The sequence below is a fragment of the Myodes glareolus genome, chromosome 5 (genome assembly GCF_982192425.1).
Source record: "Myodes glareolus chromosome 5, mMyoGla1.1, whole genome shotgun sequence".
NCBI lineage: Eukaryota > Metazoa > Chordata > Mammalia > Rodentia > Cricetidae > Myodes > Myodes glareolus.
In genome coordinates, this window is record NC_142030.1 from 20,943,789 (window position 1) to 21,087,967 (window position 144,179).

At 38.9% G+C, this 144,179-nt stretch overlaps 4 protein-coding genes, 1 long non-coding RNA gene and 1 pseudogene across 15 annotated transcripts in view; 4 read left to right on the plus strand and 2 right to left on the minus strand.

The window, feature by feature from the left end:
- The first annotated feature begins 8,470 nt into the window (after window positions 1–8,470).
- Window positions 8,471–12,104, plus strand: LOC148121995 (pyrin and HIN domain-containing protein 1-like). Its single transcript, XM_087906002.1, has 3 exons — window positions 8,471–8,593; window positions 9,861–10,034; window positions 11,715–12,104. Exons 1-3 carry the CDS (start codon window positions 8,471–8,473, stop codon window positions 12,102–12,104), a joined length of 687 nt encoding a protein of 228 aa, XP_087762128.1.
- Window positions 12,105–26,843: 14,739 nt separating this feature from the next.
- Window positions 26,844–28,352, minus strand: LOC148121996 (guanine nucleotide-binding protein G(t) subunit alpha-1 pseudogene; annotated as a pseudogene).
- A 5,825-nt stretch (window positions 28,353–34,177) lies between these two features.
- LOC125401949 (interferon-activable protein 205-A-like) lies at window positions 34,178–48,620 on the plus strand. 3 transcript variants are annotated; one of them, XM_087906114.1, is made up of 8 exons: window positions 34,178–34,594; window positions 39,581–39,865; window positions 40,907–41,019; window positions 41,556–41,714; window positions 42,131–42,196; window positions 45,536–45,916; window positions 47,363–47,551; window positions 48,324–48,620. In XM_087906114.1, the coding sequence occupies exons 2-8, from the start codon at window positions 39,604–39,606 to the stop codon at window positions 48,462–48,464; spliced, it is 1,311 nt and encodes a 436-aa protein (XP_087762240.1). In that variant the 5' UTR covers window positions 34,178–34,594; window positions 39,581–39,603; the 3' UTR covers window positions 48,465–48,620. The 3 variants fall into 3 exon arrangements, with proteins under 3 accessions (XP_087762240.1, XP_087762239.1, XP_087762241.1); XM_087906113.1 differs by having other exon boundaries at window positions 34,202–34,594; window positions 45,536–45,958; XM_087906115.1 differs by lacking the exon at window positions 42,131–42,196 and having other exon boundaries at window positions 34,218–34,594; window positions 45,536–45,958.
- On the minus strand, window positions 43,579–81,009 carry LOC148121997 (uncharacterized). Its single transcript, XR_015737851.1, has 2 exons — window positions 80,872–81,009; window positions 43,579–44,014 (listed from the first exon to the last, which is right to left on the minus strand). It is a non-coding gene; the product is annotated as an uncharacterized LOC148121997 (long non-coding RNA).
- A 119-nt stretch (window positions 81,010–81,128) lies between these two features.
- On the plus strand, window positions 81,129–103,554 carry LOC125409699 (interferon-activable protein 203-like). 6 transcript variants are annotated; one of them, XM_087906107.1, is made up of 10 exons: window positions 81,133–81,416; window positions 86,630–86,671; window positions 89,129–89,188; window positions 91,613–91,897; window positions 93,762–93,883; window positions 94,927–95,094; window positions 97,314–97,751; window positions 98,782–99,198; window positions 101,136–101,324; window positions 102,349–103,554. In XM_087906107.1, the coding sequence occupies exons 4-10, from the start codon at window positions 91,633–91,635 to the stop codon at window positions 102,382–102,384; spliced, it is 1,635 nt and encodes a 544-aa protein (XP_087762233.1). In that variant the 5' UTR covers window positions 81,133–81,416; window positions 86,630–86,671; window positions 89,129–89,188; window positions 91,613–91,632; the 3' UTR covers window positions 102,385–103,554. The 6 variants fall into 6 exon arrangements, with proteins under 6 accessions (XP_087762238.1, XP_087762233.1, XP_087762236.1 ...); XM_087906110.1 differs by having other exon boundaries at window positions 97,314–97,652; XM_087906111.1 differs by having other exon boundaries at window positions 97,314–97,631.
- A 36,898-nt stretch (window positions 103,555–140,452) lies between these two features.
- LOC125409700 (interferon-activable protein 203-like) overlaps window positions 140,453–144,179 on the plus strand; it is a 14,292-nt gene continuing 10,565 nt past the window's right edge. Inside the window, exons 1-2 of one of the 4 annotated variants that reach the window (XM_087906117.1) lie at window positions 140,468–140,607; window positions 143,974–144,119. The gene's annotated coding sequence lies outside the window, so the exon portion shown is untranslated. Of the gene's footprint in view, window positions 140,608–142,668; window positions 142,881–143,960; window positions 144,120–144,179 lie in introns of those variants that run through there. The other 3 variants (XM_087906116.1, XM_087906119.1, XM_087906118.1) reach the window with 3 other exon arrangements.

Consider the following 144,179-nt stretch of genomic DNA (forward strand, 5'->3'; position numbering starts at 1 on the left):
ATATATTCTTGGCTGGCTATTGTCACACACTGGAGTGTATTCCATCTACCAGTAGTAAGGAAAACCAGACCCAGAAAGATAAATATAATATGTACTCACTTATAAGTGACTTTTAGATATAAAAAAAACAGCCTACAGTTCAGAACCCCAGAGAACCGACACAACAAAAAGGACCCTAAGAAAGACATATGTGGATCCACATATGAAGGGGAAAAAGACAAGATCTCCTGAGTAAATTAGGAGCCTGAGAGTCATGGGAAATGGTCGAAGGGAAGAGGAGATGAAGGAAGGGTAGCAGAGAAAAATATATAGCTCAATTCAAAAAATAGCGCTCTCTCTCTCAGTTAGGTTTAATATCTCGTCTCAATCTCCTTTCTCCATGCTGGGCTTTTGTCTGATTTAAGTTAGACAGGTCTGGTGAATACTCTCATAAGCACTGGACGTTCATATGTGCAACTTCCCTGTTCTATCCATAAACTTTGTTTCCTATACTCATCTGCTTTAGCTACTATGCTCTACCAGACTGCAGGAAGCATGTAAGTACCTGTATTCACAGACAAGCACTAGGGAAATGAGGAACGTTAAACACACATGATTAGATTGTCTTTTTAAAGGAAGAGATACATAATCTGTGTTCTGCCCAGAAGATTCAAAATGGGTGTGGTTAATAGCCTGGTGACTTCTGCACTTTTCATATGGCCAGACATTACCGGCTCACCCAGGCTCTTACATTGATCTCAGTAAATCTATAGCACTGGCTTTCCTGAAACTTCATCATGAACATTGTTAACTTTGAGTCTGCCTTCTTAGTTAATCTGTAGAACTCATTCTTATGGAATATATCACTTGTACTTTATCAGATTCTAGATGTTGCCATGGCTTAATCTTTATTGTGAAACAGGATTAAGTTAATTATCAGCAGGAATTTTTTTCCAAGCTGTGCTGTGCTTAAATATGCTTAAATAAACAACCTCATATGAGACACTAATTTGAAACAACACAGGCCACTGGGTCTTATTGAACCAAATCTCCTTACCTCCCCTGCATTGACACTCTGCTGGCCATGGTGTTTGGCATGAAGCTGATCTCCTACAATGCTCTCCAACATGTGGGAAGAGGGTTTGCCTTATAGATGTTGAGTTTTGGGCTGAGCACTGCACAGTCTCTTATTCTCTACACCTTGACCAGTTGTAAATCTTTGTTTTGATTACCATAGTAATGAGAAGTCACTAGTAGTCACTTTAATATAATATCACTTTGGCAGAGTAATAGAAGTCAACTCTTCCCTCTGGTCTATGACTTGGTTAGCCCAATATTCTTGGTCTAGGTAATAATACCATGTGTGGATTCTATCTTGTAAAGTGGGACTTAAATCTAAGAAGAAAGCAGTTGGTCACTCCAATGATATTCATGCCACTATTGTACCTCTGGGCATATATTTCTAGGCTTGCTATGGTTGATGCTTGTGAGGCTCATAACTCCATAAAACTGATGTTTACTTTTGTCCTCTGATAGCATACATGCATGTCACCTTCTAGCACTCTGAAAGCTAACCAGTGAAGATGAAGCTTCCAGATCAAAACCAACTTGTTTCTCTATGTTTGATGATCCATTTATGTCATGTTTTCAACAACAGGGGCTTTAAAAAATCAATAGAGAAAGAAATGATCAGTAAACACTGCAATCCTAAATATATACTCACAAAACAGAGGCACTCCATTCATAAAAGAAATACTAATAGTTTAGGAATAAATTTTTAAAATCATCAAAGAGAAATATTTTAAGTACTGAGAGAGTTATTCTTATGTAAATGCAAACATATGTGACACTTTGGATTTTATTAATCACTAAGATGAATAGGATGGCATTCTCACAATATGTAAAGGCCATGCAAAACATTAGAGGTGACAGCAAAAACATGACTGTGGTGCAAGATATGACTGGTGAAAACCTGTGACAAGTTCAGGGGGAGACCCTGGGATCCCCAATTCGTAGCACTCTATTTGCTGTGATCCTAAAACTGGCCCTCTGTGAGTCCCTGTCTTCCCTGTTCCTCGAGGCCAAAGCAAAGGATGCAAGAAATACTTACACTAACCAGCTTAGCTTCCCCTGCTCTGCCAGCCAGAGGGGATTAGTTCAGAACCTTGTTTCTGTCTTGATATGGTAATTTCACCTGCTAAGGAGGGTCCTCACAGGTGCCCTGAATCTGCTCCTATCTGTCTGTCAGGGTTCCCAGCTCAACACCCCATGCCTGGCAGCTCCTGCCACTGGTGCAAGCAGCTCATCACAGCAATCTCACACCTGGCTGAGAGGTTTTTCCCTTACTGGGGTCAAAAAGTATTTAACCCTGGATTAAGTTGAATAAATGGGGCATTCTCTTCTTGAGGATGGCTCGAACTCTCTATCTGTGTTGTGTGCGTCTTGTGTTCAACCCCTAGGACAATATAGAACTCATGGGAGGTGGGTGGTGATGCTGGCCCTGTGGCGTGGAACAGTCACCCACAGCTCTCAAGTAATGGAAAAATAAAAGTTTTTAAAGAGAAACTCTAACACATTTTGGAGGAATTATCTTATAACCCACAGACTGATATAAAAGACCAAGAGAAAAGAGACTTAAAGAAAATGGAGAGGCTATTTAGGACATGCCAGCTGCACTAGGTATCAATGAAGAACTACTATAAATACAGAGGCATCAGGTTAGTGGAACAGAGAAAAATCAACAGGGATGTAGTAAAGAAGTAGAACATTATTGCAAGAAAACTTGACATTCTTTCATGAGGGAAGAATGGAGAACTATGGAAACGTAGGGAAGGTCATGTAGAGTGAAAGCAGCCTGAATCGTGTTCTTGCTATGAGTTCTTTTTGTTTGTTTGTTTGGTTTTTGTAGCATGATCTGACTGCATAACACTGCCTGACCTGAAACTCATTATGTAGACCAGGCTGGCCTCAAACTCATGGAGACAGGCCTGTCTCTATCACCTGAGTAGCCTGCATGGATACAGATAGGTAATACTGGATCTTTATCTTACAAAATATGTAATAAGAAACTAAAGATCTAAAATAGATTGCAATATTATTACAGTTTCATAACTATTTTTTCACTTTATAATTTTAAAATATATTTTAAATAAGATACAATGACACCACTTCATCATTTTTTTCTCTCCAGCACCTCCAAGATTATACTCATTTTCAATCTGATAGAATTTTATCTGATAGAATAGTTTTTGTTATATAACATACTATGCAAATATGTATGTATGTATGCATGTGCGTATGTGGGCCTTAAATTTAAGAAGAAGGTATCTGGTTTCACTTGTGATATTCATGCAACTATTTTATACCTGGGCAGATCTTGCCAGGTTTGTCATGGTTGTGATTTCCTGTGATGAATCCCAAGATCACCTTGTGTGTAAGTTTACCCTGACTAAACTTCTATTGCTAATCCATGATTGCTGACTTCCTTTTGACCTGAGATGTCTGTGAGACAGGACAATTCTCCAAATATTTAACCACTCCCTAAAGTCAAGAAAAAATACATTTTAAACATGCTTTTGCTACACCTGAGATGTCTGTGAGACAAGACAATTCTCCAAATATTTAGCTACTCCCTAAAGATAAAGAAAAAATATATTTTAAACATGCTTTTGCTACATTTAACAAATATATCTCCTGCACCAAGTGATTTGAGGGGCACTGGGCTGAACCACATAGTTCAGGGACAGTGATTTGTGTGCTGTGTTCTGAAATGATTATGACATGAAATGACAATGCAAAGTTGAAACGAGATGAATAAAGGTCATTCTTGTCATGTTTGGTTTGTTTTTTGAGACTGATTTTATCGTATAATTCTGTCTGCCTGGAAACTCATGATATAGACCAGGATGGTCTTAAACTCTAAAACCCCAGTGCTGGGTTTGAAGGCATGGATCACCAAACCTGACATATTCAATATAGTTTTGACTCTCTGATCTCTGATTTAGGTCATTCTCAAACCTCTCTGTGACTGCACCAATGTCCTACTATACCTAGGCTTTACACCCACATAGCATCTAAAGCCTACAAAAGAGAAACTTAGATAGCCGCAGGTGTCAATGGCTTTAAATCACAACTTCTGTGCTTTTCTTTAATTTCCTCTTGATCCAGTAGTGTTCTGAGGACTTCAATATCAGTCTGCAACCATTTCATATATGACCCAAGTCAGAAAACATAAAGGTCCTACTAGTCTAAGCTTATACAAGATCTAGGGGTCCTTATGTTCAAGGCCTACAGAAACACTACGACCTACAATGTACACTTGATGCTGCTCCTTACTGCCACTACCTGCTGCTTACTGCTGCTAAACACAAAGGAATACAAAAGCTGCTAAGAGCCAGATCTTGAGAAGCATCATGTATACTCATGGTTCCCACACGCTTAAATGAATAAACACAAGGAGGTGAATAGTAGGAGCCATCATTTATGGTATCAACCTGCTTCCTGATAACATAGCACCCTTCCACACCACTATTCGCTGCCTAGTGCCACTGGTTCCATGTCACTTGATAGCAATAGTCCAAAAATATTATGCCAGAAACCATCTACTTGTCCACATAGAAAAGCATAATTAAAGAAATGCTTCCAGACCCTGATGCTTCCAGGAGCTCAGAGCTCTTACACACTTTTCAAGGGATGGTGCTCTCATTACATAGGATCCTAATCTGACCTATCTGATCACAAACAATGCAGAAATTCTGTCCACAATAATGCAGGAATGCTAGGTGAATATTTTTACTTCTGTACACCAGAAAACAGCCATTGCCAAATTGTTGTGCATTTATTTGAAGTTGGGTTTGTATATTATAGTGACATCAGCCTCTGAAAATTCACAGCATGCAACAATGAACAAATACATCAGAAAATTTATGAAAAAAAAAAAGCGATTCCAACTAAGATTGCCCTCTTTCCAGTAAATCCATTAAAGTACTGGTGGTAACAGGCATATGATGAGCTTTCTTTCTACCATCTCTTAGGATCCTTAACCTGAAAGGGAGGTGTGGATGAGTGACTTACCTTTTTTCCAATGGGATGCTGTATAACTGTAGTGAAAAGTAGATTGCTAGGGATCTAAATATAAGTCTAATAGATGAGAAAATGTCCATTTCTGAACTTGTACCTTTAAAGTGTTATCAGAACAGCATGTGCATATAGCCACATTTCCTTGTGACTATGGGAATTTCCTACTTACCAAGTAGAAACCTGAGGATGCGAATGGGGGTGAGTCCTCACTGATTACTTGGTAACTGCTAACTTGAGGTGATCATTCAGACACACCCAAACAATTCATACAGAGGAGTATTTAATCAGTGCCATTTCCTTATTAGTTTTGTAAATTCTTAATTTTACAGGCATCTGATGTTAACACACCACCCTTCTACCTAGTTTCCGAGAGATTTACTCATTTATCTTCCTACTTAAACCAAACAAGTTATGTTTCTGCCTTTCTAAGGATCTAGGATCTGGACATCACTAAAGAAATTGCCAGCATGGTGAGTCTTGCCCTATAGAGATACCTATAGAGAGCAGGTATCTCTGTGTAACCCACAAGAACAAAAGCTCGGTGTTGGTTCTTCCATGTGGGATAGAGGGAGCAAGACTGGTCCCAGTGGTCCTCAGGGCAGTAAATTCTCAACTCAAGAAAATGGTGGGCATTATTATGAATCTATCCTTGCAGCCTGAGCAGAGAAAAATTTGTTTTGACTCTTGAAGATTATAAAGTAAACTTTCTATGTTTAAGTCAAAATAAGTAGGAGAGAAGCCTGGTTATTCTGTCTGAGGAATGCAGGGGATCCTGGTGATTGTGGTGAGTGACTGGACAAAAGGAAAGGAAGTGACATGAATGAGCTTCCAGGAAACGGCATTAAGTGAGCAAGCGTGGTGGATTTTAGACTGTGTTGTCTAGTGTCATTGCCATGTTAACAGTGCGAGGGCTCAAGAACGTGCACAATAGAAAATTCCTGAGATTCACAAGCACGTGTTGTCTCGGTGATTTCATGTGCATATTTAACATCCTCCTCCACTGTCTTCTATGCCAGTTAAAACAGCAGTGTTCCACTTACTGTAAGAGGTCCTGAAAAGTTATTGTTTTGGTGGCTTGTCTTGTTTCTGTTTTTTTTTTTTCCTGGTGCTAATATGGAGGCAACAAAAGGAAGATTTAAATAGAAATTCATTTCTAGTGATTATTTTTAAAGTGTTTTAAATAGTCTTGGTAAAATCTGGTATAAGTCTTTGGTACACTTGAATTTAGCATCTTTTTGTTGTTGGGCTATTTTTTTTTTTTTTTTTGCCTTTTTGCTTGTTTGGTTTTTGTTTTTCAAAACAGGGTTTCTCTGTGTAACAGCCCTGGCTGTCCTGGAACTAGCTCTTATAGACCATGCTGGCCTCCAACTCACAAAGATCTGCCTGTCTCTGCCTCCCGAGTGCTTGGATTAAACTGGCCAGCCAAATTTAGCATTTTAAATGTTGATTTGAGAATTGTACCATATTAGAAAAATCTTGCAAAGTTTATCAGTTAAATAGACAAAATTTCTAAGTATTTTCAGATGTTTTTACCTTGTTCTTGTGGTAAGTGCCAAATACTGCTGAATCTACCATAAAATTGGGAGGAAGGCTTTTTTCTTCTTTTGTTCTTCAAATTCACAGGTATGTGTACTCTCTCACACACGTGGAATGTATTTGATGTATATACATGGATAAATGCATGTGCATATGAAGCAAAACATCCATGACACTACTTATAGATCCTTGAAGAAAAATGCTGTAAGAAAATATGGTACAATTTTACTATAAGATTAATTCATATTAAAGGTGCTATACCATTTTAGGGAAAGAAAACATATTGTGTTATTCAACAGTAGTTTGTAATGTTAAGTTATTTACAGCTACACACACATGCATCTATATACAAACATATGTATTATTATTTTCTTCATGTATTACACAGAGCATTTTGTTCTTAATTTTTCCACCACTGAAGAATGTTTTGTTACAATATTTAGGTGCATGACTTAACTAAAATTTGACTGTTATCACTTGACTAGCTCAGTTATTCAACTACAAGCTAATAGAGAACATTTTTCTACACCCTGTTGATCTCAACCATTTACTATATCTATCCTACATTTTAAGACAAAAACACTGCTTATCCTTATGTCCTCTTTCATGTTCCCTCAACCAAGCTGCAATACGTTCTTTTCTTTTCTCTGTCATCATGGCTTTCAATATTTTGGTACAAAAAATATTTTAATTATTTCATTAAAAATTTAACTCTCCAAAGCTACAGAGAAACCCTGTCTTGAAAAACCAAAAAGAATTTAATACAATATATTTTATAATTTTTGACAATTGTTTCCATTATTTCTACCCCTTAACTGCTCTTGTGTCCCCCACAATCCTTCTCAAACTCATGATTTATTTAGTTATTAATGTTTTATGCGTAATAGCATATATTTATGTACATGCATATATAATGGCATTGTTTGTATGTGTATGTGATTAAAGCTGACAATTTTTTTATCTGATAGCTTGTTAGAAGCTTTGGCTCAACACTGGAGAAGATTGTTTCTACCTTTCTTTTATTTTGTTTTTTGTTTGTTTTGGTTTTCTTCAAGACAGGGTTTCTCTCTGTAACAAACCTAGTTGTCCTGGAACTCACTCTGCGTGCAAGTTTTGCCTCAAACTCACAGAGATATTCTTGCCTCTGCCTCCCAAGTACTGGGATTAAAAGTGTGAGCCACCACTGCCCACCTCCATGCTGCCTTTTGTAATAATAACACACTTAATGAATGTAGCTCTTCATTTGGGGGAAGGTTTGTGAGATTTCCTCATTCCAGGTTGTAATTGAACCGACACTGCCATTATGAATATCTTATTTAGGAAGTTATGTTATTTAATTTTCATGATATGCCCATGTGCCATATAGAGAAGACACTGGCTTGCACTAAACAACGTGATCTTCCGGCTCTTACATTCTTTCTTCCACTGTCTTCCCTGAGCCTGGGTGCAGAGATTGTATTAGAGATGCAACAATTAGGGATGAACACTCCACAGTGTTGTCCTCTTGATATTTTTCAGTTATGGATTTAAGCAATGCTTTCATCTACTGCAAAAAAAAAAAAAAAGTAGCTTCTTTGGAGAAGGATGAGAGCTGCACTTATCTGTAGGATTAAGAATGGGTTTTTAGAATGAAATACAGTTAGCAATTATACTGGTGTAAGAAAATGGCAATAGTTGTTTTTCATCTAGGGACCACGAGCTCACCATCCAGTAGCTGGCTAGGTTTTCAGTACCGGATATGATTTCCCTCCTATTAAGAGGGCCTTACGTCCAATTGGACAACTGTTGGTTACTCCCAAAATACAAGTGCCACCATTGCCCCATTAGGAATATCTTCCTGTGCTGGTCATTGTTGTACATATGTGTGGAGAGCCATATGGAGTATACAGGAGCCGCACCTAGAAAATGGTGCTGGCTTCCGGCTTCCGCGATCCTGAAAGCGGATGCGCTCCGAGACAAACAACTCCTTTTTGGCTTCGACCCTGCTCATGCTACGATCGTTCGATGATCATAAGCTGCTTGTATTAGCGTGGGCCTATGGGCAGTGCCCACTTGGTGAACCTGGATTGGCAGCCCTTGGCTATATCAGGGCTGGGCGAGGCTTGCCCGGGGGAAGAGAGAGAGAACTGTGAAAAAGGTCCTGAGTAAAACTGCTTGTGAGAAGAGTTCCGGCGTTGCATCTTCTTTGCTGGACGAGGTTGGTCGAGACACATATGTAACTGGGAAGGAGTATTAATTACTTTTCTCTTGTGGCAGCTAGCATATCAACTTCAGATGGATTGAGAGCTAGTGGGTCCACAAACTCTTCAAATGTTGTACTCCAGATATCTAGATTTCATCACAAAACCACAAATGTGAACAACCAGGAGAATATAACTCTTCCTGAACACAATAATCCCATTGTAACAGGCCCCAAGAAAACCAATTTAGATGAAGCATGAGGCAAAAACTTTAAAATAGCAATTTAAATATGTCTGAGGCTATGAAAAAAATTCTTCATGAAGACTGTGAAAATATAAGCAGTTGAATAAAACAATGAAAACAATTCAAGAACCAGAAGAAGAATTTAATAAAGATATTGAATTACTAAGACAACCTAAAACTGGAAGTAAAATACTCAGGAAGTCTACAAAAAAAAAAACTCAGATGTAAGTCTCACCAATAAATTAAAAGTTATGGAACAGAGGATTTCAGAATTTAAAGACAAAGAAGAAAAAAATTGAATACCTTATTTTAGTCAAAGAAAATGCTAAATACAAAACCAAATACAATTAAGAGATGTACAATACAGAGCAATATGGGGTGTGAGTGCGTTTGTGTGTGTTTGTGTGTGTGTAGACTATGGAGTTAGAAAAGAGAACATGAGAAGGAAGGCATAAGTCTTAAGATAAGGGAGAAATGGTCATGGTGGAGGAACACACGTGACACGAAAGCAGAGTAGGGCCAGTCTTGGAGAGAAGACAGGAAACCAGCAAGAACGGGTGGGAGGGCACAAAGAAGACTTCATGGCAGAGAATGATGTGAATAAAGTATGTAAAACATATTAACAGACTGGGGCTCATTATCTTTGTTAGGATAGCTGAAAGACAGATGTTCAAGGTATCTGTGGATGTGAATGTGTTATCATTTCAGGGAAAATTAGAGAGCAAAAACCTGTGAAAAGAGCTAAAGAGAAACAGTTCCTGTATTCTTTGTGACTTTGAAAATAACTATCGAGATTTAAAGGAGAACAATCTTTATTTTTCTTTTTTTGCCTTTGTAAACAGAAAACATCACACAAAACATCTGCTGGTACAGAAGACACACTACCCGAGAAGATGTCCCAGCTTAACATAGCATCACCTTCCAGCACACCTCCTGCTGATGATCAACATCAGACTGCTCCCAGCCATTCCCTAGACCTTGCTGAGAGTCTCCCTACTCCTGCTCCAGGCCTTGCTGTGAGTCAACTCCAGATTCTTTTCTGGAATCCATCAAACTCTCCTAGCCATTCTCATCAAGTGTTATGATTTCCTGTTTAATTTATGATATTTTCATGATATAATTACAGGGCTTATAACCTTGAAAGAAGATTTTTCACTTCCCACAAATTTATTTATTTCATGTGTTCATTCATTTATTGAGTGTAAGTTTTCAGATACTGCCTGCAATTTATATAAATCTACTCTTCTACTGCATTGTGTCATTTCATCAGAACACTGTATGTGGCCTTTCCGAACAGTATCATTTGGAGCATGAGGTCCTTAGACACATCTAATTATTTGTGTTCATAAATAATAATAGTAATGTAATTAGAAACATTCATAAGTCTGGAAAAAACACAATCTTATCTAATAATAATTTTTCTTTGAATGATCCCAGCTTTACAAAACAATTTTCTAAGAGGCTTTGAATTTAGAAGACTGGTTCCCTGCTTGATCATAAACATGCAAGGCAGTCAGCAATATTGAACATCACAGTTATATTGAAATGATTCCATGGCAACTTACCATTACTTTTATGACAAAATTTAGAATAAAGTTGTATACCTTGTATAAATTTATAAAAAGTGTATTGAAGACAATAGATATAAGTCTTTTCCAATGCATAATTACTTGTTTCTCTTGCAGAAATTTTATTTTAAGCTGAGTTTTGATCCCTATAAAGATTTTAACTTAAATAGGTATTGACGTGAGTCCTAAATGGGCTTTGTGCATGATAGCCCAGCAAGCTACCAGTTCACAGGTACCTCCGAATATTGACGGTTGTCTAGGCTTTTTTGTGATTGATGTCATAATTTTTTTTTCTCTTTAAATTGCTCTCCTGAAATTCAGAAACAGTGTAAGAAGGTCAACTGTGGTAGTTCACAACTGTAATCCTTGCATTAAGAAGACAAAGACAAGTGGGCCTCTGTGGGTTGTAGACAAGCCTAGTCTACATTGTAAGTTCCAAGATAAATAATGAGATCCTGGCTCCAAAAGAAAGGACAGGAGGTAGGAAGAAAGGAAGGAAGGAAGGAAGGAAGGAAGGAAGGAAGGAAGGAAGGAAGGAAGGAAGGAAGGAGGGAGGGAGGAAGGAAGGAAGGAAGGAAGGAAGGAAGGAAGGAAGGAAGGAAGGAAAGAAGGAAGGAAGGAAGGAAAGGAATACTGTAGAGACAGTTCATCAATCAACTATCCCTTCCTGCCTCTTTTCCTGCTCCAGGATTCTCCTCCATATCCATTATTCTGCATGTGAAGAGCTTTAATTCAAATTTTCAGATTGGCAAAGTCCTTGGGGTACATCCAGCGACTGCTTAGATAAGCCTTTTTGCAAAGCAGTACAGATATTTTGGATAAAGTTTTGTAATTCTTGTCTTTAAAATGCTGTACTTCTTGTCATGAAGTAGCTCACAGAAAGAGCACCTGATTGCAGAATATGCTGCCGCCTTGGGTTCAATCCCAAGTATTGCAAAAAATATTAATACAATCCCCTTCTCTACTGTGTAAGACTAGTACTAGCTCGAACTACTGCCTAAATCTCTATCTCTTTCATTACCTAGGAAACCGCTATTGTTTAGATTTTCACCATTCTATCCAATGAAAGATTTCTTTTTATCATCTGTCTTAAAACTAACTGTTTATTCCTGTGTACACTCCATATAGAGCCGAACAATGGAGTTCATACCTAAAGAACCCTCGGAGGAAGATGCTTACCACAAAGATCCCACAATAGTGGTGGCATGGAAAACAACAAAACCATTTGTTTATGATATGACAGGACAGAAAATGTTCCATGCCACAGTGGTTACTGAGACTGAATTCTTCAGAGTACTGGTATTCGATGAAAAACTTCAGGAGATGTTTTCCAAAAGGAAACCCATTGCTTTCACAGCTTATTTCGGCAGCAATGGATCTCTGATGATACACAAAGCCTCCAGTGTGTCTGTGGTGACCGATGACTCAAATATGGGTATCTCAAAAGCATTGAGGAAAAGGACAACACAACTCCTCAAATTTCTGATCTCCACTCACAAACAAGAGAAACGCCTGTGAATGGAGAGTGGAAAGTAACTAGGGGAAGCCATTAGATTATTTTGTAGATATTTCTTCTGGAATCTCATGTTAAATCTTAACTTGGCAACTGCAATTTTGTCAAGTTACTGAACACAGAAAACATAAGCCTTCTGTATAAGAGATAGATAAGCAGAGTTTCCAACTCTGGTGTGTGTGATGCCATTGCTTTAACAATTTGTTCTCAGAGTAACACTGTGAAAATACTTTAGAAAGACATTCAACAACCTTTGGCCTTGGTCTGGCTATGAAAATACATCTATAGCCATTCTAGTTCCAGATTCAGTTAATTTTATAGCATACTTTCATTTTAGATTTTATTTCTTTGAGAGCTTCCTTACCTGTATTATTGTCAACTCAATTGTGAATGAAGAGTCAAACTCATAGCCTACATATTGGTTAAGATGATAAGAACAAGAAACCCAATAGACAATTCTGACCTATAATTCAGTCATGTCCAAAAAACTAGGATTCTGACCTCCATGTCCTTAAAGTGTTCTCACTTTTATTCTTCATTTTACTTCAGGATCTTCTTGAGGGAATGACCTCTGCTTTAAAGAGAAGGTTAACTGACTGGAAAAATACAGTTTCCTTTCTTAATTTATAGCTGAAGACAATGACAGAAAGAGCTTTGCGGAATTTTGTACTCAGAGAGTGTCTTTTTAAGACCCAATGCCCCACAAAATTGTGGTTTTAGCTGACCTAACCACGTGTTTATAATATTCTTTTATACATGTGTTTGACAGTATATTTTTAATCAGTTTTATCTGTACTATTTATCTGCAGACTGTTTAAATTACTATACACCTAATAAGTAAAGTAAGTTGAATGCAAATCAAAAAAGCAAAGCTAGATGATGTGAATTTAACCTTAGAAAGATCTGGAGTAGAGTGAATGAGTGCACAGATTGATTAAATATGATTCATTTAACTGAGAACTCCAGTAGTCCTTCTTAGACTCACAATGAGCTACAACTTTTCTTCTCAATCTTCTCAAGTCTCTTAAATTTACCTAGGAAACCTGCAAATGTACCCAGTTGGGTTTTGTTGCCATTGTTGCTTACTTTTTGTTGCAATTGTTGCTTACTTATATACATTTGTTGCAGTTTTTGTTTTTGTTCCTTTTCTTTTGCTCATTAAGAAATCTTGGCTATTCTGATAAACTAGCGCCAGTACATAAGAACACAATTTTATTGATTAAGTTTCAAATGAAGAATTTGCCAACACAAATATCTTAAGCTGTTTTGTTCCTGTAATTCTATTGTTTAAAATGTGTACTTAATTTTATATATTTATTTATTTTTATTTACACTGTGAGGTCAGGGGAGAAGCACACATGCCATGGTGCTCTTGTTGAAGTCACAGAACAATTCTGAGAGGTTTTTTTTTCTATATTATGAATCCTGGGATTGAACTCAGGTTGTCACTCTCAACAAAAAGCAGCATTACCTACTGAGCCATCTCACTGACCCCTTGAACCTGCAATTCTAATCCTACTACACATATTTGCTTTGACAGAGACAAGTTTCTCTTAACCAACACTATTTCTCATTGATGTGATCAATTTTGATACATTTCTCAGAAGACATATGTTAATTTGTCTTGCAGATATGTAGGGGGAATAATTGTATATGTTAGGCAATTATGGATCAGACAGGAGAAACGAAAGTGGTGGTATCTGGACGCCTCACCAGTGTCAACTGTAGGATTGATGATAGAATTAGACTTGTTGGCTTCGAATTGACCTCAAATGTGGATGAGTGCTTCCTGGGAGCTGTGAGGTACAGTTACATGGAGGTATGCACTCTAGGACAACAGTATTCTTCCTAACAGCAATTTTAGTTAGTAGTCTATCAAGACACGACTTCTGGTATTGTGTGGAACATCCAAGGGGTGGCAGGAAAATTCAGTTTTTTCCAATTATTGTGGGCATTTTTTCTATAATTTTTAAATAAGGGTATTTTTAACCACAGTAAAGAGAAGAAATTTGGAACAACTCCCAAGCTGTAATCCCCTAAAGTGAGTAATAAAATAGTTATATTTATTTCAGAAGAAATACTATTCAGTAGAAATTTGGATTGATTTCTTTTAAATTCTGACTCCCTGGTTGTTCAAATCAGCTCTATATTCAGAGAACTTAGGATCCTTATCTACAACATGGAAATAATGTCCATCACATAGGATCATGAACAGAACTCACAGCATATTTAAGCTTGCAAGGTACCCAGAAGAATATCAGGCCACAAAGGCACTAGAATCTATTTCCTTTGTCAAACTGGCATACACATCATGTACGATAATTAGTACACGAGAAAAAACTAATATAAACTTCAACTTGAGAACACCCAAGGGCTTACCGCTCCAGAAACATAGAAATGTTCTCAGATCTGTGTTGTTCTAAGGAGCCTCACAAAGTTCCCATACTGCTCCACTGCAGGTGCACTAGCTATGCCTTCTGTGACCTGTCTCAAAAATACCCAAACTAAACAAACAAAGCAAGGCAGTCAAGAGTGAGGAAAGGGAAGTAGCTCATAGAGAAAAGACAATGTGAGGAGGGGAAAAGTGTGTGACCAACTGCATAGCAACTGATCTGACTTCATTTTCTCTGTGAGACTTCCCACACATCTTACCTAGGTCCTGCAGATCCTTTCTCCCATTACATCATGATACTAGTACTCTTCTCCCATGCTCATGATTGGGAAGAGTGACTAGCACGATTCGTGGTCTCATGCAAGAAAGGAAAATGGACTCCCAGGAAAGAAAGCCATTAAAGAAGGTAGTCAAAAGACAGGCAGTGGTGGCACACACCTTTAGTCCCAGCACTCATTAGGCAGAGGCAGGCAGATCTCCGTGAGTTTAAGGCCAGCCTGGTCTATAAGAACTAGTTCCAGGACAGGCTCTAAAACTACAGCAAAACCCTGTCTCAAAAATACCCAAACTAAACAAACAAAGCAAGGCAGTCAAAAGTAAGGAAAGGGAAGTAGCTCATAGAGAAAAGACAATGTGAGGAGGGGAAAAGTGTGTGACCAACTGCATAGCAACTGATCTGACTTCATCATTTTCTTATTCAGGGTCATCAAGGATAAAAATGAGAATCAGTGATGCAACCGTAATTGAATCATGGAAATTTCCAGAGTCCTCCTTATGAGAACATGGATGACACTGAAGTTGGAGATAAGGTCCAAGTACAGGAAAAAAGTGTGTACATATTAAAATGCAATACTTACAGAAGCTGACTCTTAATGATAGGAAAGACTTATAAAATGAAAACACTAAAAGAACTTGAAAAAGATATCAGAAAATGAAAGGCTTCCAGATCTCCTGGACTGCCAAATACAGAGAGATACAAGAACTGCTAAGTGCCAGCACTTTGACAATATACATTCATGGTTTCTATACAGGAAAAATCAATGGACACCTGACAGATGAATGATGGTATTCATGGAATCAACCTGTTTGCAGATTAGCTTTAAAACTCTCAATCTTTCATCCCTTGGTTGGTGTCCCTTGTTTCATATACCAGCGTAACAACAGTACATGCACCATCCACTATCCTTAACAGGAAAATCAGTCAGACAACCATTGTTTTAGTGTCTGAAGGTGCAAGAAGCTCAGAGCTTTTCCACAAGTTTTCAAGGCCTCAGTATTGTCAGTGTTATGTAGATAGTTCAGCTCAGTGTTATCTAAAAAGTCCATGATGTGCTGTGATTTCCCACAAAGGATGTAAGGGACCATTATCCTAATCACTGAAAGAAGACTGCTTGACTGCTTAGCTGTAATACAGAGTACATTTAATCCCAAATTATTCTGTATTTAGCTGATGTTGGAGTTAACTGTTTCTTCTAACATTATGCTCTAGAAAACTATGGCCTGGGAACAACAAACAAAATAAATGAATGCTTTAGAAAGTGATAGAACAAAAAGTTATTTACTTTCTTGGATAAGATGATTATTGCTGTGAAGAGACACCCTGACCACAACAAATTTTATAAAGTAAAATATTTAACTGAGGTGGCTGCTTTCATTTTCAGAGGTTCAGCCCACTATCATCATGCTAAGGAACTTGAAGGCATGCAGGCAGACATGATCCTTGCTACATCTTGATCAGAAAGCAACAGGAAATGGACTGACTGTCACAGTGAGGGACGCTTGAGCAAAAGGCACATCAAAGTCCATGCCCATAGTGACACACTTCCTCCAACAAGGCCACACCTATTTCAAAAAGGCCCTGTCTCCTAATAGTGTCACTCTGCTGGGGTCCTGCGTCAGATCAGGGTGCAGGTCATGAGACAGAGATGGGACACTGGCTCAAGTAAAGACTCTGACCAACTAGTGAATTATACTCAAAAGGCCCCAAATAGTTTGAGCCATCTTTATTTATACTTAAAAAGAGATGTTCTTACCAGGGTTACGTGAACAGTTTTATTATTGCCTCCTATTTTTGATGTTTAAGAAATACATTGTATTTTAAGGAATGCGTCAGAATCAGTATAAAAGCCCCCGTGCATTTTACCATCCCCCTATATAAACTTAATCTAGACACAGAGGTCAGCATTTTTACAAGCTTAACTAAATTTCGAGGCAGACATATCCTGCTCTTGCAGTGCTATTGACGGCTGGTAGCTACCTGCAGTGAAAAAGTAATAGCCGTGGATACAATGCTTTAAGGATAACAATATTTAAACCCAAACAATTCTTTAATATTTGCAAGATATGCTTTTATAAATTTTCTATTCTACAAGAGGGTCCGATGACTCAATATCTCTGTAAAAGGCAGACTTTGGTAAGATACTCTTTTCCCATCTCACTATACCATACTCCTTCCACCAATATAAGAAACTATGTATGATAAAGATGGATGTATAACGGTGAATCAATCCCACACCAGTTATGTTTTAAGGGGTTATTTATTTTGGGGGGTAAAACTTACATACACCATAAACCGTCAGGAAGGGAGCCTAGTCACTGGAGCAGGAGCCGGGAGCAGGAGCCGGGACCAAGCGCTGGAACCAAGAGGCCCGAGCCGAGATCTGTGGCTCTTTTTAAAAGAGAAATATACCATGCCCCAGTGGACTGGTATTTCAGTGGCTATTGACTGACGGAGTGGAAGGTGCTCCGCAGCACCATGGGCTGGTGCTTCAGCGACTATTGGCTAAAGCAGCAGAAGATACTCCCGCAGCACCTCCCCCTTTTGTGTAAATAAGAGAGTTCTAAGCCTACTACGAAATTATATACAGTAAGTACAAACCTACACAATTATATACAATAAGTACAAATATCCTATTCTAACTAGCTAAAGTCTTGTATAATAAATAACTTGGCCAAGTCATGAGAGGAAAGTAGCTACATTTATCTAGTCTTCAACCCCATAGAAGATCCAAGAAAGGAAACAATGTTGCCTGAGTAATTAGGAAGTGCAATCAAAGAACTTCCAAAACATGCAACAAATCACAGAGACAACTGGCTACCTGGGCAATCACCAAAGACCTGTTTGCAGCGTTGAAGCAACCAACTATGACTAAGGCCTAGAATAACTGACAGATTATTTTTAACAAGCAAGAGATTTTTCAAAACCATCTTACCCTGTCTTGGCAAGATTTAACAGTTCTGTTTATCCATTTCCGGATTTTATTCATTTCCGGATTTTAACAGGCAAGAGATTTTTCAAAACTGTCTTACCCTGTCTTGACAAGATTTGACAGTTCTGTTTATCCATTTCCAGATACCGTGTATTTGTCAGTAGTTGAAGTATGGGCAGTTCCTTACCCAGAGGCCGGTTTTGTCAAGAGGACATGTTCCAAGTGGAGTGTCTTTGGTGCTCAACAATCTCTCAGGAATAGGTCGGTGTTGCCAGGAGTGATTGTGTCTCACTACACAGAACTCTAAAATTAAATTAAATGCCATTTTCTACAGCTCTTCGAAGAGGTTGAAGACTATTTATATATAATCTCTATGTATCTAAAGAACCTGATTAGTCTAACCATAAATATGACAGACATAGATGACTATTGATCTACAATTCTTAACATGTATCTAACTTAAAGACTAAGAGAATAAACAACTGTGCAATAAATGAGGACAATGACCTCCAAATGTAAACAATAAATATCAATACATAAACAATATATGAGTATCTTAATCAGAGGTACAAATGTACACTGCAATATGGTATACATATATCAATACAATATATATCAATACATAAAAAATGTTTTAAACAGGTAGAAGCATGCATACATACAATATTCAATATATGCCGATGTAATTATCTATAAACAATAACTCACAAATACCATTATTATCTATCCAATTATCCCTTTTTTTTCCCCAAAAGATCCCTGAGCTTATAAAATTCCTTTCCCAACTCTCAACTGTATACTAATTATAATCAATCCCTAAATATTGTTCCTAAACCTGAGGACAAACTTTGCTGAGAGAGGGGACATCATCCTCTAGAATTACTTCCAGCTGTCATGGGGGTATGGTTCTTTCTGGAGGATCCTGTGAAACTAAAATGATGGTTAAATTTCAAGGTCAATGTCTTTTAAAATTGCACACAGTCTCTGAGTATTTGGTGGAGGTCTGGCCAGAATGTTGTACAAGATGTGCACCATTTCAGCTAACCAAGTTGGAATCATCTGTGCAGCTGATACCTGAAACAGGACTTGTAGTAGCACTATCAGTATCATGACGTCATATCAACCGAGTGGAGTTGTTGTTATGGGGGTCCCATCTTCTTCCTGGAAACTTCAAATGTTGGTGCAGAAAGAACTCATTGTTCATTGTAGAAAAATTCAATATTAATTATATAGACATATACAAACATATATTCAATGAAAGGTATGATAGACATATTCAATGAAAAGTATGATAGATATGAAGAAAAGCAAAGATGCTTTCTAAACTCATATTTCTTTCTGTCTCATATCATGGCTCTTGATATAAGACAGAAACTCCAGAAATTCTGGGTTTTTCTCCGAACAACAGGCTTGGAATTAGAGAGGGACAGAGCCAAGAGTCCAACTCCAAAACTAGCTCTATAAATTCAGAAATATGATTTAGTATATTCCAGAGCTTCATACTCACAGAACCTATTCAGTTTTCTTGATAATCCATATTGGGTAGTTATTTTTCCATCTGTCAGTATTCAAACATCCAGGGTCCTTTGAATTTCTCAAAGACGAGCGTTTTCCTGTGGAGACAAGAACAGAACCCTGCCCCCATTTTATGTTTTTCTTACCACCTGTATGGTCATCATCATTGTAGATGCTGTCATTTCTCCTTTCCAAGAGGTTTCTTCTCTTCAGATCTAACCTTTATTAATTTTGATGGTATCCACAATTTTTCTTCTCCTGTGGAAACAAGAGCAAAACCCCTTCCCCAACACAGCACATCTCCTGGCTTCCACTGTGAGGTCAGCACATCCTTGAAATAAATTGGTTGATTTAATTCAGCAGACTTTTCCAATATCCAATGTCTTTCTGCAGCTGTTGTCCCCTTCTCATTAGCATTGAGAAAATTCAAGGTTAATAAAGCATTATGTAACCTATTCCTGGGGGTATTTTCCACCCCTTTCTGTTTGTTCAACATATCTTTTATAGTTCGTTTTGATCTTTCTATAACTGCTTGACCTGTAGGATTGTATGGTATACCTGTAACGTGCTTAATATTATAATAAGCAAAAAATCGTGTCATTTTCCTAGAAACATAAGCTGGACCATTATCCGTCTTTATCTGTGTAGGTATACCCATGATGGCCATAACTTCTAATAAATGAGTGATTACTGAATCAGCTTTTTCTGAGCTTAAAGCAGTTGCCCATTGAAAACCTGAGTACATGTCAATGGTGTGTTGTACATATTTTAATTTGCCAAATTCTGGAAAGTGAAACACATCCATCTGCCAAATTTCATTCCTTTTAATAACCTTTGGATTAGTCCCTGCAGGCAATGGTGTTTGGTTATAAAAAGAGCAAGTAGGGCATTTCTTTACAATCTTCTTAGCTTGTTGCCATGTAATAGAAAACTCTTTTTTCAAGCTTTTGCTATTGATATGATATTTTTTATGAAATTCAGATGCCTGCAGCACACTACCAATCAATAATTGATCAATATCTGCATTACCTTGTGCTAGAGGACCTGGCAGAACCATATGGGATTGGATATGTGCTATATACATAGGGCAGAGCCTGTTTCTGATCATGTCTTGTACCTGGATAAACAATGAGGTCAGTTCTGTATCATCAGGTATAAATTCAGCAGTTTCAATATGCAAAATAACTCTCTGCATATTATGAGTCAGTAATTATATTAAGAGGTTCTTTAAAATCCCTAAGCACCATAAGGATGGCATATAATTCTGCCTTCTGGACAGAATCATAAGGACTTTGTTCCACTTTACTCAATTCTTCTGATTTGTAACCAGCTTTCCCTGATTTATTGGCATCGTTATAAAATGTACGGGCTCCGGTTATTGGAGCATCACAGACAATTCGAGGGAAGATCCAAGAAGTTCTCTTTATAAAGTTAAGTCTCTTGCTTTTTGGGTAATTGTTATTGATTTCTCCCAAAAAATTAGCACAAGATCTTTGCCATGGATCATTGTCTTCCCACAACTTTGTTATCTCATCAGCAGTGAAAGGCACTATAATTTCTGCTGGGTCTATATCTGCTAATTGATGAAGTCTCAATTTTCCTTTTATAATCAATTCAGAGACTTTTTCCACATAAGTTTTTAATTTTTTACTTGGTTTTTGTGGTAAAAAGATCCACTCTAAAATAGTTTCTTCCCTCTGCATTAAAATTCTCGTAGGAGAAATTCTGGAAGGCAATATGACTAGAATGCAACTAAGATTTGGATCCACCCTATCTACATGTGCCTCCTGTAATTTTTCCTCAACCATTGTCAGTTCCTTTTCTGTTTCAGCTGTTAACTCTCTGGGACTATTCAAATCTTTGTCACCATCTAAGGTTTTGTTTAAATGAATCATTAGATCAGGTGTTATCCCAACAGCTGGTCGTAGACTAGAAATGTCTCCTAATAATCTTTGAAAGTCATTAAGAGTTCCTGATTTGTGCCTTTTGAGTCTTAATTCTTTCTAAACCTATTTTATAACCTAAATAATTAACAGAATCTCCTCTCTGAATTTTTTCAGGAGCAATTTGCAATCCCCAATTAGGTAATACTATTTTTTTACTTCTTCAAACAGCCTTTCTAAGGTGTCTTTGTTTTGATCAGATACCAGGATATCATCCATATAGTGGTATATTATGGACTTCGGAAATTGTTTGTGTATAATTTTCAATGGTTGGCTTACAAAATATTGGCACAGGGTGGGAGAGTTTAACATTCCCCGTGGGAGGACGGTCCATTGATACCTCCTTGCAGGCTGAGAGTTATTATAGATAGGCACTGTGAAGGCAAACTTTTCTCTATCTTTTTCTTGTAATGGTATAGTGAAGAGACAATCTTTCAGATCAGTAACTATAAGAGGCCATCCCTTTGGTAACAGGGAGGGCAGAGGAATTCCAGATTGCAGAGGGCCCATAGGTTGAATAATCATGTTGATAGCTCTAAGATCTGTCACCATTCTCCATTTACCAGATTTTTTCTTAACAACAAATACTGGAGAGTTCCAAGGGCTGGTAGATTCTTCTATATGTCCAGCATCTAATTGCTCTTGTACCAGCTGTTCTAAAGCCTGTAACTTTTCCTCAGCTAAAGGCCACTGTTTAGTTCATATTGGTTTCTCAGTCAACCACTGTAGAGGCATGGCTGTTGGTACCTCTGAAGGGCCATCAATTGTGTTGTGTTCTTGTATAGCTTTAATGGCTGGTGTCCACCATTTGTAATATCTTGTGATATTGTCCTTAGAAATATAGGCTCTGGAAGCAGCAGGAATGTTAATTTGGGTATTCCATTGCTGCAATAGGTAACGGCCCCATAAATTCACTGCAATATTGGCTACATATGGCCTTAGTTTTTCTATTTGTCCATCTGGACCTATACAATTGACCCATCTCGTGCTTTGTCTTACTCGAGATAGGGTTCCAATTCCTAAGAACTGAATATCTACCTCCTGAAGAGGCCAATGCGGATGCCAAGATTCTGGAGTAATAATACTTACATCCGCACCTGTGTCCAGTAAGCCAGCAATAAATTTGCCATTTACACACACTCTTAGCTGTGGTCTTTGTTCATTTATAGAAGTCTGCCAGAATATTCGTTTACTTTGTCCTCTTAGATTTCTTGATTCATTCACCACATTTAACTCATCCTTCAGGCCGTTATTGCTTTTAACAGCAGGCATGGGGCATTCTAATTTCCCTGAAGAGGCATGTTCTCTGCAGTGATTGGAAATGACTGGACCACATTTGCCATGGGGGCCTTTGAGAGGCCCCCTATTGAGTTTCCCGATGGCAACGGGTTGCCCTGTTTATCTTTTGTTGACCTACACTCATTCATCCAATGCCTGCCCTTTCCACATCTCCTACATAAACCTGAAGGCTGAGTCCTTTTATTCCTGTTATTCCTAGAAGAGGCATTATTCCTGAAATTCCATTGTCTGCAGTCCCTTTTCATGTGTCCCATTTTGCCACAATGAAAGCATTTTGTAATCTAATGTCTCCTTTTACCTTTGGAAATTGCTTCTTGCACCCATGTTTCATTGCCATAATCAAATGTATCAACATTCATTGTATGTAAAACCCATTCATCCAAAGGTGCTGATCTGAGCTTTAAAGGTCCCAGGATCCTTTTGCATTCTACATTGGCATTCTCATAAGCCAAAGACTCAATTACTATATTTCTTGCTTCTGGATCAGGTATCACTATTTGTACATCCTTAGTTAGTCTTTGTAAAAAGTCACTAAAGGGTTCTCTCTGACCCTGTTTGACCCTGATATATGATTCTACTCTCTGACCTGAGTCTTGAACCCTGTCCCAGGCCCTTAGAGCTGCTGTAGCACATATGGATAAAATGTTTTCATCATAAAGAGCTTGTTCCTGAGAATCAGAGTAAAGTCCTTCCCCTAAAATTTGATCTAGAGAAACCTCAATTTGTAACATGAGGGGGCCGGCTTGTTGGGGTTTCCATGCCGCCCAGTACCCCACAGCCGGCAAGTCCTAGAGAAAATCAACCACACAGAGATCTCTATAAGTTATAAAGCTGATTGGCCCATTTGGTCAGGCTACTTATTAGCTCTTATAACTTATTTTGCCCTATTATCCTTATCTACGTCAGCCACACGGCTCAGTACCTTTCTCAGCTGGGCAGTTTACATTCTGCCTCTTCGGTGGTCTGCGCAGGAGTGGCAGAGGGAGCTTCCTGTTTTCCTAGAATACTTCCATCTCTTTGCTCCACCCCTACTTCCTGTCTGGCTTTCCTGCCTATACTGGCTGCCTGGCCAATCAGCATTTTATTAAAATATGATTGACAGAATACAGACAATTCTCCCATACCATTTCCCTCTTTTTTTTTTTAAACAAAGGAAAATACCCTTAATCCATTTGTTGGGAATGTGGGCGTAGTATTTCAGGCTACTTCTTGCTGGTTGGGGGCACTGATAATCTTATGGGGACCTAAAAAAAATGTAGAGTTATAATCAAGTCCTGACTGAAGTATCCTGTGAGTCTTGATCATCTCAGGCAGCAGTCTTGAACATGTTCTGGATGAAGAACTCAGACGTCTGGGCCATGTGTTCCTGTTGGAGATTTGTCAGGAGGCCTTCCTTGATGGAACCTGATTTTTCTTAACTCAAAATGAATCCACAGCTTCTCATTTTCTGTGGAAACAAAAGCAAAATCTCTTCTCCAAAGTAACATACCTTTTGACTTCAATTTTGAAGCCAAGGTATTTTCAAAGCACCTATCTTGGATTAGTTCAGCAGCATTTATAAACAAAAGTCTTTTAGCAGCTGTTGTTCCTTCCTCAGCATTCAAAAAATTCAAAGAGAGCATAATAACACACAGTATCAAGATTCTCTGTTTATTTTTCATCTTCATGTGGCTTTACTTTAACCTCTATTTCTTATATTTTTACTTTTAACTTTTGGCTTTTGAGACAGGTTCTCTGTATATATCTTTGTCCTGGAATAACTCTGTAGACCAGGCTATCCTTGAACTCACAGAGATCCTTCTGTCTCTGCCTCTCCAGTGCTGGGCTTAAAGGTGTGTGTTACCACACCTTGAACTCACAGAGATCTGTCTCTGCCTCCCAGGCAATTGGATTAAAGGCATGTACCACCATACCTTGAGGTCACAGAGGTCAATCTACCTTTGACCCTTGAGGTCACAGAGGTCAGTATGCCTCTGCCTTCCAGGCATTGGGATTAAAGGTGTGTACCACCACACCCTATTTCTCCCTTTCGTTTTTATTTTTAATGACTTTAACCTTTAGCCTGCATATATTTTTAACACACTGTAAACCATTTAGAGGTTTTCTTCCTCTTTGAATCTCTCTTTACTATATATCTCTCTTTTTCTGACCACACGAGTCTTCAATGGGTAAGACTAAAGCCTTGGTTTTGACAGTTAGATCCAGCCCATTCCTTAGCTTTCCAGCCCCGTGGCTGAGATACCACGAGAGCTGTGTTCACTGCCACAAATCTATAGCGTTTCAAGGTCCTTGCCAGTAAGCTGCAGCATTCTGCTCACAGACCACACACAGTCGGACTGCCTGCCTGAAAGAGTCAGAGTTTGCCCTGGCAGGACAGCCCAGAAAGCCGGCATTTTAAAATGGCACAGCTTTTTTCCTGCTATGTCTGAAAACCGAAAAGCATGCGTTCAGCTTTACATCAACACTGTTTAAGTTTTTCGTGGCAGTACCTCTTAAAAGAGCTGCAGAATTTTGCAGCTAAAGCTGAGTCAGGAAGCCTCTCTTAGATGAGAGCGCTTGCTTGCCTCTAGCAAGCAGTACAGACCTGAGAAATTGCTGCTACCAAGAAATCATGACTTACTTACTCTATTCTTTCCTAAGTTTTCTCAAGCTTTCTGTGGATTCAGTTATCCATGTTGGGCACCATATGTAACATGAGGGGGCTGGCTTGTTGGGGTTTCCATGCCGCCCAGTACCCCACAGCCGGCAAGTCCCAGAGAAAATCAACCACACAGAGATCTCTATAAGTTATAAAGCTGATTGGCCCATTTGGTCAGGCTACTTATTAGCTCTTATAACTTATTTTGCTCCATTATCCTTATCTACGTCAGCCACACAGCTCAGTACCTTTCTCAGCTTGGCATTTTACATCCTGCCTCTTTGGTGGTCTGTGCAGGAGTGGTGGAGGGAGCTTCCTGTTTTCCAAGAATACTCCCATCTCTTTGCTCCACCCCTACTTCCTGTCTGACTTTCCCGCCTATACTGCCTGCCTGGCCAATCAGCATTTCATTAAAATATGATTGACAGAATACAGACAATTCTCCCACACCATCAATTCCTTTCGGTGATTCTTGTTGTTGTAAAAGTCTGGCCTCTTGTTTGAATAGGCATTTGAAATGCCATAAAGGTCCATTCTCTAGGACAGCTGATGTGAGCTGGTTCCAATCTTGAGGGGTGGCCCTGCTGCTCAGAGCCCAGGATTTTAACACTCCCTACCAAAGGATGAATGTAGTCCATAATTCACAATTGCTTGTTTAAATTCTTTCAGATCATTCATACATATAGGCTCCCATGTATGTTCTTTAATGACCTTAGGGTTTTTGGAGCCGGTTATCTTTTCTGATGTTATTACTGGAAAGGCAGGTATAACTCTATGTAGACTGAGAGTTTTTTTTTCCTGGTGCAAAGGTTTATTGCTCAGTCTGGGCACGTAGCTGGGGAAGTACAGATTACGCCCTAGCCTTGCTGGACAGAATCACTGTGTCTCAGACAGTAGCACTGCCTCCGGCCCAAAGGCTTAAGCAAAGACTTGTTGCTTGATGAAGAAAGCGGAAGTGGCTGGAGGATGTGGGACATTGTCTCTAATGGTTCAGGCCTGGTTTTCACTTCTCTCTCCCAAGGACTGGTCCCTGAATTAGGAGGGAGAACAGAGTCACATGGAATTGCTTGCGACTTCACATGGGATATTCTTTGCCCATGGTTGATCAATAGGCATTGAACTCTGCCCTCAGCCACCCCTCAGCATAGCTTGGTTATTGGTCATAGCGGATGTCAATGTACTCTCCTTCAGTACACCATACCTTGGCCAGACAACCCTGAGTATTGTGTGGGGGCGAACGAGGTGGAGTGTGGAAGTGTCTAAGGACAGAGAGGGAAGACCCAGAGGGACAGGGACTGGGAGAGACCCTGAGCCTGGTATTTGGGAATAGGTTTGGCTTGTGTCTCTCCCTGGCACCCATCTCAAAGTCACTAATTTATCTATGTGAGGCTACAAAAGACCAGAGCTTGAACTTTGGATCCCTTGGGTTACTGGAAGGGACAGTCACTGACCACTGGGTGGACAGATGTTGGACTTGTCATATGCAAAGAGTAGGCTGGAATGACCTGCTGACAAGTGCCAGGCCTGCTTGAGGGAGGGATACCTCAAGCCCTTCATGAAAGCTGGGGAGGGAGGGTGGGCTGTTTGCTGAACCGAGATCCACCAGGTGAGCTGCTGCTGGTGGGGGTGGCAGAAGGGTGTCAGGAGACCTGGGTCACTGGGGCATTGCTGAGTCACTGTGAGCTCCAGCTGTCCCAAGTTCTGCCTTGTCCTAGCTGAGGCTAGCTGCTGTGGGTCCAAGAGGCCAGTGCAGCCAGGTGGTGAAGGGCGGGGTTGGGGACCTAGGGGAGGGTCCGCACTTCAAGCCTCAGGGCTTTGTATGTGTGGCTAAGAGAGCAGCAGGTTGAGGCACAGGAGTTATTGGAGGGGACTACAGGGCAGCTGGGCTACAGAGTCTCAGAGCAAGGGTCACACATGATTTCTGGCATTGAGAAGGACGGTGGAAGATCTGGCTAGCTAGGATCCCATCTCAGAAGAGCCCACAGTCTTTGAGGTTCTCCTTGATGATAATGTCAGTGACAGCATCAAAGACGAGCTTGACATTCTGTGTGTTGGTGGCGCACGTCATGTAAGAGTAGATCTCCTTCACGTCACGCCGCATGTTAAGCTCGAGGAACTGCACTTTGATGTAGCTGCCGGCATCCTCGTAAGTGTTAGGTCCATCGTAATTGGGAAAGCAGATGCTGAGGTGTGCCTTTTTTATCTTCTCAGAGAAAACGTCCTTCTTGTTGAGGAAGAGCACAATGGATGTTGTGGCGAAGTAGCGATGGTTGCAGATGCTGTTGAACAGGTGCAGGCTCTCGTGCATTTGGTTCACTTCATTGTCCTCCACCAGCACCATGTCATAAGTGCTCAATGTGGCGATGAAAATAATGCAGGTCACACCATCAAAGCAGTGGATCCACTTTTTGCGCTTGGACCGCTGCCCGCCCACATCGAACATTCTGAAGTTGAGGTCCTTGAAGGAGAACTGTGTCTCGATGATGCCAGTGGTTTTGACATGAGAACGCAACACGTCCTGCTCAGTGGGCACATACCCTGGAGCCACCAGACGCTCGAGATCTGAAAGGTAGTAGCCAGCAGAGTCATTGAGCTGGTACTCTGAGGCACGTTCAAAGCAGGCTTGGATGCCCGAGTCTTTCCACAAACGCTGAATGATGTCGGACATCTCCTTGGGCATCGTGCCTTCTTCAATGGTATCCGCCATGTGCATCAACTTCTGGGCATCATCCTGTCGTGCGGAGTCTCCATACTGAATGTTGAGCATGGTCATAGCCTGAACAATGGCCAGGATGGACTCGACTGAGAGTTTTTTGAGGTGAATGTTGCCTTTCTACCTTTTGCTCCTGTTCATCAGAGTCTATGATTTCCTCAATCTTAGTAAATCTGCTCACCATTATCTTCTGTAAGTCCTGAATCTCCTGTCCAGTATTATGCTCCAAAGCTTTCATTAACGATTCTAAGGCATGGAGCTTGTCTGTCAGAGACACCATTTCCTCCTTGGACACAATCCTCATGGCATGTACTGTGCCTTCTTATATGGAAATCCTGTCAATTAATCTATCATACCCTTTTGATAAAGTCCGATTTTCACATTCAATGGTTATAATCCTCTCAGCTAATGTTTCAGCACTTACAGTCATGGACTGGAGGTTACAAGTCATTTTGGTTGTCCCCTCCTCCAGAACAGTGAAGCTCCCTTCTAAAGAAGCAATATCAGACTGTACCTTCTTGATATTTTGGTCAGTCGACCGAGTCATATCAGACAAAGATCTAGTCTCCTCCTTGAAATCTCCAAACTCTTTTTTGAGGAGGTTGGTATCAGTCTGAATTGTTCTTAAGGTTTTAATCTCTGCCCTCAGCATTGTAGATTCAGTCTGTAAGGACTGTATCTTTCTTATAAAATAGCCAAACACCAGAAAAGCGACAGATCCCAGGAATAACAAAGTAAGAGGAATATCAGAGACATCCTTCAGAATATCCTCCATAGCACAATTTAAAAAAAAAAAAAAACATTGAACTTTTGGATAGTAATATTTTCTGACATTTTCAATCAAAAGAAATTGTACTTGTATATATGTATGTATGTATGCATGTATGTATTTTCAACCGAAAAGAAAAATCTTACCTGTAATGACCGTTGCCTGCCAGTAGGAGGTGGGGCGCACCTGAATCCACGTGGCAATGGCGTCAATTCAGGACGTAAATTCTAGAATATATACACTCAAATCCAGAGGTTAAATTCACAGATCACAAAAGGTCAGAGAGCTTCTAGTGGCCAATAAACAAGGCAGCCTGGCCTACCCCGGCCGGGCTCTCCTGCCCTGCTGCTCTGTTCAACCCGATGCAGAGGGTCGTGACACAGTCACTGCGTTGTTGCTAAAGAGGCCTAATGCTTTGGGCCCCATGTCCCTGTGCTGGGATTAAGGGTCAAGCTGCTTGCAGCACTCCCAATCAGTTATGGCAGATGGCAGGGGTTTCAAACAGCTTGCTAGAACTTCAAAGGGAGTTCTTTGACTCACGTTGCAAGGAAAAATTTAAAAATCCGTGCAGAACAGGGCAAAGTAGGCTGACAGAGACTGTCCGGCCCTGTGTATTCTGGGAGGCATGGAGGTTATGGCTGAGGGAGGGCTCATGCCAAACCCAGCTGGTCAAGTCGAGCTGGCAGGAGGTAGCCAAGCCAGAGGCCGAGATGGGGGTGGGGGGGGTGGGAGGGTGAGGGGGTGGGGTGGTTCTTAAACCAAACGCTGGGCGACAAATAACGGCGAATCAATCCCACACCAGTTATGTTTTACGGGGTTATTTATTTTGGAGGGTAAAACTTAACATACACCATAAACCGTCAGGAAGGGAGCCTAGTCGCTGGAGCAGGAGCCGGGAGCAGGAGCCAGGGCCAAGCGCCAGAATCAAGAGGCCCGAGCCGAGATCTGTGGCTCTTTTTAAAAGAGAAATATACCACGCCCCAGTGGGCTGGTATTTCAGCAGCTATTGGCTGACGGAGCGGAAGGCCCTCCGCAGCACCATGGGCTCATGCTTCAGTGACTATTGGCTGAAGCAGCGGAAGATACTCCCGCAGCAGATGTATCCATCCCCTATTTTATATTACATTTCCCCCATTGGACTATACTAGATCCTATAATGGAATCTATATACTTTGTGTCCACGGAACTTACTCTCAACAGTTGGCAATATGTGTATTCCTTTTTCTTTATTCTGTGCACACATGCCTTACTCTCCTTTTTTGAACTGTGAGACATGATTAATGTTGCAGGTGTTGTTTCCTTATACGTACCTAACAGTCTGTATTGAGTCAGAAATGTCCTCAAGATTAGCAGTTATGGTTAGTAATTCCAGAAGCATTAACTCCCGGTTAAATCTTAGGGGAAAATATTCAAGAAAGATCACAATTTCCAGGGAAAATTATAGCTATTATTGTCTTTCCTTCAGGATGGGTCAAGAAGAGTCTAGAGAAAAACAAACAATTCTTTGTTGATATTATTAAACATATGCTTAAGAAAAAAGGAACTGATATCAGCACTGGTCAACTGACTGTTGTTTGTCTGTTTGTTTTTCTCAAGTTTGTACAGTAGCCCCTGGTTTCCAGACCAGGGAACTTAAATATAAATATTTGAGATACAGTAAGGACAAATATTACGAACAAGTATACAGAAAATTAAGGAAAGATCATGTCTCTTACAGCATTTTTTGGTTAGGGTGTGCTTAGACAGGCACTGGCAGGTGATAAAGAGCCTCAGTGTGATCAGGAGCCCTTTGCTCCCACTCCTCATGGGGAGCTCCATTGTTATCTCATTCAGGATCTAAGGAAGAGGCAGCAAGGTATAATCCTGATTGGCTTACTCTGCAAGGCCTGACTGTAAATCACTCCACAGGACCCCAAGAGAAATGTAAATAGGTTTGATGGGATTTGCTGTTACCCAAGCCAGGCCTAACAGCTTGGGAATCACTGGGGAAAGGAAAGAGTTAATTTGCAAAATGCTTCTGGGTGTGGAAAAATAATTTGGAGTGGCTTCTCAACCGGAACAAAGTAAGCCTTGCTGGCGGTGTCTGTGGCTCTATGCCAGGACGCTGACACAAAACTGGAAATTCAAAAAGGTGATCCCCACCCAGACCTTAATCCCAGCGTCTGGGATATTTCTATTTACCCATCTTTCCAGTTATTTCCTGCTCTAAGCACTTGTGTCTCCCCTCCCTCTGGGTAAGTGTCCCTGCAGACACTTTTTTTTTTGTTTACTTTTACGAGAAAAGTCACATCAGTGTATCCGGAAGCTTCTTCTAGCTCTACCCAGCTCTCATCACATGGAGAGGACACCTCTCCTCAGTGACTCCGGACATTTCTCTCTGACAAGTCTTTCGGTCCATTTGGAGATGTCTGATATTGCAGCTCCTTACCAGGACCCTTAGCCTCTCTAATTCCTCAGGATTCCTCCTAGTGCCCTCCTTTAGCTTCCTCCCTTCTCCCTCAGAGCTGCCTGCAGTCTTCAGTTCTCATTTAACCTTAAGCATCTTTCCCCTCGACATTCTGGGATGACCTTTGCCCCCTGTCGCCCATGGAATAACCCTATTTTCACTCACGGTGCACTATAAAAGGATTAATAAAATTGCCAGTCTCCTTATACATTGTCTTGATGATCGAAAGGCTTCATTTCAATACTAAAGAACTTCATTTCAAAAGCATTATTTTTAAGACTAAACTGAACAAGGTTGGAACATAAAGTCCTAGTATTACAAAAGTTACTAACTTACTGCCAACTGGTAAGGTTAATTTAACAATACAAGTTACTGGCTAATAAGTGACCTAATAAATGATCAAACTCTTACATGTGTTCAGAACTATATTTGTGGTCACACTAACTATTAATGCAAAATATTCTTTGCTCAGCCCCTGGCATTTAAGATGTTTAAGCTTCTCACAGTTGACAAAACTATCCCGTGACTTGCTTGCTGCCAATTATGTAGACATTGACTCAGTCACCCCACTCTTTCTGATTAAGGCAGGGCCAGCCCCCAAGTGACTTTCTTACAGGAAAATCTCAGACCTGGATTTGGCAGGCAAAGCCTATGATGCTATATATGACATCTGAAGACCTACAACCACTGCCCTCCCAAAGACTATGGAGACCACTGGACCCTAAGGCAACGTGTCCGGGCAATGGCATCTTTCATTTTAATTGATACAAAGACCAATTAGATTGTATTTCCAGTCACTGTTTATCCTTTTTAAATCTCTGAGAAATTGACTGACTGCAGCTTTAAACATAACAAACACTTTTCCAAGACTTCAGCTTCCTTCTCAGTTTTCTTTAAAGGTAAAAATCGGGTCATTGGCCTCATTTCCAGAAGCTGAAGCCAAGTCTACCAAATAAGAAATAAACTTACCAAGCAGATTTTAAAGTAACTTTTTACTATTCCTTTGTTTAAGGAAATTTCAAGAATCAACTACTTATGTCTTCCGATAAATAACTGGATTGAAAAAAAAAAAGATGCAAAGCTTAAAGATTAAGTTATAAGGATGCGGGAGAATTGTCTGTATTCTGTCAATCACGTTTTAAATAAACGCTGATTGGCTAGGCAGGAGGTGTAGGCGGGAAAACCAGACAGGAAGTGGAAATGATATAAGGAGAGCAGGAGAAGTCTGGAAAGGAGGAAGCTGATTCCTCCCACTCCTGCCCAGATCACCGAAGCAGTAGGATGTGAGCTGCCCCACTGAAAAAGGTACTGAGCTACACGACTCAAATAGATCAGATAAATGGGTTAATCAAGATGTAAGAGATAGCTAGCAAGTAGCCTGACCTAATGGGCCAATCAGCTTTATAACTTACGGAGTCTTTTGTGTGATTTTTCTCTGGGACTAAATAGCTGTTGGGCCGGGCAGGACAGGAAAACACAAACAACCAGTCCCAGCCTTTTCATGTTACATAAGGATTCAAAAAAAATACTTTTAGGTATAAAAAAGGTGTTTTAAGGTATATAAGCACAAGTTTACATAAGGTCTGAGAACACAAAGTCTTAATTTATGATAAAAATGATTTAAGACACACAAAAATAAAAAAAATGTTTCAACTCTCTTCCCCTCTCTATAATCTTGTTATATTGAGACTTCTAAATAAATAAAACTCTGATAAGCTATTAATCTAGCTCTAGTAAACACTGAATATTATCATAATAATAAGTTCAAGGTTTTAAATTCCTTTTAGTTGTTTTCTAAGTATAGAATTTAAAAATATATTTCTAATTGTGCTAAAAACATCTGCCTAATCTATATATACCCAGTCTTTTGGATAAAGGAAAAAATGTTAATGCTTTCAACCAAAATCAATTTTAGGTTTCCAAACTTTTACTATGACTCAAGGTCATGAGTCTACTGCCTTTTCTACAACATGAATACAGACTATAAACAGTAATAATGCTAACAGATATAGAACTGTTGCCTCTTTAATAAGAGTCTTATAAGCTTTAGGAAATCAACTTGGATCCACCACCTCTCACAGGTCAAAACAGACTCCAGATAAGTACCACCAATCAGCAGTCTATTTCATTACCCACCTATACCTAGGGGGTGTGACCTCTTCTTCTTCCCCTGGTTTGGGACACCCCTCTTCCATCTGCCAGCACCATGGACCTGGAAATTTCAAATGTACACCTAAGAGAAAAAATTCCCCCTTAAAATTTCCCCTCCAGGGAGGGGGGCCTCCAGCAGCATGGGGATTGGAAGGGAGCAATGGAGTCAGCATAGTAGACTTTTTTATCTCTAGTGGGGAGGGGGGGAAGAAAGACACTCAGGTACTCTTTTGATGGTTTTCTTCAGATGTTTTCTTTCTTCTTTCTTATTCTCATTTTGTAATTTCTTCTCTCTTTTCTTATCTCCATCCTTTCTAGCCTTGTGCTGATGGAGGCTGCCCACCTCTGCAGAAAATGAAGTTAAGGAATTATAAGGACGTACCACGCCTTTGAGATTATGGGTGCCAATTACACACAAACTACCACATGATTCATCACAGATCTTTCTCTGTACAGGAAATGTGCAATGCAGGATAAGGAACAACAGCGTCTGACAGGTTTACCTCTGACTGCTTCCATCCTGAAACCAGCAGGAGAATGAGACGACTGAGCAACTCATTTTTATCCCTTAGTGATTTCATCTTCACTTAAATGAGTGTACAATTCCTAGAGACTCACACATGTATAAGTTTGTTGGGTATGAAAAACTGAGAATGTTGGAGTTTGTGCCTGTTAGGAATATTTTCTTAAAGCGAGTTCTCTGCCGACGCAAATAATCCCAGTCAAGCCAAATCAGACCAGATTAAAAGATATCCAGGTTTAATTAGACACCTGCACTCCCAGGTGGCCCCAAAGGGACCAGGAAGTCATCAACATGACCACTGGAGAGGAAACGGGAAAGCCACGTGTTTATATTTTGGGGAGCAGTTAAAATAGACTATGGGATGGTCTTGACCTTTCCTGGGGAGAGGTCAGGGTTTGGTGGGCCCCCTTGACCCTCCTTGGGTAGGGGTCAAGGTTCGAGGGGCACAGGAGAGGGACGCTGAAGGCTTGGGTTTATAGTGCCTACTTACATTTGTAGGAAAAAGAAAAATAACTGAGTAACAAGAAGCTCAGATTTTGAGATTTTTTGTTTTGTTTTCCTGGAAACTACAAGAAAAAAAAAGCTGTTTTTCTAGCTGGGGAAATCGAAAGCTATGAACGCTGCTGGGAGGAGTCCTATTTCATCACCACTCTCCCCAGGGAAACAGCACGGGGTCAGACATCTAGCACTGCTCAAATCAGGAACTTACTTTGTAACCAGTTTCCTGGTCTTCCTTGTTATTTAGTAGATATTACATTTTCTCAGCATTTAATGAGAGTCCAGCACCCTGCTGTGTACTTTTTGAGAGATTTATCATCCCACACAAAATAGACAAGCCCTATTTCCTGCCTTGTTGAGGATCTACAATCTGGACATTACTGAGGAATTTCCAGGGAGGTAAGTTCTACCCTTGGAAATAAGGAGTAGCGGTGTGACACCCACAAGAAGGTAGGGGATCACTAGAGGTTCTTCCAGTGCAGGGTGTGGGGGGAGCAGAGATGGCCCTAGCTGCACTAAGGGCGGGGAAACCCTGCAGCAGGGTTCTACTCCTTCATTCAAGAAGATGGCAGACACATTTTTTCTTTACCTTGGAGCTTGAGGCAAGAAAAGATGGATTTTGGGTATTGTGGATTGTAAAGTAAACTTTCTACGTTTGAATAAATAGAAAACGATAATAAGGCTTTAGCTATCTTTGCTGGAGAGAGCGTGGAAACTGGTGGCTGTGGCACATGACTGAGGAAAAATTACAAGGGAGTGATATGAAAAATTACCATGAAATAACATTGAGTGGAAAATGCATCTGCGCATGGGGCTGTATTATCTAGTGATATCCTAATACTGCACAGCACGAAAGCCAGCAGATGTGTATAGTAAAAATTTTCTAAGATTCACAAACACAGTGGCTCAAATACATCCTGTTTTAATAAGCATATTTAACATCTTCTTCTTCTCCCCTTTACATAAGGTAGTAAAAACTGTAATTAGTCTCTGGGAGAAACTTCCTGTCATCATGAAAGTTACTTTTTTTGCTTGATTATATCTTATTTGTTTTTGGTTTTTGATCATACAATGTGGGGGATAAAGGAGAGTTAAATACGAATATACTTCTATTTCTACTTTTCAAATGTTTTACAAATTTTTGTGTCCTCTTGCATAGTACTCCATGTGTACTTAAACTTCATAATTTAAATGTTGATTAGAGAGTTGTATCCCTACTAGACCCACATTGATAAGTTTATCGGTTATGTTGCTCAAACATTCTAGATACTAACAAATGTTTTTGCCTTACTCATTCAGTAACTGATACAATGTTGTATTGACCACAAAACTGTGGGTTATCCTTTTGATTTTTTTCAAATTCACAAATATGTGCTCTCACAAACATGGAACATATATGATGTAAATATGTGTGATGTGTATACTTGTGTGAAAATATAATCCATGTTTTACAGAGCTGTGAATGAACAAAACCATAACAAATAACAAGCACAATTACCAGTAGTTACATCTATAATTAAAATGACTATAACATCTAGGATGAGAAGGTTTATCATATTTTGGAATTTGATAAGAGTTTTTAACTTCAATACTACTAAAGCTCCACCAGTGTACATAAACATGATTTTCTTTAGTTTCTAGTTAATTTTGAGTGTTTTTCACTGCTAAGGGATATTTTATTAACAACCTAGGGGTACATTTCTTAAATAACAATTCATAAAAGTTGTCACTGAACTGGTTAGAGCCTTCATTATGGGCTGCTAAACAGCAGGTTTCTGTTCTGCTTCTGCTAAGGTCGTTTCACTGTAGGATGTCTCTTTCTTACATCAACACACTGTATGTCCTCTTTCATCTGCCCCTCAACCATGCCGAGGCACTTCCTCTTCCACTGTTTATTTAATCAGGTCTTCATTTTTGTATAATTCATGAAGGAAGAACTGTATTTTCTTCTTACTCAGGTATTTTGTTCTTTGAGAGAGTCACACAGTGTAATTTGCCCATATTCAACCCCTTCCACATCTCCATTCAAATACCTACTCCCTTCTCTATCCAACCAACTTTGTAAGTCCCCTTGCTTTAAAACTCATCAACTACAGTCTGCAATCAACTAACCATGGACCGTGCCGTTATTAAGAATGGTTCTCCCCCTTGAGCAGCTGTCAAGTGCCCAAAGCTGGGCACTTTGTGTCCTCCCCTTCTCACTTTATGCTGGGGTTTTGTCTGGCTTAAACTTCTGGTGCTACTACAACTGCTTTGACCTCACATCTGTGTGCAGCTGTGTTCACAAAGACTCTGTCCCTGTAGTCATTCACCACCTCTGGTCTTCAAAATTTTTTCTTTGCCATCTTTTTCATGTTTTCCTGAGCATAATATAGGCAAAACTAAAATTGGGTGTTTTAAAGAGACTGAACATTTAAAGTGTTTAGATTTTTAGCAGTGAGGCTGAACACATATTAATATTCATGATTAGATGGACATAGTTTGACATTGATTCACATATAAGATTTTGTATAATACTGGAAATTCCATTGAGGTTTGGATAATTAGCTCAAATTTATAATCAACAATATTCTAATAACAAAATAAAAGTTATATATAAATGGGACCCATGAAAGTGACACTTACTCTCAACCAGCACATATCTGGTGTATTTAAAATAGTTGTATTTTCACAAGTACCAACCTAAATGAAAAGTTTCTCTTTTAATTTTCTCAGGATGTGGAGATCAGTGTTATATGATGTACTATTAAAAGTCAGTTTTAGTCTACTCCTTGAATATGTAGATTATCTATTTTTAAAATGTTTTAAGGCTTACAGAGTATGTCTCTTTCTTAATACTCTTTATCTTCCCTGTCAATTGTGCTTGTGTGGGATTCCATTCATCCTTGGGTTTCTTTGAGCGTGTTCAATTTTTTGTTCAACATGTTGAAGATGTTCAATTTTTTTCAAAAAAAAGAAAAAAATTAAAGTCCTATTACACTAAGATCAATATAGACATGATTCACGAACTGAAACAACATAACTTGGAGTTAGAATATTGTATTCATTCCATTCTCTGAAGATCATTAAGGAAGTATATAAATTTGAAAGAGCTACAAAGCAAGACACTCAGTCCATTGGGGAATTTTGTAAATTTCCAGAAAGCAAATTCTTAGTTGCTTCTATTTTTTTTTTAATTTTTGTTATTCCCTTATACATTTCTGGTGCAGGAGGTCCTTCTGTTTATGTGTTGCTTTCATTGGTTAAATATAGAAACTGCCTTAGCCTTTTGATAGGGCAGCAGTTTAGGTGGGCGGGGAGACAGAACTGAATGCTGGAAGAAAGAAGGGCAGAGGGCAGACGCCGTGGATCTCCTGCCTGGGACAGATGCCAGTTAGAATCTTTCCTGGTAAGCCACGACCTCGTGGTGATACACAGATTGGCGGAAATGGGTTAGATCAGGATGTGAGAGTTGGCCAAGAAGAGGCTCGATATAAGGGGCCAGGCAGTAATTAAATTAATACAATTTCTGTGTTGTTATTTTGAGGGTTAAGCTAACCAGGTGTCAGGATGTATCCCGCTGCTCCTTCTACTACACATTTCCCTGATGAGGGTTAAAAGACATATGAATATCATAGTAAGTTTAATTCTACTCCTGCTTAGAAGCATAAATTAGGAGGTTTGCAAATAGGAACTATGAGTAGTCCAGTCACAGGTTCTCAGTTTTATTAATGGTGCCAGGTATAGGTTTCAACTCATAAAGGTCTTAAGTCAAATCACAAAATGGATGGTTAATCCCACAACATTCATGCTACTATTGTACACTGAGCTTATCTTGCCAGACTGGCTTTTATTATAAATACAAGGAACCACCACTGAGGAAGATAAATGATTGTTTTGCTGCTCTTCTATTGTGCATAGTACCTTCCAGAATTAGAAATCTATCAAGTAGAGATGAGGCTTCCAGGTGAGTAACAACCTCATTTCTCCATGTTCGGTGACTCAAACTTATGTCATCTGCAATAGAGTCTTACCATCTGGAGTGAAATCAAGAGCATTGGCAATAGGCTATATGTTGGGGCTCTATTAAAACTGATTGGCCAATAACTTCATAAGAGGAAATTCATTCCTACTACTGGGATTTGGTTTAGCTTAGGGCATTTTGTAGAAGCATTGTTAAACCACTATAAAATAATTTCATATAAATTCTTGATAGATAGATGATATGTAAATACATGATAGATAGATAGATAGATAGATAGATAGATAGATAGATAGAAATGATAGATAAAGTTATGTGTAGTATGCATTTGAGGAAACTTATTCAGTAGTAGATTTCTATTTTAGTTCTTTGAAATGAAATTATTGTCGGCTACTCTTCTTTCTTTTCCTTTCACTAGCATAGCCTTCCACTAAACATCTCTTTCAACTCTTAGGTTTTCAAAATTTATGAAAAGTAGACAGAGAAAGAAATGTAGGAATGGCTTTCTAAACAATGAAGAAGAAATTAGTCATATAATAAAACTTGACAATAGTATATTTTGTAATTTTGAAGCACATGATATCAGAAATTAAAATAAACATAAATCAAAAGAGCATATTATTTAAGGACTTATGATATATCTTATAAGGAAGGAATGTTTTTAATAAATCAGTAAACTATTAAAGAATTTGGGGTAGATTTAAGCATGACTTGTAGTTAGGAATTTTTGTCTATGAGTAAGAAACACTAAGTCAAGCCTGAAAGAGAAAATCAAGAAACTATTGACATAATTCCATTCACTAAATTTTAGGGCGCTACTATGAAAATTATGTAGATGTTTGGGAAATTAACAGTAATATCAGCATGAAGGTACCAAAGAGCACAATCTAAGCTCAGATAGGACAGGATGCTAGTGAGGGTTGTTTGCGAGAACGCCTAGCAGAGAAGGCTCAGAGCCTCAGAACAGGCCATGCTACTTCAGTCGTTGTTCATCCAGGTATATTGTAGAAAGATGCAGTCCATGTGTATATAGGCCACTTTAGAATGGGAAAAGTCAGAACCCAAAGGCAGACATCCAGCAAAGGGCTTCACCACCAAATGGGAATGGGAAATGGACCCAGGATTTTAGCACTTGCAGCCCAGATTCTAAACACTGCAGCAATTACTGATCTAACACTTTTCTTCCCCTACAACTGCCACTGTCCGAAGTCACATAACATGGCTAATGGGGAAGAATTTCCTAGACTTGTTTGTTAATTCTGAAGTTCTACATCTGTTTCACACAGTGGCACATTTATCTCTTTCATGAAATTATGAATAATATTATCAAGTGGGGTCATGGGGTCATACACTCACATGGGAATATCCTGTTTGGACAATTGTCTGTGTATGTGTGTAATGCTGTATCTATTTTCACCTTTTAGGCTTCTCCATCATTTTCGAGACAATGAATGAGTATAAGAAAATTGTTCTTCTAAAAGGATTGCATGGTGTGGATGACTACCACTTTAGGCTAATTAAATCCATACTAAGAAAAGAACTAAAGCTAACTAAAATGATGCAAGATGATTATGACAGAATTCAAATTTCTGACGTGATGGAGGACACATTCCCAAAAGATGCTGGACTCAACAAACTAATAGAAGTGTTTCAGAGCATTAAAGATCTTGAAGACCTTGCTAAAACGCTTGAAAAAGAGAAGGCAAAAGGTAACAGGGTAATATCCTGGTCATTCATCCCTTCTCTACCCTCTCCAAACTTTCTAGCTCCCTGTAGTGATCAGAGCTGATAGGTTGCTTTCCTATTGTGTTTCTTAGAAGCTATAGGGGTTGAAGCATTTCAGATGCAACAAGTTTATTTCGAGAAATCATTTCTTACAAAGGTACTTGATGTATTTCAGGGTAGACATCTTTTGCATTGGAGGTTAAAAAAATAAAAAGCAGTTGTTGAGATAGATCAGAACTTCCAAAATGAAGAAAAACTAGAAAATAATAAAGTGAGAGTTGGAAAAAATCATGTAAAGCATATAGAGTAATAGAGTAAATGTTATATATAAATAACAATGTTACACATTTATTAATATATTTTCTGGTTACAAATACAATCCAATATTTAAATAGAGATCTGTATCATAGAGATGTGAAGAAGAAGTTTCTATTCATAAAGTGACTGAATTTAATACATATTAGATATACTGGTGCAGAACTCTGACCCAGAATTCAACATAAGGAAGCCCTGATAATGCAATATCTCATTTTACAAGTCTGTGCCAGATTTCCTTTCATTGGTTTCTATGATTTGAGTGTGTTATACACAAAACATGAGCAATCAGTTTGATAAAAACTGGATTTTTTAATTTTTCCATTCAAAAATTTACACTTCCTCCCCTTGTGCCATTTCCCTCCCACTCCCCCACTCACCTTCCTCCTTCCCCTAAAAACTGGAATTTTAAGAGAATGGTAAGAAAATAGAAATGAGAAAAGCTTGGCTGATGTATATGGGTTCAAAACAAGAATTTTCTCATTTTGTATGGAATAAGTAAGGAAAATAGCAAGTAATGCAAGATGGTGGCTAAGGCTGTGCCTTTAATGATTTATCTCTACAGTAAGCTAGTGAAATAAACATTGATATGAATGCAATGGAGAAGAAATAGCAGGAGAACTAGATATTTCCTTGATCCTCTGTTTTGGTTTACGGGGGGGGCTGTTTTATTCACTCGTTTGTTGTGATGAAAATTATACCCATCCCAGTAAAAGGAAAAAAAACCATGGGCAAAAAGAGGCAAAAAGCAGATTCTTCTGTACCTACATCGACTACAAGCAACACTTTAGCATCTGATGGAGGGGAGACATCCACAGCTCAGGTGAGCCTGGGGAACAGTGGTGGGCTGGCAGTGCACAGAGGTAGCAGCAGGGCCTCTTGCCCCTACTCTGTCCATCAAGTACTTAGTGTTTTATTAGTTTATCTTCAAGCTTTATCAAAACCTATGATAAGTGATCATGTCGCGTTAATATGTGATCACTCCTACTAAAGATGCTGTGAACATGAAAATCAGGTAGAACAATGTCTGTTCCCTGTGTACTCAAAACCTAGTTTTCAAATTCAAATTCAGTTTTGTCCTACCATAGAGGTAAAGATAGAAAAAAATGTATATATAACTTTTTCTTCTACCTTTATTTAATCAAGACTGCTATCCACACATTTTGTCATATTTATTATTATATTTTGCCTGTCCAGAGGGTGAGTGTTACCCCTTCAAGTCCCCAAAACATTCAGGCATAATTAAATTAGTAGTAGATTGAGTAATTAGATTTGTAGATTTCTACTACCTAATAAAGAAGACACACTCTGTTCACTTGATACTGAGATTCATTAACAGGCTAATGGATACGCTTTCAGAAAAGAAAAAGTATGAATGAAGAGAAGCCTGAAGTGAAAAAGACCAAAAAGTCTGAGGGGTCAGATTGCCCTGACTCTCCTGGAGAAGCTACAGTCAGATGCCAGACCCCAGGACCCCAGATCTCATCTCCAACTTCATCAAACCCTTCTTTGGCTAAGGTACAAGGTTTCTGCATCCCTTTCTTTTCTTCAATCCAAATATCAGAATCAGATCTTCAAGTCTGATCATTTTTCCCACTTATCACTAAGATTTAATTAATCAGACACATACAGAAGTTGGAAATGATAGATACAGATCTTCATCCAAAGTCAGAAACAGACACAGAAATAAAGGTGATACAAATAGAATTTTCTGTACCGTAATACTTTGTTGCCCTGGGGACACTTAATGAAACTGACATTTCTTCTGGCAGTGAGGAGTTTCCTGACTTGTCTTCATCCCAGGCAAGAAGAGAAAGGTGAAAATTCCAGTACATACAATGGTCACTAGCAACGGACTGCTTATCTCCTCTCTCACACTATCCCATACCTCTTCCTTTTAAATGACTGACCTGTAAATAAATTCTCTTTAACAGGAATCAGGGGTACCTCTTTCTTCAGAATTTTTGGCTCACTATATATTCATTCCAGCTCAAATTCCTGTAAGTGTCTAAAGACACCCAAGCTCTGAATTTTAATGTTTGTATCTTGTTCTATCCTTACTATTTCTTTCCAGAATCCCTAGCCACACTAAGTTAAAAACCGATAGTGCTTGCCTGAATAAAATATTCTTGCTTTATTGCCAGCTATGGCACATAACTAATATTTATTTCCCAACTTTACTGTGTATTGTACGATTATGGTTGCCCTATTTTTCTATAGATACTTTCAGATCTAATATTTTAAGAAACTCAGAAGTAAGAATCTGTGGAGCACGATGTCTGTCTACGATCTGTGCGCCGCCATACAGTTCATGAGTCGGGCAAGGGACTGGAGATTGAAACACACAAAGACTCACAGAGAGACACAGGTCATCATTGATGCAGGAATGTCCCAAGAATGCCTCCTTTTATGGTGTGCAGGGGCAGCTTATATAGGGATAGCCATGCCCTAGCCAAACGCACCAGAAACCATTCTCATGCAGTCAAGAACTCCTGAGGATCTTGTGCTCAGAGCAGCTGTAGGCACTCAGATCAGGGGAAAGCAAGTTGTTTACCAGAAATTCGGGATCAGGGGTTCACTGCTCCCAACAAGAATCAGCACAGCTAAGAAGTGTAAATGAGAGCTGTGCAGTCCATAAGTCTCTGATAGGTGTCTTGTGAGATTTAGAGGTCACAGAACAACATAATGATATGGGTGAAATTGGATAATCAACACTTTTTGGTTGGATCTAAGGTGCATTCTATGAGATAGAATCCATAACTGAAGCTGCTATAGCAATCAAGAATCTAAGACTAGATAGATTATGGACCTGGGTAAAAACACCTACTACTATTATTCTGTTTAAGAAACATAGCAGTAACACGATTCATAATGACAAGCTGTCATATCTAAAGATCAGTGCTTCATTCAGGTCTCATCGGAGAAGCTTCTTCTAGTCATAGAAGGGCATTAACACAGAGACCCACAATTGGCCAAAGTGCAGACAGTGAGAGACTTCACAGTATCCATCCCCCAATGGAGTATCTGCATCAAATCCCTCTCCTCAAGATTCAGAGATCTATGTTGAAGAAGAGGAGGAACAATTGTAAGAGGCAGAGATGGTACACGACTTCAAGAAAGCAGTCTCTCTTGGACAAACAGGACCGATGTACATATGAGGTCAGAGACGGTAGTGGCACACGTTAAAAACAAAACACAGGTCCAAGCTGCCTGGAATCCCAGAACAGAGAGGAGGAAATAGACACAAAGTCCCACCTCCATAAGAAGCTACTTTTAGTTGATACCAACTAGCAAAGGGATAATCAGTTTTCTCAATCATAATCTAGATCAGATCCCACAGCTGGGAGTGTTTGACCAACAAAAAAAGAATTCCATATGTATGTATAGGGGGTTATTTTGTTTTATTTGAAATTTTTCAGTTTTGTTTGCTTTTATTTTCTGTACTTTTATTTTTTGAGAGTGAGGGAAAGAACACTAAAGATTTCCGAGGGTGGAGGATCTGAGAGGAGCTGAAGGAGGGAAATCATGATAAATATATATTGTATAAAAATATAAATAAAAACAATAGAAAAATAAAAATTTTGGGAACAAATATTTAGTGGGGATAACTAAAGAATATTTGGAAATTTGGGAAAGTGTGCATTCACCAGAAACTGAGAAGAAAAGAAAGTGAGCTGTAATTCATTTCATGTTTACTCTTCCCAGGTCAGGCTGTCTTCACTTTGGACTCCCAAATATTTCTTCCGTATCATCAATGTTAGTCTCATAGCACATAAAGAATGGGATGATTGATGTCTCTTATCTTTCCTGAGTACTCCCTGGGGGAATAAAGAAAAGATTTGTCACAGAAGGAAAACCACATTGTCAACACCTATCTCGGGACTCCCCTTCCTCTCTCTATCTCTCTTTCCGTATGCCCCTCCTTTTTTTCTCACTTGAAGAAATATATTCAGCTTGTCAAGCAAAAACAAAGCAATTTTTACTCACCCCAAACCTTGCCATTTAGATACTTTAAAGGATTTTCTTACTATTTTTCAGATATTTTTGTAATTATGTGGAAAATTTACTAGTCCTAACATCTTACAAACGTTAGTTTCTTTATTACTTGGGTTTTTTTTTTTTTCAATTCAACATAACAGGACTATCTCTCCAAGTTCCTAAGTTAACATGCATATAATTCAGTGACTACATCAGTATTTGTGCTTCTTTTTTAAATAGTTAATTACAGATTTATTATCTACTACCACAACCTCAGTCCCACTTTAATGTATACCCTGGAAATTGTATGCATTATGAATTATTTGGTGGTCTTCATAATAGCCCACTAATTTATTTTATACATATCCTAAAATTTTTTGTTAATTTTAATCTAGGCATTGCTACTTGCTTACTTATATACACATCACTACCACTAACTATATCACTTTTTGATTTTTATGTTATACTAATTGGTTATACCGATGGAAAACTCAGATCCAAGTGAATGCTAATCACTAAGAGGCAATGACTGTGTGTGACATGATGCTTGTATTATTTGCATTTCCTTGGGTCTGTGAAGACAACTCTATCTCCTTATATGCAGATATCCAAGCTTATAGCTTTTCATTGCTTTGCATATCTTGTCTTACATTTAGGCATTCTTCTCTTCTTTGAAACACTCTGTATTAGTCTGTGATCTCAGAACACTGTACAGAAAAGAGATTAGAGGTCTATCAATATATCTCTGTATTATAAACACTGATATTGAGGAAAAATCTCTAAAAGTTAAGAACATGACTCTAACCGAAGGACCTCTACCTGAGCTTGTTTAAAAGAGGTGGCTGTGAGCCAGCTCAGGTTGTTTTTGATCATTTAATAGGAACAGGTTGGTATCTCCAGAGGAGACATACTTTGATTTGTACCCACATAATAACCTAAGAAACTCCAGTTGTATGTTTTATATATACTATTCTCTAATCCAACAATATTTAATATCCCCATTTTATATTCTACTGTTATAAGAGAAAAGGATATGTTTAAATTAATTACAATTTTACTTAAGTACTTCAGAAAATTGCTCTTAACAGTTTCTGCTGTATTCATGTTGAACATCTTGTCCACGATAGAATGATTCCTCTGCTTTTCAGGAAGAGTTTTCAAACTTCTGTGGTTGAAGCCCTTTGCTTTAACTCATTAGACTTTTGTCTAATGAAAGAATTTCTCTGTACCTCATCTATAGTTCTACAAATATGTACAAACCTTTAGGACCAATATGGAGTTTGAAATTTATCTTATATGAAGGTTAATTTTTATTTGTTGCTAAACTTACAAGCTTATATCCCTGTGTTTGTTTAACTCAGAGCCAAAAGACACAGACCCCAAGCCATAGTGCTACCAGAGGAACTGTTGGCCAAAATGAGGTCATGACCGTGATGGTGCTCAATGCAGCAGAGCCATTTGAATGTGAGTCAACAGAATCTGGAGGAAAGATGATGTTTCATGCTACAGTGGCCACTGTGAGCGAGTATTTCCATGTGAAAGTTTTCAACATCAACCTGAAAGAGCAGTTCACAAAAGGGAATGTCATCATAATCTCCAATTATGTCAAGTTCAGAGGAATCATAGAGATAAAGGCAGACTCCTATGTGACTAGAGCTGAACCCAATGAAAAGATTGAAGTTCCCAAGAAGATTATCAGTAGAGCAAATGAAACTCCCATGATTTCTGATATTCACAAGAGTGTAAGTGGAACACTCTTTTATGGATTGTTTACATTACACAAGGTAATATTTAAAAACTTGTTTTTGGTTTTGTTTTTTAACTTTTCTATACCAACACCTGGAATTAAATATGATAACTGAAGTCACAGCTTCGTGACAATATTGTAGCACAGTATTCTAGACTACGGACAGAAGATGAAATCATCCCAATATTAGAGAATAAGACTGAGTGCCCTTTTCCTACTCCCTAAGATGTCTCTGAAAGAGCTCCAGAAAATAACTTACCAAGGAACTTTATTTTGCTAGTTAAAAATCAACGAGAAGGAATGGTGCAGGTCACAGGTCAGGGTCATGCCAACAATCTCAAATTTTTTAGATATGCTATAACTATACAATGTTCGTTATTTTCTTTCTATGCATTATGTTTCTACAGATTCTTTGAAAAGGGGTGAATATTGATTGTGATATGTATTTGAAATAATAAATGGATGAGTGACATCCTCACAAATTCAAAACCATTCAATAGAATAAATCTACTCTTTCTGTAGACAGAAGGTTTAATCATTTAATGTTGACTCATATCTTATTTAGTTACCTAATTATTTCTGAAGTCCTTAGCAACAAAGAACTATTGTATGAAATGACCTTTATGGAGTAAGTAAATTGAGTTTTTTCCTTTACAAATGAAAATATATACAGATTTCTTATTAATGAATCAATCCCCAAATTCTGAGTATTAGGATTCAGTTTTTAAAAAATGACAACCTCGGTGAACTCAACAAACATTTTATAAACTTGACAATTTAAGACTCCTTACTCCATCTTCTTTTAAAATCTCCTTTATTTTAAAGCTCTTACTTTATAGCACACTCCTTAGCAGCAATGCTTATGAACACAATACAGTGAATTATGAAAGCCAATACAGTAAGATTTGGGGTCTTTGGCTTTCTTGGGCATGAAAAAAAAAATCCCTGGAAAAAAGCTAAGTAAATGAATAGTGTCCAAATGAGTGAACTACTGCAATCTTACCTGTTCTGGAAATTCCCTATAATCTATTGAATGAATGAATGAATGAATGAATGAATGAGTGACTGAATAGTAGAAGAAAATGTCCATTCTTCCTTTTATAAGAGTATACAAAGATGGTTGCCCAAAGTTTTGATTCCTGAGATTGATCAAGGTGATTTTTGGAGAATCCAGACTATTGAGGAATAGAGAGTAGTAGGAAGCAGGAAGAACATTTATTGTAGTAACACTTCCAGGCAGAAATCCTCTAGATAAAGAAAGTAAATCATAGAAGTAATAAAGGAGAATTCTTTGGGAAGACATCACTGAAGATGCCTATATGCTTATATCTGTAACAGGTTTCATATTTTTTTGTGATTTTTGAAATGAAAAAAATTCTTTTTACGTGTATAACAAAATGAGAAAACTTTCAGAAAAGGAATGTTAATTTTACTTTTGCAGAAAAAGGTGAACCAAAAGAACACAATATATGAAATAAAGGATGATACAGGAAATATTGAAGTTGTAGGGAGTGGGAAATGCTACAACGTCAGCTGTGAGGTAGGAGACAAACTGCGACTCTTCTGCTTTCAACTGAAAACAATTGACAAGCGACTGAAGCTGGTGTCTGGAGAGCACAGTTTCATTAAGGTACGAAGTAGACAGGGAACAGATTTACCAAAGCAGAAATTCACATTTTCATTCCAAATATGAAGTTTTCAGTGTGGTGCATATATAATTCTGTCTCTAGAAGGGAGAATTCAAATGATGCCCTAACATTCATTTCTATGGGAAAAATTTTCAAGAATTTATATTGAAGACATAATTCAAAGAATATTGTATACAAGATGTATGAGGAAGTTAAAACAACATGCAAGTACATTTGAATAGTGATTAAGAGCAACAGTTTTGAATAAGTCAGGTGTTATTTGAATGGCAGCTTCAACAATTAGGATGTGACTGGTTTGGGGAAAGTTTAACTCTTAATCTGTACTTTAAGGGAAGAAATTCCTATATATTTGTGAGTTCACACAGTGCTTAGCACATCTTAAGATGTGAATAAACATTATTTTCTTAATTGGGTAAAGACACTAGAGAAAGAGGTCTAGGAAATAGAAATGGCATAAAAATATGCCAAAGTGAGGATCAACACTGTTAATTCCACTACACATGGAAATATCCAACCTACTTAAATAAAGTCATGTTGAGCATGAAGAGCCTTCTCTGCAAGGACCATATATTTGGAAAGAGGTGGCTCAAAATAAGCCAATACGATGAAGAAGATGAAGCAGAGATCAACAGCCTTTGAGAAGGCAGAAAGGCCATTGAGTGTGATAGACAACGATGGTTGACTGGAGAAATATAAACAATGCTTCAGTTCAATTGTTAGAATCTGATAGTATCTCTCACTGTCTCTTTCAAGGTCACCAAGGCTGGAAAAAAGAAAATATCTGCTCTCCATTCTAACCCGGAAGATGAAGAAGCAAGTGGCTACCCACAAAATCAATTCAGAGCTTTTAACATTGAAGCTTTTAAAATGGAGACACCAAGCAACTGGAAATAAGCTACAGCCTCAGTAGTGCATCCAAGCAATTACATGTATTGTTACCTGATTTGTGATTATGTATTTTTTATAAAACTCCTTACTCTGTTTTTCTTTATGAAAATAACACTTTAATTTTTCTAGTGTAGAAGTAATAAAAATTTCTTTTGAAAAGGATACCGTCATTCAGTCAAAGCAGCCATATACAGTGCCATATACAGTATGGGGAAAAATTTTTACCAACTGCACTTCTGAGAAAGGGCTAACATCCAAAATATATAAAGAACTCAAAAATCTAAATAATCCAGAAAACAAACAACCCAATTGAAAATTGGACTAAAGTTCTAAGCAGAGAATTCTCAAAAGAGAAAGCTCAAATGGCTGAGAAACACTTAAGAAATGTTCAGCATCCTTAGTCATCAGGGAATGAAAATCAAACTATTTTGAGAATTCATCTTCAACCTGTCTGAACAGCTAAGATCAGTAAAACAGGTGGTAGCTCATGCTGGTGAGGATGTGGAGTAAGAGAACAGCCATCCATTGCTGGCAGAGTGCAAACTCATGCAACTTATTTTAGTCTCCTTAAAACACTTTAAATGCAATTCACATTTTTAGATATTTTTGTCTGGGAAGTATTTTCCAGACTCAAAACCATAAGATTGCATCCTTTGCTGTTTTAAGAAAGTAGTAGTTTAGTTCTTTTCCATTTAGCCTATTATCTGATTTTTCCATACTTTTAAGATGTGAAATGGGACTGGACGGTGGTGGTGCATGCCTTTAATCCCAGCGCTCGGGAGGCAGAGGCAGGCGGATCTCTGTGAGTTCACAACCAGGCTGGTCTACAAGAGCTAGTTCCAGGACAGGCTCCAAAGCTACAGAGAAACCCTGTCTCGAAAAGAATGTAAAATGGGATTTAATTTAATATGAGTATGGAATTTGTCCATTAAAGTTCTTATTATTGGTAAAATATGCTTGAATAAACCTCCTTTCTCCATTTATTTGCTTCTTATTTTTTCCAAAAGCAGCTTTCTAGATTCTTTACTGTATTTGACTAGCATTTCCTCTGTATTTTAAATGCAAAACTACACTGAAAAATTGATTGCCTTTACAATATTACAATTTTAATACAAAATATTATAGTTTTCAATATTTCTAGGTATAAAACTCAACATATAATATCTGACAACCCTTATCTTACAAACACACAGGTAATAATTGTTAAAAATCAGTATCACATAATCTAAGTACAATAAACTAAAATATATTTAAAAATAGCATCTTAAATTTTGATCAATTTTACCTCTTCCTACTTCTTCAGTTCCTCGGTTATCTGTACCTATCCCGTACCCAGCTTTCTTGATTTAAGGAGTAATTTCTGTCTAATGAGTGCAACTATATATTCTTGGCTATTGTCACACACTGGAGCATATTTCATCTACCAGTAGTGACATCCTGATCAAAACAGCAATCTTTCTTTGCTAAAGGAAATATTTTGTGCTAATCCCCTTTCTCCAATGCAGGACTTTGGCTAGAGTTACACATGTCTCATGCATGCTCTTATGACCACTGGATGATCATAAGTGCAACATCCCTGTTACATATTTAAAACTGTTTCCTATACTCATCCATCCACTTTTGTTCCTACACTCTTCTAGCCTCTAAGAAGCATGCAGGCACTCGTGCTCACAGACAAGCACAGGGAATCCGGGAGTGTCAAGCCTGCAGTGTTATCTCTTCAAAGGAAGAGATATGTAACTTGTTTTCTGCCCAGAAGCCTGGGAATGGATATGGTTCATAGCCTGGAAACACAGTTCACTCAGATTCTTACATTTATTTATAGCACTAATCCTCCCTGAAATCCTTATGATGAACATTGTTTACCTCAAGCCTGCTTCCTCAGTAAATCTATAGACCCTATCCTTATGGAAGATGTCACTTGAACTTGCTCAGAGATTCAACACAATCATGTCTTAAGCTTTGTTGTGCGTACGTGATTAAGTTAATTATCACTAGGAAATTTTCTCTCAATTGTGCTCTGCTGAAGCAAACTACCTGATGTCAGGCTCTAAATTTGAATTAACACAGGTCACTGAGTCTTATTGAACCCAAACTACTTCTTTCCTCTCCTGGATCAACACTCTACTGACCATGGTGTTTGCAGCAATCCCTCATACCAGCCTGATCTTCTACAATGAGCCCTGATGTAGGAAAGTCCTTTATCTATTTGTTGTTTTTATTGGTTAATTAAAAAAGAAAACTGTCTGGCCCAATAGGTCAAAACATAGGTGGGTGGAGTAGATAGAACAGAATGTTAGGAAGAAGGGAAGTGAGGTAGACGCCATGGAGCTAGTCATCAGGTCAGACATGTTGAATTTTTTTTTTTTTTTTGGTAAGCTATCATCTCGTGGTGTTATATAGATTATTAAAAATGGGTTAGATCAATATGTAAGAGTTAACCAATAAGAGGCTAGATATAATGGGCCAAGCAGTGATTAAAAGAATACAGTTTTTGTATAATTATTTTAGATGTAAAGCTAGCCGGGTGGCGGGACGCAGCTTGCCGCTCCTTTTACAAAATGGCACCCAGCATGGTAACTAAATCCACTTAAAAAACTAAAAAAGCTTAAAAATAAAAGCCCTGTCATGTGAGAAGATGGTTTGCATTACAGGTTCTTTTGAGGGCTGAGCATTGCATACTCTCTTCTTCTCTCCACCTTGCCCAGTTGTTGTTCATGTTAATTACTGGAGTAATGATAAGTCATTAGTAGTCACTTTACTACTATGTCACTTTGGCAGGGAAATAAAGTCAGATCTCTGCTCTGGTGTGTGGCCCATGTAGCCCAGGTTCTTGTTCCTGATATCAGTACTATGTGTGGATTTTATCTTGTGATGTGAGCCTTAAATCCAAGTAGAAAGCAGTGGTCACTTCAGAAATATTCATGCCACTATTGTACTTCTGAGAACATATTACAAAGCTTGTCATGACTGATGCTTTCAGGATTCATAACTAAATAAAACTGATGTTTACTCTTCTCCTCTCATGGCATACATACATATCAGTTTTTATCAGTGTGAAAGCTAACAAGAAAAGAGGAAGCTTCCGTGTGAATACCAACTTGATTAATCTCTGTTTGATGACCCATTCGTGTCATGTCTTCAGCAAGAAGGAATTAAAAATCATTAAAGAAAATAACTGACCAACAAACAATATAATCCTAAATACATACTCACAAAACAGAGAGTTACTCAATCTAATAAAATAAATACTAGTAGTTTTGTAACAAATTTTTAAAGCCATTGCAGAGAAATAATATTTTATTAAAATAAAATAAAATTTATATAAATGAGAAAATATGTGAAGTTTTGAATTCTATTAATAACATGAATAGGATGACTTTTCTCACAATAAATCAATGCCATGCAAAACCTTAGAGATGATAGTGATATCACCAGTGTGTTGCAAGCTGTGATGGGTGAAAAGCTGTGACGGAGTGGGGAGGAAGCCCCTGGGACCTTCAATTCCTAGCACTCTACTCGCTGTGATCCTAAAACTGGTTCGCAAATAATGGAAAAATAAAATTTTTTAAGAGGAACGCTCTAACACTTTTTTTGGAGGAATTATTATATGAGTCACAATCTGGTATAAAGAGCTCAAAGCAATATTCCTAAAGAAAATTGAAAGATTACAAAGGAAGTGCCAATTGTACAAGTTATTAAGACTAGTATAAATAAATAACTACTATGAATATGAAGGAATCAGGTTAGCAGAACAGAGAAAATCAACAGGTATGTAGTGAAGAATTTGAACGTTATTACTTGAAAGTAATCACAAGGAAAGAATTGCTAACTGAGAAAGAGTAGGAGTGATTACTCAGAGTGAAAACAAGCTAAATCATGCTCATTCTTACTACGTGCTTTTTGTTGTTGTTTGTTTGTTTGTCTGTTTTTGAAATAGGGTCTCACTGTGTAACTCTTTCTGCCCTGAAACTCGCAGAGATACTCCTGTCTTTACAACCGGAATAGCTGAATGGATACAGATAGATAATACTGAATCTTTACCTTACATCAGACCAAAATGCATATTAAGAGAAATTCTTAAAGTTAGATAGGTATTTTAGTTTTTTGCCCACTTTATACTTTTAAATACTGCTGCGGTCTGCAGGAATCACGCAGTGAGATTGCAGCTGATGAGGCAGAAGGCTGACCCACTAGAAAGAACACATTCTGATGGAGATAAACCTAGTTCGCAAGGCAAGGAGCTGGTCCCACCACCTTTCGCATATCCACTGATTTTCACAGTGGATGTCTTGTGAAGCCATAAGCACTCTTCTTTGGTGCAAGATTCAGCAGAGTATGGACAAGTGGGCACAACTCTTTCCCATGTACTGGTATATTGGGTCACCCCCCTTCACACATTCTCTGGGACTTCCAGTGGGAAATTTAGTCACGCAGTCAATAACCTTGGTTCCAACAGTCGAATCTCTGCTTCGTTCCCTGAGATACATTAGAAGTCCGCTCCCTGCCACTGTCTTCCATTTGGCAGGACATGTAGTCAGGAAAGGAGTCTTTTGGATAGATCACATTTGGAAACTTGAAACATAAAGGGACATCCAAACTCAGAGAATTGCCTTGACTTTGCTTTTGTTTATAAACTGGAGTCTTTACAGAATAATGGAAAACAGTAGTTGAAGAATAAAGAAACTGATACAGAAAAGTATGGAGTGGAGAGCTCATTTCACTCTCAGATTAAGTCCTGTGCTTGCTGTAAGTCTTCTTTTGGACCCTAAGGGAACACTGAAGCTAGCACTCAGAGGTCCCCAGTAAAATACATTTTAACTCATATATAATTATACCACTTTGCCTTTCCTTTTCTTCCTCCAACCCTTCCCAGATTCCACTCATTCTCAATCCGATAGAATTTTTTGATAATTTTTGTTATATGTGTGTGTGTGTGTGTGTGTGTGTGTGTGTGTGTATCTTCTAAATCTAAGAAGAAACTGGCTGCTTCCTCCATGATATTCACTGTCACTATGTACCCCTGGGATTATCTTGCCAGGCTTGTCATAGTTGTGATCTGTGTCCTGTGATGAATACCAGTATCACTTTACGTGTAAATTTCCCCTTCTGATTCTTCTAATTGCAAATCTAATATTATCTGCTATTTTGAGTCTGAGATTTCTGCATGACAGGACAAAGCTCCAGATATTTAGCCAACCCCTAGTAGTCAAGAAAAATGTACTTTCAGCATTCTTTTGCTACATGTACCATTCCAGCTATAGTTCACTATGTTAATCATCATCTACAGCAAAAATTAGCTCCTTTCATGAAGTTTGCGAGATATGCTAATGGTGTGAAACAATATTTCATTAGTATTGAGTTTGATACTACATCCCTTTGGAAGAGCAATATAAATAAAACTTCACCTTAGGTCTATGAACTGTTTATCCCTAAGTGTGTGATCTTGATAATGGTGTCAGGAGGGTCTTAACTCTAATAAGGAAGTACTTTGCCACTCCCACTGAAATTATCTGGCGCAAGCGAAAAGGAAACGTGGAACACACAGCAAACCTGCTTAGAAGTTGATTAGACGGGACGTGTAAAGGCCTGGGAAAGTCAGTGTGCAGAAAGAAAGAGAGAGAGAGAGAAAGACAGAGAGAGTTAGCTGAAGATGGTGTCGTAGTTATTCAGCCATAGATAAGGCTGCACTTCCAGGTTCTAAAGGTAGGTACATGAGGACAGGCCCTCGGGCACAAAGGGCCTCGAGTGACCCACGTGCATGCATGCATGGTTACCTCCACATATGACTCAGCTAAACCTTTGTGTGCATGTGTGAGTCACCTGTCATCTGCCTCATCAGTGTGACGAAGTCATGTCAACCCCCTGTATGCATGTGCAAGGCAGTTTTTAAAAGCTGGACATGCCATCTTTCGCTCTCTGCAAATTGATCACTAGGCTGATGGAGGAGGGTCATCTGTCTATTGTTACTTTCATTGGTTAATAAAGAGACTGCCTTGGCCTTTTTGATAGGCCAGCCCTTAGGTGGGTGGAGTAGACAGAACAGAATTGTGGGAGAAAGAAAGCAGAGGCAGGCAGTCGCCCTGACTCTTCTCTCTGAGACAGCTGCAGGTTAGAATCCTCCTGGTAAGCCACCACCTCGTGGTGCTACACAGATTATTAGAAATGAGTTAGATCCATATGTAAGAGTTAGCTAATAAGAGGCTACAGATAATGGGCCAGACAGTGTCTAAAAGAATACAGTTTCCGTGTAATTATTTCAGGGGTAAAGCTAGCTGGGAGGCGGGCAGCGGGAAGCGGCCCACCGCTCATTCTACTTCCATTTCTTTTCTCTTTTTCCTTGCCATGAGAGGCTGCTCAGAGCAGCCTCTGGCCTCGCTGGGTTCTGAGTCACTCCAACCTGATCTAGACAGGTCTAACCGTCCCACCCATGGCCAGGGGATGCCCTCCCACAGGTCTTGTGACATGCTGATTTGTACCCTGCCTATAGGGGGAGATGTCCTGTTATAGGCCTTGTGGTGTCGCTGTTTCATGGGTTTTCATGGTCTCAAATATGGGAAGCAAGCCACCCAGACCCATAAATCCAGCCTCCCCCGGGATGCCTTTTAGAGGCCCTAAAACTCCAGGCCTTAATGCCCTACCTACAGATTCCCTCATTTGCCCACCTTTGTTCAAAATAATGGCCTCGTTACAATTTAGATGGAAGTCTAAAGTGGCCACCTAATGGCACCTTTGATCCTGATATTTTACAAGAGCTTTCTAACTACTGTCAGCGCACAGGCAAATGGAAGGAGTTTCCTTACATCTAAGCCTTTTACTATTGAAGCTCTAAGCCTAAGCCCTCTGTCCTTGCAAGCTGTTCGCCGGTTCATATGTTCCTGGCTATGCCATCTGTATTGGAAGAACCCTCTACTTCTGCTCTGGACCCAGCTAATGAACCCCTGCCTTTTCAACCTCAGCAGGCAGCTAACCCCATTCCCCCAGTTTCTACTCCTGTCCCTTCAGCCCCTGACACCGCTCCTTCAACCCCAGTTTCTACTCTTGTCCCTTTAGCTCTTATTCCTGTTTCTATACTGGTTCCTTTACTCACTGCTCCCAATTACGCTACAGAATCCACATCTTCCCAACCTCAACAGTCAGATACTTCTGCTTCTTTACCTCCTGCTGCCTCGCCACCTCCCTCTGCTTGTTTTTCAGCACCCCCCCACCCCAACACACACACACACACACACACACACACACACTACCTGCTCCAGTAGCCCTGCTGAATCATTCTTTCTCTTCAGTGCCTGGCCGCAGCAGCTGCCCTGCTCTGGCACCCACCTTTACCTCTCCTCTCACATGCTCACATGCTGGTATGGAACCTAACTTCAACAAAGCCAAGTCCGCTACAGTTCTCCCGTTGCGAGAGGTGGCTGGCGTAGATGGATTGATTAGGGTACATGTTCCTTTCTCACTCTCAGAACTCTCATATAGAACAAAACTGGGGTTCTATACATCTAATTCTACCACTTTCATAAAACAATTCCAATATCTTATCCAGTCTTATAATCTTACCTTTCATGACATCTATATGATCTTATCTAGTAACCTACTTCCTGGAGAGCGCTGACGAGTTTGGGAACAGGCCAGACTACATGCAGATGAGATTCACCAAACTCTTGCCTCCCACCCTCTTGGAGCAGAGGCTGTTCCAGAGCAAGAGCCACACTGGAATTATAATACTCCAGGTGGGATTTTAGCTAGAAACCGGTTTTTGACATGCCTCCTGGCAGGTCTCCATAAGGCTGCCCTCAAGTCATCAAACTATACTAAGTTCTCAGGGATCATTCAAGATATGAAGGAAAATCCTTCTGCATTTTTGGAACACCTCACAAAAGCTCTGTTACAGTATACTAACTTAGATCCAGAAACCATGGAAAGCAGACAGTTACTCATGACTCATTTTTTTAATCAGTGCTACTCTGCCATTAGGACTAAACTTAAACGTGTGGAGAAAGGCCTCTTGACCCCACAGGCAGAAGTCTCAGAGTTGGCTTTTAAGGTGTACCATGAGAGAAATGACAAAGCTCGAAATCACTGTCACATGCTAACCATGGCCTCCCAACCGGCCAAGGTGACAGACTGCCTGATCCGTTTTGTCTGTGCTGCTCCCTTGCCCCCTGAGGCTCGAGAACTGTCAGGCCCATGTTTCAAATGTGGTAGAACTGGTCACTGGGCCCAAGCATGACCTAATCCTCAACTTGGTCTTGCGAGACCTTGTCCGAGATGCCATAGGTAAGGACATCAGGCAGTAGATTGTCCCTGTGCATGTAGTGGCATGGAGACATCAAACCCAGAAAATTCCCAAGTTGACCTTCTAGGTTTGGCCATGGATGAGTGAGGCTTTCCAGCTCCTTTGATCCAACCACAACCATCATCTGTAACAGGGAGTTACAGGTTAACATTATGGTATCAGGACAGCCCATCTCCTTTCTCTTGGACATTGGAGCCACATACTCGGTACTGAGGAAATTCTGGGGGCCTACCTCTCCTGCTAGTTACCCTATTGTTGGTGTAGGGGGACAGCCTTATCTACCTCAGCAGACCCCAGCACTTAACTGTGTGTGTAAGGGTATTTATCTCACTCACTCATGTTTAGTCATGCCAACCTGCCTGTATCTCTCATGGGAAGGGATTTTTTTAAACAAAAGTAGGAGCTTCCATTTCATTTGCTCCTCCCCATTCACCTCACCCCAGACTCATCAGCAGCTCCACTTCTCATTCTCCCAGCTGTAGGTACCCAGGTCTTTTTCCCTTTTCTTCCTGGCGATTTGCAGGGCTGTTTGACCTCTGGCTCCCTGGAGATTCTGCACTAGCACCAGCTTGAGGGTATAGCTTAGAAAGAACTTGGCTCTCTTTTGTTATGGTAATTCCACCTGTAAACAAGGTTCCAGCTGCGGGCCCTATAAGCCTGCCACACCTGCCTCCCACAGCTGATTCTGGCCTTAGGCGCCAGGCGCCTGTCATCCTCTCCCACTGCTCCTGATGGGAGGGGGCCTTGCCCTTTTGCCCCCTTTGCCCACTAATATATATACCCAATTTGAGTTTAATAAAGTGGCCATTTACTCTTTGGTGAATGAGCAGGTCTCTTGTGTCTTTGTGCTTTAACCCTTAGGACAGCTGTCCATTCTCGTGGACTCGAGTCAGAAAAGCGTGAGCCTGAATCGGGTGTAGGCATTCACAGAAAAGTGCAGAGGCCAACACCCAGCCTTCCAACCTCCCAACCCCACTGTGTCTTTTCCTCTACCAGCATCCCAGGTAGACCCCCAAGTCTAGGGCACCCAAAACCCCTAAATACCATTTTCCGATTGTTATGCAGTCACAAGATCCTACTAAATACATTACCCAAGCTCGGTATCCCCCTCTCTCCAGAGCCTTAAGGGACTTAAGCCTATTATCTCTGACCTTTTAAGAGAAAAACTACTTTGCCCCACCTTTTCTCCCTTTAATACCCCTATACTTGCTGTTAAAAAATCTAATGGAACCTATCACCTGGTTCAAGACCTCCGGCTCATTAACTCTGCAGTGTGAAGGTCCCTCTTCATCCTGTAGTGCCTAACCCTTACACACTTCTCTCCACTATTCCTCCAGGAGCCTCCCACTTCTCAGTTCTAGACCTCAAGGATGCCCTTTTCTCTATTCCTTTTAGCTCTCAATCTCAAAACATCTTTGCCTTCACTGAGACTGATCCTGACACTCAACTCTCCACACAGCTCACCTGGACTGTTCTTCCCCAGGGATTCCTGGACCGCCCATACCTGTTTGGCCAGGCTTTACCTTCTGACCTTCTCTCACTGTCTCTCCCTAAATCTAAATTCATACATATGTGGATGACATTTTACATTGCAGCCCATCATTGGAGATCAGCAAAACTGATACCTCCGCTATTTTAAATTTCCTGTCCAAAGGGATATGGATACAGCATACAATGAATGTTGAGATGTTTAGCTATAATGATGAATCCTGGGTAGGAGAAGCGATTTCCAAAGCTATGAGGAGACATCAAACTACCAGGTGTTTTAATTGTGGTAAATTAGGACATCTGAAAAGGGATTGCAGGCAAAGAAATTCTAGGAATAATATCTCCTCTGGGAATGACAAAAGTAGGAGACCTCGGCCTTCAGGTATATGCAGGAGATGCGGTAAAGGCCGACATTGGTCCAACGAATACAGGTCAACAACAGACAGACAAGGCAACCCGATACCATTGGGAAACTCCTTGAGGGGCCTCTCGCAGGCCCCCAAGCCAAAAGTGGCCCAGTCATTCCCAGTTACAGTGGAAAATGTGTCTCACCAAGAAAATTGAAAACTCCAATGTCTGCCGTAAAAAGTAATACTGGTCTAAATGATGAATTACATGTGGAGAATGAGTCAAAAATTCAGTAGGACAGAGTAAACGTATATTTTGGCAAACTTATATTAACGATCAAAGACCAAAGCTAAGAGTCTGTATAAATGGCATTTTTATTGAAGGCTTATTAGACACAGATGCGGATGTAAGTATAATTACTCCAGAATCTTGGCATCCAAATTGGCCTCTTCAAGAGGTAGATGTTCAGTTCCTGGGAATTGGAAACCTATCTCGTGTAAAACAAAGCACAAGATGGGTGGAATGCATAGGGCCTGAAGGGCAAATAGGAAGACTAAGGTCATATATAGCCAACATTGCAATAAATTTATGGGGCCGTGACCTGCTACAGCAATGGAATACCCAGATTAACATTCCTGTAGTTCCAGGAATTCACAATTCTGGGAAGGATATAATGAGGTATTATGGAAAAAGGTCACCAGCCATTCAGGCTGTACAAGAACATACAGCCAGTAGCAAACCTTTAGAGGTACCAACAAGCCAGCCCCCTCATGTTACAGATGGTGCCAACGTGTGGACAACTGTATCCACATAAAGCCTGAGACAGCTTGGGAAGTAATTCTAGAACAAAATAACAGCTTTATGCATGGTTTCTTGGTAGCAGCAATTTCTCGGGTCTGCTCTGCTTGCTAGAGGCAAGTAAGCACTCTCATCTAAGAGAGGCTTCCTGACTCAGCTTTAGCTGCAAAACTTTGCAGCTCTTTTAAGAGGTCCTGCCACTAAACACTTAAACTGTGTTTAGGAAAAACTGAACGCATGCTTTTCAGTTTTCAGCTGTAGCAAAAAAAACAACAAAAAACAAACAAACAAAAAACAAAACAAAACAAACAAACAAAAAAACAAACAAAAAAACAAACAAAAACAAACAAACAAAAAAAGCTGCACTGTTTTAACATGCTGGCTTTCTGGACTGTCCTGCCAGGGCAATCTCTGACTCTTTCAGGCAGGCAGTCTGACTGAGTGTGGTCTGTGAGCAGAATACAACAGCTTGCTTGCTAGCAAGGACCTTGAAACTCCATAGAGTTGTGGCAGTGAACTGCAGCTCTGGTTGGTATCTCAGCCATGAGGCTGGAAAGCTAAGGAATGGACTGGATCTAGCTGTCAAAGCCACAGCTCTCCATACTGCTTAGTAAATTAAAGGCTCATGTGGTCAGAAAAAGAGAGATATACAGTAAAGAGATATTCAAAGAGGAAGAAAACCTCTAAATGGTTTACAGTATAGTAAAAATATACGCAGGCTAAAGGTTAAAATCATTAAAAATAAAAAAGAAAGGGCGAAATAGGTACACATCTTTAATCCCAATGCCTGGGAGGCAGAGGTACATTGACCTCTGAGACTTTAAGGGGCAGAGGTAGTTGACCTCTGTGACTTCAAGGTATGGTAGCACACACCTCTGAGTTCAAGGTGTGGTAGCACACACCTTTAATCCTAGCACTGGGGAAGCAGAGACAGAAGGATCTCTGAGTTCAAGGACAGCCTGGTCTACAGAGTTATTCCAGGACAAAGATATACAGAGAACCTGTCTCAAAAAGTAAAAGTAAAAATAAAAGAAATAGAGGTTAAAATAAAGTCACATAAAGATGGAAAATACACAGAGAATCTTGATATTGTATGCTGTTATGCTCTCTTTGAATTGTTTGAATGCTGAGGAAGGAGCAACATCTGCTAAAAGACTTTTGTTTATAAATGCTGCTGAACTAATCCAAGATAGGTATTTTGAAAATACCTTGGCTTCAAAATTGAAGTCAAAAGGTATATTACTTTGGAGAAGAGATTTTGTTTTTGTTTCCACAGAAAATGAGAGGCTCTGGATTTATTCAGAGTTAAGAAAAATCATCTTTGACCAAGGGAGGCCACCTGAAAAATCTCCGACAGGAATAGATGGCCCAGATGTCTGAGTTCTACATCTAGAACAGGTTCAAAACTGCTGCCTGAGATGATCAAGACTCACAGGATACTCCAGTCAGGACTTGATTATAACTCTAAATTTTCTTTAGGTCCCCATAAGATCATCAGCACCCGCAAACAGCAGGAAGTAGCCAGGAATACTACGCCCACATTCCCAACAAATGGACTATGGGTATTTTTCTTTGTTTAAAAAAAAAAGAGGGAAATGGTGTGGGAGAATTGTTGTATTCTGTCAATCATATTTTAATAAAATGCTGATTGGCCAGGCAGGCAGTATAGGCAGGAAAGCCAGACAGGAAGTAGGGGTGGAGCAAAGGGACTGGGAGTATTCTGGGAAAACAGGAAGCTCCCTCTGATTCCTGCGCAGACCACCAAAGAGGAAACATGTAAGCTGTCACACTGAGAAAGGTACTGAGCCCGTGTGGTTAACATAGATCAGAATAATGGGTTAAGATAAGTCATAAGAACTAATAAGTAGCCTGACCTAATGGACCAATCAGCTTTATAACTTATAGAGTTCTCTGTGTGATTGATTTTCTCTTTGGGGCATGCTGGTTGTGGGGTACCGGGCGGGATGGAAACCCCAACAAGCCGGCCCCCTCATGTTACATATTGTCTCACATTGTAAGACCCAACTGTCTACCCTCAGGTCATTTATTTGGAATTAACTATAATCCCAAATCAAAAGGCTATTACCCTAGACAGAAAGAAACTAATTAAGTCCCTTGAAGTTTTTTCTACAAAAGAAGAGGTTTAATCATTCCTAGGAATAGCTGGCTTTCTGCATTCCTGAATCCCCTCTTTTTCTCTCCTTGTCCGCCCCTTATACGAGGCAGCTCTCAGCTCTCTGCATGAGCCCCTTCTCCATCCCATTACTAAACCCTTCTAGAGACTCCAGCAAGCCCCTATCCAGGCTCCAGCTCTTCATCTCCCAGATTTAACTTGTCCTTTCTCTCTCTATGTAACAAAGAAGGAGGGATATGCCCTTGGAGTCCTAGGGCATCTGCTGGGACCTTCTTTTGCACCTGTAGCATACCTGTTAAAGAAGATGGACCTCACCACTCAGGGCTGGGCACCCTGCATATGTACTTTAGTGGCTGCCGAGCTTCTTATTCATGAGTCAAAAAAAAAAAAAACCTAACCTTTGAGTCACCCACCACTGTATTCTCCCACCACAATCTGTCTCATCTCTTAACTTACAAAGGCTTACAAACCTTACCCCCTACTTGACTTCTTTCCCTCCAGGTGGCACTAGTAGAAGATGCCACACTCACTTTCCAATGCTGCCCACCCCTTAATATCTCAAATCTTCTACCTCAACCTAACATTAATTACTCCCCATCTCACTCCTGCATAGAGATCTTAGAGGATCTACTGTCCCACCCCTCACATATACGGGAGGCAAACTGTCCCAGGCCACTTATACCTAGTACACAGATGGCAACTTTTTTTTATGTGATGGGACCCATAGAACAGGGTATGCTATAGTATTTGATACTGGGGTAGTGGAGGCATGGGCACTCCCTGCCCATACCACTAGTCAGCAGGCTGAGTTGATAGCTCTTACCCATGCCTTCCAGTTATCAAAAGGACACTCTTTAAATGTTTACACAGACTACAAATATGTCTTTCATATTCTCTTGTCCCACGCAGCTATCTGGAAAGAGTGTGGGCTTCTTACAATGAAAGGAGGATCCATAACTAACTTAGGTTACATTATGAATCTGTTAAAAGCCTCCCATCTCCCCAAAGCTATAGGAATTTTTCACTGTCAGTCTCATCAGACTGACAGTTTCACTATTTCCAAGGAAAATAACCTGGCTGACCAAGCAGCTAGAACAGCAGCATTCCAGAGCCCAACCCTACCTCAATCACCTCAGGAGGTTCATACAGTAAAGTCCACATTCTCACAGACACCCCCTGACATCCAGCAAATTCTGTCCTACCTACATCAGCTCTTTCATCCTAATAGTAAATCTCTGTTTTATTTTGTTAAGGTTCACCTCCAACCCACCCCTAAGGACTTAGAGTTCTTAAAAGCTATCACAATCTCTTGTCAAATTTGTCAAAAGTCAGATCCCAAGACCAAATATTGTAGCTTCCCTTTCCCCACCCACCAGGCCAGGGGCTCCCTTCCAGGAACTGACTGGCAGCTGAATTTTACTCATATGCCCAAAGTCAGAAGAGTTAAATATCTCCTGGTATTGGTGTACACAATGTCTGGGTGTATTGAAGCATTCCCCACATCTAATAAGAGGGCCCAGACAGTTTCCAATGTTCTTCTCTGAGAAATTATCCACAGGTTTGGAATCCCAACCTCTCTTCAGTCGGATAATGGCCCAGAGTTTACTTCCCAGATTTCCCAAAATTTGTCCAAGGCCCTTAACATTCCCTGGCATTTTCATTCCCATACCACCCTCAGTCTTCAGGGAAGGTAGAACGAACTAAGCACTGTTTAAAAAAATGTTCTTGTTAAGATGTCACAGGAGCTACACCTCAACTGGGTAAAACTTTTGTCTCTGGACCTTCTTAGGCTTAGGACTCTCCCCAAAAGCCGCCTTTTCATCTTGCCCTTTGAACTCATGTATGGGCAGTCAGTTTTTACCCCCAGGCTCTTACCTAAAATCTCTTCCCTTCCTGATCACTTGCTTACTCCACTGTTATCCCATCTACACTCCCTATTATGGGATTTTACCGACTACTCATTACCTCAACCATGTGTTAATTCATGCCCACCACTGATTAATTCTTTCCCCAAGACCAACCCCCCTCACCCCTTTCCCCCAAATGGCAGGGCCCCTTTAAAGTAATTCTTGTAACTCCCACAGCTGCCAAGCTCCAGAGACTTCCTCATTGGATTCACCTGCCGCATCTTAAACCTTTTACTCTTACAGCTCAAGATACTCCCTCATATAAAGTAACTCAAACAGGACCCTTAAGTTCCAGAGGACACCAAGATCAGCCACTCTCTCTACAGTTCCAGAAAAATAAAAGCCTCATCCTCACTCAACCCTCCTGTGCCAAAAACTTCATATATTCTCCCTCTTCCTCTTTCTCCTATCTGCTTTACCAACTTCTCCACATCTCCAATGCCATGCTTGAATTTTCAGTTTACCACTCAGCTGTTATTACAGGGACCATCATTAAACATAGAGCTGGAGGTACAAGGACTGTCAAAATCCCAGGTGGTAAGAAACAATAATGAGTTTGTAGCCCCAAACTCCAAAAAACCTCACAAAACAGACTTTAACATAACAGGTTTATCACTGACTGCAGCAGTGTTTCCTGGATGTTAAGGTAATATCATGATGCAAAAGGAAAACCAGTGCCTTAGAATTTACTTCAGGTAAAACATTAAAGGGTCTAATAATTATCCTTTTCAGTAATTCCCTCCTTCTTCCCCCTCCCACAATCTTCCATTCTACCGTCATAATAATAAACTTTTAATATGTCTAAAATTTATTTCTTTTCAAGCATTTTTTTTCATAAGCTCCAAGGAGTCAATTGGGCATACCTAAACTGACCAGACTCACCCAGAATAAGTATCATTTAATTCTTCCCTTATCATTCCCGGTCTCAGGAACTCCTGGGAAATTCCCTCCTCCATCCCCCCAACAAAGAACCCCCCCTCTATCTTACATCTTGGGACTCTTCTCTCTTAATCACCGGGATCTAAAATTTTTTCCTGACATAATTTTCTGCCTTTCCATCATCTTGCAAGGTCCAAGCTGTCAGCCAGCCAGTTCCTCAGAGCCCAGAAAATACAACAGCAATCAGTCACCACCCCAGGACATGGTCAAGCCTCTCAACTTCTCTACACCCACAGTCAGCATGAAGCAGTCACGAGAGACCTTACGGCACCCCATTCCTAGCCATTAGGACTCCCCAAACCCCCAAAACTTTTATAATAAACAAAAGGGTGGAATGTAATTATTCAGCCATAGATAAGGCTGCACTTCCAGGTTCTAAAGGCAAGCAGGTGAGGACAGGCCCTTGGGCACAAAGGGCCCCACATGACCCATGTGCGCACATGCATGGTTACATCCACGTATGACTCAGCTAAACCCTTGCGCTCATGCGTGAGTCGCCCATCATCTGCGTCAATCCCCTGTGCTCATGTACAAGGCAGCTTTTAAAAGCTGGACATACCATCTTTCGTTCTCTGCAAATCGATCACCAGGCCTGTATGCACTCCCCTCTAATAAACTCCTAAGCGTGTTTGTTGGTGTTCCGTGTCTCCTTCTCACTTGCGCCACTTAATTTCTGGCGCCACCAGCTTTTAAGGGCTGCCTAGTGCATGTTCACAGGGGGATGGTGTGGCTACTTCATACACAGATGATGGAGCTTATGCATGTGCACAAGGGCTCACGCAGCTGCGTCATATGTAGATGATGCAACCATGCTGCACGTGGGTCACGCGGGGTCCTTGATGATTCCTGGGGCCTTTAGGCAATTCTGCCTGAGGGCTGCTCCACATATGCATGGCCCTGGAACCCGGAAGTGTCAGCCATCTTGTGTGACTGAATCATTACTCCCATGATGTTTAGAACATTGTTGCATGAATGGTTGTCTCTTGCAGAGCAGTCATTCCTGTTGCTTGCAGAGTTGTTAGATGTATAAGATTGAAGACTGTCTGTCTCCATCAATAGCCTGATTTGCTTCTTCTAACTCTATGAAAGAAAGATAGTCATAAGAAATGCAGCTTCCAAGTCCAATGACTTAAGTACATGGTATTTTGTCAGTATGGATTTCATGTATTTTGAAAACCATCCACCCAGAAGATATTGCCATCCTAAATATATATTCACAAAGCACAGGGACACTCAGCTCATATAATTGATACTAATTGTTTTAGCACAAGGATTTTTAAGATTTATTTTTATTGTTTTTAAGTATATATATTTGTAAGGGACAACATGTACACTTGAATTAAGGTACAGATTAGGTAGTTGTGAGCCACTTGAGGTGGGTTTTAAGTAAAATGCTGTGGATCTCCAAGTGGCTATAGTGGGCATCAGGCCAAAAGACCACGCCACAGGTCCCAAGCGGCATTAGGCAGCAGTCCGAGAGCAGCCAGTCCCAGATGGGGACAGCAGAGTTCTCTAAGCAGCTGCAGTGGGTCATGAGGGGCAGTGAGTCCCAGACAAGGAGCCACGTGGTGATGGGGCAGCCAGTCCCACGAGGAAAGACGGATGGATGGGCACACCACAAGACCTCGCTGCAGGTCTCCAAAGGCAAGCTGGTCCCGGGCAGGGAGCCAAGCTGTGGGTGAGAGACAGAGACATGGATAGGCATGCCATGCAGAGTGAGGTTGGATATCTTTTTGGTGGGTTATGGAAGAGAAAGGTGAGAAATGGGAAGAGGAGAGAGAGAGAGAGAGAGAGAGAGAGAGAGAGAGAGAGAGAGAGAGAGAGAGAGAGAGAGGAGACAGAGAGACAGAGAGACAGAGACAGAGAGGGAAGATACTCAGGCTGTAAGTTGAAGATCAACTTGCCTCCATGGAGGGGAGGAAATGGGTGTGGCTTGTCTCTTAGAGGGACAGAATGGGCCATTAAAAATAGGAACCAAAATTTGGCTCTCTTCAAGAGATATACATTCTTTCTTAGCCCCTTATGAATTTCTTGACCTCTGTGGTTACCACAAATGAAACATAAATCTGAATTTTTAAAGCTAATATCTGTAATTGAGATGCAACATGATTTAGTGTTTGGGTTAGAATGGTTGTTTCCAGATTCATCCATTTATCTACAAATTTTATCATTTCATGTTTCTTAACAACTGAATAATACTCTATTATGTAAATGTACCACATTTTCTTTATCTACTCATCAGTTGACTGATCCCTAGGATATTTCCCTTTCCTGGCTATTATGAATAGAGCAGTAACAAAATGGCTGAGAGGGTATCTTTATACTAGAACAGAGACCTTCGAAGATATGCTAAGTGGTATTGTTGGATTATGTGGTGGCTTTTTGAAGAACCTACAAACTGATTTCTATAGTGCTTTCATTAGTTTGCAATGTCACCAATAATATGCAAGTGTGTCTTTTTCCCCACACCCATACCAGCTTTTGCCACCTTACTTGTTTTTAACTTAGCCTTCTGACTAAACTTCAAAATGGTTTTAGTTAGCATTTTCACAATGACTGTGGATGTTAAAGACTTTTAAAAATATTTTTCAGTTATTTGGATTTCATCATCCAATTCTAATTGGGTTATTCATTTTCTTGACGTTACTTTTCTGAGTTCTTTGTACATTCTGTAAAACTCTAGGATAACTCTGAAGCCATTTCTGACAACTTTGAGGCCATTTCCGAGGCCTCTCAGCCTTAGTGCTTTTCCCCCTCCCCTGGGAACCTAACAACTGCACATGCACATACAGGAATATTGGAGACTCTCTTTCTCCCTGTGTCCTTGTGGATGTTCTCCAAATAGAGCTCTGCTCCTGGAATTAGGACAAAATGTCCACAGATGTTTTGACTCAGTCCTGGGAAAGGGGCCAAAGTAACCCTCAGATGTTCCCTCTTACCTCTCTTGATCTGGCAACAGCCCTCCAGTCCTGGCTCAAACCAATTATTGTTAATAGTCCTTTGAATAAGCCAATCCTAATAGTTGAAGAACAACCCCCGAGTTTTCCCCCTTGTTTCTATGACTTTTTACTTTAAAAGTAGCCTGTACCAGCTATTTGGGGTCTTTTTGGCTTCTCAAATGCTGAAGAACTCTGTCACGACAGAGTTAATTAAGTCCTCTTGCTGTTACGTCACCTGTTGCGGTGTGAGAGTGGTCTCTTGGGGCAACTCCTCCTGGTAGTTGGACTTCAGGGTCCAACAATTCTATATTCTATCCTCTGTTCAGATATTGCCTTAATTACTTTTTATTTCTGTGAAAAAAACACCGTGGCAAATGCAATTTATAAAATAAAGCATTGAAGGCTTGCTTACAGTTTCTGAGAGTCATCACCATCAGGAAGCATTGTGGCAGTGAAAGACCCCCAGAGTGGAAATACTCTCACTCAAATCTTGGGATAACATGACCCCCCAGGAACTCACAAGAAATTGTCCTTGCTGCAATCACATGAGGTTTATTGACAGGACAGGAACCAGTGTACTGGAGCTGAAACTCATTTCCCACACGGGGGTAGAGTCTGATGCCCCTGAGTAGCTGGGAGAAGGGGTATTTAAGGGAAGAAACCATAACCCAATAACCCAAAGGGGGTAGGGAGGGCGTCATTGGAAAATTCCAAAAATACCAGTCATCATTGGAAAATTCCGAAAATACCAGTGATAACCACAAGGGGGTAACTCCCTGTTTCTCAAGATTATTCTCAAGATTATAATCTAACTTTATGTAACAGAGTCACTGAACTGGCTAACCTAAAATTTTGGTTCTTCTCTCCCTGTTAGATTTTTTTTTTTGGCTCTACTCTTTCTGCTAGAGGGGTCTGAATTTATCTGGGTCTTTCAGCAGGTGAGCAGGTGTGGAGGCCCAAAATTATGGGCCTATTTTCACGTTGATCAAAGGTCAAAGTTGGAACTTACTTCTAGTTCCTTCAAGGTTATTGTGCTTCTGCCTCAAACAAAAGTCCCACCTAGGTGTTGACCCAAGAGTTCTGCTCTCTCAGGGTTATTGTCAAAAGGTGTGGCTAATAGCCAGACCTTGTACTCCAGGAATAGAGAAGTAGATTTGTTTCTACCTCACACAAAAGTCTAAGGATCCAACTAAGTTCCAGTTTCTTTTATGAAGACAATTTGGGATTCCACCCAGGGAGTGGTTTGCATACAGAATGTTTTGGTCTAGGATGTGAGCATGACTTGATAACTTGTTTTGTTCTAGCAACAGAATGTTTAACTGTGGATGTAGCCCATGACTTCCAATGAGTATGTTCATTTCCTTGTATCATGTTAATGCAGTCTTTTATCTTACTCCTACCTTTTGGAGTCAAGGTATTTTAAGCAGTTGAAAATTAAACATGGGCAAATTTTCAGTACTCACTGGAATTCCCTCCCAGTATTATCCTATATATTTCTCTGTTTTGTTATTTTCATTTCTGGCTTCATATTCTTTACTGTATTTCTAAATCCCCATGCCTCTACCCTGCAAGAGGTATTTTCTTGAGGCTGGTCCCCAATAGGCAGGCACATCATGGAGGCAGTAGCTGAGGGTTCAACTATAATCTACAAGTTGCAGGCAGGTAGATTAATAAAAAAAAATACTGCAGGATCCATGGTGGCTTCAGTGGCAGAAACATTGCAGGTTCCCGAGTGGGGGTAGGCACCAGGCCCCAGAGCAGTCAGTCCCAGGCAGGGACTGCACGCACGAGACCATGCTGCAGGTTTCTGAAGGTGGCTGGTCCCAGGCAGCATGTGAGAGACAGAAGAATAGGCATGCCATGCAGAGTGAGGTTGGATATTTATGCAGTGGGTTATGGAGGGGAAAGGTAGAAGGGGAACAGGGAGAGAGAGAGAGAGAGAGAGAGAGAGAGAGAGAGAGAGAGAAGGGTGAGACAGAAGCTGCCTCTTTGAGAGGGAGACAGAAAAGGAAGAGAGTCAGGCTGTAAGCAGGAAGTAAAATCTGCCTGCCTCAGCAAGAGGCGGGAGTGGGTGTGACTTGTCTCTTAAAGGGACAGAACAGATAAGTACAGTATGGAGTTTTGAAAACTCAATTCCCACTGCCAAATAAATATTTTCTTCTACAGGACAATATCTACTCCAGCAAGACCACATTCTTTTCCCCAAACTGGAGACTGGACATTCAATGGGTCTATGGGGGATATTCTTATTCAACCATCACAGACATATTAAATAAAGACATTTTGCCCATTCTATAGACTGTCTCCTCACTGTAATGGTTGTGTCCTTTGCTATACAGAAGCTGTTTTATTTGTTTGTTTGTTTTTTTCAAGCCAGGGTTTCTCTGTGTAACAATCCTAGCTGTCCTGGAACTCACTTTTTAGTCCATGTTGATCTTGAGCTCATTGAGATTCACCTGCCTCTACCTCCCAAGTGATACAACTAAAAGTATGAATCACCACCAGCCAGCCAGGATTTTTAAATTTTGTGAGGTTTTATTTATCAGTTGTTGTTCTTAGTATTTATACAATAAGAGTACTGTTCATAAAATACATTCTTGTTACAATGAGTCCAAGTATATTATTTACGTTCTCCTTAATAAGATTTGGGTTACTGGATCATATGTTGAATTCCTTGATCTGTTTGGGGATGAGTTTTGTGCAAGTTGAGAGATAATGACATAGTTTCATTTTTCTATGTGTAGTTATCTAACCAGCACATTTTGCTGAAGATGTTGTCTTTTCCCCAATGTTTATTGTTAGTCTCTTTTTTTAAAAAAAATAAATGTATATACGAATGTGAGCCTTTGTGTAGGTTCTTGATTCTATTCTATTGATCAATGTGTCTGTTTTTATGCCAGTATCATGTTTTTATTCTGTGTTGAGAAATAAGAAAAATGAAGGAGATAAAGTGGATATAAATAGAAAAGAAAGAGAGCAAAATATACTCCCTAAGAAACCACCAGTCACACCAGCCAGAAAAGTAGATATATAATCTTCAAATCTTCTCCCTCCTCTCCTCCAACTCCAATCCCCCAGTCTCAGCCCTAGTTCTGTAGCAGATCACCTGTTGTGACCTCCTCTTCCTCCCTGTACCCACATCCAGAAGATAAAGCAGAACTTCTCCTATAGCCTAACTTACCCAGCCCATTTATCTTGACTAGTTTTTATCACAAGCTAGAGTCATCTGAAAGGAAGAATCCTGAATTGAGAGAATGCCTTCCTAAGATACAGCTGTAGAACATTTTATTAATTAGTGATTGATGGGAGAGGCCCCAACCCATGGTAGGTGGTACCATCCCTGGACTTGTGGTTCTGGGTTCAATAATAAAACAGGATGAACAAGTCATGAGGAGAAAGCCAGTCATCAGCACTCCTTTTATCATAACAAAGGATAACTATAACTATAATTATCTATTCCTCAACTCCATCAAAGACTTCAGAAGGATATAATATTACCTATGTAAACTGGAAGTGCATTAAAAACAACTTCTAAAACTCTAGAATTGACAGAGACAGGCAACCAAAGTTCTTCTGTACAATTAGGGCATCCATCTTCAGCCTATAGGCCCATAGTATCCAGCATGCTCTCCCACCTGTCCAAGCCTAGCAGAGCTGATACCACCCAGGCATGAAGAGATGAGCCATGGGCATGGTCTCAGCTACTTTCCTCCTGACCTTGAGTGGGCACACAAACACCAGGGCCCACAAATGCTCCATAACCAGAGTTTGCAACAGCGGCAGGGCCCAGGAAGACTTGTTTTAAAATTGTGTGGCTTTTTTTCTGCTGCTATTTCTGAGTCAGGAATCTCTCTCTGTGGCATGCCAACAGCAAACAGCAAAAAGCTGTGTTAAATTCTGTTTCTTCTGTGTGTCTAGAATTAAGCTCTCTCAGGTTTTTAAGTGGATTTAGTTCATCACGTTGATACCAAATTGTTGCACAAGCAGGGTGGCCCTTTGTTTGTCCCAATTGCCCGGCTAGCTTACACCTAACATAACCACACAGATATTGTAACTGCCTGGCCCATTATCTCTAGCCTCTTATTGGCTAACTCTCACATCTTGATTTAACCCATTCCTATTAATCTGTATATCACCATGAGATTGCAGCTTACCGGGAAAAATTCAGCATGTCTGATTCTGGCGGCCCCATGGCGGTTCTCCCACTCTGCTTTCTTTCTCCTAGAATTCAGTTCCGTCTTTTCTGCCTACCTAAGTTCCACCCTATCAACTAGGCCAAGGCAGTTTCTTTATTCATTATCCAATGAAAGCAACACACAAACAGAAGGAACTCCTACACCACCATCCTTTCCTCTGAATCCAATCCCTAAGCCTCATTTCCAGCTCTGCAGCAGACTACCAGCTCTGGCCCTCCTCCCTTTCTGCCTCCATCCCCAGTGGACTAAGCAGATTCTGGTGAAATGCCCACCTGAACACCTTTTGTCCCTCCCATTGAATCCCTCAGATCACTTGTAGCCCATCTCCAATCCTAAATGTCAGCTCCCAATACCAGAAAGCGTATTCTAACTGGAACCCCATTGGCCACACCTGGGAGGAATTCAGCAGCATTCCCTCTAGCAGAAACACTCAACAACCACACTCTCCTAGGAACCAGAGAGGGTGCAGCAAGCAAAGAAAGGAGCACCACCCAACAAAGTCAAGAACACCTACCAACAGGGAGAATTACAGCCATCCCAAACCCAGATGCCTAGACACTGGCATAAAAACACAATCAATAACAGTCTGGACAATGTGTCTCCACTAAAGCTCAGCAAACCTGTTACAGTAGGCCCAGAAAAATGCAATATCACTGAAGTCCCAGATAAGAGGTTCAAAAGAACCTTTAAGAATATGATAGAGGTCCTTAGGAGGATGTGAACAACAATCTATTAAAAAAATCTATGTAAAGACAAATACTACACTGAACTGAAGGGAATAATTCAAAACTTGAAAGTGGAAGTTGAATTCATAAAGAAACCCCAAACTCTGAGAAAAGTGGAAGTGAAAAGTTTAGAAAATAGAACAGGAACCTCAGAAACAAGCATCACCAACTGAATATAAGAAATGGAAGAGAAAATTCTTTGCTATTAGAGATACAATAGAAGAAATAAATACCTTGGTCATGTTTAATTTAAAAAAATCTTGGCACAAAATATCCAGGAAATCAGGGACATACAAAAAGTTAAAATCTCAGAATAATAGCAATAGAAGAAAGAGAAGAAACCCAGGTCAAAGGCACAGAGAATATCTAAAAAAAAAAATCATAAAAGAAAATTTCTCCAACCTAAGGAAGGAGGTGCCTATCTAGGAACAAGAAGCATACAGAACACCATAAACACTGGACTAGAAAGTAAATTCTGGATAATAATCAAATTTCTAAACTTACAGAACAAAGTATATTAAAAGTTGCAAGGAAAAAAAGACCAAATAGTGTAAAAAGGCAGACCTATTAGACTAAACCATGACTTCTCAATGGAGCCCCTAAATGCCAAAAAGGCCTTGATAGATATCCTACTGACTGTCAGATACCACAGATAACCCCCATGACCAGTACTATACCCAACAAAACTTTCAATTATGATAGAGGGAGGAAATGTGGCATTCCATGATAAGATAAAATTTAAACATATCTATCTACAAGTTCATCCCTACAGAAGGTGGTAGAAAGGAAAACTTCAACCTAAAGAGGTTAACATCTCCAAGAAAACATGAAAAATAATTATATCAGACCATCAAGTCAAAAGAAGAGGAAAAACAAACAAATGAAAAACCCACAAAAAAATAACAGTTATCAACAAACACTACTCACTGATTATCCTCACCATCAATTGTCGCCAAATAGATGCAGACTAAGAGAATGGTTTTGACAACAGGATACACCCTTCTGCAACACTCAAGAAACACACCCCAATATATCAGGCATAGACTTTACCTCGGGGTTAATGACTGGAAAAAATGTTCCAAGTCAAACAAAAGAATCAAAGAAGAAAGGCTCTGTAGCCATTTTAAAAAAACAAACAAACGAACAAACAAAATACAAAAAAACTTCAACCAAAAACTATTCAGAAGAGATTGGAGATAGGAAAGGACACCACATACTCATCAAAGGCAAAATCTACCACAAAGAGCACACTGGAATGGAATTCTTAACAAACATTACTATAGTTAAATCACATATTCACCCTCACACACTTTTAGTGGAAGATTTCAATACTAACAGACAGATAATCCAGACAAAAGTAAACTGAGAAACGCTGGAGCTAACAAATTTATAACAAATGTTATAAATAACAGATGTTTACATAACATTTTCGCCAAAGACCAAAAAATAGACCTTCTTCTCTATCCCCCATGGAACTTTTTTTTAAAAAAAAAAAAAAAAACAGAACACAGAAGCAAAGTCACTCTTTACTGGTATAAGAACATTGAAATAATTCGCTGCGTCCTATCAGACCCAGACCATTGCAAATTACAGCTAAATCTCAACAACAGAAGCTTACAAACTCATGGAAACCAAACAACACTCTACCAAATAAATATTGGACAAGAGAGATTTGAATGAAGATGAAAACACAGTATACCCACATCTATGGGACACAATGAGAGAAGTTCTAAGAGACAAGTTCATAGCACTACATGCCTAAAGCAAGAGAGAGAGAGGAAGAGAGAGAGAGAGAGAGAGAGAGAGAGAGAGAGAGAGATCTCGATCTCATAGTCACAACTTAACAGCATACCTGAAAGCTCTTTTTCGACTGGAAGAAATGATGACCCAAAGTGGTAGATGACAAGACATGATGAAACTAGGAACTAATAATAGGAATAAAAATGAACAAATAGAGTACCACATAGAATCAGTAAAGAGAATAGTTGATTCTGTGAGAAAATCAGTAAAGTTGATAAACCTGTAGCTACCATATCTAAAAGGTGGTGAGAGATTATATTAATTAATAAAACTAGAGACCAGATGGGAAACACAATAACAGACACTGAGGAAATTCAGAGGCTCAAAAGAACATACTTCAAAAACCTGTACTTCACTAAATTGGAAAAATCTAAAAGAAATGCATATTTTGATATATACCACCTACCAAAGTTAAATCAAAATCAGAAGAGCAATTTAAACAGATCTATACCCTTAGTAAAAAAGTGGCAGTAATTAAAAATCTCCCAATCATAAATAGCACAGGGTCAGATGATTTTAGTGTAGAATTCTACTGGACTTACATAGAAGAGTTAACACAAATACTCCTGAAATTATTCCACAAAACAGAAACAGAAAGAACATTGTCCAATTCATTTTGAGATGCCATGGTTACTTTGATATCTAAAACATGTAAAGGCCCAACAAAGAAATAGAAATATAGACTAATTTCCCTTATTACTATAGCTGCAAAAATTCTCAATACATGCAAACTGATCCCAAGCACATATGAAAAAGTTCATCCACCATGATCAACAAGGCTTCATACCAAAGATTCAGAGGTGATTCAGCATATATTGGTTTATAAATGTAATTCACAATTCAATCATACTGAAAGGTAAAAAAAAAAAAACACATGATCATCTCACTAGATACAGAAAAGACCTTTGGTAGAATACAATACCCCTTCATGACAAAGGTACTGGGACTAAGGATACAAGGGACATACCTCATCATAGCTAAAGGTGATTTACAGCAAGTCAATCATCAACATCAACTTAAATGTGGTGAAACTCAAAGAAAATCCACTAAAATCAAGAACAAGACAAGAATTCCACTCTCTCCATATCTATTCAATATGAGGTCTTAGCTAGAACAATAGACAACTGAAAGAGATCAAGGGGTTACAAATTTGAAAAGAAGTCAAAGTATCTTTATTTGTACATGATATGATAGTATATAAATGTGACCTTGAGAATTACATCACCAAACTCCTACAGCTGATAAATACTTTCAACAAAGTAAAAGGATACAAAATTAACTAACAAAAATTAGCAGCCCTCCTATATACAAATGACAAATGAACTAAAAGAGAAATCAGAGCAACAATGTCTTTCTTAAGTCTCAAATAATATGATATCTTGGAGTAATTCTAACCAAGCAAGTAAAAGACTTACATGGAAAAAAAATAAGACATTGAAGAAAGAAACTGAAGATAACAGAAGATTAAAGATCTCGATACTTATAGATTGGTAGGATTAATATAGCAAAAAAAAAAAAAAAACTACCAAAAGCAATCTACAGAGTCAATGAGATCTTCAACAAATTCCAACACATTCTTCACAGAACTTGAAAGAACAATTTTCAGCTTTATATGAAAACACACTGCAGTAAGTGGGAGAGCTGACCCTAAGATCATGAGAGTAGAAGAGCTGGTCCTACCCCTTACCAGCTGCAGCACTCAGAAGATCAGGCCCTACACCTCACCTGGGCAACACAGTAGAGCTGACCTTGCTGGTGTGGGTAAAAGTCACAAGGGACAGTCACAAGGGAATGGAAGCAAGAGAACTGGCCCACCTCTTGCTCCCTGTCACATTGAGCAAGCTAACTGAGATAGTGCTGGTGAACTCTTCCTGATTAGGAGGATGAGGGAGAGCTGAGGGCTGGCCAACTGAGCTACCATCCAGGCCCAGAACCAGTGCTATGTGTTAGAGCACATGAAGGGACTCCAATGCTACAGTATCTTTATGATAATAGGATAAGAGTCAATCCAGTGAAGGCCCAGTTTCCACAGCACAGCAGAAGACAGAGACCTAGAACCAGAACAATGACTCATTGCAATGAACACTTGTAAGTAAGCTTGTATGGACTAAAGAGTATACTGTGTGACTCACTGTGTCACACTAAAGCCCCAACTATGAGATATTTTTCTTTCAAATTTTATTTTATTTAAATTTATTTTATTTTATTTGGGGGCATTGCAAGGGCAGAGGGTGGATATGAAGGGACAAGGTGATAAATAGAATGGGGACACACGAGGTGAAATCCACAAAGAATTAATAAAAACTAAAAAAAAATAACAAAACCCCACAGGATATCCAAAATCATTCTGAATAATAAAATAACTGCTGGAGGGATTTTCATCTCTGATCTCAAATTGTACTAGAGAACAACAGTAATAAGAGCAACATGATATTGGCATAAAAACAGACATGCCAATCAATTCAACCACGTATGGACACCAGATTTTTTTTTTTTTTTTTTTTTTTTGTAGAGAAGCCAGAAATGCACACTGGATAAAAGACAGCATCTTGTCCATCCAGTAGAACTATTGATTCTATTCATTTCTCTTTCCTAAGGAGATTAATCCATTCTCCCCTAGTTTCTTACTCTCTAATGAACCTCTGTGATTATATGGAATTGTAGGTTGCTTCTCATTGACTCAAGAACTGGCATTCACATATAAGAGAATATGTACACTATTTGTCTTTCTGGGCCTGAGTGACCTCACTCAGGATGATTTTTTCCCCTTATTCCATTTATTTACTTCTGAATCTCTTGATTCAGGAGGGGGGACACTGTAATGGGAAGACAAAACAGAGCAAAGGAAGGGAGAGGGCAGCAAGAAAGTGAATATATAGAAGGACAGTGAAAACTAAAGGCCATTTGAGGGGTCATAGAGAAACTTAATACAGTAGAAACTTCTTTCAATTTACACATATAGAAATATAATATAAATAAAATCACCAAATACTTGGGGAAAGAGAGTCCCAACTGCCTATCATTCATTAGCAAATTCCAGTACTAGAAATGGACTACATTGAATAGATCTTCTGGCCAAAAGGATGCCATAGGAACCCCCAAAGGGCATAGTTTATTGACAAGGATATTGATGGCTGCCCACAAACTGACAGTAAGGCCTTATTGCTGAAGAAAACACATACACAACTCATTAAGCACAGAGAAATAGAGATTTGACTACCTAGATCCTTCACCTCTGTGAACTAATAATATTCATGGAATTGGAAGGTACTCAGCTCACAATATCAAAATAGAAACAGAAATCCTTACCCAGCTATAAACCATTCCATTTACAAAAGTGGCCTGCCTGAAAGACATGCTGGTGCAGCACAGGTACAAAGCTTGTGCAAGTAACCAACCAATATCTGATTTGAGTTAAGGTCAACTCCATGAGGTGAACCCTATATCCAATGCTGTTTAATGGTCAAGAACCAGAGACAGGATAGGTTAGTAACCTAGGGAAAAAAAATACTACTGTTCTGTAAAAGGGATGAAGCAATAAAATGACTCCTAATGATATTCTGCTACACTCATAGATAAGTGCTTTGCTCAGCCACCATCAGAGAAGCTTCCTCCTACAGTAGGTAGGCACAAATACAGAGACCCACAGTCAGACAGTATACACAAATGAGAGGCCTTGAAACTCTCCATCTTAAATGGGATGTCTCCATCAAGTCTCTCCCTTCAGGACTCAGAGAACTCTACAGAAGAGGAGGTGGAAAGACCATGAGAGCCAGAGGGGATGGAGGAACCAAGAAAACAAGGTTTTCACAACAGAAGGTTGTACATATGAACTTGGAGAGACAGTGGCAGCAGGAATAGGGCCTGGATGGTTCTGTATCAGATGGGATCAGAGAACTGAAAAGGAGAAGTGGACAAACTCCCCCATCCCTTCTGGGAAGCTGCTCACAATTGATAGGCATTTACAAATGAAAAAGAGTAGTTTTCTCCAAGGGAGAAACAAAACATTCCCCAGGGTGGTGCCCATGCTCAGCAGTAGGTGGGGAACACAAAACAAACTCAACAGAATCTTTGGATGCTCTTTTTTTGTGCCCCATATTTTGTTCCATATTTTTAAGTCAGGGATTTTTTTTCCTTTATGTCTTATAAGTCATTTTTGTATATATTATGGATTTTGGTTTGAAATTTTTAGGGTATTTCTGTGTGAGAGAATGTGTCTCAGTGTCTGTATGTGTTTCTTTTACTTTTTCCTTGTTTTTTTCTTGTTTGGCAATTTTGGTATAGTACAATTTGTTTATTTTTAATTTATTCTATTATATTGCACTTTATTTTATTATTTATTGAATGCCTGTTTGTTTTCTGAATAGATAAAGAAAGAGGAGAAAGATTTGGTTGGTGGGGAAGAATTGGAGAAGTAGAGAAGGGTATAATCAGAATATATTATATGAAAAATCTATTTTCCTCTTTTCCGTTCTTTTTAAAATATAAAAATATAATACGATAAGATAAAACAAAAATTATCACATTGAAGTTGAACAAGACAAAAGAACAGAAGGAAAAGAACGCAGAGGAAGGCACAAGAATCATAGATTCACTCATTCATATACTCAGGAATTCTATAACAACACTAAACAGGAAGACAAAATATATAGAGAGGACCTGGTGCAGACCTGTCCATGCTATAATAAGAAAACATAATACAGTAGAAAATTTCATTTATTCACATGAAAATGATATAAATAAAATCCCTAAATAATGGGGTAGACAGAATCCCAAGTGGCCATCTCTTGTCACCAAGCATAGCTTCCACTGGTTGAGAAACAACAAACAAAACTTGTTGAGATGGAGTTGCATCTAATTGATTTGTTGACCAAAGGGGTCCCATGAGAATCTCTAAATAATGCAGCCTATTGTCAAGATAATAAGTTGCTCTCCACAAATTGACAACAAGGTCCCACTGCTAAAGGAAACACCTATACAACTTACTAAGCTTGAACAAGTCACTCTGGTGCCTCCATAGAGCCTTTGCCCCTACGTTCGAGCATCTTTGGTATCCTACCAAAAGGAAACATAAGCACCAAAACAGCCATAAACCCTTTGATCTACAGTGGTACCCTGCCTGCAAGATTAGCTAAGGCAATAGTGACACAGAGCTTGTGGGAGTGACCAACCAGTATTTGATTAGAATAAAGGCCCACTCCAAAAATTATGACCCATTTCATTTCTGACACTGCTTGAGTGACCAAGAACCAGAGATTAGATCGTCCAAGGACTCAGGATACAACCAAATGAAACTGGTTGTAAAACAAGATAAAATTAGTGGGCAAAAAAAACCCCTATTTTCAATAAAATAAAAAAAAGAATTCAAAGCATCATTATTTTCAGATGATATGGTACTTTATATAAAAGACTCTGAAGACCTCACCAGAAATCTCCTACAGCTCATAAACACATTGAACAAATATAAAGATACAAGTATAACACTTAAAAATCAGAAGATTTGCTATTTAAAAGACAAGCATATCAAGAACAAAATCAAGGAAACAGTCATATTCAAAACTGCCTAAAATGCTGTGTAATAAAAGTAACCAAGGAAGGGAAAGACTTGCACAATGAAATTTTAAAACAATGAAAGAACTTGAAGACGATATCAGAAGATGAAGGTACCCCAATCTCATGGATTGTCAAATATAGATGCTGTTGGAGGCCACTCATTCGTTCCCAGGTGCTTAGACCCAAAATAATCACACAGAAACTGTATTATTTGCCATACTGTTTGGCCAATAGCTTAAGCACTTTTCTAGCTACCTCTTATATCCTAAACTAACCCACCTCCATTAATCTGCTTCACCACCAGGTCATGGCATACCAGCGAAGTTTCAGCAGGCTCCAGAGGAGGCATTTGTGTGCCTGTGGCAGCTACATGGCTTATCCTGAGTCTGTCTCCTGCAGTAGTTTCATGGCTTCTCACTGGCTCTGCCTACTTTCTCCTCTATCTCTGCTTGGGATTCTGCCTTACTCTATTCTGCTAAGCCACTGGCCAAAACAGCTTTGTTCATTAACCAATAAAAGCAGCACATACATAAAAGGACTTTCCACACCATACAGGGAAATACAAGAGCTGCCAAACACCTGTAGTTGGAAAACACATATTCATGTCTTCTATCTGGGCAAATCAATAGACACTTCCAGATGATGGTGTTAACCTTGGTAACCATCACTATTACTATAATCCATGGCATTACCCTGTTTGTGGATTACCTTTAAAGCTCCCAAACTAGCCTCCACTGGTTGGTGTCATTTGTTCCATGCCTTGGTATAGCAATAGTACAGATACCATCCACTATCCTTAGTAGGAAAAATCAGCCAGACAACCATTGTTTTAGGCTCTGAAGCTACCAGAAGTTCAGAACTTTTCCATAAGTTTTCAAGGCTTTGGTATTGTCAGAGCTATAGAGAGAGTTCAGTTCAGTGCTATAGATAAAATCATGATCTGCTGTGTTTTCCCATAAAGGATGCCTAAAGGCTCATTGTCTTCATCATTGAAAGAAGACAGCTTAGCAATAACAAAGACAGCAGTCAACGGCAAGTTACTTTCTATTTAGCCGAATTTGGACTTACATGTTTCTGTAAAATTATGCTCTGGAAAGCTATGGATTGGGAACCGTCAATAAATTAATGACTGCTTTGGAAAGTGCTTAACTCAAAGGTGATTCAACACAGATCTTTCCCTACCTAAGAAACAAGCAGCCAGGTTCAGGGAACAACAGAATCTGACAAGTTTAACTCTGACTGCTTCCATCCTAAACAGGAAAAAATGAGTGAGAAGGCTGTGTGACTCACTTTTAGCACTTAGTGATTTCATCTTCATTCAAATGAATGTAAGATTCCCAGTGAACCACATGTAAATCTGTTGGAGAAGTAGGCATACTGTTGGGATTTGTGTCTACTTTTATTTGTAAGAAAAATAACTGAGTAAGGAGTGGCTCTTTTTTTTTTTTTTTTTTTTTTTTTTTTTTTTTTTTTTTTTTGTCTTTCCGGACACTGCTCTAGTTACAGGAAATAAGCTGCTCTTCTAGTTGAGAAGCTGGGGAAATCGAAAGCTATGAACACTGCTGGGAGGAGTCCTATTTCATCACCACTCTCCCCAGGGAAACAGCACAGGATCAGACATCTAGCACTGCTCAAATCAGGAACTTACTTTCTAACCAGTTTCCTGGTCTTCCTTGTTATTTAGTAGATATTACATTTTCTCAGCATTTAATGAGAGTCCAGCACCCTGCTGTGTACTTTTTGAGAGATTTATCATCCTACACAAAATAGACAAGCCCTATTTCCTGCCTTGTTGAGGATCTACAATCTGGACGTTACTGAGAAACTTCCGGGAGGTAAGTTCTACCCTTGAATATAAGGAGTAGCTCTGGGAAACCAACAAGGAGGCAGGAGATCACTGTGGGTTCTTCCAGTGCAGGGTGGGGGAGCAGAGAAGGCTCTAGCTTCAGTGAAAACCTGCAGCTGGGTTCGAATGCTTCAGGCAAGAAGATGGCAGACATGCTTGTTCCTCCATCTCTGGGGTTTGAGGCAAGAAAAGATGTGTTTTGATTGCTGCAGACTGTAAAATAAACTTTCTAAGTGTAAATAAAAATAAATAGAAAAATAGAAGAAGGCTTTCGCTATCTGGGCTGGAGAGTTAGCAGAAACCTGGTGGCCATGAAACATGTCTGAGGAAAGGACAAGGGAATGATATGAAGAATTGCCATGAAATAAAATTGAATAAAAATGCTTCTGCACATGGGTCTGTATTATCTAGTAATATCTTAATAATAAACAAGATGAGAGTCAGTGGACATATGTAATAAAAATTTCTAAGGTGCCTAAACCCAGTTATTCAAATATATCCTATTTTAATAAGCATATTTAATACTTCTTCCCTTCACACAGGAAAGTAAAAATATTATTTAGTCACTGGGAGAAATTTTCTGTCATCATAAAAGTTGTTTTTGGTTGGTTATATTTTATTAGTTTGGGGTTTTTGTCATAAGATATAAGGGATATTAAAGACAGCTAAATAGAAATATATTTCTACTGTCTACTTTTATAATATTTTAAACACTTTTTGTGTCCTCTCACATAGCACTACATATGTTCCTGAACTTCATAATTTAAATGTCTATTTAAGAATTGTACCCATATTAAACCCATATTTCTAAGTTTAGCAGTTGCTCAAATTTTCTGAACTTTTACAGATGTTTTCACTTAGCCATCCAGTTATTTTTTTTTTAAAAAAATAAATGATTGTTTAATGTTACCAATAATAAAACATTAAAATACTACTTTCAAAATTCTAAACTTTTCTAAAACTGACTTAAACAAGAGGAGTCTATGATAAGATTTAGCAACAGTAACATGGTTGCTCAATGAGAGTATCAATTCACTCTGACACCTCGTCCCAAAGGTCATTAGTGATTGGAATGATTTTTTTTTCTTTCTTGCATTCATTTGCCTACAGCTGCTATCTAGTTAATAATTAGATGACTAGGAGGGCAAATTGTGCCTGCCATGAAATGGAGTCTTTAGATGTAAGACACAGCACACTTTCCAGACCACATTAGATATGCATTGTTTCCATAAACACCTCAGTGTTCTCAGTGCCCGTTTCTGAACAAGACCCTCTCTGACCACTGAAGAGTCACCCTTTAGCCTAACTTGTTTTCCCACAAACCTATGTGCCACGTCTTCTGTTATTGACACACTGTTATATTCATCACAAACCCATGGGATCCCCTTTTGATTTTTTTTTTCAAATTCACAGTTATGTGTGCTCTCAAAGACGTTGAATGTATATGATGCATGTATGTATGTTGATAAGTGTACTTATGTCAAAATATATTTCATGTTTTCATAGAGATGTGAAGGAACAGAATAATAAGAAAGAGCATGCACAATTATTAGTAGACAAATCCATAATTAAAACTGTTATATCCTTCTAGGATGGGGAGGTTTAATCATACTTTGGTATTTGATAAGAGTTTTACCTTCATTTCTTTCCATTAAATCTTCACTAATGTAAGATAATCAGTGTTATCTTTAGTTTCTAATTATTTCTTTATTTTTCCATTGTTAAGGAATGTTTTAAAACAACATAGGGGTACATTTCTTCAATAACATTTCAAAGAAGTTGTCGTTGGACTGGTTAGACCTTTCGTTATGAGCTGGTAAACAGCAGGTTTCCGTTCTGCTTCTGCCACGGTCATTTCACTGTAGGATGTCTCTATCTTACATCAGCAAACTATATGTCCTCTTTCATCTGTCCCTCAACCATGTTATGTACTTCCTCTTTCACCTTAATTTTAATCAGATATTTATTTTTAAGTATATGTGTGCCTAATCATCAAGTTTGCAGTTTTCATTAAGAAAGAACCATTTTCTTTTTCTTTTCTTCTTTCTTTCTTTTTTTTCTTCTTTTTTTGTTTTTTGTTTTTTTTTTTTTTTCAGACAGGGTTTATCTTTGTAACAGCCCTAGCTGTTCTGGAGCTAGCACTTGCAGACCAGGCTGGCCTTTAACTCACCTTGAGATATGCCTACCTCTGCCTCCTGAGGGCTGAAAAGGCAGTATGCTACACCACCGCCCAGCTAAGAACTGCATTTTTTTTTTTTGGTTTCTCACTTTTGCTAGTTCTTTGAAAGAGTCCTACAGTGATTTTGCTCATATTTATCCCCTCCCACAACTCCTTTGAGATACATACTCCCTTTCCTACATATCTAACTTCGTATCTCTCTTTATCTTTAAAACTTTAAAAGTGCTCAACTCACTTTTGGGGCATCCCTTTAACAAGAATGATTCTCCCTCTCCCAGAAACTGTCAAGTGCCAAAAACTCCTTAGAAGGTTAAGGTGCTTTGTGATGACCCCGTCTTATTTCATGCTAGGATTTTTCCTGGCTTAAACCTTCACAGACTTTAGGATGCTGCCACAACCACTCTGAGTTCACAAGTTCCTGCCTGCTCAGCTGTGTTTACACTGTGTCCCTGTAGTCATTCAAAACCTCTGTCTCTTAAAATTTTTTTACTTCTCGTCTTCTTAAAGTTTTCCTGAGAATAAGGGAAAGACTGGAGATGACTTTTCTCTGCTGGTAGCATGCCCAGCGTCTTACAGGACTGTAGAGCTAGTCAGTGGGAATGGAGCTTCAAGGTCAGGTCAGCACCAGCTGCTGTCCCAAGTTCAAGTATGCAATGTCTTGCTCAAGTTCTGGAAGGAAACGAAAAGCACTGGCAATAGCTTGTAGTATGTGTGTTGGTGTATGGGTGTGTGTGTGTGTGTGCGTGTGTGTTTGTGGAGGGTATTATGGGACCTCAGCAATCAACATCTCCAAAGTAAACGACTCCTGACACTAGAATTCTTTTTTTGTTAGCTACTGGTCTCTAATAAGATCACTGTAATTCATTAAATGGAGCATATTAAATGTAATACATTTAAACCTTTTTTATATAAGTACACATTTATTTTATGAAGCATATACAGTATGAGTTTCCATATAATTTTGAAAGGTCTTTAGAATTAGCTATTCTGATTACATATCCCCTCCACTATTCTGCCACCACACTCTCCAACCACACTTAACCCTACTGTTCCAACATGCCACTTTGCCCCTTTACACCACTTCATTTTTTTCCCATTTCGCTTGAAAGCAACACTTATAAATTATAGTTTTCCTTCATTGTTCATCAGGTCTCACACCAGTACAGTATAAAACACAGTGCAATGTTTTAAAATCCCACCTTCTTTAAATTTTTCAACACTTTAGAGAAATCCAAACTCTCTTTAAAATTCTGAGGTATCCTAAATGTAATTATAAACTGCTGTAAAACAAAAAGTGAGGCAAATACTTTCTTTGTCCAAGGGAAGAATCTGGGCATAGGAACAATAAGATATAGACAAAACCAAAATCCAGTGATGAAATTCCAAATTCTGTAGTTCAATGAGTTTGGAGGCTCCCACACCTCAAAACAATCTCAAAATTACGACACAGCAGAGATTCCCCCTTTCTTCAACAGTAGGACAAGGTTATTTCAGATCTTCGGTCTAACTATAAGTTCAGAGCTTCCCATTTTTTAACTTTCCATGTTGCCATTAAATAGGTCCATTATCTATTATCTTTATCCATAAATAAGGCAGAAACACTATGAATGTATTAATTTGGTCATCTGAGGAGGAGCAGCTTCACTATAGAACATAGAGCAACAACAACTAATGTCAAATTATTTTCTGTTTACTGAAGGCTAAATGTGCAACATCCTGCTTAAACAGTCTTCTAGTTTATGAACTAGTGAAAGATAAGGAAATGCTTTAATAAGTGCTTAAACCAAAAATACCTACATCAAAGATGTTCCTCTATCTAGGAAAGAGATTCAGTTCTTTGTGGTAATAGAACCTGCCGAATTCTCCTCCTGTCACCTCCACCTTTAGAGGAATAGAGGAAGTGTCTGTGTGGCTCACACTTTTTCTCTTAGAAATTACCTTTATTCAAAGGAAGGTTTTGCTCAGTGACCCAAGATAAGTCTGCTGGACATGAAAGTTAAAGGTTTTAACATTCAACCTATGAAGACATGTAAGAAAAATAACTGAGCCCAGCAGAGATTCTTTTTTTTTCATTGTAGGGATGTATATTCAACTTGGAAACCCTTCAATCTCACTAGCTAGGAATGCCAAAAGATAAGAGTAGTGGTAGGCATGTTCACTTTTGCAGCCTTCCATTCCCTAAGGAGAGCACAGTGCAAGACATGCAGGGCTGTGCAACTTGAAGTACAGTGAAACCACTCTGACCAGTGTCATTCTTCCCATCTTTTATACTACTTCCTGTTCTTGGCAGTTCAGGGATTGCAACAACCCTGTTTAGTCTCTGAGAGATTTATTGGTTTAACTTTTTAAAATTTTATTGAGCTCTACATTTTTTTCTGCTCTTTTCCCTGCCTCTTCCCTTCCCTGCAACCCTCTTTCAAGGTCCCTAGGCTCCTAATTTACTCAGGAGATCTTGTCTTTTTCTACTTCCCATGTAGATTAGATCTATGCATGCCTCACTTAGGGTCCTCATTGTTCTCTAAGTTGTGGGGTAAAGGGAACACTCCTGCATTGCTGGTGGGAGTGCAAGCTGGTACAGCCCCTTTGGATGTCAGTGTGGCAATTTCTCAGAAAATTAGGAAACTTCCCCAAGTCCCAGTAATACCACTTTTGATTATGTATCCAAAGGATGCTCAACCATGCTACAAGGGCATGTGCTCAGCTATGTTCATAGCAGCATTGTTTGTCATAACCAGAACCTGTAAACAACCTAAATGCTCCTTGCCTGAAGAATGAATAAGGAAAATGTGGTACATTTACACAATGGAGTACTACACAGCAGAAAAAAAATGATATCTTGAATTTTACAGGCAAATGGCTGGAGCTAGAAAACATTATTTTGAGTGAGGTAACCCAGACCCAGAAAGACAATTATTACATTTACTCACTCATAAGTGATTTTTAAACATGAAGCAAAGAAAACCAGGCTATAAATCATTTATCTTTTTCTTGAAATGAAACCATCTCTGCTTCTTGCCTTGCAGATAAACTAGGAACTGAACACTGCTGAAAAAATTTCCAAGAAGGTGAGTCATTCTCCTGCTATGTAGAGTTGAGACCTCTGCAGAACCCACAGAGTCATGGGGGAAATCAGTGCTGTTGCTTCAGAGAAGAATGGAGACAGTAGGACTGGTGCCAGTTGCTCCTGGTGCAGTGAATCCATAGCCGCTGGGTTCTGATGCTTTATTAGGGATGACGGCAGACATATTTATTCCACCTTTACTGGGACCAGAGCCAACACAAATGCATTTTGATTATGGTAGACAAGTGTAAGTACGAGCCAGTGGAAAATGAGAAGGATTTAGTTATCTTGGCTGGAGAGTGACAAGTAACTTGTTGGATGTGGTGACTGACTAGATAAATTATAATCTAAAGAACATCAAAGAATTACTGTGAAATAGTATTTAGTGAAAATATATCAGGACTGTGTTCTAGTATTGCAATATTGTATAACATGAGAAACAATGGACTCATATAGTACAAAGATTCTCAGATTCACAGTTATTCAAATACATCTTTTGTTAATCATTCTTGAACATACTTATCATTTTCTTTCAAATTAGCAGTATCTCAATCACAGTTAGTTAGTTTCTGTCATCTTTTCTTTATACTGTTTGAATTTGTTTTTGTTTTCAGGTTTAAAATGTTGGGGGCTGAAGGAGAATTAAATAGAAATATATTTCTATAGCCCACTTTTAGAATATTTTAAAAGTTTACAATGTACACCTTAGAGTTCTTAATGTGGTTCTGTTTTGATTTGAATGTAATTATGACCTGGTTATCCCCTCTTGGAATAGAAGGTAGGCAACTTGTTTTTTATTTTATAAGAGTTCACAGTTGAGATACTTTAAATTTTTAAAGACTTTGGAATTTTAGGGAGACTGTGTATTTTTTAAGAGATTTTTGGTATTTTAGAGGATATTGGGTATTTTAGAAAGATTGGGTGTTTTAGAGAGAGACTGGGTGTTTTGGAGAGAGATTGGATATTTTAGAGAGGCTTTGAAATTTGGAAGAGAATTTTGATGCTTTAGGGAGACTGGATATTTAAAGTGTTTAGCTTTTAAGCAGTGAGGCTGAACACATTGATATCCAGAATCTGGTGGGCATAGATTGGCATTGACACGAATGTACTAAATTGTGTAATTCTGGAAATTCTATTGAAGTTGGGATAATTGGTCTAAATTCAAAAGCAAAATGACTTCAATAACAAAACATATTTTATGTTCTCAAATAAGTGGAACCCACAAAAATTATACATTGTTTCTGTCATCACATATCGGGTTATGTTGGAAACAGTTGTTTTCACAAGTGCCAACGCAAATAAAATCTTTCTATTGTAATTTTCTCTGGGATCTGAAATCAGTGTTGTATGAAAATTAAAATGCTGGGACTGAACGAGCATATGATCCAACCAGATTCTCTGAATGTGGCCGGATTCTCTGAATGTGGCTGGCCCGGAGTCTTTCTGAAAAGCCATTGACAATGACACTTGGACTTGTTTCCTCTGTATATACTGGATTTTTGGGATCCAGTCTGTTTGGATACTCACCTTCCTGGACCTGGAGGGAGAGGGGAGGAACTTGAACTTCCCACAGGGCAGGAAACCCTGACTGCTCTTAGGGATGGAGAGGGAGGAGGAGAGAGTGTGGGGGGAACGGGAGGGTGTTGGGAGGAGGGGTAGAAATGGAAACTTTTATAATTTTATAATTTAAAAAAAAAAGAAAATTAGAATGCTTCTCTGAAGAAGGGAGTTTTACTGTTGAGAACCTGTTTTCATCTCCTCCTTGAATATGTAGATGATCTGTTTTTTAATGTCTTAGGGTTTACAGAGTATGTCTTTTTCTTCATACTCTTCATTTTCCCTCTCTCGTGTTCTGTTTATTCTTGGGTTTCACTGATTATGAATGATGTTCAATTTTTCTCAAAAGAAAGAAGCAGTTAACAGGCCTAGAAATTAAAATCCATTTATAGAAAGGTCCATACAGGCATGATTCCTAAACTAAAATAATATAAATTGAATTATTGGACTCTTTGCATTCTCTGAAGGTTCTCAAGGAACTACATAAACTGTTGATGAGCTATAAAGGAGGACACTTTCCACATTCCTGTTGGGGAATTTCCAGAAAGCAAATTTTTAGTTGCTTCTAATTTTCTAATTTTTGTTATTTTTTTCTTTACAAATTTATCTGATGAGTGTTGAAAGACCCGTGAATATAATAGTAAATTTAATTATACTCCTATTTAGGAGAATAAAATTAGTAGGTTTTCAACTAGTGACTCTGAGTCATCTAGTCACAGGGTTTTTGCCTCAGCAATGGTACAGGTTTCCACCCATGCATGCCTTAGATCAAATCACCAAATGGATGGTTAATCCCACATTTATGTCACTATTTCAGCAGTGAGCATGTATTTCTGGATTGGTTGCTATTGTTCCCCCAAGGATCCACAGCTGAGTAAGGTTTTATTAGATTTTCTTCCTCCAGTATTGTGCATAGTACCTTCCAGAATTAGAAAATCTAGCCAGTGGGGATAAAGATTTCCAGGTGAGTACCAACTTGATTTCTCCATGTTTTGTGACTCAATAATGTGGTGTCTTCTGTTTTATTTTATTTTTTTTAACTTTTTTATTAATTTATAAAAATTTCCACTTTCGCCCCTCCTCCCAACACCCTCCCACTCCCCCCACTCCCTTGTAGAAAGGAGCTGCAGGGCAGGCCTGCTTTTCATCCTGCCCAGCTCCCGCACGGCTAGCTTAGTCCCAGAAATAACAACACACAAATTGTATTCATTTAAGCACTGCCTGGCCCATTATCTCTAGAGAGTTAGTTACTGACTAACTCTCATATCTTGATATTAACCCATTTCTAATAATCTGTAGCACCATGAGGTGGTGGCTTACCGGAAAAGATTCAGCATGTCTGACCTGGTGGCTGGCTCCATGGCGTCTGGCTCATAGCCCTCTTCCCAGCATTCTGTTCTGTTTACTCCGCCTACCTAATTTTCTGTCCTATCAAGGGGCCAAGGCAGTCTCTTTATTGACCAATGAAAATAACACAATAGACAGATAACCCTCCTCCATCACTCCCTTTCCTCCTCCCTCTCCAATCCTAAGAGCAGTCAGGGTTTCCTGCCCTGTGGGAAGTTCAAGTTCCTCCCCCTCCCTCCAGGACTAGGAAGGTGAGCATCCAAACAGACTGTAATAGATTCTTACCACAAAGTTTTGACATGTAACCAAGAACATTGTTCATAGTGTATATATTGGGCATCTATGAGAACTGACTGTCCAGTAATTTCAAGAGAGCAAATCCATTCCTAGAACTGGGTATTTTGTTAGCCTGTAGAAACATTGTTGTCCCATTATAGAGTAAATTTATGTAAATTCTTGATAGATAGATAGATAGAATATATATATATATATGTGTGTGTGTGTGTGTGTGTGTGTGTGTGTGTGTGTGTGTGTGTGTGTGTATACATATAAATATGTATGTAACATGAGGGCCGGCATGTTGGGGTATCTGTTCCTGCCCGGTACCCCACAACCGGCAAGTCCCAGAGAAAATCAATCACACAGAGATCTCTATAAGTTATAAAGCTAATTGGCCCATTAGGGCAGGCTTCTTATTAGCCCTTGTAACTTATATTAACCCATTATTCTATGTTAGCCATATGGCTTGGTACCTTTTTCAGCTGTCAGCTCACATGTTGCTTCTCCAATGGTCTGAGCAGGAATGGCAGAGGGAGCTTCCTGCTTCCCAGAATATTCCCAGTCTCTTTGCTCCACCTCTACTTCCTGTCTGGCTTTCCCACCTATACTGCCTGCCTGGCCAATCAGCATTTTATTAAAATATGATTGACAGAATACAGACAATTCTCCCGCATCATATGTATTAGGACGTTTCTACAGTAATATATTTTCTTCTCAGTTTTTAGAAATATAATTAGGGTTACTTACTCCTTTGTCTATTCCTTCTACTATCCTAGCCTCCCATCAACCACCCCATTTCACTCTTAAGTTTTCAAAGTTTGTGAAAATTATATAGAAAAAATGTGAGAATACCTTTCCAAACAATGAAGAAAAAATTGGACACTCCTTGACAATACGAACATGTTTTGTATATTTTGAGAAATATGGTCTCAGTAATAAGAATAAACATAAATGGACGAGGGCAGATTAATCAAGTATTTCCTATATATTTTGCAAGATAGAAACTTTTTAATAAATTATGAAATTATTAAAGGCCCTGGAAGGATTTAAGCATGACTTGTAGTTAGAAAACTGTGTCTATGAACAAGTACGTATCAGTAAGTCAAGTTTGAAAGGATAAAATCAAGAAACCACTGATATAAATCCATTCAATAAATTCTAGGGTGCTGCTCTGAAAAACATGCAGATGTTTGGGAGATTGACAGTAATATGAACACAAAGGACCCATAGAGCATAAAATCTAAGCTCAGGAGAGAAAGGATGCTCCTGAGGAGTGTTTTGGCTAAAGCCTTAAAGGACAAGGGTCAGTGGCTCAGCATGGGCCATGTTACTTCAGGCATTGTTCAAGGATGAACAGGATGCAGTCCATTTGCATATAGGTCACTTTAGATTAGGAAAAATTGGAAAAGCACAGGCAGATATTCAGGAATGAAGCACTAAATAAGAATTAAAAAAAGGACTCAGGATTTTAACACTTATAGCCCAGACTTTAGAAACTGCAGCAATGACTGATTCCAACACCTTTCTTCCCCCACAACTGCCACTGGCCTATGTCACCTAACATGGCTACTGGGAAAGAATTTCCTAGACCTGTTTATTAATACACCCATTTTGCACAGTGACACAGTTGTATGTAATTCTGTCTTTCTCTCACATGCAATTATAGACATTATCAATTGTGGTCATTCACTAATACAGGAAAATCCTTGTTTTGGAATTGTCTGTATATGTATGTAATCCTATGTCCATTTTTATCTTTTAGGATTGTCCATAATATTAGAGATGATGAGTGAGTTCAAAAAAATTGTTCTTCTAAAAGGATTAGAGTGTATGGAGGACTACCACTTTAGGATAATTAAGTCCTTACTAAGAAGAGAACTACACCTGTCTGAAAATATGCAATATGATTATGACAGAATTAAGATTGCTGATAAGATGGAGGAGACATTCCCAAAAGATGCTGGACTCAACAAACTGATAGAAATTTGTCAAGAAATTAAAGATCTTAAAGGCCTTGTTGAAAATCTTAAAAAAGAGAAGGCAAAAGGTAACAAGGGGAGCCCCCCTGGACACGTATCCCTTCCGCACCCTTCCCAAATGTCTAGCTCCCTGCAGTGATCAGAGCTGATAATGTCCCTTTCCCATTGTGTGCCCTAGAAATTATAGGGGTTGAAGTGTTTCAGATGTCAATTAGTTGAGGATTTCAAGGAATCCTTCTTAGAAACAAACTTGATATATTTCTGGTAGACATCTTTTGCTTTGGAGGTAAATAAAATAAAATGCAGTTGTTGTGATACCCAACTGCCAAGTTATCTGGCAGAAAGAGCAGGGCAGAGCCAGACCCACTGGACTCTCCCTGGGACTGAAGGGGATGCTGAGTGTCACTACTCAGCCACCCTTCCCCGGGGCATGGGGTGGGGTGAGGGGGAGAACACACCCACTGAGTTGGGAGTCTGTCGAAGCGGAAACTCGTTTATTGTTTTCAAGCAGGGACTTATACAGGGTTGTGATGGGGGTGGAGAAGCCTGGGATGGGCCAAAGCAAAGTAAGAAACGGATGTCCAATAATATTCTACCACATTTGTGGTAGCTGGGCAGAGGCGGGTCTAGGTCAGGTAGTCAGAGACAAGTCTCCAAACTCTAGCTAGGCTCAGAAAGTTACATTAGGCTTAGACTCAGGAAATTACACTGGTTCTCACTCCCAGGCCTCATGAGGCCCAACACTCAACATGTTGGAAAATGATAAAGTAAAAATTTAAAGAAATCATTTAAAGCATTTAAATAGCATAAATTTAATACTTTAAACAACATTGAATGTACTGGTACACAACTCTGACCTGAGAATTTAGCACAAGGAATCTCAGTCAAGGAGACCTCCAGATTGAGAATACCCTGAGTTGCATAGAAAGATATATCCCCAATATAAAAGTCAAAATACAATGTTACTATGTATTTACATCAAATATAAAATCATAATTCTTTTGCGTTTTCTGTGATTTGGAATTGCCCTCCTTAGAAGTAACCTAATGCTATTATCATAAAAGCATCAGGTTTATAAAACCAGTCTGTGGGATACGACTGTTGGCACAGGCTTGTACTGATGTAAACAGAAGTTCCTAGGATGAAGAAGCTGAGTCCACTATGCCTGAGACGAATAAAGAATTTCCTGAGGTAGTGCCTGTATCTGACTTATTATCATTGGTGACTTTCTGGACAGGTAGAGCCTCTGCAGCAGAAGAAAATAAAAACAAAGACACAAGAAGAGACTAAATAGTTCTTGAAATTGTTGCATAATATTTGATTGCACTTTCCACCCTGAGAATTCATTATTTACTGAAAAGAAAACTGTTTCTAGGTTTGGTGTGGCTCAGCCCCAGCGCACACCTTTAATCCAAGAGCTTTCTGATTGAATACTGTAAACAAGTTAAAACAAATTCAACCATGTGCCTAGAGATGGAACAAGCAACCAGTTGACAGGAAGTTAACACAGGGTTACTAGGAAAACAACCATAGACAGTGGGAGGAAGTCAGGACAATGGATAGAAATGGATAGAAAAAGCACAGGAAGCCGATGTGAGAGACATTCAGGTTGAGAGGTTTTGGTTTGAGACAATGAAGGAAAAAGGGATTTATGGTACATCAGTGGAATAGGAAGGTCAGCTGGGTGCTTTTTCTGCCTCTGTGAGCTAGCAGGCTTTCACCCCAACATCTAGCTTCTGAATCTTTATTGGTAAACATGAATCATAGAGGTTTCCCTAAAAACAGCATGAAATTGTCTTTCTGTAAAATCACTAATGAAATGGAATAAATTACCCATTTCATTTTTTTAAAAAAAGAAAGACAAATAATTCTGAATGAGCTTCAACCAACTTAACCATTTCCCTGGATTTATTGTTTTCTTCATCCCTGTAGTTAAAAAGCCAAATAAAGGAAAAGTAAAAACTGCAGTGAAAAAAAGGAAGCAAGAGGAACCCAGTAGTTCCCAATCTCTTTCCACTGATAATGAACCAAACAAGAATAAGCTCTCTTCAAAGGTAAGGTGGCTAGTCTTCCACCAAAAAGTTTTTTTTCTTCAGGTTCTTCCCTTCTTAATTCTTATGAGAGATATAGTACTCTATCTAATCCAAGGCTCTGTAAAAACAGAACTCTAAGTCAACAAATTCATAGTGGCCCATCCCTCATTCTGTGCCAAGTTTATCATGTGTTCTATGTTGTGCAGTATAACCCCACAATATCAAACAAAAAAAATCACTACATGGCTCTTTAAAGACCATTTACTGAAATAGCAGTTGCTTTGCGATGAGGTTTTTAAAAAAGATTAAGCATAATATGGACTTTATAATTCTATATCTAATACTCTTCTGCCTCTACAGGGATGAATATGGTGAGGTAAATGTAATTTTTCTATTCCTCTATAAGACAATCCTTTATGTCTTAGCTAGGGTTTTCATTACTCTGAAGAGATGTCCCTTCTCACAAAATGACTACAGCAACTCTTATAAAAGAACACATTCAATTGGGGCTTGCTAACATCCAGAGTGTTATTATTATTATATTATATTTTTATTTCGATAATTGGAAGCATAGCAGCATGTAGGCAGACATTGTGCTGGAGAGGTAACTAAGATTTCTATATATTCACAGGCAATGGTAACAGAGAGTGAGGCTGGGACTGGCTTGACCATCTGAAGCATCAAGTCCCACTCCTCAGTGTCACACTTCCTCCAATAAAACACACCTACTCCAAAAAGGTCACACCTCCTAATACTGACATTCCCTCATGACCAAGCATTCAAATCTATGAGTCTATGGGCAATTCTTATTCAAACCACCATACTATACAATCTATCTGTTAAGTCTGAGGTATGCACAATGACAAAAATGTATTATTAGAATCCAGTAATAAAACAAAGTTTTTTTATGGTCTTAAAAATATGCTTTATTTAATACTAAAGACATTCCTAAGGGCTGGGAATAAAACTGGGTAGAAAAACACATCTTAGCATGTACAAAGCCTGGGGTTCAATTTCCAACACACAGGAAAATCAATAAAGAAAGACAAACATTATTCTTTCAGAAAAAGAGTAAAACGTCCACAGGAACTGAAGGTGGCAAGAAAAAAAAGCTTACCCAGGAGCAGAGTCAGCTTCCAGAAGCTCCAGAAAGCAATACACAAAAAGATGAAAGTTGTCTCCAAACTCCTCATAAGCCTCCACCAATACCACCCAGCAGTTCCTCCAACAAGGTACCACTTTTATATTCCTAGTGCTTGCACCTTCCCAAAGCATATCACTGGGTCCACCACAGCCTCAGAAAAACATTTCACTGACCCCCTACTTCAGGGATTTTCCTCATATTATTAAATAGCTTCTTAATTTATCGAATTATGTATCACAGCCTCCATGGTATTGAAAAGGTTAAGTATTTATGAAATAATTTCTAACGCTGTCGACCAACTTTCTACTCAGGGTTCAGAAGGAAGTATAGAGGAGACAGTCAGGGATAAACATAGGAATATGTTAATCTCCATTGCCTTCTTTCTTCTCAGTCCTTTTCCCTTTGCTGGTGACCTAACCACAAAGATTCTTTTCACTATTATGTGTTCCTTTCAGCAGGTGTTTTGATATATACTGTTTCCATGCTTGGAAGTCTATTACCACTGTTCATTCCCTAATCAAACACTATATAACTATAATGATCACTTTTGCTCAGAGTCAGCTTCAGACTGATCCCACCCTGCCAAGGCATACACTAAATTCTTCCAGCCATTTCTGTTCTATGATGGTTTACTCTTTCGACTTTTTGAGGAACCCACAATCCAGCTTCCAAATAAAGCACACACAGAAGCTTATTTTTAGTTATGAATGCCAGGCCCTAGTTTGGTTTCTTGCCAGTTTTTCTTACCTTATCCTATCTACTTGTTGCCTCTGGGCTTTTATCGTTCTCTCATGTAATTCTTACTTTCTCTCTTACTCTGTGGCTGCTGGGTGACTGCCCCTGATGTCCCCCTCCCCTTGTTCTCTGTTCTCCTCCTCTTTCTAGATACTCCTTCTGCTTATATTCTCCACCTGCCAGCCCTGTCTATCCTTGTTCCTGCCTCACTATTGGTTCTTTAGTTATTTATTAGGAACATCAGGTGTTTTAGACAGGAAAAGAATCACAGCTTCACAGTTCATCAAATGCAGCATAAAAATGTCACACACCTTAAAATAAAATTTGCCAACAATTCCTCATCAAAGAGAATGGATTCTTGTTCCCATTTTGATGCCTTCTTAATAAAATTACAACCATAACCTAGAAAGAACTCCTCATCTAGCCTACTAATCATATATATATATGTATATATATACATATATATTAATCATGTACATATATATATATATATATATATATATATATTTGATTTGGAAGGCATGCATTTTGAGAACCTGACTGTAATTTATATAAATCTTCTTATTTTATTGCATGATACAATTATGTTGTACATGCCATGTGACCAACATTTAATCTTTTTAAATGGCAGAGTTCTGGTATTTGCATGGAAACTCCTTAGGAACGTCTAATTAACCATGTTTGTAAATGATGACAGCAATATAATTCAAAATGTACACTAGCCTGGAAAATAGGCTACAGCTTGTAGTAATTTTAACCAGAATGGCATCAGCTTCATAACAATTGTTGTATTAGAAATGGTCATTGCAATTATTCAAAGGGATTTGCATACTAACTTACCTTCACTTTTAAAGCAATATTTTTAAATCTTTATAATTTGTACTTTAATGAAGATCCTAAGTAGATCGATTGCCTGAAGTACAAGTAGTTCTCACCTATGTAGAAGTTTTATTTAACTGAAGTTATGGCTATCTTAAAGACCTAAACAAGGGTTTAAATGGGTCTGGATGGGTTTCACACATGTGAGTCCAGTACTCTGTCAACTGAGATACATCCAATCCACCAAAACCTATCTTTGTGGTCCATTTTTTAGGATACCTGTCACACAATTTCAATAATATCACCTGAAAAGATATAAGTGTGTGTGTGGTGGTGGGGATGTTATGTGTACAATAAAAATTGAATATATGATGAATTGGAAAGTCTACATGAAAAAAATATAGAAATGGCCAATTTTATCACATGCTTCATTTCCCATAAAATGACACTAAGAGTTAAATAAGGCCAAGTAATATTTGGACAGTTTTGTGAGATACTTGAGCTAGTATTCCATCCCAGACCAGTGAAATTTCAATACCCGACTTTTAAGAGGAGTTGTAATATCGATCACTGAGGATGGAATCTCGGTGCTAGAAATACTAAGTATGTTCTAAAATACTTCCCACAGCCCAGGAGAAAGTTGATAGGTTTGAAAGTTCTCTTTTAAAAAGAGAAAGTGAAAGGATGTACTTGGTCTTATTTCTAAAAACCGTTAAGCAGTATTAAAAATATCTCAATCCTATTTTGCTTTAGAAACAGAAAAAGGAAAGTATCAAAGGCAAGAGTACTGTGAAGACAGAGATTTCCCAGGAAGAACAGCAGCTTCCAGATTTTTCAGCAACCAGCAACGCCTCAGCTGCCAGTGAACTCCAGAATCATCAGGGACTCTTGACAACAGCTTCTAGCAGCCTCCAGACTCCCCAGACACCTCCATGCTTCGCTTTAAAAATGTCTCGGGGCTCTCCAGCACCACCCTGCCAGAATTTTCTAGCATCTCCATTATCAGACTCTAGCATCCCTCTGAACTCTCATTTGCCACTAACCCTGTTCAGTGGTGTCCAGGCTCCTCAGGTACCTTCAGCAACAACATCTGTAAGTCTCCTGGCTCCAAGGGAGTCTCCAGCAACAGTAATCAGTGCTCACCATGATCCTCTGGGGTCTTCAACAACTACAAGCATCTGTTCATGCAGAGTAATGGCTTCCTACTCTCAAAGTATAATGACAAAGATTAGCACAAGGTTGCAGGACTTCTTCATTAATCTATATGGACACATAATCTTTTACTTAAATAATCACTATTTTATTGTGTATAATTACTGATCCTTCCCAACATTAAATTTTAGAATACGCTGTATGTTCTGCTCCATTAAGAAAATGTCTGACTCAGTGATCACCTGACCATGCCTACTCTGTAAAGAGTATGCTGAGTCACGTGCATATTTAATTTTGCACATTATACCTTTTATCAAGGTGTTGTTTTCAGATTGTGAATTGCTGCTTTAATTATTTTGGAAATGTACTTCCTGATATTAGAACACATCAGTTGGTAATCAGAGTTAAGCTCCATCACCCTCAGGGTGAAGTCTGCATTTTCAAGTCAAGGGTCAGAGAGTGCTTCAGTTATAGCTGCCTACCTGCACTGGTACCCAGGTCGGCCATGACTGTCCTCATGCTTCCTCTTCCAGTTCTACAGTGTTGTCTCCATTTCAAAGTGCTCTCCTGATGCTCAGAAATGGAGTAGGATACTGAGAAGGCAGGTGATCAAAGTAAAATGACTTCATGAACATTTTCTTGTTCCAGGATTATCCTCCATGCCTGTTATATTAGAAAAAGAAGAGCTACTAATCTGAACCCTTTCTGAGTAGCAATATTTGAGGGTATCTTCTTAGGATGCCTACCTATATCTATTATAAGAAACCTCTAATTTTTAGTCAAGGTTTTGTAATCAAACTCTTCCAAATGTTTCTAGAATGAAAACTTGACTAGGGCATTGGAGGCTTTGAGTTCAGCCCCCCACAGCTATAAGTATAAGCCCTTCATCTACCAAGTAACATTCATATTAACTAGAATCACTAGGTAATTCAGATAAATATCAATTTCTCCCTTTATTTAGATTATAGTATGGCAATCATTATTTAGATGTTCTCTACTGTACTCAGTGGAATTGTGCCTTATTATCTGTCTGAATTATGCATGTTTATCCTGTGTGTGTTTTATGTAGACACCAAGGAGGGGAAACATACCCAAGGAACCTGCTAAAGAAGAAGGTCTCCATAGAGATCCAAAAGAAGTGATGGTTTTGAAAGTAACAGAACCATTTATTTATGATTTGATTGATGGCAAAATGATGTTCCACGCCACTGTGGCTACTGAGAATGAATTCTTCAGAGTGAAGATTTTTGACCCAGTCCTAAAGAACAAGTTCATTCCAAATAAGATCATTGCCATATCAAATTATTTTGGCTTAAATGGGTTTCTGGAAATACATGAAGCTTCCTGTGTGTCTGATGTAGACAAGAGCCGAACGATGAATATTTCAAAAACACTGAGGCAAAGAGCCAATGCGAATCCTAAAATTAAAGATCTTTTCTCGCAGGCAAAGGGGACATATGTGAGTGGAGAGTTTGTGGTATATAAGGTAAGCCATTGCGATACTTGTGAAATTTCTTTTGCAGTCTGGGATTTTAAGTTTTAACTTGTCACTGTCATTTGCCCAAATTATTTAACACAGGAAGTAACTGCTCTTCATATCAGAAAGATATGATAAAGGTTTCCTTGTTTGGGGATAGGGGGAGGTTCTTACCATTCTTCTCCATAAGGTAAAACCATGAAAAAAAATTTAGAAATCAATTCATCAATAACTTTGGCATCTTCCTGGCTATGACAATGCATTATATCCATTATATTCCTAGACACTATTCAGTTTATAGCACATTTTCCTTTTAGATTCTTTATCTTTGATAGCTTCCATGCCCATATTATTGGCAACTCAGTGGTGAAAAGAGCCAAACTCAAAGCCTACATATTTTGAGATGATGAGACTAAGAAGCAAGAGACTATTCTGGCCCAGACTGAAGCCATGACCAAAAAGCCAAGATTATTATTTCTTTAATGTGTTCTTATTATAATATTTCCATTGTATCAAGATCTTTTGATAGGGTGATTAATGTTTTAAATAATGAAAGGAAGAACAGTTTAACAGTCTAGTTTAATTTCACAGTTTATAACTAGGCGCAACAAAATTGAGGAAATTCAAGGAAATCTGTGACTTTCTGGTGTTTTTTAAGTGCCAATGTACCAATTCATTAGAATGCTTCTTAAATGTATGATTCCATAATTCATTGTTTGTGAATCACTAATGGCTTTTTACTTTTATCTACGTGGTTTTTGACTGTGCTGGTGAATTTGGTTACACAATTAATAAGTAAACTAAGTGCGACACGAACTTAAACACCAGAACTAAAAGCTGTAGATTCAACTTATGAGGGGTTAGAACGGAGTAGAGTGAACGATGTGTGCACTGAGCAAATGTGATCCATTTACAAAGGAGGTGTGTGTGTGTGTGTGTGTGTGTGTGTGTGTGTGTGTGTGTGTGTATGTGGTGAGTGAGTGAGTGTATCAGTCTTTCTCTCTGTTAGTCCCTATTTGTATGTCCGAGTATTTGTTTCTCATCCTATCTTATTTCTGTTAGTGTGTTCCTTTTGTTTCATTCTTGTTGGTTTTCTTCTTTATTCACCTGCTTGTTTTCTTAAGAGAGAGAAAGAAGGTATGAAGTTGGAAGGGTAGGGAAGTGAGGATAATCTAGGAGGAGTAGGGAAGGGAAAATTATGATCAGATTAGGTTTCGTGAAAATAAATTTATTTTCAATAAAAATTAAAATACATTAAATAAAAAAGACTTATAGTAGTGTTTCTCAGACAGACAATGAGCCACAAGTAGCCTTTCTTCTCAGGCCTCCTGGAGATACCTAAGAAACCTACAATGGTAACTAAACGGTTCTTGCTGTTTATTCTTGTTTTCATTTATTGTCCCTTAAGAAATCTCAGATATTCTTATACATTACCATAGTAATTAGAAAGATACTCATTTTTTCCTAAAAACACCCAGCAGAAGAAATCATCAACTAGGTGAAACATAAGAGTGTCTTCCAAGGACTTCAGTGATGACTCAATGATTAAGGCTAGGCCCACACGGCTTCAAGAGGGAATTCAAAGAAAAGATTTGTTCACTAAAACATCTTAAACTCTCTGGTTCTTGAAAACCTTTTTTTTTCAGTTATTTATTTTGGGAAGAAACACAAAAACTTTTAAAGTAGTATGGAAGTCAGGAGAGAAGCTCCACAAATGAGTTCTCTCCTTCTACCATGAGTCCTGCTAACTGATCCCAGGTAATCAGGCTTGGCAACAAGCCCCCTTACCCACTGAGACATCTCTCTGGCCCTTGTACCTGTCATTCTGAACCTAAGAGCCATCCTTGCCTTGGCAGGGACAGGTTTTTGCCGACACTCTTTATGCCTCATAGAGGTAACAAGCTTTGACACCTTTCCTAAAAGATGATTGTTAACTTGCTTTTCAGAAAACGGACAGGAATTCCTTCATTTACTATGGAATTGAAGATGAAACAGGGAAAATGGAAGTGGTGGTCTATGGAAGACTGACCAGTATAAAGTGTGAGCCAGGCCAAAAACTTCGACTCATCTGTTTTGAATTGTCCTCGAGGGAAGATACATGGCAGCTTAAGTCTGTAAGACACAGTAACATGCAGGTGTGTGCTCTGGAATTTAATAGTATTAATAATCATTCATATACAATTTCATACACACACACACACACACACACACACACACACACACACACACATATATATATATATATATATAGTGTACTTGACTGTAGGTATTATATATACAGTCCAACATGAGAATAAAAAACTTTTCACATTTAATAATAAAATTCCTTCCAGTATCTTTTAAGTAAATATTTCTAAATCATAATAAAGAATATAAATTCAAAAGTTGTTATATGTTTAGCTAAATGACAAAAAAGTATCTCATTTATCAAAGCAGAGAGATAATTTGAGAAAACGCAGGTTAATTAAGATGTATATTTCATATTCTTACTCTTTGATTTTTCAAATTGAGCAAAGACTAAAACACAAAGAACCTTGGAGCCTTCATGTATAATATTCAAATACTGTCTGTTGCAGAGCATGATGAACAGAAGTCATAAGTTCCCAAGGATGCCCTGGGCAAATCAGACCACATTGTGGTAAAATCCACAATCCTTTTTATACTTACACATTGTTGGGATTCATTTTACACTTTACAAAAGGCCACTATTGCCACAGGAACGGAAGAAATAGAAGGGATCACATGTTCATTCATATAGAAACACTCTTACAGAACCATGGTTCTCAGACCATCAGCCAAAGGTTCAAACCTTCCCCCATGGCAGCTGCAACAGCAAAGTCTTTTCTCCCTCCTCCCAGCCTGCTTGTTCAATGAGACTCTGCAACTCAATCTCTACCTCAGGGATGGCAGCTCTTTCCTCTCCTCTGGAGCTCTGTGTCATAACCGGGCCTTCCACCTGTGCTCATGTCTGTAGGATTGACTAGTTACTTTCATAGGCCCAAGAAGGGAAGAAAGCTGACTCCCAGGCCAGAGAGGCATTTAAGGAGCTAGAACAGTGCAAAATGGAACGTGACCCATAGGGATGCATCAGTATCAATATAGAGTGTTTGGAGCCATTTGAATTTCACTTGATCTGATCTCATCATCTTCTTCTTTCAGGTCGTCAATGTCAGAAAGAAAGTTCCTCAAGCCTGATTCATATCTGAAAACCTGGATGCCAAGGATACTGTTTATGCATATAAGATCTAAGTCCAGAAAATAAATATATATATGAACTGTTGCAATACCATATCTATTAAAGCCAGCCCCTTTTTTATGGTTTTCCAAGACAGGATTTCTCTGTTCATTTCTTGCTGTCCTGGAAATCACTTTGTAAAACAGGTTGGTCTTGAACTCAAAGATCTACCTGCCTCAGCCTTCTGAGTGCCTGGATTAAAGGTATGCGCTGACACCATCGGACCTGCTCTTAATTCTAGGAAATGGTACTTTCTTATATTCTTTATAAACTTTCGTATGATCTAAGTTCCATGTTTTTATCAATAACTTTTATACTTGCTAATCTGTAAGTTTTACTTATAAAACTTAAATATAAAACCACATTTTCAATAAAGCAGTGCTTCCTTGGGAATATCTGTCAGCCATTTGAGAATTGCTGTAAAATCAAAAGTATAGAATATAAGCTTCACATGTGATGTTAAGGACAAAGCATGTCAAAGAACAAGTAGATCACATCTGCTCCCCAAGAAACAAGGCATTAATAGACACAAAGGATTGAATTCAGCCTTGAGTGCCATTTCCAAAGCTCATGTGCTGAGGACAGGACAAGTCTTCAGGCCCTTTTTGCTCAACAAATTTAAGTGTTTCATAGAGTTTAATTATTGGAGCAAAGAATTCACAAATGTGAGGTGTTTTATGAGTGGGGAATATTATTTGCAACACTAGGGAATCTCAACTCAAATTCTAGAATGAAATAATGTCACTGGAAATCTTGAGATCAAAATGACGAAGCCCTGTGGTAAGGAAACAGAAAGAGTGTTTTCGGATACTTGAATAAACAAGTCTAACGGAAAAAAAAAATTAGATAGGATTCCCAAAGAAGCCTTTCTGGAGTATTGTTTGCATCTCGTATTGCTGTGAAAACTTACTGACTGCTGCAGGAGCTCATTCTGCTACTTAAGCCAATAGCCTTTAAGATACCAGCCCATTGGGCATGGTCTCTTTTGTTTTAAAAAGCAGCAGTAGGCCTGCTCTTGCTCTCTTGCTTCAGGCTCCTAGACTCAGTTCCTGATCATGCAGAGGGCTGTTGTCTAGGACAGTGATCTGTAATTTTTCCCCTTAAATAAATAGTCCTTTTATTAATCATAATTCCAAATTGGTGTATGATTGTTTTGTGACTTCTACATCTGATGCCCATGTGAATTTGGAAATTCATGTCTTATTTCCCAATCTAATATCATGGAAATGTGGGTTTAATGGGGATGGGAGGTTAGTTCGTGGTCACTTCCCATCAATAGATCAATGCACTTGAAAGTCACATGTGGAAGGGAATTCTATTGTTGGTTTTGTTATTTTTATTTTTTTTAATTATTTCCTTTGTTTTCAGTTTGTTCTCCCAGCACATGTGGATGAGACAGGCAAGCATGGCAAACAGCTTAGCCACTTGAGACTTTACTTTTCTTGTTTGATAACCACAGTTGCACTTTCCAAACTGAGACCATTATCTGCATCTCCTGTGTACACACATTCTGCTATCAATATACTTGAAACCTATTGACCACATGGATAACCATATATATATATATATATATATATATATATATATATATATATATATATATATGTGTGTGTGTGTGTGTGTGTGTGTGTGTGTGTGTGTGTGTGTGTTGGAAATAATGAAAATGATTACTGCCCCTAGAAATACTTACATATATTATTTATATTCAAATATTTAACAAAATCTTTTTGATACCAAGAAAGAGGACCTAATCCAGACTAAACTAGGTCAGGTTCATGTACAACAAGACAACCTGTATCCTCACAAGGAACTTTTATGATGAATATTGTGTTTACCACCTTCCTCCTATGTATAATTGTGTGTATATAATCAAATAAAATACTGTGTAGAAAGGGCCTGCACAGGAAGTAAAAAACTACCTAATCTAATCCTGTCAGTTGAAATGAAGTACCACCCATGTCACACCCCCACAGCACCCCAACTTCTTCATCTCCTGAACCCCAGGAAAGTGGCTCCAAACAAAAGCTGGGCCCCTTGAGCACCTTTCCTTATGTGACCACTTTTGCTCTTCACACATATTCCTGTCTGCTCTGTATTGTCACTGTGCTTTGAGAAAAGTGTCAAGACTTCTTCATAATCTGTATGAGCCTTTACCCTAGTTTTTGAATAAAAGGGCAAGATTTCGGAAACATTTGGCTTGAATTCTAACCACCCCCATATACTGTAACAAAGATACGAGAAGAAACCACACCAAATGCTGAAAGTTATGTCTTGAATTCCCAAACTTGCAGATCTGTGAGTATTTCATTTATCTTTCTTATATAACACTTTATCCGTAGTTTCCTGACACACCAAAGAACAGAGAGAAGAAAATGACTACTTTCTGTAAAAGAAAGAGACAGGAAATTGTATCTTATATAGACCTAAAGTTTCAATTTGTATAATCCACAAATGCTATGCAACAAAGATAAGAGTAACAGCAACAAATCCACCTACACAAAATAGACTGGAACCATTTTCTGTTTTGTATGAAAATTTTCCTCAGTAGGTGTAAACAAGTATCTACTCAGCCCAGACCAGAGATCAGATCCAAATAAGTTCAACTTGTTGAATGAATAGGATTTATTTTTATTGTGTTTCTTATAGGAATATTGATAAAGTGTTACTCACAGAAGCAGAAATGACTCCAAGATAGCTATGCCACCAGTTCATCCCACAATGTGATGTGATAATGTGAGCATTAGCTCACAATACTAGAAATCTGGAGCACCCTTGACAGACTGTAGACACTCTAGAGAGTGTCTTTTTCAGGTAGTTCAGGTGGTCTGAGCCCCTTCTGTACAACTTGGTTGGTCTCTACTTTTCCAGGTATATTAGCTTGTGTGATCATGCCTAGCAACATCCTGGATATTCTTGAGGAAGGCGGAGAGAATTATATCTGGTTTCACCAAGTTCTTGACCTTAATGATTTTGTTTGCATGATACAAGTGCCCACCATTATTTAAATATCCTGCTATTCTGCATCCTTTTGTTAACCCTTTGTGTTTTGCCAATCTTTCCTCTATGGTGAAAGATTTTGGTTTCTTTTTGAAGGGAGATGCTGTTAATTACTGAGATGCAGATGTAGGAATTGCAGGGGCCCACAGTGACTCCTTTACTCTCTCGACTCATGAACAGAGAGTTAAAACTTGTCAAGGCCAAATAATGGGTTGTTTGATTAAGGGTGTGCTTACTAGATGTGTTGAGTATTAAGGAAATTATTATGATTGTTCCCTGTATCATTGGTAAGGAAGTTTTTTGCACTCCCCTTTTTCTTGGGGTATATAAGGACTATGATTAATAAACTTGGGTTCTTTTTTCAGTATTCACTGAGAGGCCTCCCAATTTTGTCTTCTGTCTTATGTCTCTTTCTTTCTCAATCCTCACTCTACTTTCAGGCACATTCAAATAAGTAGATTCAATTAGACAAGGGACAAGCTTGGTGTCTGTGCAATTGGTAACTTACTTATCAAGTATTGGGCTCTCCTATTTAACTGCGACTTCCTTGGGCAAAAAGACTGCCAGTCACACAGCCAGTCAGATGACCCTTAGATCAACTCTGACTGTTTAGAACAATGTACAGATACCCTTAGAAAACTATGTAATTTTAGTTCATGACTTCACTCTCAAAGATGCAGCATCAGTGATGTTTTTCAAATACTTTCTATCAGACTTTGCCTCTTCTGCTATAAAACTTGAAGAATCTACATAATCTAGGAATCCTCTCTATCTAGACTAGAGCCAGAGCACTTCCCCGGTACCTAATAGAAAGACTCCTGTGAATGGTGCAAACAAGAAATTTCCCTTGTATGTGAAGCACTCTGCATCTAGTCTACAGAAATTCTTCTCTGCTATCAGCAAGCATTTTAGCATCACCATGTGGGCTGAGTTGAAACTATCCTCTGAAAACTCTTACAGAATCTCAAGATTAGTCCTACTATAGGCTCTTATGCCTGTTTTTTCTTTTACTCTTATTATTTGGGCAGTGAAGATCAAGCTGGTAACATGAAAAAAGAATCAACCCGTTCAGTCATTTCTCTTGGTCTAGCTTCATCCCTTTGTGATTCTCTGAAACGCAAAGAACTCCCCTCTCTAGAAGGGAACTCAGATCCTCCAAACTTGATGGGAACCCATGTTACCCACCTGCCTACCTGTGCCCTTCTTTGTATCCTCCATTCTTCTCTCTCCAGAGTACTCTTACAACATCTGCTGCCTTCTTACTTCACCCCCGCCACATAAGCCACCTCCATCCACATAGGACTCACTGATGTCTGTGACCATAGTCAAAATAACTATGGTTGTTCCTCTACAGCTCTTCCTATAGAAGGACTCTAAGACTGGTTTATCAAAACTATGGAGCCCGTCCTTCCCTATCTACCTCCCAGTGTTTCTGAACCTGTGGGTTACAATCCCTTTGGGGCTTGAACAACCCTTTCACAGGGTCACCTAAGATCATCTGCATTATGATTTATAACTGTAGAAAAATTACAATTATGAAATTGCAATGAAAATTACTTTATGAATTGGGTCACCACATAAGGATGTCTTAAAGAGATGCACTATTAGAAAGGTTTAGAACAAGTGTACTAACCTAACATCAAGGTTATGCACAAATCTGTGACTACTTGAAATCTGAATCCAGAACTCCAACTAAAACTTGAGATCTGAAACTAGTTGGAGTCTGAACATTAACATTCAGACTGACCCCAAGACTGAAAACTAAGCATTATTTTCCTGGTCTAACCTATCAGGCAGGGACAACAGACAAAAAAACTGAACATCCACCCAGGAAAGGTGTTACAGATATCCACTAGAGATGCATGGTTCCAAGGACAAAAACAAAAGCAAAAACATAAACTATCAAGACAATATATCTGTGTCATAAGTAAGACATCAACCCTTATGGGGATTCATGCACAGTGGGGGCTCCCTTCCAGATTCTGTATTAGGCACAAACCATAGCCAATGTCTGTTTTCCTAGGGATATCCCTCATTAAGCAGGAAAAAGAAGTTAAAGTGGCTGCTTTCTGACTCTAGCAGAAAAACAGCAGATAAAGACCTTGCAGGTGCAATTTTAAAAGGAGGAAAGGGGAGATCTGTGATAGAATGAGCTAGGATTCAGTGAGTGGTAAAGGAGATAGGGAACTAAGAGAAGGAGAAGGGGACAACAGAGAGGGGAAGTGGTATTTATCTTGGAAGAACAAACAACTGCCTGTGAATAGAGGGTAGACAGGTGTGGGGCACATAGGGAAATGGCAGTTTACTAGGGTATAGGGGAAAACTCCTCTAAGGATGAAGCATTCAATTTTAATACGGCATGTCAATTAGATAAGTCAAAGGGAGACTTCTGGTTGCAGTATTTTGGTAGTCTGCCTTGGGAGGAAGAAGTGGCCAAAGGAGGGAACTGACCTTGGTGGCTAGCTTTAGGAATGTATTCTCTTGTTTCTAGACAGAGGTAATACATGAAAAGAGCAAGTACTACAAGAGTCACAAGGTCTAGTGGGCTAGTGTCCCTTAAAAACCTATTGTAACAAGCCATGACAACAGCAGGTTAGCAGAAATATTTTACATGACAAGGAATTTAAAATAGCAACTACGAAATTATTAAAGAACCATAAAGAGGATATGAATAAGTAGCTCAATGAAGACCATGTAAACACAAATAGTTGACTTTGTGGTATATTTGTTGAAGGTGTGTTTTTGTAAAAAGGTCACGTGTTTGTTTCCTGGTCACCAGGCAACTCAGACCTGAAATAACCACACAGAAGCTATAACATTTAAAACATTGCTTGGCCCATTCAATCTAACTCTTTATTGGCTAACACTTATACCTTAATTTAACCCATTTCTAGTAATCTGTGTATTGCCATGTGGCTGTGGCTTACCAGGTAAAGTTCCGTCTGGCTCCATCAGGGATTCATGGTTTCTCTACAACTCTTCCTTCTTTCTCCCAGCTTTCAGTTTAGTTCTCCCTGCCTACCCCTATTCCCTGCACAGGTTCAAAACAGTTTCTGTATTAACCAATAGTACTCACAGCATACAAAGAGAAATCCCACACTAATGTGTTACATTTATCTATGCTGTGGACCATTTATTTAATGATACAAAGATGTGTTGCATATTTTCGTGTTGTATTTTTAACTCTGTGAAGCTGTCTTACTATGTGTCTAAATCACCTGATAGATCTAATAAAGTGTTGGCCTTCTAATAGTCAGGCAAGAGAAAGAATTGGCAGGACTACAAAGTAGACAGAATAAATTGGAGGAGAAATATGGGGAACAGAAGGATCAGAAGAAGAGCAAGAAAAGAAGACACCAAGAGAGAGAATACCAGAGACAAGCCACCCAGCTACACAGAGGGACATAGAGTAAGATGTAAGAGAGAGAGAGAGAGAGAGAGAGAGAGAGAGAGAGATTTAGAGAAAGATAAGAGCATGAAGGTAAAAGGTAGAAGGGATAATTCATATTAAGAAAAACTGACTAGAAAAAAAGTCAAACTAAGGCTGGACATTCATAAGAAAGAGTAAGCCTCATGTGCTTTATTTGGAAGTTACATGGTGGGCCCCTAAAGAGCAAAGAGTAAAAACAACCAATTACAACTTAGATTAATTAAGGAAGATAATTCAACACATGAAGGGATTTAACAAATGACAGAATCACTAGTAAAAAACAAACTGAAGTAAAACTCAAATTAAAAAAATTGGAAAGTCAAAGAAAAAGCCTCACTAACAGAAAAAAAGACAAGTAAGAGGGAATGTCAAGTCTTGAAGACAAGGTAGAAGCAATAGACCTCTCTGTCACAGAACATACTAAATCTAAAATAGTACAGGTACAACAATATTTATGAAAACTGAGAGAATATGGCAAAGCAAAGTCATATGAATTATAGATCTAGAGAAAGGAGAAGAGACCAGTTTAAAGGAATAGAAAATAGTGTAACAAAATTAAAGATAAATTGCTATTGTAAAGAAGGAGAATCTTATCATGGTATAAGGGGCATAGAGAACATCAAATAGATAGGAACAGAAAAGAAATTCTCAATAAGATAAAATAATCCAAACATTAAATGTAGAAAACAATGAATGGCTACTAAAAGCTGCAAGAAGAAAAGACAAAGTTACTTATAAAGGCAGACCTATTAGAATAAAACCTGAAGGTTCAAAGGAGACTCTGAAAACATGGGTCTGGAAAAATGTTCTACAACTCTGAAAGACCACAGATGCCATTCTAGATGACTATACCCAACAAAAATATCAACCACTACCTACAGATAAAGAAAACGTCTCATGATAAAAGTACATTGAACAATTTCTCACTACTAATCCAGCTCTACAGAAGACACTAATTGAAAAATTTTAATATGAAGAGTCATACACCAAAGCAGACACAATGAATAATCCAAGAATAATTAATCAAAAGAGGGAAAAGTCCACTATAACAAGATAACAGGAATTAATAAATACTTTTCCAAACTGACTCCCAATATTAATGGTCTCAATTCCTCCAATATATGACACAGACTAATTGATTTATTAGAAATCAAGACTTAACTTTCTATAGTTTTAAAGAAACATACTCCACCATCAAGGACAGCCATCAGTTTAGGGTAGAAAATGGAAAAAAAAAGTATTCTAAATAAAAGGAACCAAAAAGCAAGCAGGATATAGTAATGGTGTGAAAAGTCCTTCTGTGTATGTGTTGCTTTTATTGGTTAATAAAGAAGCTGCTTTCAGCCAATGACTTAACAGAATCTAGCCAGGCTGGAAGATATATATATATATAGAGAGTGAGTAGGTGGAATCAAGGAAAAGCCATGTAGCTTCCACTAGAGACAGAAGTGCTGAAACCTTGTCAGTAAGCCACAGCCATGTGGTAATATACTGATGGATAGAAATGGGTTAATTTAAGATATAAGAGCTACTACCTAGAAAGATACTTAAGCTACTAGAAAAAAACAGTATTGCAATCAATACAGATTTCTGTGTGATTATTTCAGGAGTCTGGGCAGCCAGGATTTTAAATTTTAACTTGTCACTGGAATTTGCTCAGCTTATTCAACACAAGAAGTAACTGCTCTTCATATCAGGAAGAGATGAATATGGTTTCCTCATTTAGGAATTGGGAGAGTCTCTTATCATTCTTCTCCACAAGGTATCACCATGAAAATTCTTTAAAAATAGATTCTTCAATAACTTTTGACATTTTTCTGGCTATGACAATTCATTATATCCATCTTATTCCTAGACACTGATCAGTTTATAGCACACTTTTCTTTTAGATTTTATTTCTTTGATAACTTCCATACCCATGTTATTAGTAACTCACTTGTGAGTGATGAGCCAAACTCATAATGTATATACAGTTGAGATGATGAGAATAAAAAGCAAAAAGACTAGTGTGCTCCAAATAAAGTCATTACTAACTAGACAAGATTGTTTTTAATGTGGTCTCATTATCATATTCTTTAATTTTTATCAAGATCTTTTGACAGGGTGACTAATGTTTTAAATAATGAGAGAAAGAGGAGTATAACAGACTAGTTTAATGTCATAGTTTATTACTAGGCACAATGAAAGTGAGGGAATTCTGGGAAATATATGCCTTTCTGATGTTTCTTTGAGTGCCAATGCACCAATTCATTAGTATGCTTGTTAATTCATTGTTTGTGAATCAGTCATGGTGTTTATTTTTAACTATGCTAATTTTGACTGTGCTGGTACATTTGACTACACAATTACAAGTAAACTAAGTGGCACATGAAGTTAAACACCAGGACTAAAAGCTGTAGATTTAACATTTGAATGATTAGGAAGGAGTAGAGTGAATGATGTATATATACTCTGAGCAAATGTGATCCATTTAAAACAGAGGTGAATGTGCATGTATGTGTGTGTGCATGTCTGTCTGTCTGTCTCTCTGGTTCTGTCTGTGTATTTGTTTCTCATACTATTTTTTATTTATGCTAGTTTGTTCCTTTTGTTTTAATTTTGTTGATTTGTCTTCTTTAATCACCTGTTTGTTTTCTTAAAAAAGATAAAGAGGCTGTGGAGTTGAAGGGCTGAGAGGTACGGATAATCTAGGGGGAGTAGGGAAGAGGAAACTATGTTTAGAATATGTTGTACAAACATAAATTTATTTTCAATAAAAATTAAAATAAAATAAATTAAGATGACTTATAAGAGTGTTTGTCAGAGTCACATTGAACCACAAGTAGCCTTTTCTTTCAGGCTTCCTGGAGGTATTCATGAAAACTGTAATGGTAAATAAATGTGGGCTTTTTGTTTGTTTGTTTTACTTACTTTTGTGTTTTCATTTTTGATCTCTTACTTGGGATCCTTAAGAAGTCTCAGTTTTTCTGATATGTTACCACTAGTACTTAGGAAAATACTCAGTTTTCTCCAAGTCAGAAGAAGTCCTCAAGTAGGTAAAATGTAAGTGTGTCTTCCAAGGGCTGCAGTGATGGCTCAATCATTAAAAGCTAGGCTCACAAAACCTCAAAAGTGATTTCCATGAAAAGCTTTGTTCATTGGAACATCTGAAACTCTTTTGTCCCTAAAAATCTATTTTTTCAGTTATTTCTTTATTTTGTCTGTAAGGGCTGAGAGGAAAGACAAGGGCTGTGAATGTAGTGTAGAAGTCAGAAGAGAAGTTTCAAGAATGAATTCACTCCTTCTACCATGAGTCCTGGTAATCAGACTTGCCAGCAAGACCCCTTACCCACTGAGCCATATCACTGGCCCTTTTGTATCTGCTGTTCTAAACCTACGAGTTAAATTTTCCTTGTCAGTGACAGGTTTGTGCTGACACCCTTTATTTCTCTTAGATATGACAAACTTTTACACATTTCTTAAACGATGGATGTTACCTTGTTTTTCAGAAAAATGAGAGGAATAATTTGATTTACTATGGTATTGAAGATGATACAGGGAAAATGGAAGTGGTGGTCTATGGATGACTGACCAGCATGTAGTGTGAGCCAGGCAATCAACTTCAACTCCTCTGCTTTGTATTGTCCTCTAGTGAAAATACATGGCAGCTGATATGTGTAAGGCACAGTTACCTGCAGGTTAGTGCTCTGTGAAATACCATTTTTCATAAGAATTATAATATATAGGGGCTGGAGGGATGGCTCAGAGGTTAAGGATGCTGACTGCTCTTCCAGAGGTCCTGAGTTCAATTCCCAGCAACCACATGGTGGCTCACAACCATCTACAATGAGATCTGGTGCCCTCTTCTGGCATGCAGTCATATTTGGAGGCAGAGCACTGTATTGTATACATAATAAATGAAAAAATCTTTAAAAAAAGAATTATAATACACATATTATATATATATATATACATATATGTATATATAATTTTCTAGTAAAATATGACTGTTGGCATTATATAGATAATACAACAGGTACAGGAAAATTAAGTTTTGGCCATTTAATAAATTAACTTTTTTCATTATATTTTGAGTAAAGATTTTAAACAATAGTAAAAAAAATAAAATCAGTGAGACTCAAAAGTTGTTATATGTTTAGCTAAACGATAAAAGCTATCTCATTTATCAAAGCAGAGAGATAATTTGGCAGGACTTGGGTTAATTAAGATGTTAGTTTCAAGTTCTGACTCTATGGTTTTCAAAATGGAACAAAGACTAAAACAGAAAAACCTTGAGGGATCTTCATCTATAACATTCAAGTGCTGTATGTTGTAGAGGATAATGAATAAAAATTGTAAGTTCCCAAGGATTCGTTGAGCAAATGAGACCAAAATGTGCTAAAATTCACAATCCTTGTCATTCTTACACACTGTGTATCATTCCTTTTACACTATTAAAAAGGTCACTATTGCAACATAAACAGAAGAAATAGAAGGAATCACTGGCTAATTCACATAGAAATTCTCTTACAACACTGATGTTCTCAGACCATTAGCCAAAGTATCAAACCTTCTTCCATGGCAGCTACACTAGCAAAGTCCTTTTTTATTTTTCCTAATTTGCTTGTTCAATGAGTTTCTGCAACTCAGCCCTCCCCTCAAGTACTGCAGATCTTTTCTCTCTGCTGTGAACCTGTGACCAACCCAGCCCTTCCACCTGTGCTCAAGCCGATAGGAGTGACTGGTTAATTTCATAATCCCACGAAGGGACGAAAGCTGACTCCAAGGACAGAGAGACATTTAAGGAGATTGACTAGTGAGAAAAGGGATGTGATACGTGGTGACTAGTTGGTAGGAATGTACAGATAAGTATGGAACCAGCTGCATTTCTCCTGATCTGACCTCATCTTCTTCTTCTTTCAAGTCATCAATGCCAGAAACAAGGTTAATCAATCTTGATTCAAGTATAAAAACTTACTGACAACCATACTTGGATGCCAAAAATACTGCTTATGAAGATAAGATCCAAATCCTGAAAATAAGTGCATACATAACTTCTTGAAATATCATACCTAGAAACCAGTTCTTTTTTATTTTTTTGATTTTTGATGACAGGATTTCTCTGTTTAGTCTTAGTTGTCCTGGAAATTGCTTTGGAGACCATGTTGGGCTCAAAATCAGAGATCCACCTTCCTCTGCCTTTCAAGTGCTAGTATTAAAGGCATTTGCCACTGCAGTCTCGCCCACTGTTAATTGTAGGGAATGGTGCTTTCTTGTATTCTTTATACGTTTTTCTATTATCTAAATTGCGTGTTTTGTAACTATAGCTTTTTTTTAGTTTATTTAAATTTATTTATTATGTATATACATGCCAGAAGAGGGCACCAGATCTCACTATAGATGGTAGTGAGCTACCATGTGGTTGCTGGGAACTAACCTCAGGACCTCCAGAAAAATAGTGTTCTTAACCTCTGAGCCAACTCTCCAGCCTGTAACTATAGCTTTTATAGTTGTTAATTTATAATTTTTTATATATAAAACTTAAAAAAACACACATTTTTGATAAAGCAATGATTCTTTGGTTATATCTTTCAACCATTTGAGAGTTTCTGGAAAATAAAAACCTAGTGATCTGCAGATAAAACTGTGAAATACAGGCTTCAAGTGTGATGTTTAAGGACAAAGCCTGTTCAAAAACAAATAGAGTCTGTCCGGTCCAGAAAATCCAAAACATTAATAAGACACAGAAGAAGGTTTACTTCAGCCTTGAGTGCAATTTCCAAAACTAATGTTCTGAGGACAGGACAAGTCTTCAGACCCTTTTTGCTGAGTAAATGTGAGTGTTTTATAGAGTTTAATTATTTGAGCAAGTGGGAAATACTATTTGCAACAGTAAGGGATCTCAAGTCCAAGTCTGGAATGAAATATGTCACAGGAAACCTTGAGAGCAAAATGAGGAAGCCCTGTGGTAAAAGAATTAAGAAATTAGTCAGGATTCTCAGAGAGGCCTTTCTGGAGTATTGTTTACTTCTCTCTGTGCTGTGAAAACATACCTGACCAAAGCAACTGAAAGAAGAATGGCTTTACTTTGCACATGGTTTCACAGTAGAGGAGGGTGAGATGCCTGGTGACACTGTGTTTACAACAAGATGCAGGAAGAGGTGAGTTCTAGAACAGAGTGCTCTCTGTATGTCTCTATCTCTCTCTGTGTTTATGTCTCTCTGTCCTATCTCTCTGTCTCTCACTGTCATGTCTCTGTATATCTCTGTTTCTGTCTCTGTATCTCTCTGTCTCTGCCTGTGTATTCTCTCTCTTTTTGTCTTTCTCTCTGTCTCTGTCTCTTTATATAACTGTCTGTCTCTGAATACCTCTCTGTCTCCTTCTGTCTCTGTTTCTGTCTCTCTGCCTTTCTCTGTGTCTGTCTCTATCTCTGTATCTCTCTGTGTCTCTGTTTACCTTTCTCTCTCTCTGTCTTTGTCTGTCTCTCTCTATGTCTGTCTCTCTCTGAGTATCTCTGTCTTTCTCTCTGTCTCTATCATCTCTGTCTCCCTCTTTTTATTTAACAGGAGTGTTCCCAAATTCCTTAACCCAGTCTAGAAAGACCTTTATGTTCATGCTCAAAGGATTCTCATAAGTGATTCTCTATCCTGTCAAGTTAACAATCAATATTAAAACTCACATGGAACAATGATCAGACCAGGAGATCAGGAGAACCAAAAAGGTAGAAATAAAGAAATGAGGGCAGAAAGAGTTAAGAGCTAAGTGACAGTGCATCTCTCATCTTAGAAATCCATGCCTTATTATCCATTCTAATATCCTGGAAATTTGGGGGCAGGGGTTAGGCCATGGTCACTTCTATCAATAGATCAATGTCTATTTGAAAATCATATGTAGAAGGAAATCCTATGTTTTTGCTTTTCTTTTGTTATTTGTTTTGTTTTAGTTTTGCTCTTCCATCATGTGTGGATGAGACAAGCTAGAATAGGGAATAGTTTAACAACTTGAGACTCTAATTTTCTTGCTCAATAACCAGAATTGCACGTTTCAGCCAGAGACCATTATCAGCATCTCTTGTGTATACAACATTATTCTAACAATACATCTGAAACCTATTGACAACATAGACACTCACATATATCAGGCTGTAAATACAGTGAAAATATATGATTACTACCCTTATAAATACCTTCATAAAGCACTTATTCTCATTAATTATGTCACAGAACCTTCTTAGTACCAAGAAAGATGGTTTGATCCAGCCTAGTCTAGTTTGGAAGCATGTATAAGACAAACTGTCTCCTTAGGGGAACTTTTATGATGAATATCCTATCTAACACCTTCTTCGTATATATAATTGTGTGTATTTAATTAAAATACACAGGAAAGGGTCTACTTAACTAATCTAAGTGTATCAGTTGAAATAAAGATTCACCTGTGTCATACCCCTACAACACTCCAAATCCTCCTTCTCTTGAACTCCATGAATGTGGGTCTGAACAAAATCTGGGGCCCTTGAATGCCTTTCCTTGAGTGATCACAGTTGCTCTTCACACCTATTCCTTTCTTGTCTGTAGTGTTAATGGCTTTGAGAATCCTTTCTTACTAAGAAACTTGATATATTTCTGGGTAGACATCTTTTGCTTTGGAGAAAATTAAACTAAAAAGCAGTTGTTGATAGGTTAGTATACCCAATATGATAGAAAGAAGAAAATGAAATTAAGTAAAAATTGAAAAAAATTATTTAAAGCATTTAAGTAGAGTAAATTTCATACTTGATTAACAATGCATACCTTCTAATTAATACCTTTTCTGGTAAGAAATGTGATTTAATATTTAAGTAGATGTCCACATTTTAAAGGTATGAAATAGTTGCTCTTTATTAAGTCACTAGGTTTAAAAAAATATTGAAAATAATGGTACAGAACTCTGACCCAAGAATTTAGCAAAAGGAGGCTCAGTCAAGGAGCCTGCAGATTGACTTACATAGAAAAAGTACTCTGAGTTATCTAGAAAGATACATCCCCAACATAGAAGTCAAAAATACAATATTACTACTTTGTTACATCAAACATCAAATCATAATTCTTTCTCTTTTTCTATGATTTGGAATTATCTTCTTTAAAACGTAGCCTATTGGTACTATCATAAAAGTTTTCATGCTTTTAAAATCAATCTGTGGGATAAGAGGGTTGGGAGAGGGCTATACTGATATAAGCAGAATTTCCCAAGATGGAAGAGCTGATTCCACTACACCTGGGATGCACAAAAATCCCCTGAGGTGTGACTATATCTGACTTGGTACCACTGGTGGCCTTCTGTCTAGGTAGAGTCTCTGCAGCAGAAGAACGAAAAAGCACAGACACAAATAGAGATGAAATAGTTCTTGTCGTTGTTAAACGATATTTGATCATAGTTTCCACCTGGAAATTGTGTTATTTACTGTTTATTTGCTTTTTTAAAAAAAAAAGTTTCCAGGTTTGTTGTGGCTCAACCCTAGTACACACTTTTAATCCAAGAGCTTTCTGCTTGAATATTGTAAACAGGATTAAATAAGGTCAACGAGAAGTCAAGAGTCAGAGCAAGCAACCAGTTGACAGGAAGCGTACATAGAATTTTTAAGAAAAAAAAAAGCAGTAAGAATAAGAGAGAGTTAGCATGATGGTTAGAGAGAAGCACTGGATGTAGAAGTGAGGGACACTGAGGTTGAGAGGTTTTAGTTTGAGTTGATACAGGAAAAAGGTGAACATGGGATGCCAGTGGACTAGGAAGGTCTGCTGGATCCTTGCTCTGTTTCTGTGAGCTAGCAGGCTTTCACCCCAACATCTGACTCCTGAGTCTTTATTGGTAAAACTAAATGGTTGAGGTTTTGTTAAAAACAACATGAAATTGTTGTCTTTCTGTAAAATCATTAATAAAAGTAGAATAAACTATCCATTTCCCTTTTTGTAAACCAAAAGGAAAATAGATAATTCTTAATGAGCTTCAGCCATTTTCACTCATTTCCATGGATTTTCTGTGATTTCTTTATCCATATAATTGAAAAACAAAAGAAAAGAAAGAACAAAACTGCAGTGAAAGGAAGGCAAAAGGAGCCCAGCAGTTCCCACGCTCTTTCCTCCAGCAATGCACCCTCTTCAGAGGTAAGGTTTCTAGTTGACCAACAACGTTTCCACTCAGGTACCTCCACTTCTTAATTCTTTAGGAATACGTAGGACTGTACCTATCTAGTTCAAGGCTCTGTGTGAATGAGTTTTGAAGTCAACAAATTTATTGTGACCTCTCACTCACTGTGTGTCATATTTACCATGTGCTCTAACTGTTGCGGTGCAGTATGACCCCCACCCAAGGATGCAAACAAAAACATCACTGTCTGGCTTTTAAATTCCACTTACTGAAATAGCAGTTGCTTTGGGATGTGGCTTTTAAAAGGATTCATCCTATATATGGGCTATTTAATTCTTCACCTAATACTCTTCCAATACCACAAGGATAAATGGGGTGAGATTGATGAAATTTTTCTACTTCTCTAGGAGATAGTGTTATATGTCTTAGCTAGGGTTCCCATAACTCTGAAGAGATGTCATGACTACAGCAATTCTTTTTTTTTAAAGACATTTATTTGGGGCTTGCTTATATTCAGAGGGTTAGTCCATTAATACCATGGTGGGAAGCATGGCAGGATGCAGGCAGACATTGTACTGGAGAGCTAGCTGAGAATTCTACATCTTCATAGGTAGCAGTAACAGAGAGTGACACTGGACCAGGCTTGATCATCTGAAACCTCAGTGACACACTTTCTCCAACAAAGTATACCTACCCCAACAAGGCCATACTTCCTAGTACTGGCACTCACTGTTGATGAAGCATTCAAATCTGTGAGTCTATGGGGCCTTTCTTATTCAGTCCACCACACTGTACAATCCATCTTTTAAGAATGAGGTATGCACAATGACAAAGAATTATAATTAGAACTTTATAGTAAGCAAAAGATTCTTGTGGTTCTGAGGATATTATGTGTTACCTTACACTAAAGACATTACTAAAGAGTGGGGATAAAACTGTATAGAAAAGCACAGCTTAGCATGTACAAAGCCTGGGGTTAAATTTTCAGTCCATGGGAAAATCAATAAAGAAGAACATTGCTCTTTCTAAAAAAGGAAAAACAAACTGCGAAAACTGAAAGTGGCATGAAAAGGTAGCTTACCCAGGAGCAGATTCAGCTTCTAGAACCTTCAGAAAGCAACACACAGAAAAATGAAGGTTGTAAAATTACATATAATAAAACAGGTTTCAAATAAGAATTGCAGTTACAATGTTTATATTTACTTTATCTTTTATCATAACTAAGGAAAACTATAACTATAAATTTTGCAACTCTGTTAAAGACTCCAGAAGGATATTATATTACCTAAGTAAACATTGTAAGCAACTTTCGAAATGACAGAGACATCTTGCTGCCTGGACAGTTACCAAAGTTCTTCTGTACGCTGGGGCATCCACTTTCAGACCTCAGGCCCATCGTATTCAGCAGACTTGTCCATGAAGCAGGAAATTTCAAAGACAGTTCTGCCTATATTGGCAGTTTTCAGTAATGTTCTTCCGTGTCTTGCAGAATATTGGGTAGATTCATTCATGAAGCAGGAATCCCAAAGGATCATCTCACCTTTAGGCAAGTTCAGCAGTCATCTCTCTGTGGGTTCTGCATGTTAGTGAAGCAGTCCAGGCAAGAGCAGTCTTGCCCAAATGGCAGGCAATCGCCATAAGGAGCCTCATAGATGCCCATCTTCCTCTTGAATTATATCGGTGTTGCCAGAAGCAGATGTGTCTCACTGTCATGAAAAATCCTAAATTTTTAAAACATTTAAATGCCATTTCTGAAGGTCTCTGAAAGATTTGAAGAATACTTACTAACTGAAATATATCTCTATACAGCTAGAAAATCTAACATGACTACAAACTTGACTATTATAGATGATTATCTATTAATCTATATTTCTTAATTATACATTACATTTTTTTCAATGAGCTACACAAACACAATACCTTAATCAAGAGCATAAATATACATATAACAAAATTTACCTTAAATTTGTATCAATAAAGCAAGATCCATACCAATGCAAGTCTCTTTAGCATATCCCTCTTTAAATGTAAACAAACATTTATAGGCAATATTTGTGAATATGGGCATAGTTTTGTCCATACTGCTTCCTGATATTTGGAGCCGTTGTTAATCAGGTCTTTCATGGTGTATCTTGTGTGGTAGGTTCATCTCAGTCAGCTGAGTGACTTAATTCAGTTGAGTGAAGTAATTTTTTTAGGGTGTTCATGGTGACCTTTCAGGAAGCCTTGGTCCATGAAACCATATTCGCCTGGAAGCAATCCACAGGTTTTATCTTCTGTGAAAACAAAAGAAGAACCTCTTTTCCCAAGCAACATGTTCTTAGACCCAAATTCTGAAGTAAAGATACCTTTATCATATACATTCTGGTTTAGCATAGCAGCCCATACAATGAAATGTCTCTCTGTACTTAGCTCCATCGCAGACAAAAAATTCAAAGAAAACACAGTAATATGCACAATCCAGACTCTCTGTGAATTTTTCATATTTATGTGGCTTGGTTTTACTCTATTACTTTTAAATATTTATTTTATTATTTTTACTCATTTAATCTATGACTGCCTATATTCTGTTTCTTGGAAGAATTTTTAAAATGATTTACTTCTTTCCAACTCTCTATGCTCTTTTTCTTCTCTCTCCCCAGCCTATGTACATTTATCCAACACAATGACCCATTTAGAGTCTGAATTTTATGTCTGAATATGTCCTTATTACATTATTTGTAATTATTTTCTGATCAGAAGGGTTTCTTAAAATGCTAAGCAGCTTGGTCTCAGTGGCCCTGGGTGCTGGCTCCGCCTCTCTCAGGCTTTAAATATGGTGGAGGTAGTTCACCTCGGCTCTAGGACTGCCAAGTGGGAGCCATCCTCACCACCTAACTCTGGGTAGCACCATGCAGCATATAAACTCTCTCTCTCTCTTTTTTTTTTCTGAGTAAAAGCTAAATCCACAATGCAACATAAATCCGCAATGCAACACACTGCGTGGCCTGGAAATGTCTGTGTATGGCAACAGCTTGTGCATGCCTACACAGACCTGATTCCGCCACTATTGCTTCATGGCAGAAAAGCTGCTGGTGCTCTGACATCCTGTCCCACCCCCTGGTAGTTCTGAGCCATAGGCATGGTTTCAGCTATTTTCCTTTTCTTCCCAAGTGGGCACACAAACACCCAGTCCACAAATACCATTGAAATGCTTCATAGCCAGAGTTTAAGCTGGTGGCACAGCTCAGGGCTGGTAAGCTGTCAATTTGAAATTGCAACTGCTACTGTTGAATCAGTAACACCTCTTTAAAGAAGCTGCAGCATGCCACCAGCAAATAGTAAGAAGCAGTGTTAAACACTGTATTTTTGTTTCTATAATTCCTTTTGAAGTTTTTTCAGGTTTTATGTGGATTTAGATACCCATATTGGCGCCATTTGTTGCAGGGAACCACTTGTTTTTCCTGGCCACCCAGAACCAAAAATACAGAAGCTTTGTTAATTAAAACACTGCTTGGCCCATTAGCTCTAACTTCTTATTGGCTAACTCTTAAATATTAATTTAACCCATCTTCATTAATCTGTGTATCACCACAAGGTCGTGCCTAAAAGCAAAGGTTCAGCATGTTTATCTCTGGTGGTAGATCCATGGCATCTCCCTCTACCTTTTCGACCCAGCATTGTCTTTAGTATTTCCCACCTAACTCTGTTCCCCTACTGCTCTGCTATAAGCCCAAAGCAGTTCCTATATTAATCAATAAAAGCAACACATAGACAGAAGGACCTCCTACACTTTCTGATCAACAACATTTAAGGGGTTCATCCTGGAGCTGCCTATTTAACCCTTTTATCAGAAAGTTTTGACTTTTTAGACAAGGTTTCATAACTGAAATCTTTAGAATGTTCATACATAGAAGAACTGACTAGAGCATTGGAGGCTTTGGGTTTATCCCCCACGACTATAAGTATAATCCCTTTATTTACCAGGTAAAATTAGCATTAACTGGAAACACTAGGTAGGAATTTAAGTAAATATCCATTTGTCCCTTTACCTAGGGACAAAATTGCTCAGATGTTCCCCATGGTACTCAGTGGAATTGTGCCTTACGATCTGTCTGAATTATGCATGTTTATCCTGTTTGTGTTTTATGTAGACACCAAGGAGGGGAAACATATCCAAGGAACCTTTTAAGAAAGAAGGTCACCATCAAGATTCCAAAGAAGTGATGACTTTGAAAGTAACAGAACCATTTACTTATGATTTGATTGATGACAAAATGATGTTCCATGCTACTATGGTAATTGAGAATGAATTCTTCTGAGTGAAGATCTTTGATGCACAGCTAAGGAACATGTTTATTCCAAATAAGATCATTGCCATATCAAACTATTTTAACTTCAATGGATTTCTGGAAATACACGAAGATTCCTGTGTGTTTGATGTAGATGATGGAGGAGGGTCATCTGTCTATTGTTACTTTCATTGGTTAATAAAGAGACTGCCTTTGCCTTTTTGATAGGCCAGCCCCTAGGTGGGTGGAGTAGAAAGAACAGAATTGTGGGAGTAAGAAGGCAGAAGCAGGCAGTCGCCATGACTCTCCTCTCCGAGACAGATGCAGGTTAGGATCTTTCCTGGTAAACCACCACCTCGTAGTGCTACACAGATTACTAAATATGGGTTAAAGCAAGATGTGAGAGTTAGTCAATAAAAGGCTACAGATAATGGGCCAGACAGTGATTAAAAGAATACAGTTTCCGTGTAATTATTTCGGGTGTAAACTAGCCAGGAGCCGGGCAGCAGCAACACGGGCCCCTGTTCCTTCTACATGTAGACAAGAACAGAACAATGGAAATCTCAAAAACACTGAGGTAAAAATCCATTATGATCAAGTCGGCTTCATTCCAGAGATGCAGGGCTGGTTCAACATACGCAAATCTATCAATGTAATCCATCATATAAATAAACTGAAAGAAAAAAAACCATATGATCATCTCACTAGATGCTGAAAAAGCATTTGACAAAATTCAACACCCATTTATGATAAAGGTGTTGGAGAGACTGGGGATACAAGGATCATACCTAAATATAATAAAAGCAATATACAGCAAGTCAACAGCTAACATCAAATTGAATGGAGAGAAACTCAAAGCCTTTCCACTAAAATCAGGAACGCGACAAGGCTGTCCACTCTCTCCATACCTCTTCAATATAGTGCTTGAAGTTCTAGCAATAGCAATAAGACAACATAAGGAGATCAAGGGGATTCGTATTTGAAAGGATGAAGTTAAACTTTCGTTATTTGCTGACGATATGATAGTATACATAAGTGACCTCAAAAACTCTACCAAAGAACTCCTACACCTGATAAACACCTTTAGTAATGTGGCAGGATACAAGATCAACTCCAAAAAAATCAGTGGCCCTCCTATACACAAAGGATAAAGAAGCAGAGAGGGAAATCAGAGAAACATCACCTTTCATGATAGCCACAAATAGCATAAAATATCTTGGGGTTACTCTAACCAAGGAAGTGAAAGACCTATTTGATAAGAACTTTAAGTCTTTGAAGAAAGAAATTGAGGAGGATACCAGAAAATGGAAAGACCTCCCCTGCTCTTGGATTGGGAGAATCAACATAGTAAAAATGGCAATTCTACCAAAAGCAATCTATAGATTCAATGCAATCCCCATCAAAATCCCATCAAACTTCTTCACAGACCTTGAGAGAACAATAATCAAGTTTATATGGCAGCACAAAAAACCCAGGATAGCAAAAACAATCTTATACAATAAAAGAACTTCAGGAGGCATTACCATCCCTGACTTCAAACTCTATTACAGAGCTACAGTATTGAAAACAGCTTGGTATTGGCATAAGAACAGAGAAGTCGACCTATGGAATCGAATAGAAGACCCAGATATTAACCCACAAACCTATGAACACCTAATTTTCGACAAGGGAGCTAAAGGTATACAATGGAAGAAGGAAAGCATCTTTAACAAATGGTGCTGGCATAACTGGATGTCAACCTGTAAAAGGATGAAAGTAGATCCATATCTATCACTATGCACAAAACTCAAATCCAAATGGACTAAAGATATCAACATTAATCCGTCCACTTTGAACCTGATAGAAGAGAAAGTGGGAAGTAGTCTACAAGATATAGGCACAGGAGGCCTCTTCCTAAGTAGAACCCCAGTAGCACAGACAATAAGAGAAACAATGAAAAAATGGGATCTACTGAAACTGAGAAGCTTCTGTAAAGCAAAGGACACTGTCAGTAAGACAAAAAGGCTGCCTTCTGACTGGGAGAAGATCTTCACCAACCCCTCATCAGACAAGGGTCTGATCTCCAAAATATACAAAGAACTCAAGAAACTAGACAATAAAACTCTAATCAACCCAATTAAAAAATGGGGTACTGAACTGAACAGAGAATTCACAACAGATGAACTTCGAATGGCTAGAAGACACTTAAGGTCATGCTCAACCTCCTTAGCGATCAGGGAAATGCAAATCAAAACCACTTTGAGATACCATCTTACACCTGTCAGAATAGCTAAACTCAAAAACACCAACGATAGCCTTTGCTGGAGAGGATGTGGAATGAGGGGAACACTCATCCATTGTTGGTGGGAATGCAAACTTGTGCAGCCACTGTGGAAATCAGTGTGGCGGTTTCTCAGAAACTGGGAGTCAACCTCCCTCAGGACCCAGCAATTCCACTCTTAGAATCACCCTAGAGATTCCCTAACATACTACAAAAGCATTTGTTCTACTATGTTCATAGCAGCACTATTTGTAATAGCCAGAACCTGGAAACAGCCTAGGTGCCCCTCATAGAAGAATGGTTAAAAAAGGTGTGGAACATATACACATTAGAGTTTTACTCAGTGGTAAAAAACAATGACATCTTGAATTTTGCATGCAAATAGATGGAAATAGAAAACGCTTTACTGAGTGAGGTAAGCCAGACCCAAAAAGAGGAACACGGGATGTATTCACTCATAAGTGGATTCTAACCATAATTAAAGGTCTTTGAGCCTATTATTCGTGATCCTAGAGAAGCTAAATAAGAAGATGAACCTGATGAAGATTATTTAGCTATCCGCCAGGAGGTAGGAAATAGACAAAAGTCCCAGGTAACCTCGGGTGCATGGGGGGGAGGGTTGTTGGAAGTGGAGAGGGTTAGAGAGAAGGGAGTAGGGGAGGAATGGGGAAAGTTCGGTGGACCGGGATGTGGGGGAGGGAGGAAGGATGAATATGGGATCAGGGAAGAATATATTTCAACTAAGGGAGTCATTTTAGGGTTTACAGGAGACTTGATTATATATGGGATCCCAGGTCCAAGGAGAGATCCCCAGATTCTTCTCTGGACAGAGGAGAGGGTGCCTGAACCGGCCTTGACCCATAACCATACTGATGAATATTTTGCTTATCACCATAGATCCTTCATCTGGCGAAGGATGGCGATACAGACGGAGACCCACATTGGAGCACCGGACTAGCCCCCCAAGGTCCAAATGAGGAGCAGAAGGACGAAGAAAATGAAAAAAAAAAAGGAAATAAGGACTGCGAGGGATGCTATCACCCACTGATACAAGGGGACGGATCTAATGAGAGTTTACCAAGGCCAGTTGGACTGGTACTGAACGAGGACGTGATCTAACCAGATTCTCGGAATTTGGCCAGATTCTCTGAATGTGGCTGGCCCGAAGTCTTTCTGAAAAGCCATTGACTATGACACTGGGACCTGTTTCCTCTGCATGTACTGGATTTTGGGGATCCAGTCTGTTTGGATACTCACCTTCCTGGACCTGGAGGAAGGGGGGGGAGGAACTTGAACTTCCCACAGGGCAGGAAACCCTGACTGCCCTAAGGGACGAAGAGGGAGGAGGAGAGGGAGTGGGGGGGAGTGGGAAGGTGTTGGGAAGAGGGGCGGAAATGGAAACTTTTATAATTTAATAAAATTACTTTCAAAAAAAAAAAGCCAATGCGACTCCTAAAATTAGGGATTTTATCTCACAAGCACAGGAGACATATGTGAATGGAGAGTTTGTGGTATATGAGGTAAGCCATTGCATTACTTGTGAAATTTCTTTTGCAGTCTGGGATTTTAAGTTTTAACTTATTACTGGAATTTGTTCAACTTATTTAACACAGGAAGTAACTGCTCTTCATGTTAGAAAGAGATGAGTATGGTTTCCGCATTTGGGTTTGGGAGAGTCTCTTATCATTCTTCTCCACAAGGTAAAACCATGAAAAAATCTTTAGAAATTGATTCATCAATAACCTTTGGCATTTTTCTACCAGAGACCATCCATTATATCCATCTTATTCCTAGACACTGATCAGTTTATAGCACACTTTCCTTTGAGATTTTATTTCTTTGATAGCTTCCATACCCATGTTATTGGCAACTCAGTTGTGAATGAAGAAACAAACTCAAAGCCTACAGACAGTTTGAGATGGTGAGAATAAAAAACAAAAGAGACTATTCTGACCCAGATTGAAGCTATGACCAACAAGCCAAGATTATTTCTGTAATGTTTTCTTATTATATTCTTCTTTACATTTTATCAAAATCTTTTGATAAGGTGACTAATGTTTTAAATAATGAAAGAAAGAAGAGTTTACCAGTCTAGTTTAATTTCACAGTTTATAACTAGGCACAATGGAAGTGAGGAAATTCTAGGAATCTATGACTTTCTGGTGTTTCTTTGAGTGCCGATGCACCAATTCATTAGTATGCTTGTTAAGTGTATGATTTCATAATTCATTGTTTATGAATCAATCATAGCTTTTTATTTATATCTATACTGCTTTTGAATGTGCTGGTACATTTGATTTCAGAATTAATAAGTAAACTAAGTGGGACACAAACTTAAACACCAGAACTAAAAGCTATAGATTGGACCTATGAGGGGTTAGAAAGGAGTAGAGTGAACGATGTATGCACTGAGCAAATGTGATCCATTGACAAAGGAGGTGTGTGTGTGTGTGTGTGTGTGTGTGTGTGTGTGTGTGTGTGATTCTGTCAGTCTGTTTGTCTGACTGTTAGTTTCAATTTTTATGTCCATGTATTTGTTTCTCATATTAATTTTTATTTCTGTTAGTTTGTTCCTTTTGTTTTATTCTTGTTGATTTTCTTTTTTATTCACCTGTATGTTTTCTTAAAAGGAAGAGAAAGAAACTGTGGAGTTGGAAGGGTAGGAAGGTGAGGATAATCTAGGAGAAGTAGGGAAGAGAAAATTATGATCAGATTATTTTGTATGAAAATAACCTTATTTTCAATAAAAATAAAATAAATTAAGTAAAAAAGACTTATAGTAGTATTTATCAGACTGACAATGAGCCACAACAAGTAGCCCTTCTTCCGAGGCCTCCTGGAGATACCTAAGAAACCTGCAATGGTAACTAAAGTGTTCTTGCTACTTATTTTTGTTTTAAGGTTTTTCCCTTAAGAAATCTCAGATATTCTGTTATGTTATTAGTACTTAGGAAGATACTCATTTTTTTCCTAAAGACACCAAGCAGAAGAAATCCTCAAGTAGGTAAAAGCTTAAGAGTGGCTTCCAATAGCAGCAGTGATGACTCAATCATTAAAAGCTAGGCTCACAAGGTTTCAAGAGTGACTTTAAAGTAAAGAATTGTTCACTACAACATCTTAACCTCTCTTGTTCCTGAAAATCTTTTTTTTCAGTTATTTATTTTGTTTGTGAGGGATGAGAGGAAGCAAAAAAATTCCTTAAAGTAGTATGGAAGTCAGGAAAGAAGTTTGATAAATGAGTTACCTCCTACTACCATGAGTTCTGCTAACTGAGCTTATGTAATCAGACTTGCCAGCAAGTTCCCTTACCCACTGAGTCATCTAACTGGCCCTTGTACCTGTGATTCTAAACCTAACAGCCATCCTTGCCTTGGCAGGACAGGTTTATGCTGACACTTTTTATTCCTCAAAGAGGTGACAAGCTTTGACACATTTCCTAAAAGATGAATATTAACTTTCTTTTCAGAAAACAGAGAGGAATTCCTTCATTTACTATGGAATTGAAGATGATACAGGAAAATGGAAGTGGTGGTCTATGGAAGACTGACCAGTATAAAGTGTGAGCCAGGCCAAAAACTTCAACTTCTCTATTTTAAATTGTCCTCAAGCGAATATACATTGCAGCTGAAGTCTGTAAGACACAGTTTCATGCAGGTGTGTTCTCTGGGATGTAATATTCTACCTAAGTACCTAAGAATCATTCATATATATACATGTATATATATATATATATATATATATATATATATATATATATATATCTTTAGTGTACTTGACTGTTTACATTACATAGAAAATCCAACAAGTGAAGAAAAATTATACTTTGCATATTTAATAAATAAAATTCCTTTTACTATCTTTTAAGTAAATGTTTCTAAATCATAATAAGGTAAATAAATTCAGAAAAAACTCAAAAGTTCCTGTGCAAATTAAACCACAATGTACTAAAATCCACAATACTAGTCATACTTACACATTGTGTGGGATTCATTTTGCACTTTACAAAAGGCCACTATAACCATGTGAACAGAAGAAATAGAAGGGTTCACATGTTCGTTCAAATAGAAACGCTCTTGTAGCACCATGGTTCTCAGACCAGCAGCCAAAGGTTCCAACCTTCCCCCATGGCAACTGCAACAGCAAAGTCCTTTCTCCCTCCTATCAGCCTGCCTGTTCAATGAGACTCTGCAACTCAATCTCTACCTAAGGGATGGCAGCTCCTTCCTCTCCTTTGGAGCTCTGTGTCATACCTGGCCCTTCCACCTGTGCTCATGTCTGTAGGAGTGACTAGTTACTTTCATAGTCCCAAGCAAGGAAGAAAGCTGACTCCAAGGCCAGAGAGGCATTTAAGGAAATAGAACAGTGAAAAATAGGATGTGACCCATAGGGATGTATCAGTATCAATGTAGAGTGTTTGGTGCCATTTGAATTTCACTTGATCTGACCTCATCATCTTCTTCTTTAAGGTTGTCAATATCAGAGAGAAAGTCCCTCAGGCCTGATTCATATCTGAAAACCTGGATACCAAGGATACTGTTTATGGAGATAAGATCCAAGTCCAGAAAATACATGTATATATGAATTGTTGCAATACCATATCTATGAAAGCCAGCTCTTTTTTTTATGGTTTTCCAAGACAGGATTTCTGTTTATTCCTTTATGTCCTGGAAATCACTTTGCAGATCAGGCTGCCCTCAAACTCAGAGATCCATCTGCCTCTGCTTCCTGAGCGCTGGGATTAAAGATTTGTGCCACCACCACTGGACCTGCTCTTAATTTAAGAAATGGTGCTTTCATATTATATTCTTTAGACATGTTTGTATGATCTAAGTTCCATGTTTTCTATCAATAACTTTTATACTTATTAGTCTATAAGTTTTATATATAAGACTTAAAAATAAAACCACATTTTTGATAAAGCAGTGATTCCTTGGAAATATCTTTTAGCCATTTGAGAGTTGCTGTAAAATAAAACATGAGTTGCCTGCAGACAAAAGTATAGAATACAGGCTTTATGTGTGATGTTTAATGATAAAGCATGCTAAAGAACAAATAGCCTATGTTCACCCCAGAAACAAATAAGGCATTAATAAGACACAGGAGAAGGTTGATTCAACCTTGAGAGCCATTTCCGAAGCTAGTGTGCTAAGGACAGAACCATTCTACAGGCCGTTTTTGCTCAGCAATTTTGAGTGTTTCATAGAGTTTAATTATTTGAGTAAAGAATTCACAAAGTGAGGTGTTATGAGTGGGGAATATTATTGGCAACAGTACAAATCTCAACACAAATTCTGGAATTTGTCAATGGAATATCAATAAAAACCTTAATATTAAAATTAGGGAAGCCCTATGATAAAGTAATTAAGAAATTAGGATTCCCAGTGAAGCCTTTCTGGAATATTGTTTACTTCTCTCTTTGCTGTGAAAACATACCTGACCAAAGCAACTGAAGGAAGACTGGTGTTTTTTCTACTCCCAGTTTAATGATAGAGGAGGGTGAGATGGCTGGTCACATTGTGTTTACAGCAGGAAGTAGTGCTGTAAAAGTGGGGCCCCTTGTTCCATCCTGCCCGGCTAGTGTATACCCAAAATAATCACACAAAAACTGTATTCATTTAAAACACTGCCTGTCCCATTAGCTATAGCCTCTTATTGGCTAACTCTCACATCTTGATTAACCCATTTCTATTAATGTGTATCGCCACTTGACTTTGGCTTACCAGCATGAGTCTAACCAGTATCTGTTTCAGGCAGGAGAATCATGGCATCTGCCACACTTCCGTTCTTCCCAGAATTCTGTTCTGTCTATTCTGCCCACCTAAGTGCTGCCCTATCAAAAGGCCAAGGCAGTATCTTTATTCAACCAATGAAAGCAACACACAAACAGAAGAAACCTACACCGTTTCCCCTTTTTCTGTTTAAACAAAAAAGCAAGGCTTTCATTTTAACATAGTAAAATTACATATACCAAAACAGTTATCAAGAAAGAATTACAGTTACAATATTTATATATATTTTATCTTTTATCATAACAAGGGAAAACTATAACTAACCGTTCTTCAACTCCATCAAGGATTCCAGAAGGATATAATACTACCTAAGTAAACGAGAAGTAAGCAACTTCCAAAGCTCTAGAATTGACAGAGACATCCTGCTGCCTGGACAGTCACCCAAAGTTCTTCTGTACCTTTGCAGCATCCATCTTCTGCCTATAGGCCCATAGTATCCAGTAGACATTTCCATGAAGCAGGAAATCTCAAAGACATTCAGTCACTTTCTTTTGTATCCTGCAGAATGTCTCACAGACTCATTCATGAAGAAAGAACCTCAAAGGACCATCTCACCTCTAGCCAAGTTCAGCAGTCCTCTCTCTGCTGGTTCTTTATGTCCAGTTTATGCAACAGTCCAGACAAGAGCAGTTTTCTTACCCAAATGGCTAGCAAACTCCATAAGGAGCCTCTTCGATGTCCATCTTCCTCTTAAGTAGCTGGTGCTGCCAGAAGGAGGCTTATCTCATTTTCATGAAAAGCCCTAAGTTACTAAAATATTTTAAATGCCATATTCTGTAGTTTTTGAAAGATATGAAGAATGCCTATTCATCTGAAATATATCTATGCACATCTAGAAAATCTAACAAACATGATTACAAACTTGACTATTATCAATGATTATTCATTAACAACCTATATTTCCTAAGTATACATTACATTTGTAAATAAGTTCCACAATCACAATACCTTAATCAAGATCAGAAATATGCATATAACAAAATTGACCCTAAATTAGTATCAATAAAGCAAAATCCATACCAATGCAAAGTATTCATATCTATATCATATCCCCCTTTAAATGTAAATGAACATTTACAAACAATATTTGAGAATATGGGTGTAGTTTTTTCTCTCCAAACTGCTTCGTGCTGAATGAGGGTGCTGTTAATCAGGTCTTTCATGGTGTATCCTATGTGCTAGGTTCATCTCAGATACCTGTTGAATGAAGAAATTTTGGAGGGTGTTCATGACAACCGTTCTGGAGACCTTGGTCTATCATACCATATTGGTGTAGAAGGAATCCACAGGGTCTCATCCTCTGTGAAAACAAAAGAAGAACCTCTTTTCCAAAGTATCATATCCTTAGACCCAAATTCTGAAGTCAAGATACATTTATAATATACACCCTGGTTTATCTTAGCCCATACAATGAAATGTCTCTTTGTACTTAGCTCCTTTACAGTTAAAAATTCAAAGAAAACACAATAAAATAAATAATCCAGACTATCTGTGAATTTTCCATTTTTATGTGGCTTATTTTTCTTTTTTTTAATCTATGACTATCTGTACTCTGTTTCTTTAAAGACTTTACCCTTTTTTTTAAAGCATTAACTTTACTTTATGACTTTTTAATACTCTTTTTCTTCTCTCTCCCAAGCCTACATATGTCTATCTAACACTATGACCCATTTAGAGGTCTTTTATGTCTGAATCTGTCCTGTTGCACTGTCTTTAATCCTCTACTGTATGGAAGAGCTTTTGAAATGCTAAGCTCTTCAGAATCTAAGATGCAACAATCCCAGGTCAAATACAGGTACTGCCTGCTTGCCCCGCCCAGTCCAACATGGTGGAGCCGCTTGTGCCTCTGAGCTGTGCGCTCTGCACCCCTAGCATGGTGGAGCTGCTCTAGATATTGGCTCCACCTCTCTACAATTTCAAAATGGTTGAACATACCATTTCTGCTAGCTCTAGGGCTGTCAGGTAAAAAAAAAAAAAGCCACACTCAGCACTTTAACTCTGAGACTGAGCGTGCAGCACATAATTTCTTTTTATCTGAGTTATATCCAAATCTGCCATGCAGAGCACTGTGCAGCCTGGAAATATCTCTCTGTATGGTGGCAGAAATCTGCCATGCTTTCTTCCTTGTGCACGCCTAGTAAACCTGATCCTGCCGCCTGCCCAGACAGGGAGCGCTGAGTCACAAACATGGTCTCAGCCAGTTTCGTCCAAACCCTAGTGGGCACAGACACACCCATGTCCTACAAATGTCATTGAAATGCTTTATAGCTGGAGTTCACGCTGGCAGCACAGCAAAGGAAGCCGTGTTTTAAAATGGCGTGGCTTTTTTTCTGCTGCTATTGCTGACTCTTTGTGGCGTGCCCTAGCAAACAGCAAAAAGCTATGTTAATCTCTCTCTCTCTCTCTCTCTCTCTCTCTCTCTCTCTCTCTCTTTCTCTTCTCTTCTCTTCTCTTCTCTCTCTCTCTCTCTCTCTCTCTCTCTCTCTCTCTCTCTCTCTCTCTCTTCTTTTTAAGCCCTCTCAGGTTTTTAAGTGGATTTAGTCCATCACGTAGGAGCGCCAATTTGTAGTAAAAGCGGGGTCCCTTGTTCAGTCCTGCCTGGCTAGCAGACATAAATGAATAATCACACAAAAACTATATTCATTTAAAACACTGCCTGGCCCATTAGCTATAGCCTCTTATTGGCTAACTCTCACATCTTGATTAACCCATTTCTATTAATGTGTATTGCCACTTGACTGTGGCTTACCGGCATGAGTCTAACCAGCATCTGTCTTGGGCAGGAGAATCATGGCATCTGCCACACATTCGTTCTTCCCAGCACTCTGTTCTGTCTACTCCGCCCACCTAAGGGCTGCCCTATCAAGAGGTCAAGGTAGTCTCTTTATTCAACCAATGAAAGCAACACACAAACAGAAGAACCTCCTACAAAACAGGAAGAAGGTTATAGAGCTGAGTGCTCTCTCTCCCACTGCCCCTGTCTATCTATCTCTCTCTATTTCTTCCTCAGTCTCTCTATCTCTACTTTTCTCTCTCTCTTTTTATTTACTTCAGAACCTGATCCTACTCAACAATATCACCCATGCTTAACAGAAATGTTTCTGAATTCATTAACCCTGTCTTGAAAGACCCTAATGTTCATGCTTAAAGGATTCTCATAAGTGATTTTAGATCCTGTCAGGTTTACAATCAGTTTTAACAGTCACATGGGGCAATGATCTGACTCAGAGTTCAGGAGCACAGAATAGGTACAAATAAAATAATTGAAGGCAGTAAAGAAGTCAAGTGCATCTCTTATCTTGGAAATCAATGTCTTATTTCCCATTCTAATATCCTGTAAATTAAGGTTTAATGGAGAGAGGTTAGTTCATAGTCATTTCCCATCAATAGTCAATGCAACTAGAAAATCCTATGTGGAAGGGAATTCCGTTGTTGGTTTTGTTCTTTTGTTTTTCTTTTATTAATCATTTTGTTTTAGGTTTGCTCTCCAGCATATGAAGATGAGACAGGCTAGCATGGGGAACAGCTTGGCCACTCGAGACTCCACTTTTCTTGTTTGATAGCCACAATAGCCACAGTTGCACATTCCAGCCTGAGAACATTATCTGCATCTCCTGTGTACACACATTCTTCTACCAATATATCTGAAACCTATTGACCACATGGACACCCACATATATCAGGTCACAATATATATATATATATATATATATATATATATATATATATATATATATATATATATGTGTGTGTGTGTGTGTGTGTGTGTGTGTGTGTGTGTGTGTATTTGTGTGTGTGTGTGTGTGTTTGTATGTGTGTGCTCATGTGCTGTATTGTGCAAATGCATGTGTGCATGTGTGTTTGGGGAAGTAGAGGGGGGAAGACAGAGAGAGAGAGAGAGAGAGAGAGAGAGAGAGGGAGAGGGAGAGGGAGAGGGGAGAGGGAGAGAAAGCATGATGATGGTAATGTTGACCTGATAGGTAAATACTAAGGATCTGGAAGAAGTTGGATGAAGGAAAAGACTATTAAAAAATATACTGTAGCTAATTTTATTTTTGAAAGATAGTAAGTACCAAAAAGGAAAAAAAGGTATCAGCAGAAGTGGGAGCAAAGGTGCATTCAGCAGAGCAGCAAAGACATGCAGGCAATCAGGAGGGCAAAATGAACAAACATGGTGAGGATGCAGGCTTCCTTAAGTGGCAACTAAAGAGAATGACGATGGTGGTCTCAACAGCATGCAGAGAATGGCAGAAGCAGAGAAGATGATTAAGTATCAAAGGCATAGAGAGCTAGAGGTTCTGGGCATAAAAAGACTTCCTGAGGGCTGTTGAGCTTTTGGAGCCAAAGTTCTCAGGTACACTAGAATCATTAATACTAGCAGCTACCAAAGACTTAAAACTCTCCCAAACTAATCTCTCCATAAAGCTACAATTCTAGGCCAAGTTAATGCTGAATTATAAGTCTTCAAGATTTGGAAAGCAAAGGATATGAAAGGCTTAGGTCTGTCTACACAAGTGCTATAGACCCTAGATGTAAGAAAACTACAGCACCAGAAGGCACAACTCGTAGCTGCTCCTTCCTGCCTGCTACATTCTCTCTGTCAAAATCAGAGGGCACAAGAGCTGCCAAGGACAAGCTTTTGAAAACCCTCTGGCATGTCTATGTGTGCATCGAGGCAAAGTGTACAACCCTAACATGATGAATGATAACACCTGAAGAACACGATCCTGCTTGCACACCAGCTGGGGTGATCTCACCACCATCCACTGCCTGTCATCATTTGTTCTGTGTCTGAAATTGCAGGAAACATCAGAGATTTCCCCACTCTCCTTGACAGAAAAACACTAGGATAACGGTCATTTAAGTTCCCCGATGTTACTAACAGCCGAGAGCTTTGCCACAGTTGTCAAAACTGTCCCGCGCTACCGTCTCGCCTGCAAGAACGACGTGGGACACTTAGGATCCTTCTGCAGAAAAGCTTTAATGCGTCTTGAGAGAGAGAGCATAAGCTTCCAAAGCGGAGACCCAGAATGAGGGAACCCATCCCTTATATAGGAAACAGTCCTCGCTTCGGACGTGTCACTCTTGGATTGGTCCGCTGCCCATTATCCCAGATGATGCCTCGGGAGTAGGCAGGGACAGCAGTGGGAAGTTACCAAGCACATGTGCGTTATCTTGTTCACCTGGCGGTGAAACCGGATGCCAGCGCCATCTTGTAATGGAGTTTGTGGTTGCCGTCCTCCACATCTCCCCCTTTTTTACTTCTTTGCAGAAAGGCAACTCCCTCAGAAGGCAAAAATAGAGGTCGCACTTCCCAAAGTGGAAACATTATAATGGGCTTGCATGGAATCTGCCCCTAGGTTCATGACATCTGGAACTTATCCGGCCTGCCCTCTGCCATTTTTCTGGGAAAGGGAATATGTGGCAGGAAACCCTTATGCAGGGCGACATATCTCTCAGAGAGGGCCATTCTTTGTGCGATGCTCTTCAGCTCGACAACCTTTAGGGCTAGCTAAACCAAGCATTCCATCCTGTGCAATGGACCATTGTCCTAGGGGTGTAGGAGCTGGTTGGCATAAACCTTATTGTTTTAACATAGATAGCCATACATCAGTAGAGGTTCCCTGTTCCAGGGCAGCCAGCGCTTGTACAATAACCATTTTGTCCCTACGGCTTTGGGATTTGAGTCAACAGACCATCCAGAGGAGAAACATTATTCCACAGCATAGGGTTGCTCCAAACATTTCCATCCCCATCCATTCTTTGAAGTAGGAGATGAAGGACATGACCCAGGACTGGAATCCTTTGGCTAAGCTTATAAATCATCTCTAGGAAGGTAGGGAAGCCCCAGAGTCTTGTTGGTTGTAAAAAACCGAGGAAACACCGCCATTCTATGGCTGACTGGTGTTGGCTTCGAGAAGGCTGAGAGTATTGCTGCTCCATCATAACCGTTGTCATCCATCCACAAAATGGCAGGAGGAACAGAAGCCAAATCTTCAGGCGAGTCCACATGTTGTGGGTCATTTTTTACCATTTGGGTCAGTCTCTCTGGCACCCAGAATGGGTTTTCCTGATCCTGTGGGAACATATAAACAGCTCCCCTGGATCTCAATAGAATGGGATCTGGGCCTTTCCATTCATTAGAAAGCACATCTTTCCATTTAACCAAATCCTTGGGCCGTTGTGGATCCGAACAATGTCGTGTTGCTGCATTTTGGCCATTATCATCCAAATTTAAAAAATTTATAGTGAACAGAGCCATGGCAATGGCCATTTTTGGCGTTGGGGGCAACTCCTTCATTATTCCTCCTTTTTGTTTAAGTAGATATTCCATGGAGAGATGGATGGTTCTATGTGTCCCAGAACCAATTGCTCATTAATTAGCTGATTTACTGCTTTTAATTTTTTTAGAGGTAAGTGGCCATTGGGGAACCCATATTGGGGTCTCTGTTTTTTATGGTATGGGCCATGCTGTCCCAGTGGTGTCTAGGAAAAACCCAGACCCTGTTTGTTGATATTAGGTTTAGGATTTATTGGCTCCCATATTTCTTGCTTGGAGCGACCCAAGCCCTTTTTTGGCCTATGGCCCATTCTTATCATTATATCTTGGGCCTGAGATGAATATGTATTAGATAAGGTCAATCCCATACCCTGTATCATATCTCTTTCCCATAATTTGATTGGCAGGAGGACATATGGTGTAAAATATCCTGACTGCCCTTCGTCTGCTTCCTAGGTTAATCTGGTGGAGCTAATGGTGGGGTTTGCACTGTAGCCCAAGCCCTGTAGGGCATGAGACGACTTGGTAATGGGCCAGAACTGTGGCCATCAGCGCGATGAGATAATACTTTTGTCCGCGCCAGTGTCCAAAATGCCTTCGAAGCATTTACCATTAACCCAAAGGGGCAGTTTGGGTTGATCTTGAAGGCTAATAACCAAGTAGGCCAAGTCCTGTCCTGTTGACCCCATTAATTTATTTTTCGGCCTCTGGTGGATGTCTGCCAGGAGAAACAGTAACTGAGCTATCCTGTCTCCTTTACTGATGGAAAAAAACTCCATTAGGGCAAGAGCATAGGGCTTGTATTTCAGCAGTGTGCTGACTATCAACAAGGCCTGGGTGGACAATCAGTCCCTGTAGGGTAAGCGAGCCCCACCCTAAAAGCAGGCCCATGCTTCCAGGGGGTAGGGGCTCAGGCAGCTGCATAGGGATGGGCTGTACCCCCATTTGGGGCATCAACAGGAAGTCGGTGGAGGCACATATGTCCATTCTTGTTCTGCCTCTGAGGGTCCCTCGGTCGTTGCCCTGATGAACTTGTTCCCATATTTTTGGGGGCCCTGGGACCAAGGGCCCATCATCCCGTTTTTTGGACCATCAGTCTGTGGGTTTCCTAATGGTGGGAGGATCTTTCCATGGACATCCCTAGCGGAGCGGCAGAGCTCAGCCCTATGATAACCTTTACCACAGTGTGAGCAAAGGGTAGGAGGCGCTCTCTACTTTTCTGATGACCTATAATCCTTTTTTAAATGTTCTGGCTTCCCACATTTAAAGCAAACTCTTTTGTCTGGCCCTTTAAAAGGGCGTTTTTGTGACTGCATGATGGCTGCAGCCAAACCTGCATTCGTCAGGGGTCCTCCTAGTTCTCTACAGACCCGGAGCCAGTCCTGTAACCCTTTATTTTTTTTAGGGGCTATGGCGGCATGGCATTCCTGCGTAGCTTGCTCAAAAATGAGCTGCTCAATGAGTGGCATGGCCATATCAGTATCGCCAAAAATGCGTCCTGCTGCCTCAGTCATTCTTGCCACGAAATCTGAAAAAGGCTCCTGAGTCCCTTGTATAATCTTGGTGAGTGGAGTGCTCCCTTCTCCCTTTTTTGACAAGGCTTTCCATGCTCTTATAGCTGTATTGGCTACCTGGCGGTAGGCGCCATAAGGATAGTTTGTCTGGGCAGCGGCGAAGCGCCCTCGCCTGGTCAGGAGGTCAAAGATCCATTGTTGTTGTTCTGGAGTTAAGGCCTGAGCGTTAGCTCTGGCCTGTTCCTGGGCCGCCTCATGCCACAGGGCTTTCCATTCCAAATATTGACCCATGCTGACGAGCGACGCTTTTGCAACTGTCTCCCAGTCAGCCGGAGTCATGGCAGTCAAGGCCAATCTGTCCAATTGGGCTAAGGTAAAATTAGCAGTCACTCCATACTTTCTGACTGACTCTGCTAACTCTTTTATTTGGTTGTACTCCACAGGTGCATGCACCCACCTGTTTTCCAGGCATAAACAGGGGAAGGCCAGGTGCAACTTTCTCTTGACCTTGTCAGGGATAAATGAAAAAGTCCTTGGCCCAAAGCACTCCTCATAAGAAGGCACCGGAGGGGCAGTTGGGGGAGGGCGTAGCTCATAAGGAGGCGGATGGGCCATTTGGGATGACCTCATGGCCCTACCGCTGGAAGACCGTGCCCCATTATGGGGATATCTTTCCCTCTCATATCTAGCCGCTTCTTCTTCTAATTCTGCCTCCTCCACTATATCTAGTTTTTCTACCTCTTCTCCTGAGCCAGAACTTTTGTGCTCGTTTTCATGGTCATTTTTAATTTGCAGAGCTTCGAGCTCCTACAGAGGATATAAACTACTGTTCTTTCCTTTTTTCTTATTGTTGGTAACAGAAAGATTTTGACCTTGTAGGTCAGTCTTCTCCCCCATTCTTATTTTCTTAGAACCACCAGGGGGTCCTTTTTCCTTATCTGGGACTGTCCTTTTCTTGCGCGTGCCCAACCTCTCATTGCACTCAGTTTCTGATACGCTATCCTGGACTTCCTCCAATACATTTCGATCCTCTGCAACAACCGCCTGGCAGGATTTATCTTCTAAGCAATTCCTGATGAGAAATAAGAGAACTGCTAAAAGAAGTACCAAGGCCTCTACAAAACCTTCCCAATGCAGAAACAAGTCAAGCCCAAAATTGAAAAGTCCAGGAATAGTCATACCTCTCTGAGCAAACAGACCTGCAGTTCTGAATCCTCCTTGTGTCCAAGGGGTCTCCGGCGGTGGGAGCAGTGGTCAGGGTCCCTCGGCGTCACGGGTTTCAGCACCAGATATCCTGCGCTACCGTCTTGCCTGCAAGAATGACGTGGGACACTTAGGATCCTTCTGCAGAAAAGCTTTAATGCGTCTTGAGAGAGAGAGCATAAGCTTCCAAAGCAGAGACCCAGAATGAGGGAACCCATCCCTTATATAGGAAACAGTCATCACTTTGGACGTGTCACTCTTGGATTGGTCCACTGCCCATTATCCCAGATGATGCCTCGGGAGTAGGCAGGGACAGCAGTGGGAAGTTACCAAGCACATGTGCGTTATCTTGTTCACCTGGCGGTGAAACCGGATGCCAGCGCCATCTTGTAATGGAGTATGTGATTGCGGTCCTCCACACAAAACCTCCATGCTATTATTACACAGGCCCATTACACCTGCTGGGTTTATCCATAAATATCTTTTTTTGTTTTTAATAAATGTCTTAATAGTGCAGCAATGCTAAGGAATCTTTAACTTAATCACTAAAAGGAAAGTGGTGTAACTCTTGTCTGGACAGCAACAAATTCCTTCCCATTTATTCATCATTAGATTAGTGAGTGTATTGAGTTATTTTGGGGTTTTTATGGGGGGGCTGGGAAAACTATTAATGAATGAGATGATGCTTTATTAAGTTCTTAAATCAAAAGTAAGTGCACTATATATCTTCTTCTACCCAGGAACCACATTCAGTTCTTGGTGGCAATAGGCACCTGCTGAATTCTCTCTTCCTGCTGCCCTGTGCTGAGTGGGAGGAGGGAGAAGAGTCTGGGCAGCTCACACTTTCCCTTTCAGATGTTCCCTTTATTCAGAGGAATGTTTGTCTTAATTACCCATGGGTTAAGCTGTTGCACATGAAGGCTTAAGTTTAGAATACCCCCTTTTGAATATATGTAAGAAAACCAACTGAGCACAGGAGATCTTTGTTCTTCCTGGTAAGTAAAGTGTATGCAGTTAGGAGACAATCCAGTCTTGCTGCTGGGGAAATCGAAAGCTAAGTACAATGGGAGGAGGCTTCTCTTCTGCAAACCTTCACTTCTGGGAACAGCAGAATGCAAGACACCCAAGGTTGCTCAACTTGAAGTGGAGTGAAACAACTCAGACTGATGTCATTCTTCCAATATTTAAAAACACTTTGTGTTCTGGGCAGCTGAGAGATTGCAACATACTGGTTCAATCACTGAGAGATTTATTTTCTTACTCAAATGAAACCAGTCCTACTTCTTGCTTTGCAGATGAACTAGGATCTGGACACTGCTGAAGAAATTTCTGAGAAGGTGAGTCCTGAACCCCACTATGAAGAGTTGAGAGTTCTGTGAACCCACAAAGGCATGGGGGCGATCAATGCTGATTCTTTCAGAGGACAATGGAAGGAGCAGGGCTTGTACCCACTGCTTTTAGGGAAATGAACCCACAGCAAATAGATTCTGATGTTTCACTAGGGCAGATGGCAGACATATTTATTCCACCTTTACTGGGGCCTGAGCCAAAAAAAAACCCTGCATTTTGATTATGGCAGACAATAAAATAATTTTCTACGTTTAAGTATGAGTAAAGGCAAAATGAGAAGAAAGCTTTAGTTATCTTGGCTGGAGAGTAAGAAGTACCTTATTGGCTATTTTGATTACTGTAAAATAGTATTTAATGGAAATATATCAGGACATGGAGCTGCACTCTAGTATTCTACATGTGAAACAATGGACATGTATAGCACAAAGTTCTACAGATTCAAAGTTATTCAAGTACATCTTTTTTATTCATCTACCAACATGTTTGCTATCTTTTACATCAGGAGTATCTCAGTCACAGTGAGTTAGTTCCTAGCATCTTGAAAGTCATTTGTTTTCTTTAGTTTTAGATTGTTTGGATTTTTTAGTTTTCTGGTAGGAAACATAGGGGTCTTAAGGAGAGTTAAATAGAAATATATCTCTATTACATATTTTTAGATTATTTTAAAGACTTTGCATGTACCCTGTAGATTTTTAATATGTACTTGAACAGAGTACTTTAGAAATGATTTGAGACATGTATATATGTATGGTTATCTCTCCTGGTTTATCCTTTATGTTTTTCAAACATTCTAAATTTGTGGGGGATGTTTATACCTTGATAGTTTAGTAATTGAGAAATATACTGTTGTATCTATCAAAATGTTCTGGGTTTTATCAAATTCAATGATGAGTATACTCTTTCACATACACATGATGAATATTTGTATGCAACTTTCCATTTGGAGAAAAGATATTCATTGTTGCTACTTATTATGGTCCTATCAAGAGACATAAAATACTAAGAATTACCATACACTATCAGTGTATGGTAAACCCTACATTTAAAATATTAAGGATGTGTTCTGGTTGCTTTTTGGCAACTTGGCACAAGATAAGATTGTCTGGAAAGAGATACCTGGGAGGAGAAAATGCTTCCTTTAAAATTGCTTGAAAGAAGATATGGAGGTCATATTCTTGATTAGTGATTGATGTGAGTGTGTAATTCTTTGGGGGAAGTGCCACTCCTGTTCAGGTAGTACTGGGTGTAAGCTGTGAGAATCAAGCGAAGATTCAATGTTCCTCATAGCTCCTGCTTCAGTTCTTCCCTCCAGGTTCCAGGCTTGAATTAATACTCTGACTTCTTTCAATAAAGGACTGTGATGTGGAATGAAAAATTACATGAACTCTTTTGGTCCCAAGTTGGTTTTGGTCATGATGCTTTATCACAGCAACAGACGCTGTAACTAAAAGAGAAACTGGCACACGGTTTGTGGGATAATATTGTGACACACCTGACTGTGTTTTCGGAAGAATTATGAATGAACTTTGTAACTTTGTAATCTAAAAGCTATTGCATATTAGAGAATAGTGGACTATTGTGGGAACTTACGAAATAATGCAGAGGGCACTGCAGATGATGGAGTCCTGACTTGGACTTCAGAGGGAAGGTTGAATGTTTCCTAAAGAATCTACTGAGGTGACTCAATATTTTGAATTACAACTGTGATTCTGGTCATCTAAGATTGAAGAACTGACTGTGATCAAGAAAAGATCAGCTTTATTGAGGAATAATCTGGGAAGTATTTTCTCACTCTCAGTACACAGAATTTGAAGTTGTGGTCCAGAGCAGGAAAAGATTGTACCTTGTGCTGACAATTTAACTTTGTAATGTGAAAGACTCACCCAGGTGGTATCAGTTTAGGAGGCATGCTGGGATTATAAAGAATAGCTGAGGGTTGCCACTGTGAAATGCCATGAAGCGTTTTTTTTTTTTTTTTTTTTTTTTTTTTGAAGATCCAACCTAGGTGCAGTGAGAGCAGTGAGAACCCCAGCATTTTGAGCTCTCAGTACCATGGGATGACCACTAGAGATAGTATCAGGTGTGGAGGGAGGTATCCTAAGCCTAGCGGAATCACTGTGTGAGTTTGAATGGAAGAGCAAGAGAAATGGAGCTGTCAAGGCCCTTTGGAGATCAGAAAATCTTTTTATACTGTAGAATTTTGATTTTACCTTGATGTGAATGCAGTTATTACCTGGTTTTCCTCTCTTGGAATAAGAAGGTAGGTAGCTTGGTAGCTTATCATTTATTAAGAGCTCAAAGTTGAGATGCTTTGAATTTATAAGACTTTGGAATTTTAGATAGACTTCGGGTGCTTTCGGGAAATTTTGGATATATTACAAAGGCTTTGAAATTTGGTCAAGACTTTTGGTGTTTTAATGAAACTGAACATTTAGTGTTTAGTTTTATAATAGTGAGGCTCAACACATATTGATATCCAGAATCTAGTGGACATATTTTGGCACTGGCATATGTATACTATAGTGTGTAATACTGGAAATGCTATTGTTGTTGGGATTATTAGTCGAAATAAAAAAGCAATAATATTTCAGTAATAAATCAAATGTTCTCATATAAATGGAACCCAAGAAAATTACACATAATCCCTGCCATCACAAATCTGGTAGTATTTGAAATAATTGTGTTTTCATAAGTACCAACTCAAATAAAATCTTTCTATTGTAATTTTCTCTGGGATATAGAGATCAGTATTGTATGAAAATTGGAAAACTGCTCTAAGAAGGGAGTTCTACTATTAAGAACCAGTTTTTATCTCCTCCTCAAATATGTAGATGATCTATTTTTAATGTGTTATGGTTTACAGAGTAGGTTTTTTAATAACCTTCATCTTCACTGTCATGTGTGTGTCTTTGAATATTACATTCATTCTTCATTTATTTGAGCATGGAGGATGTTCAAATTTTATCAAAAAAAGGAAGCAATTGACAGTCCTAGAAATTTAATATCCAATTAAATTGAGGTCCATATAGGCATGATTCCCAATCTGAAATAAAATAAATTGAGGTAGAATATCAGATTCATTCCATTCTCTAAGGATCATCAAAGAAGTATATAAAATGTGAATGAGCTATAAAAAAGGACACTCAGTTCTTTGAGGAATTTTCAGAAAGCCAAATTTTTATAATATCTAATTTTCTAATTATTCTTAGTAGTTCCTCACAAATTTCTCTGATGAGTGTTGAAAGACAAGTGTATATAATAAAAGTTTAATATTACTCCTATTTAGCAGAGTCATATTAATAGGTTATCAACAAGGAACTATGAGTAGTCTCATCACAGGTTTTCCATCTCAGAAATGGTGCAAGGTATTGGTTTCAACTCATACATGCCAGAGATCAAATCAAAAAATGGATGATTAATCCCACAGCATTCATGCCACTATTGCACCAGTGACCATGTGTTGACAGACTGTTTATTACCTCCAATAATCTACAACTGGGTAAGGTTGATGACTATTTTGTTCATCTGGAAGGTATTGTGCATAATATATTGCAAAATA

What these genes read in the sequence shown, in the direction of transcription:
- LOC148121995 (XM_087906002.1), top strand. Translation starts at nt 8,471, where the DNA reads ATGGAGTATACAGGAGCCGCACCTAGAAAATGGTGCTGGCTTCCGGCT. An exon ending in ACCCTGCTCATGCTACGATC is followed by an intron (nt 8,594 to 9,860) that starts GTTCGATGATCA and finishes CTTTGTAAACAG; the next exon opens with AAAACATCACACAAAACATC. An exon ending in CTCCTGCTCCAGGCCTTGCT is followed by an intron (nt 10,035 to 11,714) that starts GTGAGTCAACTC and finishes CACTCCATATAG; the next exon opens with AGCCGAACAATGGAGTTCAT.
- LOC125401949 (XM_087906113.1), top strand. Translation starts at nt 39,604, where the DNA reads ATGAATGAGTATAAGAAAATTGTTCTTCTAAAAGGATTGCATGGTGTG. An exon ending in TGAAAAAGAGAAGGCAAAAG is followed by an intron (nt 39,866 to 40,906) that starts GTAACAGGGTAA and finishes TACCCATCCCAG; the next exon opens with TAAAAGGAAAAAAAACCATG. An exon ending in GATTGTTTACATTACACAAG is followed by an intron (nt 45,959 to 47,362) that starts GTAATATTTAAA and finishes TTACTTTTGCAG; the next exon opens with AAAAAGGTGAACCAAAAGAA.
- LOC125409699 (XM_087906107.1), top strand. Translation starts at nt 91,633, where the DNA reads ATGATGAGTGAGTTCAAAAAAATTGTTCTTCTAAAAGGATTAGAGTGT. An exon ending in TAAAAAAGAGAAGGCAAAAG is followed by an intron (nt 91,898 to 93,761) that starts GTAACAAGGGGA and finishes TCATCCCTGTAG; the next exon opens with TTAAAAAGCCAAATAAAGGA. An exon ending in TAAGACACAGTAACATGCAG is followed by an intron (nt 101,325 to 102,348) that starts GTGTGTGCTCTG and finishes TTCTTCTTTCAG; the next exon opens with GTCGTCAATGTCAGAAAGAA.